This window comes from Tachypleus tridentatus, chromosome 6 (genome assembly GCF_004210375.1).
Source record: "Tachypleus tridentatus isolate NWPU-2018 chromosome 6, ASM421037v1, whole genome shotgun sequence".
Lineage (NCBI taxonomy): Eukaryota > Metazoa > Arthropoda > Merostomata > Xiphosura > Limulidae > Tachypleus > Tachypleus tridentatus.
The window spans coordinates 61508677-61635533 of record NC_134830.1 but is presented as its reverse complement, the minus strand read 5'-3'; the positions used below and the strand labels follow the sequence as shown (position 1 = coordinate 61635533).

The 126857-nt window shown below is 33.5% G+C and overlaps 2 protein-coding genes and 1 non-coding gene across 7 annotated transcripts; 1 reads left to right on the top strand and 2 right to left on the bottom strand.

Moving 5' to 3' along the window:
• Positions 1-60557: 60557 nt before the first annotated feature.
• On the bottom strand, positions 60558-82444 carry LOC143252662 (ADP-ribosylation factor 1-like). The gene is made up of 5 exons (XM_076505153.1): positions 82070-82444; positions 75945-76125; positions 70904-71014; positions 65018-65142; positions 60558-63616 (listed from the first exon to the last, which is right to left on the bottom strand). Exons 2-5 carry the CDS (start codon positions 76090-76092, stop codon positions 63455-63457), a joined length of 546 nt encoding a protein of 181 aa, XP_076361268.1. The 5' UTR covers positions 76093-76125; positions 82070-82444; the 3' UTR covers positions 60558-63454.
• Positions 82445-90987: 8543 nt separating this feature from the next.
• Positions 90988-126178, bottom strand: LOC143252659 (corticotropin-releasing factor receptor 1-like). 5 transcript variants are annotated; one of them, XR_013029096.1, is made up of 11 exons: positions 122395-122863; positions 108135-108269; positions 107401-107489; positions 105996-106102; positions 103509-103638; positions 100594-100750; positions 95736-95866; positions 94858-94943; positions 94005-94187; positions 93176-93217; positions 90988-92350 (listed from the first exon to the last, which is right to left on the bottom strand). XR_013029096.1 is itself a non-coding variant. In XM_076505144.1 (11 exons), exons 1-11 carry the CDS (start codon positions 126161-126163, stop codon positions 92162-92164), a joined length of 1266 nt encoding a protein of 421 aa, XP_076361259.1. In that variant the 5' UTR covers positions 126164-126178; the 3' UTR covers positions 90988-92161. The 5 variants fall into 5 exon arrangements, 3 of the variants coding, with proteins under 3 accessions (XP_076361259.1, XP_076361257.1, XP_076361258.1); XM_076505144.1 differs by lacking the exon at positions 122395-122863 and adding an exon at positions 126100-126178 and having other exon boundaries at positions 94005-94140; XM_076505142.1 differs by having other exon boundaries at positions 94005-94140.
• On the top strand, positions 100988-101060 carry TRNAV-UAC (transfer RNA valine (anticodon UAC)). The gene has a single exon. It is a non-coding gene; the product is annotated as a tRNA-Val (tRNA).
• Positions 126179-126857: the final 679 nt, after the last annotated feature.

Genomic DNA, 126857 nt, shown 5'->3' with positions numbered 1-126857 from the left:
AAAGGAAAATATTTTTTCAATCTCATACAATCCAAAACAGATCCTCAAAGCAAAAGGAAAGATATAGTTAAAATCAGCCTTAAATGATATACTTAACATACGTAGTACAGATTTTAGATTGAAGACACATGATAATTTATTGCCAACTCAGTTTAATTTAATAATTATTTCTCGATGGACTACCTTGTAGCTTACTTTGTCGCAGTCTCTTAGTCAGAACTACAGACCAGGTGTAAGGCACCTAATCAGACAACACCCCACCACCTACAGTCCATGATAAGGGATTAATTTTTCACTTTTATGACGTACCCACTGATTACGGTACTTACGTAATTACGTGCTCTTGCAATACCACGATTTTCGATACAATACAATTAGAACTAAACTATACAGCGTTTGTACACCTATCGGAAGTATTATCGTAGTGCATTTCAATTATAAGTCACTGTACACTTCGCCAACTTTTGTACAAGTCACACTGCTCGTAACCAAATCCTTAAGACCTCTTCAAATGCTATTTTGGTGCACACTTCGGTGTGCTCGTTTTAGCGTTTTCTGGGATTCAATCAGCCTTTTCACAAGCCATGCTTCGGTAACTTCAATCTCTCTCCATCAACATTATTTGGACATTTAACTTATTTTAATATGATGTGTGATAATCTCATCCTCTATTAAAAAGCGGAAATTACAAAACTCTTGCTAAATTTTTTTCGCCGCTACCTAGCCATTTAAGCGAAAGATTTACCATCATGATTACATCTGGTCCCCTGCTGGGCTCGAACAGCGATAAGTCTACGATTTTACAACGCTAAAATAAGGGGTTTGATTCCCATCGGTGAACATAGCAGATAAGACGATGTGGCTTTGCTGTAAGAAAAACACATACACACACAAATATCTGTGCTAGCCGTCTCTAATTTTGAACTGGTGGTGATTTTGTCTCCCCACTTGTTTAAAATTCAAAACTGTAGATGGTTCTGTCAGGTATCTCTTCGTTTAGCTTTTGGCCAAATTCTAAAAACAAAGAAAAATGTTTTTTTTTTAAACAGTAGGAAGTTTAAAAGCTTTCAAAATATACAGTTTCCTTATTTTGCTTTTCTTTAAATCACGAATCATAAATATTGTTAGTGAAAGAATATCCTGTACAAACGGTAGTTGATTTTTATGACAGTCACACATCTTAACACTCTGTGAAGGATCGGTACATAGAGAAACAAAGACCTGATATTTAGTAACGTTGGTTATTTTAGAATGCTTTGAAGACTTGTGTCTGGTTGACCAGCTCAAAGTTGTTATTTCCATACATGAAAATTACCCTCACAACGCCCCCCACTAGTACTCCAGGGATACGTTTACGGATTTACAAATCAGGAGCTCGTTTCCCCTCGGTGGGCTCAGATAAACATATTTGACTTAGTTTCTTTATGCGCTGTCATCACTTTGTCACACACTATATTTCTTTCTATACATCATAAAAATTTGCTTTAAAAAGGGTTATTTATTGTTATGTCACAATAAATCAAAGGGAAATTCAATAGATTATTTCCGAATTTTAGTGCATCACAATGTATATTGGATAAAATACAAAAAATAATAACACAATTATACATTTAAATTTAGGGCAAAACATAAATAATTTCTACTTCTTCAACTAATTACACTTATAAATGAGCAAAAAGCATGTGATGTGAAAAACGAAGGAAATACAAAATGCAGTGATTCGCTTTCACAATAGTCCACCTGGAAGAAGTCCAGATAAGAGGTTCTAGAGAATTAAGCTGGAATTTAGCGATGTTGTTTTCGTAGTAATTGATCGAAGTTCTTATCCCAATGCCGGATTTCCAGGATTAGTACTTAAGCTTATAGGAGAAAGTTAATCCTTATAACTTGGACATAGCGAGGATTTATATGGATTTATACAACTCGTTAATGAAGGAAAGTCTACTCATTAAAATAGCTTTTGAAGTAAAAAAAAAAAGTTTTATATTTCCGTAAAAGAAGATTACTTGTGGCTGTCTATAAAAGCACAAATATTAGGCCTCACTTTATAAATAGCGAGTATTTTCAGATACGCGTATGTCAGAAAGAAAAACTATATGTTGAAAACTATTTACGTGAGAAGTTTTTTTTTAAATGATAAATAATAAATTAATCTTTATTTCTAAAAAATACAATAGAATGTTTCGTTTTACGGTTTAATAGCGATCTCGAGTTAAAGTCTAGAAATATTTGCCAATATCAGACTTGTAACATTACTTTTGGTTAAATATATTAGCTGCAACACTTAATTAATTATAGTCTAGAGTTGTTAACTCGAATTAGAATTAATGTTCATTCATTCATTCACCATTCGATTCCATCTAGAAACTTAGGACCGCAATCACTTGCGGATTCTTCAACAGGTATTTAAGTGAGTAGGTTGTTAACCCACTGCACCGAGCCGTCCCTAACTTAGTAGTGTGAGACTAGAGGGAAGGCAGCCAGTCATCACCACCCACCGCCAACTCTTGGGCTACTCTTTTACCAACAAATAATGGGATTGACCGTCACATTATAACGCTCCCACGGCTGGGAGGGCAAGCATGTTTGGCGCGACGCGGGCGCGAACCCGCGAATTACGAGGCGCACGCCTTAACGCGCTTGGCCATGCCGGGCCAGAATTAATGTTAATGTTTTATAATTTTGAGATATTACAGTAATAATGACCTAAACTGGACCATCTTATATTCATAGAGAATGTTCAGTAGAGCTTGTCATATAGGTCAAACATTGTAATCAATAATCTTTTTTAAAAAAGCACATAACGGTTTGATTTTAGTTAAGCACAAAACTACACCATGGGCTGCGTCTTATCCACCACGGGTATCGAAACCTTATTTTTAATATTGTGCGCCGGCAGACGTACCTCTGAGCCACTGAAGGGAGGAATCAATCTATTAAGGACAAAAAGGTTCTCTTTTCAAGACGTAATTGCAAGACAAGAAACTCTTTCTTTTTATTTGTATTTTCCATTTCCATTTTCATTTTAATGTTCAACTTGCTAGGAAATATGATTTTGTTTTATAATTGTCATCTTTGATTGTTCATTTAGGGTATTCGTTCAAAGCTACACAAAAGGTATCTAATGGAAGGAAGCTAATCGAAGAATAGGGTACAACTGTAACTGTTATAACGCACCTACAGTCCCAAAGAGGGGAAGTCAATTTTATTGCAAAGAGATTTGAACCATGTACCCTCAAATTTACAGACTACTATATTTGCCACAAAATCACGCCTGGTCAATTGTAAATGTTAAAAGTAGGCTTTTGGGAACATCTGTAATGAATCCTAGCTCTAGACGTTGTCTCACGAGTTAATACATTACAGACTCTGGTCGGTTCGAAAGTGTTACTTGAACATTTGTAAGAATATTCGTTAGATATCGCGTAAAGCGTGTGTGTTTATATCGATCGCTCAATTGAATTATAGTTCTTATAAGTCTGCGATCAGGGAAAATATTTTATAGTTGTAGTTACGGTAAGTTTTCTCATTTACTGAACTTGGTCAGATATTTATATAAAGCTTGTTTGTTTATTTGTTTAAGTTAAGAACAAACTAACACACTGGACTAACTGTGCTCTTCCCACCCTAGTATCGAAACTCAAATTCCAGCGTTTTAATTTTGATTATCACTAACTCATGTACACTTAAAGCCTCTCAAAAAAAGAGATATAGGCTTTCGGATTTGTAGCTCATATACATTTATTTCCCTCTGTGAGGCTCCTCTTTCTTTCCTGTGCATTGTGTCCACATATAACTGGTGAAACGATTATCATCATATCTGAAACGTTAAGTTAGTCTTCTCAAGAAGTTACATAAGGGGGGATCGCTTTGGAGCTTAACTCCTTTTCCATTTGGCTCAGCATGGCCAAGCGTGTTAAGGCGTGCGACTCGTAATCTGAGGGTCGCGGGTTCGTATCCCCGTCGCGCCAAACATACTCGCCCTTTCAGCCGTGGGAGCGTTATAATGTGACGGTCAATCCCACTATTCGTTGGTAAAAGAGTAGCCCAAGAGTTGGCGGTGGGTGGTGATGACTAGCTGCCTTTCCTCTAGTCTTACACTGCTAAATTAGGGACGGCTAGCACAGATAGCCCTCGAGAAGCTTTGTGCGAAATTCAAAAAAACAAACAAACAAACCTTTTCCATTTTCGTGTTTTTAACAACTACATCGGTTAGCTTATATAAATATACTGTACACATTAGCCAATTATAGCGTAAAGAACCCAGGTGGAACAGTGGTAATGTGGGTAACTTAAGAAACCATTCCTCTCCAAAAATAAAGTCCTGCAGCTTTTATATCTTCTTCGTAAGTAAAGTTCAGCGATTTGTTAATGTAGATATTCTAGGAACACAAAATTCAGTGGCAAAAGCTGTACCCAAAAAAAACAGTGCGTAACATAATCAAGAAAAATCTCCATCTGGCTAAAAGAGGCCAATAGGATATTTTTGCACAGTGACATGACTTCCAATCACAGTTCCTGTTCAACCGTAACATACCTTCAGTAACTGAAGAATGAAGCGGGTATTCATGTAATTCCAGAAAAAGACATATCGATCAAGTCGCTAGACGCTGCTACTGTGGATTTATATGAAATCTGACTGTTGAAGTGAGAACTGAAAAACTGTCGTCTTAATAGAGAGGAAATGGAGAGGGAGAGGGAAATTAATGATGTGCTTCAGAAATGTTAGTCTTATGTTGGAGCCTTTTGCAATATAAAATGCACTGGAGGGCTGTTGTCAAAATGCACGGTCGCCAGGTAGAATCTGACTACACAAGGCAGCATGGACTGTAATTAGTAACATGGTGAGGGTCCAAAATATTTTTAATATAACATAGTTAACCTCCACACAATTAATTCCACCAGCCCGAAACGTGTCCTCAAACTGTCTCAGATGGATTAAGGTAGTTTAAAATATTCAAAATAAACATTCAATTTCACTGGCATTAATTGTTCTTCTTTATATAAGTTTTATAAATTTTATTCTTTGCGTAACTTGCCATGATATAGAGAAAATCAATATATGTTCCTTGTTTTATATGCATTTGATTTGGTTAGTTTGCAAGGAAGTAAGCTGAAGAGTTAGGAGGAAAAATACTGGCAGAATGAGTTTTAAACGTAACGACTGGAGTGCACATACTTGGAGAAGAAAGTTATACCAAACTACCTTACAAGTTCAAGCATTATAAGAGGAGGAAGTAATAAAAGAAAACTAAATAGCCTGGATAAGTTTAAGAATTATTGGCAAGCTATAAAACACTTAACGGCAAAACGATAAACAGTACTGGCAAACACGTTAAATAGAAATGTCAGAACAAAAAGAGCTTTAATGGCTAAGCAGTGAAAGATTTGATAATTCAGAAAATGATTTAAAGACGATTAAAATAATTATTTCTTATTTTTCTTATCAGTACGTTATTTAGAAGTTCTTGACAGTTGTTGCTTCAAATACTATAAAATAACAATCTCAAATTAACCTAACTACAAATACATTAAAACTGTTAGGACCAAAACTACACACACACATACCAAAAAAAAAAGAGTGTGTTTTCTTATAGCAAAGCCACATCGGGCCATCTGCTGTGTACACCGACGGGAAGCAAACCCCTGATCTTTAGCGTTGTAAATCCGAAGACTTACCGCTTCCCCAGCGGGAGACAAAAGAAAAAACGAAATTCAAGTGGCTTCAAACGAATCTCTAAGATTCAGATGTTTTTGTTTGCTGCTTTATTTCAAGAATGTAAGAAATTCTCCTAACTCTTATTGATCTTTGTTATGGTGTTTAACTTTGACTGTTTTCACTAACTGAACAATACTGTCAGGTATAAAATACTTTTTAGTGTAGCATTATTATCTGGTATTGAGACTGTCGAGTGTTATGCACAATCCATTGATGTCGAGGCTATAGAGATTTCTAAAAGGCCAAAATAATAGAGGTATATTTTTTACACAAACCTAAAAGAAATTCAGGTGCACGATAACCTTAAAGAAAAACGAAACGATGCTCTATACACACATAAACGGAACAGATGTGTCACATGCCCACTATAAACAGCACCACACAAATACGAGGAGAGAACACAACTTCCAACATAAGAAATTTCTTTACATCTATCATTGAATATATCACTTACTGTATAACTTGTAAAATATACAACACATTATAATTGAACAAACAGGTCGCCGATTTGGTGACCGAGTACGAGAACATCTAAATCATATTAAATTATTAAACCAAAATACACTTATAGGCACAAATTTCACTATCAACAATGATATAGTTGAGAACCTTTCGATCCTTAGACTTATAAGTGATCCAATAAACATTGACATAAGAGAACGACTCAAAAGAAGATTAATATGCAAACTGGGTTCTCTACAACCATCTGGGTTAAATGAGCGTATTTATTTACTATATGTTTCTATCTTCCGTTTCTTGTTTAAATTGTAATACTATGTACTTATATTTTCATGACTTGTATTTTTTATATGAAATAGATGTAACTTTGCTTAGAAATTTTACATTTAACATTCCAAATACAGTGCACGTAAGTTCTTTGAATTCTGCGCATACGTCATTATTGTAAACTTACGTGTAAATAACAGTAACCAGACGAGCGAAAACAAAAGGAAAAGGTAAAGTCATAGTAGAGAGAAGATCGGTCAAAAAAAGTTAACCATGGGAGCGAAAGGCTTGACATATTAGATAGAAAGTAACAATTTTGAAAGATATAAAAAGAGTATGATGTGTAGAGAAAAAGTATTCTGAACCAGCCTGAGTGGAGTTGAACAAAAACAGACGATTAGTTGGAAGAACAACAACAAAAAACAGACGATAATGAAAGTATAGGATATAAAAGTAATAGTCCACGTGGCAACGTGTGAACCATATACGGATATTACAACTAATAATATATAATGGAAAAATAGTTCGGCTTGTCTTTTGACAAGAATAGAACTGTAATTGTGTTTAAAATACAACTATAATCTTCACAGTGTAAATATTTTTTTATACTAGTTAAACTTGTTTCTAATAAATATATAATTTTAAAAACAAGTGGAAGGTGTGCTCTTCGTTTATTTTCGAATTTATTGCCAAGTTACAGACATCCACCGCAGAGGAATTCTTAGCTCAGCACATCCGTATGTTTAAATTAGTATATAAAATTAAAAAGTAAGTTCCAGACAAATATGTTCAATGGAAAGGTTTAAATATCGTCAAATTATCCCTAGTTGTAAATAAAATCATACATACACTGACAATTGTATGTTTTCTACAGTTATACGTTTCTGATAATCTCGACATTTGATGGTTAATACGTAGGCGATAATTTAATAAATTATTTTACAATAGAAACATTCTCCATTGCCCTCGCCTGTAGCAGATTGCCTGACACTTCGTAAGAGATTGTTTTCTGGAGAAAATTCTTATAGGTACAATTTCAATTTCACTTCTATAACAAATATTTTTTTTTCATTAAACTGTGCTACTGGTTCACTTGCTTGCTTACTGTATTTGTATATATAATAACTTGATCTTTCCCATTAATTGTGTTTTGGTGGTCAAGGTAAGTATATAGTTTTTGCTTAATGAAGTGTTCAGATGTGGGCAACTGGTTAGGGTGCTCGAACTGCGAATCTGAAGATTCATAATTCGCAACCTGTCACCGTACTTTTTAGAATTTGGTGTGTTATAAGAGTGTCGGTCAAATTCCTTTGATTGATCAAACAAAGCTAGTGCCAAAGCGTTTGTGGTTGCTTTTGACTATTTGTCCTTTCTTTAGTTCATCGGTTCAAAATTAAAGAAAGCTTTGTTCAAGTAGTCCTTTATTTATTTTTAGACGGCGTTCTGAAACAAACGAAAGCTTCATAAAGTAATACAATAACACGACAGTGTGAGTTTGAAGACGGTACATAACTAGTTTCTCCAATACCAAGATTCTCACAATTCGTCCGGTTTAGTTTGTTTTTTTTTTGGTTTTTTTTTGCTTTTGTTGTTATTTTCTGAGTGAAAATTCATTGGATAATCTTGAACAATCCTCATTCGTTAGAAATATTAACTCTATTACATTTATGGCTTGAGTAAGATCTATAGATCAGTCAGAATAAACTCAGTATCTTGAAACAATAACAACTTTTAAAGTTGATAAATCGCCATCTTTGTTGATTTTATGATTAATGAAATCTTTGAACAGCGGAAACAGAAACTAATGAAAAACCTGAGCCCTCTAGTGTATTTATAAATAAAAACGAAACAAAACAGGCTGTAAAACGTGACACGTTATAAGACCTCGATCTGGGTGCAAAATATACCTAAGGCTATAAACGTCAACAGTGTTTTTCTTACCGAATGATGGTTGATGCAGTGTTTTCGCTCCACTGATGTAAGACAGGTTAGTTAAAGGCACAATGAAAGTTAAAGACATCATGAGGAGATATTAAACTTCTCAATCTTCATCAATACCCCTTTTACGACAGTTTGACATCGTCACAACTTTATAGTTGATGATGTCCTATCCCCACCCATTCGTCATAGAATATACTCAGGTATAGTTTACGTTACAACAAAACAATGATTTTTTAACCCGCCTCCCACATTGTTCTCATTAATTCAAACTGCTTCACTTTGGGGTTCTATATGTCCTAAAACTAATAATCAAATACTTTCTTCTAACATCTCTTTTAAGAGATCAGACTTTCCCATATTCCTTCGTTAATGAAAAATATCATTATATAGTATTAAAAAAACAAAACGCCTGTTTCGATGAAGAAACTTGTATGTACGACATGGCAGACAAAGAATAAACTATTTAGTCGCCAAAATATGATAAAGCAAACGTTATGTTTCATTATCGAAGATTTATTTAACTGAATTGTTAAGTATTACTTGTCAATGATTTCAATGATTGAACTAACTATTCTTGATGTCCTAATTATTTAATCTGTCAGTATTCGAACAATTTACTTGGACAGACTAACTACCATAACACGCTAGTTTAGTCCTTTAACTACTGTGGTAAATTTAGTTATTTAAACTGAATTAATTTTGTTCAAACAGCCTTAAGAAAAGTGACAGTGGTGCGACTGAGTAAACAATTTAAAAAAGTAATTAAGATTATATTAAACAATTTCCAGATTTTACAAAGTTAATTGCAGGGTGTTTTGTTAGGAGATTTAATACATGGTGTATGAAGCGACGTAGAAGTTAGACAAATAAACGTAAAATGCATCCTACAGACAGGAAGTCAAAAGAGTGAATCTTTAGCACATCCTATAGTAAGGTTTGGGTTTATTTAGAATTTCGCGCAAAGCTTCACGAGGATTATCAGTGCTAGCCGTTCCTAATTTAGCAGTGTAAGACTAGAGGGAAAGCAGCTAGTCATCACCACCCACCACCAACTCTTGGACTACTCTACCAACGAATAGTGGGATTGACCGTAACTTTACAACGCCCCCACCGCTGAAAGGGAGAGTGTGTTTGATGTGATGGGGATTCGAACCCGCACTCCTCAGATTACGAATCAAGCGTCCTAACAAGCTGGTCATGCTGGGCCTTGTCTTTGTTAGTCGGGTGCATAGAAGAGTAGGTATACGTAGAAAAAGTATCTAATGCATTTGGATACGAAGTCAACAATTTAATAGAGGGCTCTTAAGTTCCTTTAGCAATGAAGACGTTTAGGAAATAAATTCCCGGATGAATTCGACGACGGAGTAAACAAACTGAATGCTAAGCTCACCCAGTTGCTAAAAAGCTGTAAGAAAGAATTTACGTCTCTTTCAATTGCTGAAAATTAGAGAAAAAAGTTGAGAGAAGTTGTGACCAAAGTTCAAAGAGTTGATGTGCGACATAACCAGAAAGCACTGAGGGAGCTAAGAGAACGGTTATATATCACGATCACTAGTACTGGGCGTACAAGGCTGGGTGATTTGGACGCTCGACTAGTATTCTGAAGGTCGAGGGTTCGAATCCGAATCCCCGTCACAACAAACATACTCGTTCTTTCAGGCGTGGGGGCGACATAACGTGAAGTTTATTCTGATTATTCGTTCATAAAAGAGTAGCCCAAAAGTTGGCGGTGGACGGTGATAACTAGCTGCCTTCCTTTTAGTCTTACTCTGCTAAATTAGAGATGGCTAACGCAGATAGCCCATGTGTAGCTTTGCGTGAAATTCAAAAAAATACTAAAGCCCAAAACGAAAGATTAAAATGAGTTTATTCAAGAAACTCCTGTTTGCTCATACACTTATTAATTTCCTTCAATACAGTTCGCTGCAACACGAAAAATTTACAGATGGGGCTTCTGTAAAGCCTTCGTTAAAGGTATCCAATTACTGATTGGTATTTATAAAAAATACAATTAATAATTTAAAATACTGAGCCAACTTAAATAAGTTATTAATTTACTGCGTTTGTATTAGCTAATACAAAGAAACAAATGATAAAAAATAAACGTAACTTATAAAAGCTTTAATATTACATACCTTCGCATAAAGTATATGTCAATTATAAATATATAACATATTTAAAATTTCAAATAAATTTAAGATTTTTCATTTACTTTATTGTAAATTATTAACTGATATCAGATTAGGCCACTACCAAAATATGTTACAAATCGAATTTGTTTTTGGTAACTGGTATAATAATTTAGTGGAAGCCATGCATCTGCTGACATTATCTATGATTGACTGGGTTTGATTGTCAGAAAGAATTGAGGCTTCTAATAAGATAGAATGAATCCAATCTTAAGTCATGCATCTGGAAGTAACAAAGGAAAGAATAGTCTTCCATTGTTGTATGGGGTTTTAGTTTACTAATCTCTTACGTTGTTGATTCGTATAATATATAGAAACAAATAATTCACATACATTCGTTGGGAGAAATATAAAATACAAATTTTAATGTGGAATTGATATAACATTTTTTGTAAGTCAATTCTTTAACAAAGCCGCGATGGACCATATCATGTGTCCATCGAGGAGAAAATGAACCGTGGATTTTAGCGTTGTATGGACTTAAACGTATTCAGCTGTTCCACTAGACGATAGTAAATTATTCATCAAATAAATAATTATAACACTATATAAAAGGAAAACATTACTTTGTTTCTTTAAAGAACAAGATTTATATATAAACATTCTGTTTATCCTCTGTTTTATTAATTTTTTTTACAAACATTTCAATTGAATTAATTATATAAATAATTAGAACTATATCTAAAAGGAAATCATTACTCTGTTTCTTTAAATAACAAGATTTATATATAAACATTCTGTTTATCCTCTGTTTTATTAATTTTTTTACAAACATTTCAATTTTCATGCTGTAAGAAACAATATTATTTACGACGATTGAAAACAAATTGAATTGATTGTAAGAAACAAGAGGGAATCCTCAATAGCTGCGGTGCATGAAATTCTCTAAGGCAGAAATAGAGTAATTCATCCCCCTTGTAAAAATACGTTGCTTTTCTTAAATGTATATGGCCCGGCATGGCTTCGAATCCCTGTTGCACCAAACATGCTCGCTCTTTCAGCCGTCGGGGCATTTTAATGTTATGGTTAATCCCACTATTTGTCCGTAAAAGAATAGCCCAAGAGTTGGAGGTGGGTGGTGATGACTAGCTGCCTTCCCTCTAGTCTTACACTGCTAAGTTAGGGACAACTAGCTCAGGTAGCTCTTGAGTAGCTTTGCGCGAAATTCAAAAGAGACAAACTGTATATTCCATTTTACCTTGAAGTTTGTTTGTAATTGAGCACAGAATTACACAAAGAGATGTACATCGCATTCTCTAAACAGAAACTTTATAGAGTTTACTTTCAGTAAACCCAATTAAAGAAGATGTGTACAGCATCTGACTGTCTGAAAGCTACAGCAATAGATGTACAACGGACTCAGCATTTAAATAATTTAAGTAGTTAGTGTTCAGTGAAATTACGAACTAAAAAGAAGTGGTGTACAACACGCTTTATATCAAAATTAAAAGGAATTAGTGCACTGTGCAATCAATCATTACGAAAGGAAGTGTGTGAACACGAAATGTATTCACTTACAAGAGGTATAAGCACTCGACAAACAGAAAATAATGAGAATAGATTTTCAGTGCATCCAATAGTCAGATAATTATGACACAAGTTAAACAGTGCGTACTGTAGTTTAAAAACTGGCCGTAAAAACATTCAGCAATAAGAAATTGTTACATATTTAGCAGCTAGTGAGCTCAAGGAATAGATTTTTAGTTCATCCAGTATGTAGATAATTATAAATGTGAATACACTGTGAGCTCGTTTAGATAGAGAATTGTGAGTTCATTCAGAGAGTGGCTATACAGAGCACTCAATAGTCAAGAATTAAAAATCGTGAATGACCAGCACATAAATAGAAGTTGAACACGTAGAGAATATTCATGAAATGAATCTACAAAACATTCAGTACTCAAAAGGATTAGGGCAGTAGGTTCACAGGGCAATGTTTGTTCTTTTTAACTCTTTCAGTGTTGTATGCAAATAAATGAAACAAACCATATCTTTTCTATGTCTTGAAAATTTGATTCTATGTAAATATTCTGAGTAATAAATATGCAATAAAATCAGTGTTTTTATACCTAATTAACAATCATACGTGTTTTATATTAATTTCAAATCTTTGGAATAAATCCAATGTAATACTTATTAAACATAATAATGTTTGCGATCTCAGAATATGATAATTACTGAAATATTTCAGGCAGTTATCTCTGAGGTAATTCGTATTAACGTAAGAGGTATTAAAGTTGTTTGTTGTTAAGCGCAAAGCCATACAAAAACCATCTATGTTCTGAACAAACTCGGTAGTTAAAGTTATAAACCCTCGAACTTACCCTTGACTAGTAACAATATAACGTTTTATATGCTTGATGTTATTCTAATGATAAACGTGGTATCGAGAAATGTGTTTATTCATAAGCGTGGCAATGCAAGAGCTAAAACGTCCTTAAACGATAGAGTCAATTTCAAACACCTCATTATGCATATGTTCGATTTAATAAGCATAATAAAAACAACTTACTATAGTGTTCGTGCATCATCAGATTTTGGGCTTACGTCATTGAAATTCGTATAAAATGAAAACCTAAAAATGGATTCTCGCATTTAATGGCTGGTTATAAAATGTAGCAGAAAGTAGGATCACATCCAGTGACTAGATATAAAAGAAGTGATACTAAAATAGAGGATAAAATCTTGTAACTGGATGCAGTAAAAATGAGTGTTCATATTCTATGGATGAGTGTAAAATTTTGAAATTGAAGTTCATAAAATATGTTTAAACAGTATATAAATGATAGATCAAAACTTGTACTTTATTTGTTGTAAAAATAAGACTAGAACAAAGTGCGCCTGATAATATTTCTGAGAGATCATTTGGTGCCTAATAATACCCAAGTTACTTCACTAAATTGCAAGAATTTCCACTGATGATTCACTCGTCTTTATAAAATCTTGTATAAAAGTATTCTCAAGAAGTTTTTATCACATTTTACTAGAACATTCTTTAATTTATAATTCCGCAAGTTATAACAACTAGACAGCTCTTTGTTAAGGGTATACGCTGTTAGACATAGTTGTGGAAAGGTGAGCAAAAACAGTTATAAAACGTTAATTATAAATGAATTTCAACTAATTTTAAAATTAATTTTTAATTAACATATTTTGTTAAAACTTTAATTTATAATTCTGCAAGTTTCAAAAGTGAGAGAGTCATTTACTAAGGATATAAAGTACTGGAAATAACTGTGGAAAAGTGAGGAAAGAAAAAGGAATATAGAAAGGTTAATTTTTAAAGAATGTTTTTCCTTTATCGTAATAAATATGAGCTGTTCCAGAATACAGAATTAAAGTATCTTGTGACAATTAACATTAAATAACGTTGTTGTTGTTTTTTCTGATCACAGATTCCCTAAGCGAAATATTGTATCAAAACTCCGTGTTTAATTAGAAACTGTTCTCTAGGCTGCAATAATATTACGTGAACATTGCACTGATAAAAAAACCCAAAAATGACAGAAGTTGAAAACCTAACATTTCCAAAAATAATATTAAGTACCTCATAGTACGTTCTGTAAGAGATAGATGATAGTTGATCGTGTTGTAAATAATGTTGTGAATGTTTCTTTGAGAACATTAACATAAACGTTAGCTCGGAGTTTTCCCGGCGAACGCGTTGCTGCTAAACGAATTAACTGCTGAGAATAGTTAGATGACCGAACAAGTTGGAAAGAGCATCAGGCCCAAAACAGTGAGATGTGAAAAACTGGATAGGGAATAATGAAATAAGACGACTTTGTTCGTTAAAACAGCCATTCCATGGATAGAATAAGTTATGACGTGCTATACCATCACAATGGTGTAAACGTATTGACGGACGGGAGTTACTTGAATCTCTTTTTTTTTTTTTTTCCTTTTGAACAACTTTGATCTAAGATAAGCAAGTTGATAATTTTTATGGTTGAAAGTTACAAATTTCAGATAATTTCATTTCGTTGATTTCAACTAATAAGAATTTATACTCAGCCGAAAATACCGCAATAGAAATACAGTTGAACATCACCGATTTGTGTAACATGCATTTGTATTACGATAGGGGGATTAAAACAGAATACTTCCATCCCGCGGAGCCGTCTTACCCCAACCAGTGATGTATATCTTCGCCCTAGATCCTACCTCGTTTTCTCTATTGTCCAAGATAATGTGTAACTTGTGTATAGACTTCACCATGTACTGGGAGAATTTAAATACATTTGTTATAAAAATACATTTTACTCTTGTGTTTGTGTGTTTTTGTTATAGCAAAGCCACTTTGCGTTATCTGCCGAGTCTACCGAGGGGAATCGAAACCATGATTTAAGCATTGTAAATCCATAGACTTACCGCTGTACTACCGGGGTAGGGCATATTTTAACCTATTTGGGAGATCCGTTTTATTCAACCTTATAAGTAAAACGGCTTCCAGCCATAAAAAAACAAACATTTTTGAATATTTGAAAAGTCTATGTCAAATCTTTGTGTTAATAATAAACGCAGTTTATAGTAAAATAAGATTCATTTTAAAATGTTTTACTTTTTCACGAAATATGCTTTACTTGGTTAAAGGCGTGAGACTCATAATCTGAGGGTTGCGGGTTTGAATCCCTGTATACCAACATGCCCGTCCTTTCAACCGTGGGGGCGTTATAATGTGACGGTCAATCCCACTATTCGTTGGTAAAAGAGTAGCCCAAGAGTTGACGGTGGGTAGTGATGACTAGCTGCCTTCCCTCTGGTAATTCACTCCTAAATTAGTGACGGCTAGCGCAGATAGCCCTCGAGTAGCTTTGCTCGAAATTCAAAAACAAAACAAACAAACTGTTTGTCACTTAGCTATTCAGGTTCTTTGTAAGAGAGATATAGCTTCAAGCAAATTCCCTTATTTATTTTCCTCACATTGATATGGAATTTAACGGATGAAAATTTATTTCACCATTATATCTGTTAAAAGTTTGTATCATATAATATACCCGAAATAATTTCGCCGTTTTCTCTAGTTCAACCCACATATGAGACGTTTGTTCGTCAGAAATAGCAGATGGTTTAATCATTGAGTTAAAGGCCTGCGACGTAGTACCTCACCTACACATAAGGTTAACTCTCTTTCGTGGAGGTGAAGTTTTGTCAATATCATCGTTCGCATTGAACCGTTTCGACGTTTTCTTATTTGTATTAAAATATTGAACGAGCCATAGAATACCTATAATTTCTTTTATATTGACTACGGTTAAATAAAAACGTTTTCCTTTGTTCTTTAGTGAATCAAGAACAAATATAAACATAATTATTTGTTTGATTTTAAGAGCAAGCTGAGAACAAGTATAAAAATATTCCAGTTGAAGTTAACAACTGATTTTGATAACTTAAGATAACGCAGTTTGTGACGAAATTAAATGTTACGTTTTCATGAGTCCATGAGCCGAGTAAAGCGAAATTAGTAATATATACTAAATAATACTGCATTTCTCTTTCAGTAATGACATAGTATCCCATACATAAAGTAACATGTATACAATATATTCTAATATTTATTTCACTACAAAAACTGCTTCGAAACGTCCCTATTACATCTCATATTGATTCAATAGTTTGATTTGAACTCTCTCCAATCTTGAGTCAACAAAATGTGAAACGGATAATTTTTTGTAAAACATTTTAACAGAAGAATATGGATTATAGTTTGTGCGTAAACTTTCACACTATTATATGTCCGACAAAGAAGCGTCTGAAAGTAGTTAGATAATTAAAATATTGACATATTTTTCATGCTTTAAAAAAAATCCCTGCACAACAATAAATATTTTTTCCTCTATATACACAACATTTGAGGGGAAATTTCTTCTCTAAGCTGAAGTTTAACGGCCTCAAACAACATTCTGTAGCACGCGTTATTCTCTCTTATGATGTGTTCTACAACCAAAAATAAAATTTTAACAACAAATGGTAAACTACTACACTTGGAATAATGAAGAAACTGAACAGTTAAAATAACACTATGCAACACAAGTTTTGTCCCTGGATAGTGTGTGTTATTTCTTAATTGCTTATGTTGTAAAAGTACAGAAAATGTCCATTTTTCCCTTCAAACTTTGCTTTTGAGACCTGGATAATGAAATTTAGAAATTAACCTATTTTCTGTGTAAAAACGGACAAATTTGCACATTTTCATTTACATAATGTCTGAATAAAACAACATATGAATCAAGATTTACATGTATTTATACTAAAGTTGTATAAAAATGTTTAGAAGTGAGTAGTTTCTCGAGATTTGCTTTCTCTCTGGCAGAGTGGATACAGGGAGCTCAGGGCAGTGTGGCACTTGGACGATGGATGATGGAAGGTCCGGATACATGATAGCAGATGCATTCTTGTCAGCCCAACGTTTGGAAGAGTCTACCATGCAGAAGTAGCAATTGCTTGAGTGGTCAGTGGATTCACGCCAAATTCTTGGAATAGCGAACTTCATGGCTATCTTTTCCCCTCTGTACCATTCTTACACATTACTTGTGGATGAGGTTCTTGCAAGATATTTTATATATAGTATTTTTAATAAAGCAGAGAACAGCGTTTCGACTTTTGTTAACCTGAAGATGACCTAAGAAGGTCGAATCGTTGTTCTCTGCTTTATAGTAAAAGTGTTAATATCCAAACCAGCCGCCCTGAGATACATTTTTACTTCAAGTGGGTTTCTCGACATTACGAATTGTGGTTCTTTTATTACTTGTCACACTTACAGAGACTTTGTTTTATGTATAGACTATATCATATAAACATGTTAAAATATGTAAAAGCTATGGTAAATATTTAGCCATGTGATAACAGCTTATATAACGGTCTGAGTTTTTCAGGTACAAACTTTAAGTTCGTATCTCCATCATCTTCTGATCGATTTGATATCTAATTACACTTTTCTCCCAATTTTTTATAGTTCAAATTAATATAATCCTGTTTCAGTTTAAGGGTAAGTTGGTAGAGGTCCTGATGAAAAATTGTTTGATTGTTTGTTTTTTTGAATTTCGAGCAAAGCTACGTGATGGTTATCTGCCCTAACCGTCCCTAATTTAACAGCGTAAGACTAGAGGGAAGGCAGCTAGCCATCACCCACTATCCGTCAACTCTTGGACTACTTTTTTATTAACAAATAGTAGGATTGACCGTAACTTTATAACGCCCCCATGGCTGAAAGTGTGAGCATGTTTGGTACGACGGTGATTCGAACACGCGACCCTCAGATTACAAATCAAACGCCTTAATCAAAACGCCCCTCCAGTGGCGCTACAGAATGTCTGTGGATTTACAATGCTGGAAATCGGGTTTTGATACCTATGGTGGGCAGAGCACAGATACCTTTATTTAACTCTGTACTTAATTACAAACAAACATTAAAGTAAAGAGAAATATACAGTTGAAAAACAATGTATTTTTAAAAGAGAAATGAATTACTTCTAATTCTGCCTAAAAGAATTTCATGCACCGCGGCTGTTGAGGATTCCCTTTTGTTTCTTACAGTCAATTTGTTTTCAATCTTTGTAAAAATACTGTTTCAATTATATTAAAAGTTATAATAATATCAAAACTTACAGCATGAAAATTGAAATGTTTATATATAAATCTTGTTCTTTAAAGAAACAGAGTAATGATTTCCTTTTAGATATAGTTCTAATTATTTATATAATTAATTCAATTGAAATGTTTGTAAAAAAATTAATAAAACAGAGGATAAACAGAATGTTTATATATAAATCTTGTTCTTTAAAGAAACAGAGTAATGTTTTCCTTTCAGATAGAGTTCTAGTTATTCATATAATTAATTTAATTGAAATATTTGTAAAAAATTAATAAAACAGAGGATAAACAGAATGTTTATATATAAATCTTGTTATTTAAAGAAACAGAGTAATGATTTCCTTTTAGATATAGTTCTAATTATTTATATAATTAATTCAATTGAAATGTTTGTAAAAAAAATTAATAAAACAGAGGATAAACAGAATGTTTATATATAAATCTTGTTCTTTAAAGAAACAGAGTAATGTTTTCCTTTTAGATAGAGTTCTAATTATTTATTTGATGAATAATTTGCCATAGTCTAATGGAACAGCTGAATACATTTAAGGACATACAACGCTAAAATCCACGGTTCATTTCCTCCTCGATGGACACATCATATGGTCCATCGTGGCTTTGTTATAGAATTAACTCACAAACAAACTTATATCAATTTCACATTAAAATGTGTATTGTATATTTCTCCCAACGAATGTATGTGAATTATTTGTTTCTATATATTATACGAATCAACAACGTAAGAGATTAGTAAACTAAAACCCCATACAACAATGGAAGACTATTCTTTCCTTTGTTACTTCCAGATGTATTACTTAAGATTGGATTCATTCTATCTTATTAGAAGCCTCAATTCTTTCTGACAATCAAACTCAGTCAATCATAGATAATGTCAGCAGATGCATGGCTTCCACTAAATTATTATACCAGTTACCAAAAACAAATTCGATTTGTAACATATTTTGGTAGTGGCCTAACCTGATATCAGTTAATAATTTTCAATAAAGTTCATGTTGCAGCGAGCTGTATTGAAGGAAATGAATAAGTTTATGACTAAAAATAAGTTTCTTGAATAAACTCATTTTAATCTTTCTTTTGGGCTTTAGTATTTATTTATTTTTTAATTTCGCGCAAAGCTACACGAGGGTTATCTGCGTTAGCCATCTCTAATTTAGCAGAGTAAGACTAGAAGGAAGGCAGCTAGTCATCATCATCCACCACCAACTTTTGAGCTGCTCGTTTATCAACGAATAGTGGGATTGACTGTAACATTATAAGACCATCAAGGCTGAAAGGGTGAGCGTGTTTGGTGTGACGGGATTGGTGAACCCGCGAATTACGAATCTAAAGCTTTAACCACCTGGCCATGAAGGGTCTTCGTGTCAGTTATGTGAAGTATATACTAATACCCAATTATTTGATTTACTCAAAATAACCTTTTTTCTGGCTTAACCTGTGAAATACGCTCTGATCCTTGATGATTGGAAACATTTTAGTTTTTCACTTTAAAAAAAAACTCTTCTTTGTTTTAAATTTCATGTAAAAGTTTTCAAATTATTTGTGTCAACGTAATAAATTATTGCAAAAGTGAACATTCAACGCCGATACTTCCATTTATTTCATTGAGCTCTTGGAGATAAACTGAGTTATTAGAAACTTAATACGTATATTTACTCTTCTTACTTAATATTATGCACGTTGCTGTTATTTTTAGTGCAAATTAACGCAATGGACTATCTGTTATCTGTCCATCACAGGTAATCAGACCCAGAATTTTTGCAATATTTTTTTTTTTACTTTTCTTAAAAATAGATACAATAAACTGCTAAAAACTAAGTTGAGATATTCATGGTGAATACACCACAGTTCTTTAAAAATACAATTTTATAAGTTGCCTTATAAGTATTAGCAACAACGTTTTTATCCATTATAATTTTAAATTACACAATTTTTCGTACAAGATAGTTTTTTTTATTATTTAGTGGGTGATGACTAGCTGCCTTTCCTCTAGTCTTACGCTGGTAAATTAGGGACGGCTAACACAGATAGCCCTCGTGTAGCTTTGCGCGAAATTCAAAAACAAACATACAAACAATACTTCAGATAAAAAAACAGCCAGTCAACATCAGCTTAAGACAAGCAGTTTGAATAACATTAATGTGGATTTTAAGTCCTTTTCAATCACCAGTAAAGTAATCTTTGGAGAAATTGAAAAGACATTTGTAACATGTATATCTAGTCTTAATAACATTTTAGTTGGGTAAACGTTTGCAACAATAGTATTTCAATCCAAAACGGGCTACGTAAATAGGCATTAGCTTTCGTGAAAATATGCAACGTAAGAACACATGAAACATAATGAAAGACATAGAGACTGCTAACAAAATAACTATGAAAAAGAAATAGATCCCCAGCAGCACAGTCGTATGCCTTCAGACTTGTACTGCTAGAAACCAGGTTTTGATACCCGTGGAAGTGTAATTTTAAGCTTTAAAATAAAACAACCACAAAACAACAGAATAAAATTTTAACTTAAAAACGGTAATCATTACTTATATCTGGAAACAGACTCGTTGTTTCTCTTGGATCTCGCAGTGTCTTCATTACTTAAAGCCTCCCTAGTAGAGCGATACGTCTAAGGATTTGCAACGCTAAAATCAGGGATTCGATTCCCCTCGGTGAACTCAGCAGATAGCCTGATGTGGCTTTGCTATAAGAAAACACACACACACATTACTTAAAGCATATACTTGTGAATGATAATAATACATCTCTTGACAATAGCAAACTTTCCTATCTTGAGAAAGTTGTTTTCTATCCAACGACATTTAAGTAATCAATCACGTTTTAACAACTCATATGATAACGCTGAAAGAGCGAGCTTATTTAGTATAATAGGATTGAAACCCTCAGATTGCGAGTCACATGCCCCTAATCACCTGGCCATGCCGAGCCATTAAAGAGAAATAATCGATTTATTGGAATATTATACGATGTATAGCAATAGTCATGTAAAAAAAAAAAAACATAACCAATCCACAGTGTTTAATGTAGCAAGAAAGGAGAGAAAAATACAAAAACTGTCGTTCGTTTCAAAGCAAAAGTACTTTTTTAATGCACAGTAATTTTGACTTACCATGTTGTCCTAGGAACATTTTGTATACACTTATCATAATGACAAGCAACATTACGAACTGGTAACAGGTAAACATCATCTTGGCTATAGCCAGTAGCGGCTTTTGATTCCACTTCCTCAGACTACAAGCGCTTCCTTCTGAAGGAAAGCCATTCAAAAGCAATGTGTTTTCTGTCGCAATTAAAGAGTAAACACGTTGGACTTATATTTAATATTTGTTTTCGCTATGATTTCGTAGTAATCCCGTTCACTTTAATTTTAGTTTACATTTTTAATGAATACTGCTTTGAACGTTTTTTTTGTTCTTGTTGAACAATCTATGCTTTAATCAACTGAGATTCGTTGAAAAAAACAGTGATAAAGATTTCGTTATGCAACGACAAACGTTACAATATGTGTTAAGAAATTACGAAATAATTAAATATGGATTGTCATTATGCAACCTAGAAATCTAGTTACAAAAGACAATTTTGTATGAAATTTTATATATTATCTTCTTTAAAAATAATGTATAAACAAATACATTAGCCTCACCAGCAGGTTAACAGCAAACCCGCAGGCTTACGACGCTAAATATTTGGTATCGACATCAATAATAAGGGCGTAGCAAGATGATTAAGACACTTGACTCTCAATCTGAGGGTCACGGGTTCTAATCCCCATCCCACCAAACATGCTCGCCTTTTCAGCTATAGGTGCATTATAATGTTACGGATAATCCCACTATTCGTTGGTAAAACAGTAGCCCAAGGGTTGGTGGTAGATGGTGATGACTGGCTGCCTTATCTCTAATCTTTCACTGCTAAATTAGGGCTTGTAATAATCTCAGCTACCTTTCGTTTAGCTTTTCGCGAAATTCAAAATAAACTAACCAATAGTAGTCTAAGCACAGACAGCTCATTGTGTAGCTTTGTGCTTTACAACAATCGAAACAAGTAATTATATTAAATACAAGTGTAAGTATAGGGAAGACTTCCCCAGTCCCGCAACCACGAACAATAGTGTTAATCATAGCTTCTTGGTAAAATGATTCAAGGAATAATTATACATTATGCGACAGTATTTATTATAAAAAGAAATTACGTTTCGACAAATAAAGCTGAAAAACTGTGGGCTTTCATAGGCATTATTAATTATATCATCAGTAAGCCTAACTGCAGTACTTCACTATGTAATTCCAGTTGCATGTACTTTATCACTGATCAAGACATGTACCTATTTCAAACTATGTTATCCTATATTTTGCTTGGTGCTATAATACATAGAATGATTATGTATCTATATCCCTAAAATATGAATAAAAATAGTGTAGTTTCATCACTGATGTAGTTGAATGACGACCTTTTTACTTGCTACTCTGGTTAACAAAGATACATTGTTATTCTTCTCACCGTTATGTTCCACATTGACCAAAACAGTGCTAACGTTACAGTTTCTAAAACTAAGCTAAATAACGCATTGAAACCTTTATTTGCTTACTGTTTCCTTTCAGTGAACATGTTGTATGTCTTATCTTCCACGCAACCACTTCTTTTACAACAATTTAGTGTGAGAATATTTATAATGTTTATGTCAATAAAAATGAGAAATGCCACTTTATCAGCTTATCATGTATAAACTTAACTTCAGTAAATATTTGTTTCCTTTAACAGATTTCAGATGGTAACCTTCATTTATAATTGTTTAGGCTCACAGTAAGTTACAGAGTAACCAACAAACTGTGAAGGTATTGAATAGTCGTTCAAGTGAAGTTATCGAATAATCGGAAAGAGTGGAGTTAGTTATCGAACAATCGGATATCTGTGGGAGTAGGCGAAAATCAGTGAAGTATTGAGTAATTGGCAAACAATGAGGTTACTGTATAATAAGCAAACAATGACGTTAGTGTGTAACCAGCAAGCAATTAGGTTATAAATAATCGACAAACAGTGAGGTTAGTGAGTAATCTGCTAACAATGAGATTAATGAGTAATCGGCAAACAATGAGGTTATTAATTATCAGCAAACAATAAGATTAATGAGTAATCGGCAAACAATGAGGTTATTAATTATCAGCAAACAATAAGATTAATGAGTAATCGGCAAACAATGAGGTTATTAATTATCAGCAAACAATAAGATTACTGGATAATGAGGTTATTGTGTGATCAGCAAATAATGAAGTCAGAAAGTCATGCACAAATAGTGAGGTTAGTAAGTAATCAGCAAACAATGAGATTAGTGAGTAAATGGCAAACAATGAGGTTACTGAATAATCAGCAAACAATGAGATTAGTGAGTAAATGGCAAAAAATGAGGTTACTGAATAACCAGCAAACAATGAGATTAGTGAGTAAATGGCAAAAAATGAGGTTACTGAATAATCAGCAAACAATGAGAGTAGTGAGTAAATGGCAAACAATGAAATTACTGAATAATCAGCAAAAAATGAAATTACTATATAATCAGCAAACAATAAGGTTAGTGAATACACAGTGAAGTTATCTAGTAAAATTTCAAAGACATTTCCATCGTTCATATATCATATATTTCATATTATGAAATGTTTATATTTATAAGCTATAAAGGGAACAAACATATACTAACTGATATATTTTATTTTTAATAAAAATAGTTAGAACTATGAACTGGGAAATAGTTGGACTATGAATAGCTGAATGTTTTACTTCACTTAAAATGTCACATATTAATTTACCTCTGTAAACATAACAAATCAGTTTAGTTTTGGACAGATCATCAGTAGATGGCACCTTTGAAAAGCATGACATAAAAGTTCCTATTTAATAAGTACTGAAATTGAAGGTGCTTAACGTTATTTTGTAATGGACTTAATTTACACAATTTTTAATTAATTAATATTTCCATAGAGTTTTACAAAATTAGTAATTCGAAAGAAGTAGTAAGATGTACAGTTACTTAATCGGAGCTCTAATGAAAGTTCTTTGAGAATAAACATGCAATAAGCAAAGTGAATTCAAACATTATACATGCACTTGCATTTTTAAAACCCATTCTATGAAACATGTTTATTAACGTAAAAAAATACTGACAGTATCTGAATTACATTTCTTTTAATTTTCTTTTTGTTGAAATATAAATAAAAGTTAAAGAAAAAAAATAACTTGTTTAAACGACACATAGTAGTATTCCAGGTTCTCACAAAGAATATAATAACTTGTTTAAACGACACATAGTAGTATTCCAGGTTCTCACAAAGAATATAATAACTTGTTTAAACGACACATAGTAGTATTCCAGGTTCTCACAAAGAATATATACAACTACATTTTATATGAGATATATGTAACTGAATGTTCCATGGTTACTTCATTGTGATGATGGCCTTAGAACACTTTCAAATAGCAGTTAACTTTCAAACCTGATTAATTTCATGCTTTACAATCACAATAATAACATTTCAAAGAAAAGAACAACAAGACAATCCAAGCTGTTTAATGGGACGTGAATTCTATTTTGGTTTTAAAAATGAACATTATTCTCAAGGCACGCGGTAACAGCATGATATTTAAAAATTTATACAAAGTCATCAAGAAACAAAAATAGCGAATTTGGATCTACAATAATTATTCTTATGATTGTCTGAGCTTGTTTGTTTTGAATTTCTCGCAAAACTATTCAAGGGCTATCAGCACTAGCCGTCCTTAATTTAGCAGTGTAAGACTAGAGGGAAGGCAGATAATCATTACCACCCACCGCCAACTCTTAGGCTACTCTTTTACCAATGAATAGTGGGATTGACCGTCACATTATAACGCTCCCACGGCTGAAAGGGCGAGCATGTTTGGTGCAACGGGGATTCGAACCCGTGACCCTCAGATTACGAGTCGAACGCCTTAACCCACCTGGCCATGCCGGACCTTGTCTGAGCTAGACAGTCAACGATTCGTAATGATTCATCCAGGGTTTCTTTGTGGGTATCAAAGTAATATTTTCTTCTTTGGTTAGGGTTTATGTATCTTAGTCTGTAAATATGGTTTAATTAATTTGTAACTTGGGTTTAAGCAGTTTTGGAGCAGGTATGCTTGCGTGTCGTGAAGTTAAAGGATATTGTCCTAGAAAGTTGGATTTTTTTTCTGAAATGGTTTCTTAGATCTAAAATGAAAGTATTTCAGAAAAAAACAACAGCATTATCTAACGGGAATCAACACTATATTCATGAATTGAACAATCTTTCAAGTTTTCTGGACGAGACCATCTGGACTATGTGAATTTGGTAAGATACGTCTTTTCCGACGACCTGTCTCATTTCCAGAAAGTAATTCACAAATTCTCGTTCTTCAGGAAAATATTGTAAAGGATAGTAATACCTAATGATAGATGGCGCTGTACTGGTGACTTAGAGTTTCTGATGGAACATAAGTATACCAAGTCTTCGGGTTGTTGTGAATGAAAATTCCACCCTGATAAAGTCTTTTGGATTTCTCGGCTAAAAGTCTGGCATCTGATTTGAACTTTCTGATATAAAGTTACGTACTGGTCTGAAGGTATAATTGGAAAACTGTCAATAACTATCGGAAATTTCATGATTGGTCATTATTTGTTCCTGTTCAGACTAGTAGTTTAAGGGGGTTTGGTGATTTTTATATGTTTTGTAAAGTTTTGGTTCCGTTGGTGGATGGTATTAGAGCACGATCCTTATAAAGAACGCCTGATTTTTCCTTGCTATTAATTTGTTGTATAAGGTCTAGAATAATTCTCTTTCCCCGATTTTAGAATGTCGTTCAAATTTCATTTATATCTCTCCTTTGATTCTCGTTTATGTACAGATTTTCTCTTTTTATTTTCCAGGTATATATTTTATTTTTATGGATTTCCAGTTGTTGTTGTTTTGGTTTTACACTACCTTATTACATCTTGTGTTCTGTGGTGAGTGTTCTGCGATGGTTTTTGTTGTTTGTTTTTTCGACGTATTGAAAACTATGAACAATTTTCCTTTGATGATAAGTCTCTTTATTAAATTAAAAACAAAGAGCGAAACTTGGAACTTCTTTTTTCAATTAAAGCGTTGAATGCGTTTTAATATATGACTTAGTCTGGCGTAACAGAATATGGAAATTTTCTAACTTTTCCGGCTGAAACATCGTGACAGATGTGGAAATTCCTGAAAAGCATTTAACTTCAGTTTGTTGCTGTCACCAAAGAATTCAACAACGACTAATGAAATCCCCACAGACAAGTAATGAGAAGCTTTAAGCAAGAATAAGATCAACGAGAATATTAAACCCAAAAACAACAAAACCCATAACCATTAAGAATATCAATTACCCTGAAGCTCTAATTAACCTTCGCAGCTATTGCCATCATAGAAAAAATTGTTTGGTTTGGTTTGTTTTGAATTTCGCGCAAAGCCACACGAGGGCTATATGCACTAGACGTCTCTAATTTATCAGTGTAAGACAAGAGAGAAAGGCAGCTAGTCATAAACACCCACCGCCAGCTCTTTTTTTTATATTTTAGTATTTACTTCAACATTGTTAATAACTGAGCTTGTAGGAGGTTACACACGATACAGAACAAATACACGTGGTGTTGTTCTATCATGCAGGATGTGCTTTGTATTTCAGTCATTAATGACAATGTTTTTTCCCCCATCACACCAAACATGTTCGTCCTTTCAGCCGTGGAGGCGTTATATGTTACGGTCAATCTCACTATTCGTTGATAAAAAAGTAGCCCAAGAGTTGGTTGTGGATGGTGATGACTAGCTGCCTTTCCTTTAGTTTTACACTGCTAAATTAGTGACAGCTAGCGCAGATAACCCTCGTGTAACTTTGCGCGAAATTCAAAACAGACCAATCCTTTTGTGTTACTTTTTTAAAAATTTGCAAAAAGCTTCACACTTCAAACAAACAATCTAGGAGAGTCCCTCAACACGTGATGTGCGGTATGGTACAGATTTTCTTTCTAAGATTTCAACTCGCATCTGGAAATTCACAAACGGTTTTAATTAATCTGTCACATCCTGGGTTACGCGAAACGTAGACAAAACAAAAATTTTCAAGTGTTTATTACTACATGATAACTATTTCAACTATAATGGAGATATCGATTTAAGTTTAAAATTCTTCTATATTTCCTAGCACGTTCTGTTGCGGATTATAAGAAACAAATTAGATATTGATAGCTAAGAGACTAAAAGAATAGGCTTTCAGATACTGATGAATGTTTATACGTAGAGGTGAGATTTAAACTTGGGTAATTTTCGTTTTATTCTAAAATACTGAGATAATTCTTCTATTGAAACCTGCAAGAGTAAGTTGTATTTTCTGGATACCTTAGCTAAGAAGTCGAAAGGAATGTGCCATTATAACAGATATTTTGTATAGAATAATTAATTTTCATGTCTATTTGGATGTTGCGTATAAAGGAACTCATTTATATTCCTACAAAATAGAAATGTTATTAGATACGGCATTGGTAGCATAAGCGTCTGAAATATTTAGGCTTATCTATTCTTATGGTGATTTATTATGGTAATGAAAATTGCCAACCTTGCCAACTAAAATTATCACTATTATTTTATATGAATTTGAAAATGGAAGAGAAAGTCATATAACTGGAATTAAATTAGTTAGCCAGCACATTAATAAATATCAGCAATGCAAAGTTAAGGAGATGCTCGTTTTACTCGTTGTGTGCTATGGACGTTTCTGTTTGAATTTGTAGAAGTGTTGAAATGTTATTGTGTCATCCCAGTGAAAATAGTAGTATCGTGGTATGCATTTGTTTAAGTTGAATTTATATGAATCCACTGGTAATAGTAATTAAATGACGCTAATTCACTATGTTATATCTCACATCCAAACGAATAGCGTAAAGACCTGTTCCAATCAGTCAAAACCTTGACCTGAACCCAAACTAAATTGTACTGGGGCGTATTATACTTATTATACTCTTTATATTTTACTTCCACTTTGGGGACAGTTGTTTACCACACGATCAGCTTCTTCTCAAGTTCAGCAGTTTTATCCACCAACTGTGAAGCAATGGTTGATAGCAAGCACTGATAACAGTGTCCAGTCCTTGACTAAATTCATAGGTAGGTCCATTAAAGTGAATTCACAGCAGCACAATTAGAAACCAAAACTTTTATATTTCATTGATTTTGGGATATAGAATATCTTTAACGTACTGAATTATACATACAGTATACGAGAATCTTACTATCAAATTTACTTATTCAAGTGTTGAAAGATTGTAAAATGTTTATATTAGATTGCATACTCTCGATAGCCTAATTTGCAATAATCATATATTTAAGAATATAAATGAAAGATACAATCTGTGTTGCATTAATTACATTGTTATCCCTAAGCTTTCGTTATATTATTAATCTATGGCCTTTGTTATACTGTTAACCTTAAGCCTTTATTATACTGTTAACCTTAAGCCTTTATCATATTGTTAACCTTAAGCCTTTATTATATTGTTAACCTGTAGCCTTAATTGTATTATTAACCTTGAGTCTTACTTCTATTATGAACCTAAAATCGTGATTATCTTATTAATCCGAAGCCTTTGTAATATATTGTTAATCCTTACAATGCTTAAAATTTTGGTGTATATATAAAAAAACCATAAAAAGTAGTTCGTTTGTGGCCATGAAAATGTGATTTATGTTTTTATTTGCCTTTATGTTATTAAAATGCATAAATCAAGCAAAGAATTTAATATTAAGAACGATTCGTTATTAGTCACATGTAGGAAATTCTTGTAACAGTCATACATCCAGAGTTTTACGTGTGTGCACAAATTAAACTAATGTTTGTTTTAATAAACGATGTTTATAAACTATGATAATACGCTAAAAATATATTTTGATCTCCCGTTTTTAAATCCATGTTTGGTTCTTTCATAATAGTTGTAGCTTATTAAATGTCCACAGTATTATTCGTGATTTTTAATGTAAATCCCACTCTTCCGTATTTACCTATTGCCGTTTTCGAACGTAAATTATAAAATTCATTTCCCGTCTTATGGAATCAGAAAATGGAGAAAATCTGACTAATACATCTATTATACCAGAAAGAAAAAAACACGTGAATTTTTCAAGTGTCTATGCCTCAGGTAGCCATATCTGCTGTTATATTACTTCTCGCTAATACAGCTTCCACAATAATTTTACTTAGTGTCAGATTGTCTTAGGCTGTTACTCGTTTTCCAACAACAGACACGTTTATTCTATTACTTGACACCCACCCACACACCCATCCAACTATCTCAACTGTTATTTAATCTCTAGCCATCTATGATAACATATTCACTAACGGAAATTCGAAACCATGTGCATTACAAATTACCTTCGGTGACTACCAGATATGTCCTGTAGTTGCCTGAAATACCACCCCATACATTCCCAATAGGTCCACCCCAGTAACTGGTGTGTCTGATGCAGCAGTCGGCATAACATTCACTTTTTCTTATCAAAAAGTATTCTAGTCTCTTTAGGTCCATCTCTCGTGCTGTCTAGACCACTGACGACGTGCGGAGTGAGATTTGGGCCCCTGACAGGCCTACACATGTCAAACCCCTTCGTGACGTTGGCGAAAACGTACAGTGGACTGCTTATACAGTGGTCAAGTAGTCCTGGCCAATCGCGTGCAGTCTAGAATTTGTCACATAGATGCATCAAATGTATGGCTTTATCTTGGTCACTGTCGTTCATCAGCTAAGTCTGTCAAACTGTGGTGGTTAACCAATCTCATAATGGTCGACTGATTGTATCCCACTCTCTGTACAACTTCTTGCTGAGGCTTGCACCTTCTTCTAACATACCGATGACATTCTGTAGTATAACCATGTTCAAGTTGCTTAGTATACAGTCCCATGTTCCTCCCCTCCACGCGATCTACATGATAACTTCCTATGGCAGGCCACAGAAATGTCCTGGGTTGGCATATGGTGGTCAAGATTCAATGAAGCGTGTCAAGAGTATAAAAGTGTGGTCATATCACATTGTATGGGAATCAGGATTTCATAGAAAGAATGGAAAGTTTATATTTTCAACCACAGATGTTATGTATTACAATTTGAAATAGACTCAAACTGAGTTGAATGATGATTTAAATATAAAAGTTAATTAAATATATCAAATTTATTATATTTTTCAACAAGATCAAAACACAGTTTCCTTCCTTAATACAAATATATTTTGATATGCAAAAATACAATTTATAATAACGGTTACTACAAATAATGATTTATATACAAAGTTTTACAAACAATATTGAGTCTTTTGTCTGCTCTGGGATTGGATGTTATATCGGAGGTTCACAATGAGCAAACTAGTTTTGGAGTTGATATAGGTACAATTCACTTAATGGAAAGCCTGCTAGCTTTCATCGAGTTTTCCACCGATGGAGCTATACGGTGTTTTTGTAAAAATACTAAAGTCCAATATGAATCCACTGAAGTTAAACGGTTTATAATGTTCGACATCTATAAATGTTCCTGGTCAAATTTCTGTAATTCCAGATTAGTGGGCGCTAATAACAGATTTAGCTTCTGAGGTTTATAGTATACAAATCACTATAAACGAATAATACATACTGTATCTTAGCGCGTCGCGTTGGTTACATTTGTAAGCGTGAAAGGAGAGTTACTATAAATTTCAGCCTACACAATAATACACTAGTGTTTACGTACATAACTATATTGTGGATTCTTACATTCGAGAATCTTATACAACTTTATTGAATAGGTGGGAATTCCGCAATACATATTTTACAATATAAGTTATGTAAGCCCAATTGGTAGCACGCAGAACATCAGGACGGAAGGTTACTGAATTATTGACTACATGGTACTTTACTTAATCAAAACAAAAATTTAAGTTGTGTTACTAATTGCCACAAACCATTTTAAGATAGCTTACATAATAAAGAATTTATAAGGAATTATAAGAGGGTGAATAATTTAAAGACAAAAGTATAAAATATTCATTAATTGCCAGTGTAATAACTATCTCTGTGTGATACTAAGGTGACTTAGTGAGCACTAGATAGTAAACATATTTAGCAGGTAGCACCTTTTGAATTTTATTATAATATTATTATTCCCTTGGGATTTCGACTTACAATTTTTTTATAAAAAAATCACTTATAAAATTCAGTAGTAGTCTTAGGAAAACCTTTTTTTTCAATAGAATCGTCTCTTAAGAAGGGGTTATTCCAACTACTGTTTCAACTGATAATTAGTGCTTTTAATTAACAAGATTACAAAAGGGACTGAACTAAATGGTCAGTTACGCCTTTAGACGCAGGGAAAGTCATCCTTAATTTAGAACTGCTTAACAAGTGGAAGATAACTTGTTAGCAGCATCCACCGCCAAGCTGATTGAAACTGGGAAACAAAGTGATAACGATGCAAATGGATGTTTACTCTACTTGGGAAAAACGTAGCTAGAAGACATTACATAGCAATGTGGCTTCTTTCATGTCACGTAAAAACAGAATTAGTAACGTAAGATACCAACAAACTTTCTTCAAGTCAAATAAAAAGAGTTTATTTTTTGCTCTATCTCTCTCTATATATAGATACATATATATATTAAATAAAATACTACTAATCAGGTTGCAGTTTCTCACTGATTGCTTGATCATATATTAATTACTCATCTTGTTGATTATTTTACTCAAGTTCCTGAGGTCCATCCACACATCAAGCAATGTGTGGATGGACTATACTGGTATTAAACAGCAAATACAGTAAATAAATATTTTTTTAGGGTTTAATTTGCATTGAATCATCATTTAAGCATTCTGGCTGTTGTCGACGTTTTCGGCCCTAATCCCAATAAAATTAAGTATAGTTCGATTAGTTTAAAAACATAGAAGCATGTGCACACATTCTTGAATAATAATTATAATTATAATAATGCTATTCCATACATTTCTCCCATCTTTTTTATCGCGACACTCACTGGGTGACTTCTTTGAAACAAATAAATTTCTTCATGCAAGCAAGTATCTGTATATATAAGCCTAAACCTATGATAAAATTAATCCACACATCCACATTAGAAATAATTAACTTGATCATAACCGTCTATCTCATGAAAAGACACGGAATTTTAAATTCAGCTACTTGCAATTTGGTGAAACAGTTTTTGATCATTCCAGATAAAATTGGACAACAGTGAGTTATCTGTCGCAACTGCTGAAACTTCTAAGGTTTTTATCGTTTCATTTCATCTCATTCACCAAACATTTTGTTGTTACTGTTTGTTTTCTGTTTCAGTTTGTTTCTTCCACAGTATTTCATCTTGCCTATCGCTATTTTCAAAGGTGCACTTTCAACAACTTCGTTGCAAAAAAAAAAAATGAATATAAAACTCACGAAGTACCAGAAAGTGTTCACTTTATTCATCGCTGTAGCCAAAGGATTATACGTATACGTACAAGGCAACACTACACTTTGTACAAGAGAAAAAGAAGGAAAAAAAAGCAAATTTTCAATATGTGACTCGTTTGTTTTCCGTTACAACCTTAATCCCAAGTAGTTTAAGATCTGCCATTATTTTTGTAAGCCAAGAATATTAAAATCCCGGTGGCTGGCCCAATCGACAATCATACAGGGCAAACATATCGATAGCCCTAACCACCAGGCCTTGCCGCGCCCAAGATGTGGGACAATATAAACGTATCTGTGATCAATGATTCATCTGATCTGAAAGGTTTAAAAACGACTCACTACTTGAATACATGGGTGTCCCCACCTGGAAAGTGAGAAACAAAATTCCTTCTTTCTTCATTCAACATACGTGTATGAATGTTTTATTTAATTCACAATTTTCCACTACTTTGCTACGTATCCCTTGGAAAATGTTCTGCGGACGTCTTGCTTGGAGACTGTTTTCAATTTGGTAAAATGGGTTATTTCCGTTTGATAACATATACTATAGCTTGTTTGTTTACATTTTTTAATTTCACGCAAAGCTACAAGAGGGCTATTTGCGCTAACCGTCCCTAACTTACCTAATTTAGCAGTATGAGATTAGAGGGAAGGCAGCCACCGCCAACTCTTGGGCTACTCTTTTACCAACGAATAGCGAGATTTACAGTAATTTATAACGCCCTCACGGCTGAAAGAGTGAGCAGATTACAGAGTCCATCGCCCTGACGACCTGGCAATGTGTATATATATACGTAACCTTTGCTCATCCAAATATGCTGAAAGAAATTTCTGACTCAAAATAATGTTGTCGTACCTTAAAACTAATACTTTATCAAACAAAAAAATTATTTTCATTTTTAACTGTAAGACTTTCTAGTTTATAATAGTCCATTTTAAACGCATCACGTTTTGATGAGAAATAAACGAATACTATATGTAACTTTTGTAATTCATTTCTAATATAATCAAAACAATCAAATTTAATTCATTAACAGCTAAAGATGTCAACTTACTTTTGATAGGATTGGCCAAAATTAATAAATATACAATTAATCAAGACTACTAAATATCTTACGTTTACCCTAGTTCCTACCTGGACAGACATTGCGAAAACGAACAAAGCACGGCTGTCTTGGAAAGCTGTACGTAATTCTTTTTCGAATCTACTGCAATTTTGTTTCAGACACAATACACAAGGAAAATTAATGACGAACTGTTATCAACTTTGGCGTTTGGGTCATCACGATTTTTTCTGAATAAATTTGTAATAATTATTAACACTGGTTTAAGTGCAACTAATACTGCCAGCTATGGCAGCTAAGATATAGGTAATCAAATTAACTAGTTCGTAAAATATAGAACTGCTTTGAATGAAATAAATATTTCACTTCATTTACACTTTTCTGAGTCATATATATCAGAACTCATGTACTTTGAGAGCTATTTGTCCCATGTATGAACAAATGAACAGTTCTTCTTCCAATAAATAACAATGAATTATATGCGGTGCAATTCATCACTGTTCTTTCTGTGACTTCCATCAAATACCTAAAGCACAAAAGCAGGGACTTAGCCAGATTATTAGACACACAAGAATGATTAATGGTATAAAAAAGTGGTTTGGTTTAAAATATGTTATTATAAATAATATACATTTAAATTTAAGAATATTTATCAGAAATATACACTTAAATTCATACAATCTTGATATATTATTCGAAGACGAGAACAAGACAATGGTGTCTTGTGGTATCAAACCTCTTGATAAGAACATTGAACGTGGACGTAATTGGCTGAATAATTGTGCACACCACAAGTGTAATCAGACATATTACAGGCGCTGTCGTATCTCTGACCGACCATTTTTGCTGAAATCAGTGTCGAAGCTGTGCAGCTGATTAAATATATTATGCTTCATGGCTCCACCAGTTGATGACAAAACAAAAGTTTTCTCTCCACTAGTACCTAGTTGGGGATGCAATAGCACACATATATATAGTCGCTTAGTCTGAGTTGCTGACGTCTGCACTTTCTCGGTAATGGTTATACAAAAGATAGGTTAACGACAGGATCCAATGATGAGATTCGGTATTGCCAGCCACGCAAATCTAGTGGCACTTTCTGCACAGGAGAGATGAGTTAGGAAGCACTCTTCTGTACTGCTTTTATGTGGTGCTCATGTGCAAAGTACACCTGAGCTCAGCACTTGAGGAGTGACATGAAATTGCTACTGTAGTCATCGTGGCCACAGATGGCGATGTTCTGTCGACCACATAGAACAAGGTTTCTGATGATGACAATTACAATGCCGCGGTTTCTATCTCCATACGCCTTGAACAGTGGCATCGTGGCGTTCTTTTGCTTCCCACGACAGACATCCAGGAGGAAGCTAGTGGGTTATACTGCCATCAGATGGCCCCGGGACTCTATGTGATTGGTTCAAATCTTCTTGGCGTTGCTCCAGTCTGTCAGTGGAAGTTGGGTGAGGTGAGAGTTAGAATCAGCTTTTCTCAAAAACATACACAAGGAGCACAGAAAAGATAATCTATATGGCAACTGTATCACAACGTTTCTGAAATTAAAAGATATTGTGGAACCCGACGTTTGCCTTACCTATCTCACAAAATGAGGCGATGCAGGACTTATATGGAACAAATATATGATCCAAAACTATATTATTGTTGAGCACCAAATAAATGTTCCAAATATCATAAATCTAGTTTGCTGATGTCGATGATATTAAACACGTCGATTGCAGGAGGGACTAGAACCAGATACAGTTCGTCGTTACTTCTAGACTGGTTCTTTACCATCTTCACGCATGCGTGTTGTTGAGAGCTGTTCAGCTTCTGAGAAGTCCAAAACACTGTATCCTTCAACACTTGATATTTGGGAATAGACGTGGAAAACGAACGAAAACTCATTGTGGACAAGTCTACATAAAACGAACAATGTACGAATAAATTATATAACTGTGTGTGTGTGTATTTCATTTATCACTGCTAACAAACAATAGCCGGTAAACAAATAAACGCATCTAATTTTACTAACTGAGTAAGATAACTTCTTAGAGAAGGAGATGATGGTCAATCAGTGCACGAGAGGGTGATGGTCAATCAATGCACGCTACCAGGTATGAATATACATTATTTTTTGTTATTATCATGCACAAAGCTGCACAAAGGGCTATCTGTGTTATGCCCATCACGGGTGTCGAAACCCGGTTTCTAGCAGTATAAGTCCGCAGACATACCACTGTGTCATTGATGGCATATACCTTATTGTTGTAACAACAAGAAGCGGCACGGGCTAGTCAAAGGAGATTTGCATAATGAATAATATATTAGTGTATAGTTATCACTGGAATGAATATGATTCACAATATACTTTAGAGAAAAGTCAACAGAAATGCGAATGTGTTTGTGTGTTTTCTTATAGCAAAGCCACATCTGGCTATCTGCTGAAATACAATAAACATGGAAGAAAAAACTATACACATATACGTATACTGGGTATGACTATCAACGTCATTGAAAAATCATAATAAATACAACCATGAAAACATAAGAAACTCTGAGATATGTTACTGACTATATGCTATTTCCCTACATATGTGTATATGTTAACTATAAAAGTAAGTACTGACCTCAATAACCAGGTTAAAAATAGAGAAATCTTAAGCTAGAGTACATAATCCGTAATCCTTAAAATGCATAATGAGTTAAGTGTGGTTGTAAATAGAACATATCTTACTAAGTAATGTTTATTTGTTTTTTAATTTCGCGCAAAGCTACACCAGGGTTATCTGCGCTAGCTTTTTTTTTTTTTGTTGAATTTCGCGCAAATTTTCTCGAAGGCTATCTGCATTAGCCGTCCCTAATTTAGTAGTGTAAGATTAGAGGGAAGGCAGCTAGTCATCACCACCCACCGTCAACCCTTGGGGTACTCTTTTACCAGCGAATAGTAGGATTGATAGTAAACATTATAATGCCCCCACGGCTGAAAGGGCGAGCATGTTTGGTGCGACGGGGATTCGAACCCGCGACACTCGGATTACGAGTCGAATGCCTTAACACACTTGGCCATGCCGGGCCTTCTGCGCTAGCCGTCCCGAAGTTAGGAGTGTAAGACTGGAGGGAAGGCAACTAGTCATCACAACCTCTTAGGCTAGTTTTTTTCCAAAGAGTAGTAGAATTGACCGTAACATAATAACGACCCCATGACTGAAAGAACAAGCGTGTTTGGTGTGACGGGGACTCGAACCAGCGACCCTCACTACCTGGCTATGGTGGTCCTATTAAGTAATGAAACATGATATTTGTTTGTGGTGCTGTTGTTGTGGTGGTGGTTCTGTCGAAAAATCTTGATTCTCGTGATTATTCTTGCAGCACAAATAAAACCAAAACTAATAAAAAACACGTCCAAACCTCTTTAAACGTAATATTTTACACATGAAACTTTACTTTCTACTTCAGTGGTAACGTTATTTATGTTACTTGTTCTTCTCCAAATATTGATAAAAAATCAATTTTTTTTTTTAACAATTGAGTGGCGCTGCTGTAGCGCTAAAAGCTGTGCATATTCTCGCTGCGAACAGACCACTCGTAATTAAGACAATTTGAAACTATTATTCCATTTAGGCGTTGCCCACGATCAAGTTTCTGAGTCAAGTATAACCTAATAATTAAACTGAACTTCATTCATAAATACAACAGTGCGTTTTTGTTTGTCAAACACTTTAGTCTGTACCTGAAATTAAAGTAGCATTTCGAGATTTCTAAGATTTTGTTGTGGTATTTTTTTTAAAGGTAAAACCTGTGAACGTTAGCATAGCTATTGAAATGGTTAATTCACAAGAAAAGGATAATTTTCATGTTGATAGGATAAATAAAGAGGCAAAGTGCTAAAAGAATTGTAAATGTGTATGAGAAGACTCATGCTGTTACTCGACAGCATGGTTTCTGCCTCCTGCCAACATTTCACGTAACTAGCACTTAATTTCACAAAATTGTTAGCATCTGAACTATATATAAAATACGTATTAACGGGTTTCTGTAGCAATTGAGATATTTTCATTTCTTTTTATAATCGTTTTTATAAGCCTAACCTTACATAGAGGAAACGTTTTATGAAAAAAAAAGATGTTTTTAAAGTGAAAAGACAAGATTAGCTATTTAAACCACCTTCTAGTGTTTTCATATAATTAACGCTATGTTTTCAAACCTGAGAAAACAGTGAGTTTTATTAATTTCTGGTAGCGACGATTCATGACTGACAAGTGAGTAAAATAAACTGATACTAATTAACCTCACCAGACTGACATCTAAACAGAAAACAGTCACTTGAGGTAGTCACCACTATTGAACTCTAGCCACCAGAAAGGAGGTCGCACAGGTAAAAATTTTAAAGTTCTAATTGAAAAATCACATACAGTAAAGTAATCATTTCTCATTATTACGCTTTACAACCAGGTACGTGATGATTTTATTTCCTATTCTGCGAGTGCATCACTAATTTAAATCGCTTTAGTTACTTGTTATACTCTAATATGAACGTATAACATCGAATTTGTTTGTTTTTTAACTTGGCGATCAACTTAGGCAATTGAGCATTTAACAAGTAAGGTAATATGATGAGTAATGTGGTACAGTTTAGAAACGATTTTAAAAAGTATTTTGCAAATTGTTAGTTTTCCTAAGGCAAGTGAAGTTGAACGTTATCATATCTTGACCAGTGAGGAAGCCCTCCAGTGGCTCAAAGGTAAGTCTAAGGACTTATAGTGATAAAAATGGATTTCGGTGTCCGAAGTGTGAAGAGAACTGTAATATTTCGCTTAACAACAAACAAACATGCTAGTGGTGAAAATTAACAATGAATCTTTAAGTAATAAAAATAAAATAAAAATAGTTTATAAGAATGAAATAAGTTTGTTTTGAATTTCGCGCAAAGCTACACGCGAGCTATTTGCGCTAGCCGTCCCTAATTTAGCAGTGTAAAACTAGATGGAAGCCAACCAGTCATCACCACCCACCGCCAACTCTTGGGCTACTCTTTTACCAACAAATAGAGAGATTGGCCGTTATATTAGAACGCCCCGAGGGCTGAAAAGACTAGTATGTTTGGTGCGACTGAGATTCGAACCGCGACCCTCAGATTACAAGTCGAGCGTCTTAATCCACCTGGCCATGCCAGGGCCCGAAGAATGGAATAAAACTCAGATACATTTTTTTAAAACTGATTTCATTCTTATTATAATTTATCGCTACATATTTCGATATATATAAATTTATCGCTACGTATTTCGATATATATAAATTTATCGCTACGTATTTCAATATATATAAATATTTAATGTTTAATACTTTAATATACTTTTCGATTAAACTATTCCTACAGTCAAACGTTTTATCCAGATGTTCATAACGGCCCATGTAATTCACGAGAAACCTCAAAAGTTACCTGTGTCTCTCTACTAGAGCCTCGTGTTTAATGTTGACGATGTGATGTACTTAATATTAAGTATTCACAAAATCAAGACCGGCCAACAAGTACAAAAATATGTGCTAAAACATGAGTAAAAACACTAAAACGAGACTCGAACGATCTAATAGGCATGTACAAATAAGTAGCATTGGTTGGCTAACAGTAATAAATGATCCTTCGTGCATACTTTATAGATAATATATCTAAAATAAAGTTAGTAACCCTTTATCACAAGCCTGCTTTTTCAGGACGGAACGAATTTGTCTTTTTCTCAAATTGGGCTGATTTCGAACTATCTCTTTCCTCTTGGCCCGGCATGGTCATGTGGTTAAGATACTCGGCTCGTAATCTGAGGGTCGCAGGTTTGAAACCCCGTCACACCAAACATGTTCGCCCTTTCAGCCGTGGGAGCGTTATAACGTGGCATTAAAATCCCACTATTCGTTAATACAAGGGTAGCCCAAGAGCTGGCGATGAGTGATGATGACTAGCTGCCTTCCTTCTAGTCTTACACTGCTAAATTAGGAACGGCTGACGCAGGTAACTCTAGTGTAGCTTTACGCGAAATTCAAAAAGAAACCAAAACCAAACAAACCATTTCCTCTATTTTTCTTTAAAATTATTAAATAAGTCACTCTCAGTTTTATATAAGATTAAGTTTGTTTGAAGTTAATAAACAGAGTTATATTATAACAGTTACCTGGGATTCGAGTTATGTTAGGTTCTTTTGAATCACTTTAATAGTTTAGAACCAAATACAAACAGATGGAGAATGACGATACTTTGGACTTGGAAGTTTTCATGCGAACAAGAAATTAGTGATGTAAATGATAAAAACTGAGAAGAAAATAATTTGACATTTTTTAGTATCACGTAAGTTGTGTTTCATCTTTGTTTTTTTACTTTAAACACTTCATAAGATTTCATTCTTATTTCTGTTATATTCTAAAATTTAAGACACGTTAATGTACATTCCAAAGGTATTTCATTTCATGACTGATAAAGAGTTGAGAGTACGTAAAGCTCACTGGAGTTTGAAATTAACTTTGGGTTCAGAACGAACCCCTAAGTCCAAAAGAAAACTTTCCGATACATTGCCCAAGGATTTGTGTGTCGATTAATTAACCTGAACAAACTGTAATTCATGCCTTTTATGAAACCTCTAGGAGACAAGGTTTATCATATTTTCTGTGAATAAAAACCCATTACTTAAACAAAATCCAAAATGGAATTTGTATAACAGACATATTTTATTCAACGCTAATCTACAGTTACTGATTCTAAGATACCAACAATAAAAAAAACATGTTATTTTTTTCCCTACCTTAGACGTATAGTCAGATAATTTGCAGACGTCCAAACTGATTACCATAGCAGCCAGAAATACAAGTTGGCCCAACAAGGTGGCACACAGCGTAATAACAGACGACAGCTATGGAGACATTGTTCGTAAAAAAAAAAAAAAAAAACTGTGACGTTTAAAATTATAATAAAATATTTATTCAAACTTTTTATAATAATAATAAATTAATATGCATAAAAAACTTCTAGGTTGAACGGGATTTTTTGTAGAAAATCATTTTGTTTTAAAGTAAAATAAAAAGTAAATCCATTTTTAATAGTTTCTCTTTAAACGCCAAAGCTAAAGAAATCACTCATGTAATACATGCAATGAAGCTCATGTAAACTGCAAATGTTATTAATAATTTATTATGCACTGAAAATATTTACTTACCCCCATTCGAAAAGTAAGCGAAACGTAAAGAATTGTTGAAATATACGATTTCCATGCATATAACATGTATTACGTTTTCAGGACTGGATTAAATTTGATGTTGGCCTCGTGGCTTAAGTTTTGTAGGGCCCTCTATGTATATTAATTTTTTTTCCTTCACAAACTTAACATCTTAACCTCTTTGTCTAGTTTTTGACACTAATTGTGTTTCAAACTAGAGCACTGGATATTATTTATTCAGTTGAAACAAGCCTTTAAACTAAATGATTTACAAGAACTCGAAGCATCCAAATGTAATACTCCACCCATACAACATTACACTAAACAATACTTAGATACATATAGGTACAAGCATACTGGGATCAAAGTGACAAACAAAGTGCGTATATAAAAACAAGTGTACACTCATAACTGAAGATAGTCTCCAAAAGTTAAAAAAATATATATACATCATAAGTCTTTATCATAATTGCTCCTTCAATAAAAGTTGAAAGTAAACCAGCAGTGCTCTACCTTGATCCATAATGTCAGACATTAGAATTTATATTTTTTCTTATAAATTGTAGTCTATAGAATTTTTGTAAGGCTCCATAAATTTGTGGCCCTAAGGTTCCTGAGTTAATTCGGTCCTGTGTGTTCTAATGAATAGAAAAGTAAAGTAATTTCTTGTTATAACTGAAACGTAAGCTCAGAAAATCTGTAATATTTGTCATTATGCTAGACAAAATTAAAACACACGCCGAAAGGGTGAAAAAATTGATAAAAAGTGTAATTTACTGCGATATCATACTGCTAACCCTTACGTAGATAATCCAAGGACACTGGTTGTTTCTAAGCTAAGATTTCGTGATCAAAACCATCTAAAGCTTTCAAACAAAAAAAGAGTGAGAAAGAATAGGAACAAATTGTAAAGAAAAGAAGGAAAAGTATTTTGTATCATGGCACGAGGTTACCGTGAAGACCGTGTTTAGAAATGTTGTACATTAAATTCCTTATATGAATGTTGAATAGCTTAACAACAAAAAAAACAAACAACTTTCATTTAACTGTATATGTTATATATCATTAAGTTGTCATGAAATATGTTTCACAATAAAAGCTTGTTTCTTTCACCTATTTCTGAGGAAAACAAATTAAAACTTACTACGTTTACAGGAAGTCTGTATTATGCGGCAAACACCAAAACAACAGGTTCTTTTGGTGCTGCATCATAAAGAAAAGAAAAGCTCATTAAGTCTTTCCAATCTTTTGTTTCGCTGCACGAAAGGCATATTGCACCAGATAAGTGTGTGTGTGTTTTTTATAGTAAAGCCACATCGAGCCATCTGCTGAGTCCACCGAGGGGAAGCAAACCACTGATTTTAGCGTTGTAAATCCATGGACATACCACTGTACTAGCGGGGGTCGAAGGGCACCGAATCCGAAGAAGGTCAAATTCCGATTAATCTGTGGAATTTGCCCTGATGTTGTTAATGATAACTTTATTATTTACACTTTCTTATGTTCCTGAATCTTAGATGTGTACAAATTAAATTTAAATAAATAACTGCAAATAAACAGTTTAAAAATTTTATTTCCAAAACAACTTCGTGTATAAAGAGATAAATAAAAAACTTTTAATTACTATAACCGTTTTATTCATACTGTCTAGATTTTTCATGAGTTAAGGATGCAAAAAAGTTATCGAAGTCGTGTGACATTTAGAAATAAAACTATACCATCAATTTATTTTTCTACCTATTTGACATTAAACGAAATTTTAAAAATGCCTTTGATATAATGTTTAAAAATTATTTTCATATAAATGATTACTATTAAAAGTAAAATGTGTACACACATTTATTGCTAAACGATTTTTGTTAGGTCGTATAAAAAGTGGAGAATTTGATAGTGACAGGCATTCCGTTTATTTCATGGAGTCAGTGAAGTGTACGGTGTGACTTGCTCTGATCGTGAAATGAACAATAACCTAAAGTACACTTCCCAAGACGCTTACTTACGTTCTGTAGACGAGGAGGACCCCCATGCGGCAGCGATCAGAACTACGTTTTTTCTTACTTATTAATTCAACTACAGAAAAGCTCAAAAGAAAAAATATGATAGCAACAAATGCTGAACTGAGGACTTGGAAAACAACAATAATATAATGGTTAAGCTGAAAATAGTATAAGAACTAGCTTTGTATTAAAGTATGTGACAAGATATTTATTCATTGATTTGTTAAAGGATATTGTTTGCTTTGTATTTTAAACACAAAGCTACATCAAGGGCTATCTGTGCTCTGCCTACCAGAAGTATCGAAACCCAGTTTCTAGCAGTATTAGTCTAGAAACCGAGGGGATGAAAACCATAATACTTTGTATACCCAATATATTAGACAGAGAAAACTTCAAGTTATATTGAAATTAATGGATCAAGATGTTCCTTAGCTTAACGACCTCCAAACCTGTGTAGCAGCTGTAAGATCAAACACTAAAAACCTGGGTTCAATACTTGCGGTGGTTGCAGAGCAAATAGACACTCCATTCTGTAACTTTGTGCTTAAACACAATTAAAACGACAAACGTGACCTCGATATAGATTTTTCCATTATACCGAGTCTACCTTATTTATATACATATGTATATGTGGTGTATGTTCTGTGAAAGGATATACACGAAATTCTTTTGAAGTCATTTTCAATCTCAATGCAATGCGTTACCCATTAATATATTCCAAAACGGCCGTACTTACCGGAAGTAGTTATCATGTGCATTTCTTAAGTAAGATACTATTTGTTTTTATGAGCTGATTAATCAAAAAGCGCAACTAGTATCGAAGTGCGTTTAAAGTGCAATAAAATAACAAAGGGTAAATCAACACATTTTACAACCCATATAGTTTACTGATCTTTACTGTGATTTTAATGATAATTATTTGTTAATATAGAAAATGTCGATCTCAAAGCGTCGATTAACACATATAAGTCCCTGAATGCGAATATTTTACCTTTAAAAGGGTTCTTACCTACTTACACACGTTTATAAAAAATCTACATTAAACCATCCTGTGTCTTATCGTGATTAGACGTTTTAACGACAACTTCTAACTGAGAGGTGATTTTAACCTATTGACTGCCAAGTATTTCAGCTGCTACAATACAACTCTAATGCTTCTTCTTTTTGCAATTTTTTTCGTGACGCCATTTTGGATCGAAAGTGAAACAATTTGTAAGTAGGTCAAATGCATGTATGGTGCTCATATCTAGCGTTGCAGTTAGGTATTATTGGGAACAAATTAACTCGTCCGTGACACTGTGTTACCGATCGGCTTAGAAGAGTTATCTCATCTACGGTACTGAACAGGTTAAACTACAACTCAAATAGTGAGGACTAATATGAAAAATGCACTTCCCACGGTGAAGTTTACGGACTAACAACCCTAAAATCTGGTGTTCCTTTTCCCTTTCCTCACAGTGGACAAAGTGTAGATAGCCAATCACGTAGCTTTGCGTTTAAGTACGTACTAAAAAAAAAACAGCGAAATTCAGATGCATTAAAATTAACTCTATACCTTTTTAAATGTTAGCATCAGTCTTTCCTTGAACAAAACAATATCTCTTTGAAGCTGAACGACTATTCTTCTTTGAATTTTGGCAACATTTTTCATATGATTCAGCCATCTTCGAGTCTAAACCTTAATGTTTTTCATGCTTTGAATATCTTGGAATTTACGCAACATCCAAATTTTAACTACAGACATATTAATATAAACAGAATGTGTATTTCGATATATCAACCCTCTGAGAATTCCAGCAACTCCCTCTACAAATCTAACAAATACCTATCTTTAAATTAAAAACTTACTCTTCTTTGAAGGTAATAATTATAAATGTAACATTCCTTTCTGAGACTAAGCCATCTCTCTTTAAGACTAATTTACGCCCCTCTTTAGATTGAAACAACATTTCCCTTTTTTTATAACAGTCGTTTGGTCTACCAAGACTGAAGAGATTGATGTCAAAATGAAGATGCCTTTTGTACTCCACACCTTTTTAATGAATATTCATTTCTTTATTCCTCTGGACGTCCATAAATATTAGTACTTTTTTGACAAGATTATTTCATGGTTTTATAACTTAAACAACATTATGAAAGTTGAACTAACTTTTTCAGTGAAGTTTAACTCGAGTTTTAATTTTTATCACTAGCAAATCTTACTAAAAGAATTAATTATAAATCATACCCTTTCACAATTTTTTTCGCATTATCATCTGGCTATGAATCACAACTATCCACTGCCCTCCTATAAAACAGTTCTATATTAAACTATCCTTTCTAGGTTATTTTTCCTTGTTTAGGTCTCAAGCATGTTTATTTTTTGACTTAAGTATTGAACGTTTTTAGAGAAACGACATAAAAATCACACAAGATGGCACTAAAGTAGCGTTTCTTTAAATCGGTTTAAAATGGCTGGCAAGTCAATACCAAAGCTAGCATTCACCTATTACTCAATGAAATACATAGAGAAAAAACAATTGATTTTTTACAGTTATTTCAGGATAATGGGATCAAAAGAAACAAAATGATGGACAATTAAATTTTGTGTTGCTTCTGTGGTTTAGTGGTACGTCTGAAGGTTTATAAGGTCAAAAACCGAATTACGATACCCGATAACACAGAGCAAATAGCCCTTTATCTGACTTTGTGCTTTGCAACGAACAAACGGATATTTACACTTTGGCTGAAGGGTTTACCGTCCAAAAATATTTTTACATGAGCAAATAATATTACCATAAAAAAGTTATTTGAGCATGTTTCATTATTCTAAGCAGAAGAAAATTATAATTTCATTTGAATATTTATACTTTTAAAAGTGTTGTTATTTTCGAAACTACAAAAAAAGAAATATACGACTGAAAAAGTAAATAAAACTGGAATTTCTTCAACATTTATCATAATGCAATATCTGTAGTCCTGTGTATTTGAGCAAGTTTTAAGAGAGGATTTCCTGACATACAAAAATGATTTTAAATTTCGCGCAAAGCTACACGAGGGTTATCTGCGTTAGCCGTCCCTAATTAGTAGTGTAAGATTAGAGGGAGTCAGCAAGCACCACCCACCGCCAACCTTGAGACTACTCTTTTACCAACGAATAGTGGGATTGATGGTAACATTAGAACGTCCCCACGATTGATAGGGCGAGCATGCTTGATGTGACAGAAACTCGAACCTGCGACCCTAGGATTACGAGTCGAACGTCTTAACCACCTGGCCATGCCGGCCTTATTGACAAAAAGAGTCAGCAAACTGGGGTCAAAGACCAAGAACATGAAAACACTTCTTAAACAGTCTAATTTCACACTGATATATCTATCTACTTTACAGATTTCTTGATCTTTGGCCACAAATGTGTGAAACGAATTTCGTTACCTTTGACGTCATAAATGTAACTCTATATGCTTAGTTTGTTATTTTACGCACGTCCTTGTCCTATTTCTGAAAATGTTTTTATGACGATAAATAATAATTTCTTTTTTATATCTTTGGCATAAATAATAGGTAAAATTATTTTATAAAGAATACCAAATAAGTAACTGATTACTATAAAAAGTATTCAAATATGTGAATAAATTATCTGAAAATAAACCAAGATAGGCTCAGTCACAAAATAATCATTAATAATGACCTTTACGAACAGATGAAGAGAAATTCATTTCATACACTGTAGAATAAAACAAAGTCATATACATGGAAGCATATCTATAAGATTCCTAAGTCATCTGAGGTCCCCACCCTTTGTCCTGGTTATCAACTGAAAGAAATGTGTGGGTGGATATTATGAAAAATAAAACAAAATCCCAGCAGCCAAATTAGTGGTGGTAGAGTTTCTTTCTCTTACCCCCTTTCAATACCCACTTCTTAATATCCTTCCGCAGTGTTTCACGTGATTAATTAATTGACGTTCAATGGCCGCAGTTGAAAGGCCATGGGTCAAAGCCAGAAGTGGATATAGCTCAAGGAACATTTTTATATCAACCTTATGGTGGCTGTTGGAGTAGAAACTTCAACTGAGTTTATGTATTATTGAAATATTGGAGGGAATCATTTTCGTTGCATTCGTATACAGAAAGTGCTAAAGCACTTCATGAAATATATAAAACGTTTGTGCTCTCTTCCCTACAATATGTGTATGTTGTGTTATAGAAAACTTTTTATTTGTTGTTATAAGAATATGGCGGCATCTATGAACGTATTTAATTTTAACTTACGTCAGAGATTACAGATTCTTACTGACATTAATAATGTGAACGGAATGGATCTTTATTCCAATCTATTATCCCACAAAGTTTGGTTGAGGCTGGCCTAGTGGCGTAAGAGTAGTTAGCTAACAGACAGACACACACAAACTTTCATGCTTCGTATAGATATACACTGCTGGCCAATATCTCAAGGCCAATGAACATAAAGAAAAATATGCATTTTACTTTGTTAGACTCAACCACTTATTTGAGTAGAGCTTCGAAAGATGAAAAAAGAAAAGAGAAAATAAAAATAAAAAACCTTTTTAGCATTTAATAGGGAATACGTGAATTCTATAAAATTAGCCTAAATACTAGCTGGTCAAACGTTTAAGACCATACCAAAAAGAAGTCCCTAAACAGGGTAGGAAATGCTCAACAAGAGGTCTCAGTAGTGAGTTTCACGGCCATCATTGCGAATAACTGAAAACATTCGCTTTGGCGTGGTCGACATAAACATTTGCAGAAGGCTGGCTGAAATGTTATTCCAAGTGGTGAAGATGGCTTCATGAAGTTCATGCACTGTTTGGAATTGACGTCCATTTCTATAGACTTCCCTTGCCATCCACCCCCACACATTTTCAATGGGGCTCAGTTCGGACGAACACGCTGGATGGTCCAAAAGAATCACGTTATTCGCCATGAGAAAGTCCTTTGTTCTGCGGGCATTGTGAATTGCAGCGTTGGCCTGCTGAAAGATCCAGTCATTTCCACACATGCAAGGGCCTTCAGTCAATAAGGATGCTCTCTCCAACATGCCAATGTAACCAGCTGCTGTTTGACGCCTCTGCATAACCTGAAGCTCCATTATTCCATGGAAAGTGAAAGCACCCCAGATCATGATGGAACCTCCTCCACTGTGTCATGTAGAAAATGTCTCTGGTGGGATATTCTTATCGTGCCAGTAACGTTGAAAGCCATCTGGACCATCCAGGTTAATTTTTTTCTCATCAAAGAACAAAACCTTCGTCCACTTTTCTACGTTCAATGTTTGGTGCTTCTCAGCAAAGTTTAACCGAACTGTTTTGTGGTATGGAAGGAGGCGTGGCCTTTGAAGACGTTTACGGTTTTTAAAGTCTTTCTCTCGTAGATGCCGTCTTATTGTTCTTGGGCTACATTCTGCGTCCTTAAGGGCCTTAAACTGGTTCGACGATCGGCTGGCGTCTTGCTGGACAACCCGTCGAATCCTCCTGCTCAACGCCGGCAAAATTTTCTTGGGCTGATCACTTGAAATTCTCGTTCCGTATCCCACAGGGCCTTTTAAGAAATTTGCAACAGCAGTTTTACAATGCCCAATCTCACCAGTGATGGCACGTTGAGAAAGACCTTACTTTTGCAGCTCGACAATCCTGCCACGTTCAAACTCTGTCAACGTTTTAGCCTTTTCCATGTTTTTACTTAATGTAACACAGGAGATGTCAGTGGGAGGTGTTGACAACGCTAATGCTTGAACACAAGTGACTAAATTTCGTTACGTATTTACCGATTAACGCTTCGTTTCAGTATGGTCTTAAACTATTGACCAGCTTGTATTTAGGCTAATTTCAAAGTGTTCACATTTACTCTATTAAATGCTAAAAAGTTTTTTATTTTTATTTTCCCTTTTCTTATTTTCATCTTTCGAAGCTCTACTCAAATATGTGGTTGAGTCTAACAACTCAAAATGCATATTTTTTCATTATGTTCATTGGCCCTAAGATTTTGGCCAGCAGTGTATATAGATTCACAGTACTATCATTTGGCCTCGATATGTTCGTATAACTGTTCAGAACTGTTGTCAAAAACCAAATTTTCTTGTGTATCTGAATGATATACCACTTAAAACCTAATTCTGATACTGTCTTTCGGTCATTGATTTTGTCACACTTCTTTTCAAATGCAAAATAATAAATACAAAAATAAGTAAACATTTTTGAACTATTGAACTTTATTTAAAACCTTGAAATTTTTCTAAATCTTCAAAAAATTAAACATAACAATTCAGAATTTCCTACAAGAAACTGGTTAAAGAATAAATGCAAAATGCATTGTAAGGAAAGTGAATGTTCGTACAAAATAAGTCGACAAATCAGGACACAAAAACCGAAATAACACCACAAAATAGAAACAAAGAAAAAAATACTAAACACAGAACTTGACTTATATACGTTACATATATAAATTCTATTCATTTTAAGTCTTTTTCTTTAAATAGTTAACACATCAAGTTATTTCTATCAATACATATCTGCTAGTATCTCAACATCAAACTCTAAAATTAAAGGTTCGACTCTGTAATAAACATAACGAACAATTTCTGTTCTATTAAACAATCAATTAGCATCTATTATTTGAAATAATGTAATCACTAGCATCATTTACATTAGACCAGCTGTTTTCTGCTCACCATAGATACCGAAACCAGAATCTTAAGGTAGTATCGGTAGAATAGCAAACCATTTTAAAGTCTAAAAAAAACACAACAACAACAAAATATTACGATTTATTATCTCTCTCTCAATATCAATCATTTGAAAACTTGTATAGCCTTCACTCCATACACGAATAAAATTCTTTTAAGAATTTATTAGATGTTTTGACATTATACATTATTAACATCATATTGTATAGGTCTCACACTAATCTTGCAATATTTTTTCGATCTGGCATCTATATTTACAAATTCAGTGTAAAAATATTTTGTATCGAGAAAGGCTGTTGCATACTCTTCCTAAAACGATGAGGTTTTGGTGGCATCACACTGTCTATGTAACTAAAAAGTGCTGTTAGAATGAAGTTTTGATACGTATAACTCCTTCACGACTTTACACTGATGGTGGTTATCATGTGACTTGCTGGTTTCCGTATTGTAAATCGTTTTAGTATAAGATACTCGGCCTTATGTAACAAATATAGTGTTATAATACAAGTTATGTAAAAAAAAAACAGGTCTCAAATTCGTAACTTTTACTTCCTTTGCTACACTCTAAAGAGCTCGCTAGTGGCACAGCGGTATGTCTGCGGTCTCACATCACTAGCAACCGGGTTTCTAGTGATAACAAGATAACCTCTTGTATATATTCCTGTTTAATTCCCACCAATCAAGGGTGGCGACTGTTTATTAAACCCCTCCCATTTCCAATCTCTAACCATTTGTGTGTGCTTAACTAAAGAAGGGTGGAGATACGTAGGGCAAATGTACTGAGTTCTGCGTAATATTTTTCAAAAATTTACCACTAGCTATCGCAGGAAATAAATGAACTGTTTATTTTGTCTTACTGCTTACTAATGGCCCGGCATGGCCAGGTGGGTTAACATGTTTGATTCGTAATCTGAGGATCGCGGGTTCGAATCCCGGTCGCACCAAACGTGCTCGACCTTTCAGCCGTGGGGGCATTACAATGTGACGGTCAATCCTACTATTCCTTGGTAAAATAGTACCCTAAGAGTTGGCGGTGGGTGGTGATGACTAGCTGCCTTCCCTCTAGTCTTACACTTCTAAATTAGGGGCGGCTAGCACGGATAGCCCTCGAATAGCTTTGTACGAAATTCAAAAAACAAACAAACAAAACTGCTCACTATTGTGTAAATATAACGGAAATACATTTCACACTATCCACATATGTATTCATACAACAGGCCTTACTAACTATGGAGTTATCCATAGTCAATGTTCAACGTCAGTTACCGTTTTTACCAGAACTTTTCTTTTGCGGAAGAGCACACAATGTAACAACCCTTTTACCTGTGGAAAGCTCAAGAGGTATCCTTACTCCGAGAACTGACGACAAATATTAGTACTGTCAATTCAGTGTTAATCAATACTATTACATTCCACACCAATAAGCAACAGCATGCTGCCAAGATGATGGATTATCAGTAACTTATGCTCAAAAGCTGGCTAAATAAATCAGTGCTAGATATAAACTAAGTAAATAAAGTACCTAATTTAATATACCAGTCTTATTAGGAAATAAATGTCATTAAACAAAAGTTATAATTATTAGAATCAATAGCACAGGAACTAGAGATTCCACACATCTGGTGGTTGTGGTTGAAGAACAGTTCCACACATCTGGTGGTTGTGGTTGAAGAACAGTATTAATTTGAACAGTTTGTAAACGATATCTATGTTTGTAGTAAAGAACTAGAGGTTCCGCACATCTGGTGGTTGTGGTTGAAGAACAGTAATTTGCACTGTTTGTATATGATGTCTATATCTATCCGTATGAGTTGTTTTTTTCATTAGTCTTTAAGTTTCGTTGATTTATATTTACTAGTAGTTCATTGTTTATTTGAAGATAAGTGCAAATCTCTAATATGGACTCTCTGTGCTCTGCCAAAAACAGGAATTGGAAGTCGGTTTCTAGCGTTCTAACTCCGCAGATATAGAGCTGTGCCACTGGGGGGCAGTAGTTCATTGTCAGAAAATATGACGTCAGCAACTTCTGGAAAAGTTTGCCTCCAATGTTAAAGTTAAGAAGCACGTAGTATTGGGCAGCCTATTTTACTTGTATGTTTGTTTGCTTTCAACATTTTATAGTAAACCTGTTGTAAACATTATATCAAGTATTATGGTTAAATAGTTTTGTTTTATTACTTAAATAGATAAACATGTGCTCACTCTGATTTTGGTTTATTAAAACGTCTTTTAATATAACAGCATTCTCATTATAAAAAAATGGATCCATCGTTAAATATACAATTTTTAATTTACCAGATTATTGTTTTAGCTATGAGTATGAGTGTGGACATGTTTGCACATTATATGTGTGCTTGTTTGCTCGTCTACGTTTTTCGCAAAGCTATATATTCTAGAGTTCTGTGTGCTAGTCAATTTTTGGTTCACTCTATCAGTGAAAGGTGGGATTAACCGTCACGTTATAAAATCCCCAAGGGTGAAATAACAAGCAGATTGCAACTGACACAGTACTGAACTTAAACAATGAAACTGATCTTGTGCCCTTGTCAATCATTTCGAAAATAATTTTGTTGTGCCTTTAGTATTCCTAATCTTTTGGTATTATTCAGTAGTCGGCGTTAGTTTGAGTAGCATCCATTATTCATATTTGAATAATACTCGAACTCAGCAATTTGATTTATATCGCCATTGATTTCGATACTGCTGTCTTCACCACTAGTACAGCACTTCTAAAGTTAAAAACCGGGTTTCGGTACTCCTTGTGGGCAGGACCTGCATAGCCCATTCTACCTTTCTAGGTCATCTTCAGGTTAAGAGATACATTTTTATTTCAAATGGATTTCTCGTAATCAAAAATTCCATATATTATATAATGACTCTTTAATTCAACAAAATAAATATTATACACTTTCCTGAATTCTATTTATTAATATAAAGTATTATTAGAACTAAGTACAGTTTTGTGTTTGTTCTGATGCAATCGTGTACTACAAAAACGACACTGCTTGTTCGAAATTTCCAATTTGCCCCTGAAAGTGAAAGGTCCACCTTTAGAAAGCGCTCTGGTTATATGGTTTTTATTCATTTCTCTCAAGACTTCTTGAACCTGCGTGTTTTTCTAACGCCATGAACATTGCGTGTTCAATATTCCTGCAATATAACATTGAAAATATTTTGATATTTTTAAAAAAATAGAAATCGATCAAGGAATCTAAATTACATATTTAGACACCGAGCAAAACGGTTTCAAGTTGAAATAATGTGATGGTGAGTTTATCTCACCTGACTTAAAAATAGGCCCACAGTAGATGCCCCTTAAACTGTTTTATTTCTTTAGCTAAAATAATTATAGACGAAAAAAGCTAGAGAAATATATACGACTTTACATTAAAAAATAAAGTAGAACTTTTAACTATTTTAAATTGGACTGGTTTGTTTTCTTTCTAAATAATTAAACAATGCTGGAGTATAAATATTAGGCCTATAAACGAAACAAAAACGTTTTTCGGTATGATTAAAGATACATTTTTCTTAATATAGTTACCATCAACAGCGCTTGAAAAGTAATGATGAAATATAAATATTTGTGAATATTAACTGGATTTGATCAAATTATCCTAACTTCACGAAAAATCTTGTAACGTAAAATAAAGAAACAGCATTTCTAATTTCGGTCAGCTTCCATAATGTCGCCTAAACAAGAAATTTTAATGCAAACAAACTTTCTTATTTGTGTTGAGCCTAGCGCGGTCCAGAGCCTATCAAACTCTGGAACTTGGATATCCTGATATGCATGTCGTTACCGTCAAACATATCATGCTCCTCACTTGAGGTTGTGAACATGTCATAAAAGTAATGGTCAAATCACACTATTCGGTCTGATAAGAGCAGCCCATGAATAGATAGCTGGTGGTACTGATTAGTTTATCAATTATAAATTAGACACATATTATTTTCAGGTTGTGTTGACCGAAATTCAACAAACGATGAAACAGACAAGTATCTGTCGTTCTTCTCTATAGCAAATCAAATAATACATCAAAAGTTATTTGTCTTAAGGTTTAATTCTGAAGTCAAAGTTTATAATAATGACACTGTGATAAAAACAAAAGACTCTGAGATAGCTTACAAGAAAAAAAGAGGAACAGAGATCCATTCTTATCCTGTCACAATACAGATGTTTTAAGTCCCAGAGAAACAGATATCCACTTTTATCCTGCTGCAATACATACGTTTTACGTTCGAGAGAAACAGAGACCATCTCTTATCCTGTTACAATACAGATGTTTTAAGTCCCAGAGAAACAGATATCCACTCTTATCCTGCTGCAATACATACGTTTTACGTTCGAGAGAAACAGAGACCATCTCTTATCCTGTTACAATACAGATGTTTTAAGTTCTAAGAAACAAAGATCCACTCTCATCCTGCTGCAATACAGACATTTTAAGTCCTCTAAAGAAGCTCCAATGGACTTTTCTTACTTTCAACTACTTAAGCACCCACATAGACTTAAATGTAGAAAACTAGAGACGATTTCTAGGGAACTTTTGTCACTTTGGACTTTTAAGCATACACTTAGAATACTTAAATGTAGAAAACTAGTCGACTTAGAGTGAACTTGTATTACTTTGAATTGCTTAAGTATCCACTTAAAACACTTAAATGTAAAAAACTAGACAATTTATAGAAACCTGTAAAAGATGAATGGTAAAACGTTGACATGGCTACTTTCTGAAAAGGAGTCTGATCTCACATCAACATCACGAGAAGAAAATCAAAACATGGTGGCTGGAAACACAAAATATTCAATACTAATTTACTGGAGTTAATTATAACTTTCAAAAGGAGCAAATGAACTTACATAGTCTGATTTACTTTTTCATTTTATTCACAATAATGACAGAATTTTATATCATTTGCTGTGTTTTGTGATCTAACAGTTGGGTCGCTAGATGTAGATAAGGCTTATTTGTTTTTCGAATTTCGCGCAAAGCTACACGAGAGCTATCTGTACTAGTTGTCCCTAATTTAGCAGTGTAACGCTAGAAAAAAGACAGATAGTCATCACTACCCATCACCACCTCTTGAACTGCTTTTTTACCAATGAATAGTGGAATCGACTGAAAGGACGATCATGTTTGTTGTGACGGGGATTCGAATTCGCAACTCTCAGATTACGAGTCAAAGGTCCTAACCACCAGGCCACGAGTAGAAAAGGATTGAAGTTGTAATAAGAAGTTGATAGTGCCTACACCAGGTAAATGATGGGCAGAAAATGAAGCCAGCACTGGCTTTTCAGGAATCTCTTTTTAAATTACACAGCGCTATCGTTAGCATCTCCTTATGAATTTCTTTGTAGAAAATATATCTAAAATATTCCACAATCACTTTCTTAAAAGTTCATGAGATAATCATTTTCATAAATGTGATACTAGAAATGAAAATAAAAATTATTATACATAGAAATTCAAAAGATGAACAAGTCATGTTACTTTTCTTCCATAAAATAAGGAATTCTTTGTCTTCTGCAGTTTATGTCAAATTAATATTACCTTTCATAAGCAGATTTCAAACCAAACTGGGCGACATGTTTGTACTTATCGAGGTGGCTTTAATAAGCAATGGTTTTCAACTTACTTGGGAATTATTTCCAAAGTAAGCTCTTAGTAGAATACGTTGACACTTCATAACCACAAAATTTGATGCCAAACAATGTAAGTGTAAACATGGCTGATAGTAGTGATGTGTCTTACTGTTAATTGGCTCTCTTATCACCTTGGAATGATGTTTGTCTCGAAATTTCACGCAGCTACACGAGAGTTATCTGCACTAGTCGTAACTATTCTAGCAGTGAGAGACTAGAAGGAGACAACTAGTCATCATCAATCAGCGTCAACTCTTGGGTAGATCTTTTACCAACGAATAGTTGGACTGTCACATTATAAAGCAGCCATCGCTGAAAGGGCGGGCATGTTTGGTGGAATGGGGACTTGGAATGATGTTCCACGATTATCGGAATAAAAACAGTCTGCCTTTATAATGCGTTATTGGTGTCAAGTCCTCCGGTGGAATAAACGTAAGTGTAAGTAGTTGAAACGCTAAAATACGGGTTTCTATTCTCTGTGATAGACACAGCAGATAGTCCAATGTGGCTTTGCTCTAAAACAACCAAAGTTGTGTAAAATATTCAATTATGTTCGGCTTCATAAAATATGTATACTTTGACCACTGTTTCTTTTTGTGGCTTGTTAAAAAGCCAAATTACATGTACGTTGTTATAGACGAAACGTTGTACATAAATCTATTATCTCACATACAGCTAATGCTACAATTAATATTGTTAGTTAAGTGGGTACCTATTTAGACAGAAATACTCAAAATATACAATATTTGGTATCCCTTGCACTTGTGTACAAATTTATTTGTTTATATGGAATTATATTTATATAGAGTATGGTTTGAATTTCGTTCAAAGCTATTGGAGGATGATATATGCTAGCCGTTCCTAATTTAGAGGTGAAACACTAGAGAGAAAGCAACTGATCCACATTACATACCTTCAACTTTTGGGCAACACTTTTACCAACGCACAGTGGGATTGGTCGTAACATTATAATAATGCCCTCACGACTGAAAAAAAACTACCATGTTCGACGTCGGCTATTATATATGTATATGAGAGAGAGCATTAAACCTATGATAACATGTAGTTAATGCCAGGTTAGATTTGGTATTTTCAATATAAATAGCACTGTTGAGAAACGCTGTCTAAATAGTCAGTTGTAGAGGTCATTAAGGCTCAGAATTAAACAGTTTTTTATACATAACTGTCAACTAGATAAGGGACAACTAGTCAGCAGCACAGGCTGTCTATATGGTTACCGATAACCGAATAACGGTAGCCACTGTCATAACTGCAACAATCCTTATGGCTAAAGGTGCGAAGCTTGTTGAATGACATGCTGCAAGTGATTCTTGAACACTTAAGTACGTAGCCAATTGGCCCGGTATGACCAGGCGGTTAATGCACTCGACTCGTAATCCGAGGATCACAGGTTCAAATCCCCGTCACACCAAACATGCTCGCCCTTTCATCCGTGGGAGCGTTGTAACGTTTCGGCCAATCCCATTATTCATTGGTTAAAGACTAGCCCAAGAGTTGGCGGTGGGTGGTAATGACTAGCTGCCTCCTATCTAGTTTTACACTACTAAATTAGGGACAACTAGCGCTGATAGCTCTCATGTAGCATTTCGCGAATTTTAAAAAACTAAACAAACGTAGGCAATCATGCTAACAACTAAAATAGACTGCCCTGATATTATGATAGCTAGTTTACGACTTAGATATTTGGACACTGTGTTTACCAGCATGAAAAATATTCTCAATTATAATTATAAAATGGTTGGTTGGTTGGTTGGTTTGGTGTTTCATGGCACAAAGCAGTTTGGCTATCTGCGCCAAACATCCGTAAAAAGTTAAAATTAAAGTAAAATTATTAAAATTCACAAAAGGAACTTAAGGTAAAACAAAACAAAGTTAAAAAATATAAATAGCATTCAAACCAATGTCCAATTATAAAATAATTATTAATTATTAAATCTTGCAAAACAAATTATTAGAAATGTACTTGAGATACAACGGTGTAGTTCATACGCATTACGTACATGTTCTTGTAATTTTGTGTGTGTTCATTTCCTGGTGACTTTTCTCTAAAGTATATCACAGTAAGGATTATAGTCATTCCAACGATGCCCAACATGGTCAGGTGGTTAAGGTCCTCGACTCGTAATTTGAGGGTCACGGGTTCAAATCCCCATAAGTCCAAACATGTTGGCCCTTTCAGCCGTGGGGGCGTTATAACGTGACGGTCAATCCCACTATTCGTTGGTAAAAGAGTAGCCCAAGAGTTGACGGTGGGTGGTGATGACTAACTGCCTTCCCTTTAGTCTTACATTGCAGATAGCCCTCATGTAGCTCTACGTGAAAATCAAAACAAACCATTCCAACGATAACTATACGCACGTCTTTGTAAACAAATCTCGCCTATTATAATAGCCTCGAAAGTTAATGTATATTCACACCTAGCAACGTGCACTGATTGAACATCACTGTCTCTAACAAATTATCTTAACTCAGTGAGGATGAGATGTGCTTACATGTTTACCAGCTGTTATCTGTTAACAGTTATGTACGTGATAAATGAAATATGAAGTACACAGTCAAATCAAAGTAGCGCGTATATTGTTTATTACGTTTACTACATATGAAATACAGACGCGTCTACAATGTGCCTCCGTTTTTCATGTCTATCCCCATAGGACCAAGTGTTTCGGACTTCTCAGAAGCTGAAAGGCCTACAACACGTATGCTTGAAGATGGTCCCTCCTGCAATTGACATGTTTCACCTCATCGATATTGGTAAAGCCAAAACAGTTTGTTTGTTTTTTAAAAAACATTGTATATAAATTTTTGTACTTTCCACGATAAGTTTTATACATCCATAACCCCGTATCTTTATGGCTGTCTTTTAGACACCATATTGTTTTTTATGCATGTCCCATACACTGTTCTTTCGTTTTCTTTTTTCCAACAAATGCAATCGTGTTCCACTCATTGATTCCTTTGCTGATGGTGTTGTAATTTGAAGCTTTATCCCATTAGCCTAGATAACTTTATTTTGTTCTTTATTTCTGTCTGTGATCCGAGTTTATAGTAGTGTTAGGTAATGCGTTAAAAAATCCATTTTAGTCTGCAGTTCCCTTATATCGTAATACAAATGAGGCTTAGCAAAAATATATTTAACGAGAACTTGCGCGATGTACTATTAAAGCTTTGTCTTAGTACTCGACAACTGACTACTAAGATTAATGCATTAAGTCACTGGACTGCCCTCAATACAGGTTGTACACGATCATGTCACCATGAAGACACTGATCATGTTACCTTACCCTAACTGAAACAAAGTTCATTTTATAAGACAGTATTGTGTCAGTTCAATAACGGCATCACATTACTTGTGTACACCATTAAGCACTCATAGGTACAGATGAACTAATACAGTACTTAGATGAACTTTTTGGTTGAGGTAACCATTGCCACACTTCTGGTACTGTTCTATCAGTAGATTATGAGGTTGGGTCATATATGACTTTCGTAGATAGAGCTTTCAAGGTCAAATAACGATGCCTGTCATACGTAATTCAATACTGCAATTATACAACTATACCATTAAATTTTCGATGGAAAAGCTACATCGTAATTTCAATATATTATCTTACCACTCAAGTTAAGTAAAAAAAAAACTTTCAAAATTGAGATGAAATAAAACTCCCCCAAGCAAAGTCCTTACAACCTCTAACAAGGAATTAAGACTTGGCTGAAAGAACTCTGAAAATATACAAAGTGATTGAGTTCCTGACCCAGACCACGCTGTCTGATGCACTTGAAGTAGAAAAGAAGTCACAGCCCGTTAAAAAGCTTTTGAACTAGGGAGGATGAAATGTTTTGCTGGTTTTAAGATTACCATGCACACTTACATAACGTACAGTATTTAATTAAAGGCAGTTTGAAAAGTTACATCCTTGAAATGCTCAGTCATAATAATGCTAAAGAATGTCAATGTTTCTAACGTTACAGTCAATTGGACATCTTAATTGGCTGTTTCAAGCCAGATGGTGTTGTGTATAGTCCACACACATGAAGCTTAGAAACAGAAGATTCGCTCGTAATATGAAGACCTTGTCCACGAGTTTCTGAAACTAGACGAAATAACAAGTATGTACTGTTGGTCATATAATAAACTATTAAGAGAAGTGACGCTTACTCTGCTCGCGACACGAACTATAGTTAACGTACTTATATACGTAATTTGAATGTTTGTTTCAGGATTCAGCCAAGATTCTTGCACGAAACACTCTTGAAAAATGCTTGTCTCCAAAACTACGTCAGTTCCTGAACATTGTGACGATCAGAATCATTTGATAGCATCACCACTTGCTCGCGATAGTCAAATGTAAACAAAGATACTATAGAAATTTGCCAATGACTATTGAAATTATTGTAATGACCTCTAGTATTATTTACAGTATGTGGAACAACAAAGCAATGCTCTATTAGCTGCTTACCAAGCTTAATAATTCTCATAATGAAGGCTCAATTCTCATCCCAACTTACTTATAACTGTTCAAAGTGTACTGAAGTAACAGTTAACACTCAACAGTGCTTTAAATGGTTCCATCCCCATCTCTGTAAGTGGCACAACGCAGCACAGGCGTTAAGCATATAATAGTAAATTGTTTTCAATACACACAATGTATTTTGTTTTAAGGAAAACTGGGTACTTTAAGTACCTTAGATTCAGCTAATGTGATTACCATGATCAAATATTGTTTGAAGGTTAAGGTACAAGTCGTTTTGTAAGAGTCAACTATTTCACTTCTTTCTATTTCATGTTTATATATGTATATATATTGAACAAGTCTATAAATCACACGTTTCAATAAATTATGATTATCTAGCAGCATAATTCTAATGAAGTTATTGTTTGTTTTGTTTTTGAACTTCGCGCAAATCTAAGCGAGGGCTATCTGCACTAACCATCCCTAATTTAGCACTGTAAAACTAGAGGGAAGACAGCTAGTCATCACCACCCACCACTAACTCCTGGGCTACTTTTTCACCAACAAATAGTGGGATTGACCGTCACATTATAAGGCCCCCATGGCTGATAAAGAGAGCATGTTTGGTGTAATGGGGATTCGAACCCGCAACTCTCGGATTACGAGTCGAGCGACTTAACCACCTGGCCATGTTGGGCCTTGAAATTATTATATGCCACTTGATATTCATATGCACATTACGTATCCATGTAACAAATTAAAAAACTAATACATTATTATAAAAACAGTAATATAGAAATCCACCATAATAGGTTACTCACTTTCAATTTATACTTTATTAGCTCTAAATGTATAAATGTTAGGTCTCACGTTTAATCTTACAATGGCAAGGCTAACAAAATGTTAAACAAACTCCATTATAATGCACATATTGCTCATTCTGCTATATAAATTGTTGTTTCATAATCTTACAAAGTGTACAAAAATTAATATAGAAAAAAAAATTACCTGTGGCACTGATACAAACATATCTCACCACATTAAATTATCACTCTCTTTAAGCTAAGGAAGTAACGATTCACACATTAATAGTCGAATTTTCCCTCTAGCTTTCCACCAGTTGGTTATCCACAAAAACCCTTCATCAATTATATGGTATTTATTGCTGTTTTTTTCTAGTTAGAGCAACTTAAGGAGTACATAACAGCTTATATTAAAAAAAAGTCTATAAATAAATGAAAATAAAGCTCTTAATATGCAAATATTATACTACATACTTGCAAGTGTGGGGGGTATCTATAAAGACCTTTAGTTATAGAAATGTCAACAGCTTTAAACTGTACAAAGCAAGACTGATTACTGATTATGAAACATTAAGTTTTACTTGTCTGGGAATCTGAACAAAACTATATTAACTATTTGAACTAGGCATCCCTAATTCTGAGTTTGAACAAAGCAATATTAGCTATCTGAGTTAGGCATCCCTAATTCTGAGTTTGAACAAAGCAGTATTAACTATTTGAGCAAGGAATCCCTAATTCTGAGTTTGAACAAAGCAATATTAACTATTTGAGCTATGTATCCCTAGCTTTGAGTTTGAACAAAGCAATATTAACTATTTGAGCTAGGTATCCCTAGCTTTGAGTTTGAACAAAGCAATATTAACTATTTGAGCTGGGTATCCCTAGCTTTGAGTTTGAACAAAGCAATATTAGCTAGTGGAGCTAGGCATCCCTAATTTGGAGTTTGAACAAAGCAATATTAGCTATCTGAGCTAGGCATCTCTAATTCTAAGTTTGAACAAAGCAATATTAGCTATCTGAGCTAGGTGTCCTAATTCTAAGTTTGAACAAAGCAATATTAGCTATCTGAGCTAGGTGTCCCTAATTTTCATAAGACTAAAGAGACTGCAACTAGTCAGTATTACTTAATTGAGCTACTCTAATAAAAATATAACTTGACTATCACTCTTACTACACCCATGATCCCTAAGTGCACAGTGAAATTTTGAGGAGACAGGACTTGAATCATGAAGACAACTTAGATCCACAGTCTCATATGCTTGTCATTAGAACAAGCTTGACCCAGAAATAAAAACTTGAAAACAAAAAGAGAACATATAATATCTTTTGAGCTTTTAACCACCCTTACATATGTTTAACTATATCTTATATTTACTAACTTATTAAAACATTATATTACTATATTTAATCGCAACATTTCTTTGAGAATATTCACTTTAGAAGAATGAAAAAATAGTTTCTCTCTCACAAAATGTTTAAGTATATAGAAAAAAAATAAATTCATAAATCATTGCCAGAACAATATAATTTAATAGGAAGCAACACTCTTACTACCTCTCTTTCACAATAATTGCAAACAATTTCATTCAACTCTACTATTTACATCAATAATGGACTGATGTAATGAAAGTTCAAAAATGTAACTTTTATATTTTGATATAACACACTAATAATTTATTAACACCAAGAAAATATAGCATAAATATGAATTTCATATTTTATAAGTATTGTAATAACTTGAAAAAGTCTAATTATTTTAAAATAAAAATATTTTCTTTTTATGATAATTTCACATATTAAATAATGATTAAAAATCACTGTTCTATTAAATGCTCAGATAAACAGTGTATATACTTTTTTGTGTGAAAAAAAACCCTTTTCACCCACACTTAAAATGTGTGGTTTGGGGGGGAGATATATGATTTTACAGTTTGAATAATGACTATTAATTAACTACTAAATTTAGCCACATATATTCGTAATATTTATAACTCTATTGACCTAGTACAAACTAAAAGTTACATGTGTTCTTCTAGCATTTTTATGTTAATCATAACAAAACACAGCAAAATAAGATAAATATTACTTCTTCTGTTGTAAATGACAAGTGAGAAAAGAAAATATTTCTATGAATAGTTCATTCTTTATTTATCTTAACAAAAAGAAACTGAGAGAAACACTGACCCCAAACCCACAATTCTGAAACAACACCATCACAACACACACAAGGACAAATGCTTTATTTTTCTGCAAAACGTTTTCAAGTACAGATTAGTGTTATACTGCCCCACAATTTGACTTGGTGGAATATTAAAACCTCAACCTAACTTTCTATCTCCCTTGGCATCCTACAAGGGGTGGATCTTTGACAACATGCCCCATACCTTTATTATGCTTTCAGTAATGAGATAATTACTCATAAACATAAAGTAGTGAAAAATAAAAAGCAACAAATAGTATTTACATAATTAATGTTTAATACTAGGTTTTTTCCAGATTCTGTACAGTTTTGTTCCTGGAACATAAAAGTTGATATTTTTTAACTTGGCTAAAGCAGTAAAAATGTACTAAATATAATGAATGGAGCTACAGAAAAAAATACAAATTTCTTTACAGTACAGGAAAAACATTTTATAAAATATAATTTCACATTTTCTTATCAAAACATCACAAAATTAACCCTAATGGTAAATGGTGATAAACCGACCATTAAATTACTTCAAGTTACTTAAGTTACTTCAAGAAAAATATTAAAAAATGTGGCTGTTATCTGGTTGGAGCAGATTTGTTTAAATTATTTCTAACGTGGATGAAAAAAATAGTAATATAGTAGGATATCATGATGATAACATCAAACAGTTGAAAAATAAAATAAAATGTGTAACTACATTAGAATAACAATTTAGATTCATTATTTCTGATTTCGCAGCTGGCTTGATAGCCAGTCCAGACCTTCATAGAGACCATCCCCACTGGTTGCACATGTGGCCTGGATGTACCAATTCCTATTTCGTAATGAATGGAGTCCCAGTTTATCCGTTATTTCTGCTGCATTCATAGCATTTGGCAAGTCCTGAAGAAAAAAATAACTGTGATTAGCTTTAAAAAGTACATTGATTTATCATGTTCAATCCAAACTAACAACCCATAAAAATATAAGTCCTAACTTGTACAGAGGAATGTTCAGATTAAAATGAGTGTCTAGACTTTATGGCCCTTTCTTTCATCCTCATGACATTCTTTGTGATATGTCTTTGGTTACAAACTATCCTTAGGCAGTACAATGTTCATTGCAGGCAGATTTTTCCAAATATTAGGTTGTCCAGAAATAAATGTTGGAATTCTCAAGATGACATTTTGAAGCTCAATATTGAGTAACTTGTCATTCGTTGGTTGGTTTAATCCAATGTTTGTCACTTACAAGGTGTCTTAATTGTCTGCTGTTTCAACTCTACTCAGAATAAGTTTCACAACCCCCAAAGCAGCATGAACAAGAAGAACTTTTGTCCAATTTTCATCTATGACTTCAAACTTGGATGAAAAGCTACTGAAACTACAAGGAACATCAACCAGGCATTTGGCCATGAACCTGTAACTGAACGTACAGTTCAGCATTGGTTCCCAAAGATTTTGACATGGAAATGAAAGTCTTGAATGCCACAAAGGTCGTGGAAGGAAGCCATCTTTAGATGACAACACGTTAAGGGAAGCAGTTGGGACAGACCCTTGCACAACAGTACGTGAGCTAGCAGAAAAGCTAGGCACAAGCAAATCAAGCGTTGCCAACCACCTGAGTGTGATTGGAAAGACGAAAAAGTTGCACAAGTGGGTTCTGCATGAGCTGACTAAAGATTAACAAAATCATCATCATGAGACCTGTCAAGGATGACACTCCAAAATCTGAAAGAATTGGGAATTGTGGTTCTGCCTCAAACACTTTGACAACTTTATTAAACAATAAACGTTTTCAAAACTAGGCAGCTGCAGAAGAAGCTTTCAGAAAGTTCACTGACCATAGAAACTCTGATTTCTACAGCAGTGACATAAACAGCATCGTTACATGTTGGTAAAAGTGTGTTGAAGCAAATGGTGCTTACTTTTATTAAAGCATGTTTTACAACACTAGTTCATACTTTTTCAAATTTTACAGTTCAAAAACAACATTTATTTCTGGACAACCTAATACATTACTGTCCCCCTCCCTTTTTACAATATTTCAAAATATCCTCACACAGAGCATAAAAGTCAATAAGAAATGTCATTCAGTGATATAGTGTTAGTTCTCACATGGAGCTGAGTGTTTTTTGTATATCATCCAGTCCAGTCCATTATGATATATATTACACAAGTGAGCCATTTTAGAATCAAATACATTATGCAGAGTGTTTGAAACATCCATTAAAAGCTGCATTTACAGACTCTCAACAGCTTTAAAAACACACAATCTATTAATTCATTATGAACACCTAAATACCTGTTTGTTTGCAAAGATCAATAGAACAGCATCTCTTAGCTCATCTTCTCCTAACATGCGCATGAGCTCTTCTCTTGCTTCACCAATTCTTTCTCTGTCATTACTATCCACTACAAATATTAGCCCTAAAAAAACACAAAACAAATTTTGGATAGAAATAATACTATTCAAGTCTTTTACAATATCAGGAATAATGAAGTTCAAGTTTAAAAGAAATTTAACAATGACAAAATTTTGATGTTTTAGAATCAATGATGCTTTCTGATACAGATGAGCTACTTCAAATAATTTCTTTGGCTCTAAGAATCACATTTTATCATGATATTTATTGGTAAAAACAGAGGAATGTATATTTAGCCTAACTTCTCAAAGTTATATTTAATTTTATCTATGCAAAGACACTCTTTTCTGCCAAGCCAATAACTTATTACTCTACAAAGTTCTTTAGTGCATATTATGACCACCACAACCTAATCATGTTTTAGAGTATAATTCTTAAAAGTACTTATGCTAAGATGGTAGTAATCAGATATCAGTCATTTCCATGGTTAGAAACCTTATGATCACCTGAGTCTTATTATTTAACTGTAGAATAGATTCATCTTGAACAAGTTTTACAAGAATTTTATTATTGGTCCTCTCACTTAAATCCAAGTATATGTACAAGGCATCCAACCCTCTGATACCTTTGGCAACTCTAAAAGGTGTCTCAACAGACCAAAGACAAATGGTGGTCATGACAATGCATGATGATATGGGTCCTAAAGCTTCTTGTAAGACAGCACCTGCACCACTGGTCTTTCCTGTAAAGCTTGATGCAGCCCCATCTGATGTAATATTAGTGCACATTGTCAGTGATAAGTACTTTTCTTCTAAAACTTTCAAAGTTGCCTCTTTGTTCATTCATCATGTGCCTCTGACCATATTCTTGTCTGCTAAAAGCTTTATTTGTGAATGTTATACTTTATTGATGTATTTTATTATGATTCCCTAGTTATTTATAGTCTCCATACTACATTAATCCAGAAATAAAAAAACAAAAATCAGTGAAGTTGGGTTTGAAGTAATCCATGGGTACCACAAATGAATACTACAGGGTCATAATTATAATCTATCCAGGCTTAGACTTATATTAATTATACTGTCTTAGGAATATCATTGGTAAACTTATTTTTTAATCTTAATAACCTATCATTCTATCAGTTAAACAAACAACAGAAATTCCAGAAATTTCCAAACGTCATTCCAGCTCCCCAAACACATATCTGATCATCCTCAATATCAAATGACTGAATTCCAGTCCTTAAATTACAAAAGCTTAGCTTAGGTCATGACTGAAACCACCACATTTCTGTGCAACTAGCATACAGAGACTGCACATGACAGGTAACTGTTACAGTAACAAATAAGCTAACACAAGATATTACAACTGTTATTTCTTTGCTCTGGATCAAAAATGAAAAAGCCACTACCTATGTTAGCAATTAAGTTGCTCATAAATTCACTTTGAAATTTCTCTGAAATAAATTACTGGATAATTTCCTCCAAATAAATTCTGTGATAAACCTTTAATATTTCATGCAGTGACTTAAAGGAAAACAAAAATTTATTTGGCAATGATAAATGGTTCTTCCACTTAAGCCCAGTGTGATACCTGACACTGTATGAGAACTCCTGCTTTACTTTATGCTTCATATGGAATTGAGAAGCAAAGTTTCCAACACTGCCACTTGTGTACTATGTAGGATTTAAGATTTTTGTTTGGTTTGTTTCAAATTTCATGTAAAATTACTCGAGGACTATCTGCACTAGCCATCCCTAATTTAGCAGTAAGACTAGAGGGAAGGCAGCTAGTCATCACCACCCACTGTCAACTCTTGGCCTATTCTTTTACCAATGAATAATGGGATTGACCATAACATTTCAACACCCCACAGCTGAAAGGGCATGTTTGGTGTGGCAGGGATAGGATTTTTCTACTCCTGAAACCAGAAAAAATACATACTCTATGTATGGGGATCTCTGTGGAGTTAGTAGTTTGCAATCAAATGTGAATATAGCCTTCAATGTGAATGTGTAAAATTTTAAGAAAAACAACTACTAAAGTTGAAGAATGTTACAGCATGACAAATACTAGAGTTGTCTAGTTGGTTTCCTCAAAGCACAGTTCATAAACCACACATATACTTATTTTTTGTGACAACTTACTTTATGCTTTTTACTGCTGCAATGAAACAAGTAATTGCATGATATTATTCAGTAATAATTTCCATCTAATGTTTTAATTGACCTGAAAGTTTTTAGTTGAGTGGCAAAGACTTAAAATTAAAGAAAGTGTCACTGAAACTAAAGAAGTGTATTTTGACATATTACATTTTCATAGTTAACTTTCCTTGTAGTCTAAAAGTTTTGTTTCAATTATGACATTTTACCTCTTTAAGTTGCAATAAAAAGAAATACAAAATAATTCCATCAGTTTCCTGCTCTTAGGAACAATGAGTCATATAATACACACATTTATGCACCTTTATTTTCCTCTAGATATTTAGGCTGATATTATTAATTACTAGGTACTGATATAAACTTTCATCACTTTGCAAGTGACACACAGGTTTCTTTTGAATCAAAATAATACAATGGCAAACTGTAAATAAACTTTGAAAATATGTAACATCCTTTTAGGTGAGTCAAATATTGACATTATTAGACTTACATTTAAAATTTAATTGAATTCTGTTAAATTGATTACAGAATTACAAGTAAAGCTTATAAAAATGTTATCTATTCCTCAAAAAAACACAAAATAGTTGAAGTCAATGTACAATGTAACTGAATTAGCAAAGTTTTCACTGTGCAAGGTGTCCTCATTATAAATTGGTATAACAACATAGTAATTTAAAATAAGCAAACATAATAAGAACTTTCATTATAGTTACAGTAAAAACAAGCTCAACTTGCTATCAAACCATACCAATCCTTAACTAACCATCAATAACTCTCTCACTACGAAGTCTGTCCATTTTCCGTACAATAACTTTTAATTTTGTGTATCTTCATAAAATTTCACTTTTAGCAACCAATACAAGTCTCTGGTAAACAAAACAAAAAGGTTTTCTTTAATGAAGTATTTTCGCTAAAGATGTGTCCATACATATGGTATTTCTACTACTAGACCAAATACTAAGTGAATTCCACATCAAGATTAAAAATACTTTTCATCTCAAAAAATTTCATATTTTATCTAAATAATTTCTTAAACCTCCTAAATAAATTTCAACCTTTTTTCTGTAAAACACTATTTTATCTCTTACTAGAAGAATGCCCATTTTTGCTTGGATGAAAATGGCTTTAACTGATTTATATTACAATCTATATGTTCATTTATTATCAACTGTAAATCTTTTTTTTGTGCGTAATTTTTGTCTTGCTGTCAAAAGAGATTATTTTCATTTATAAAAGCCCTCTTGATCATACTGTTCCCAACTTCATATTTTTACCTTTAAGTTCCTTTTACAATAATACATGAATAATACATATAAAAAAAAAAAAATAGTGGAGTGTTTTTTTGCTATTTTTATACTAATGTTAGTACTACACTAAATAATTTCTTTCTTTAAATAAATAATGCAGAACATGGAATAATAACATGCAAAAAATTGGCAATGCCCTGTAACTAACACAGTTTTTCTGGTTCCCCATCTATGCAATGAAAGCTGTAAAAACTTCATCTGGGCTTGTGATTTTACTTCCAATGGAAACAAAGTTTGAACTGAAAGTGAAAGTTAACATATTCCTACATTGAAAATTTTCCACATATTTCCAATTGCTCTTTACTTCCACTCTTCTGAATTAACACTGCCCTCTGTTGGTGTAAAAACTCACCACTAGCCTCCCTACTCCTGCTTCTGCACATCCAATGCACATGTAAATGATCATGCAGCAGCCCTACATCATATATCACTAGATGTGGGGAAGCTGGATGATAAATATCTATTGGAAATACATTATTGGTGAAGGGAAGTGCTAACTTCCAATGTGATATCTTACCTGCTCTTAGAAAATACCTAGAATCCAACCTTAAACTAATGGAGTGGTAGTGAAAAACTTATCCCATTTTACAAAGCACCAAAAGAAACATCTCAGCCTGATTGGCAAACTACAATTATAGATATATACCAGACCAACTCCAACCAACACCAGACCCACAGGGAATGTACCTCCAGAGGATGGTAGGAAAAAAATCAATTTATATACAGTAATATGGTGTGGTGCTAAACCAAAACCTAGCAGCATCTGAAACTGGACAATAGGTCTGCAGCAAAAACTGCTATACACCATTGACGCCTGCAGAATTCCACTGCCCTATTCTCGACTAAGTGGTATGATTCATCATGCAGGATTACAAGCCCCCATGGTTCACCATACCAGCAGATGGTAAGTGGTAAGACCCCTACACTCCACATAAGGAAAAGAAGGAATGCATCAATGTTTGAAGGACCACATCACTGGATACAGTGTAACAGTTGACTGTAATATTCTGTTTTAAAAATCAGAGCTACCATGTCAAAAAGAGTTGTTCAACCAAACTCTAGCAGCATTTGGAAATGAACATCAGATCTGTGGTAAGAAGCAAAAAACTACTAACAGTCCTACAGAAGACCCATCTTTACTGTGTGCATAACCCAGTCTTGTGATTTAATTATTGTTTTATACACAGATGACAATAGAACAGAGATACACAAACAACACCAGGCAGCACTTGGAACTATACATCAGGCCCATGGTAAAAAGGGCTATAATATAATTGACACTGAGCATGGTCACATACGTCAATAGTGCACATTTTCAAATAAAACTATACCTGATCACAGAACACTTGCCACAGAGTGGGAGCCACATCACACTGAACAAAAGGGCCCTTGAAAAAGTAAGAAAAGTTCAGAAAAGCAACCTTCCAAAATGCAAAAAATGTAATAATAAAGGAAAATATCTATAAATCTGCAAGCAAAAACCAGCATATCTGTATAGTACTACTACCAAACAAGAAGTGATTAATTTGCAAATATGAAGAGAGAACTGGTTACAATAGGGGTTGTATCATGCTCCTATTGGTTGAGGGTTGCTTCATGTGGATGAGCAGCAGTAGGTGGAAAGCTAGTGGAAATTTTGAAAAATATTACCAATAGATGGCAGCACTATTTAAGAAAAGCTATTTTGTGAGAAGATGCAAGGAATATAACACATCACTTGATAGATGAAAACTTTAGCTCTCTATCTGTTATGAATAGCACAGTACTAAAAACACTACTGACAATTTTAAAAAGGAAGCACGTGATAAATGGGTATGATAATAGGGGTTTGGTTGTGGATTTCATGGAACTAAGTAAGATTAAAGGCTATGAAACGAGCTTTGCCTGGACAATGCCAATAATATAAGGAATTCACCTTGTAGTGGTAATAAATTGGAGGTTGGTATTCCTATAGAAGCAAACATTGCAATTTTCACACTAGGGAAATTCTATATTTTCTAAAGTATTATCTTATAAATCTAATAATGTAAAATTTATATACTCTTAGAATACGGAGTAGTAGCTATATGATTAAGCTGTATTTATAGGTATACCATGAAAAGACAGTAGTTTAAGATTTAATGTAACTTACTGAACCCTCATGACATGCACAGAAAAAGATAGTAACACACAGCAATATCAAATATTAAAGCAAAAGGAGAGAAAAAAAAAGCCCAAATCCACAAATTCTGCAACCTTGGCTTTCATATAAAAGCTTTCACACAATTTATCCAAGAGGAAGAATAATTTTGTTTATTTCACACACCAGTATAAAAATTTATTAATATATGTTAATAAAGGGACAAAACAACTCTACCTTGAGTATTCTGGAAATAATGACGCCACAATGGCCTGATTTTATCCTGACCTCCAACATCCCATACTGTAAAACTGATGTTTTTATACTCTACTGTTTCCACATTGAAACCTGAAAAACAAATATATCATCACATTAATCACATACACAGGTAAGAAATCTAATAACTAATATTTTAATTTTTTTGTTAAATTGTCTCCTTCAAATAATCAGTGGAGGCCCAAATAAAATTACAGACTTTAAATTTATTTTACAGCTTTGGTTTTAGAAAAAAAAATTCAACTGCTTTTGTATATCAAGCTAGTTACTGCTCTGACAGAAACCAAAGAACATCTGCTGTAAGTGAATATCCAATATGGAAAAAAAGTGAGTGTGAAAAAAAATACATGTTGCTCAGATTGAATAGCTACAAGACTGTGGCTTGAATGCAATGAAAAATACATAGTAATATAAGTAACATTTGACCTCAGTTTCTTACATAGCTGATCATACCAGTTCCTATTTCTTGGAATCTGGTGTACAGAGTGATGCAGTTCAAGCTGCATCTGTGAGAGCACAAACTGAAAAGGTACAGCTTGTGTATTAATAAAACATGTAGTACAAGAGAATATTCAAAATTACACCAATTCAAAAATGTATGAAGCTCAAATGCAGAAAATTTTGTTTAACAATGTACTTCAGGGTTTCCAAGGAAAGAAACACTACTTGAGAGCTGTCTTACCAGCAATCCCGAATCTTAAAGTAATAAACTAGATGGAAAGCAGCCAATCAATTATCATTAATTTTTGAGTTATTATTCTATTAACAAAAAATGGGATTCACCATCTCACAGATGGAAAGATAAGCATATGTGAAGAGAAAATTTGAACTCAGGCCCAGGAAATTGTGAGTTGAGTAACCTGACCAACAAGCCAACATCCAAGTAATTACATTAGATGTGTCTGTTAACCCTCTTGCCACGGACTCAATCAATGTGATCAACATTCTAACCCTAATGTACTTATCAGTTTCCATACTACAACTTTTAACATGTTTTTGTGTATCTTAACAAAATTAACCAAGATTTCTATAAACATTACAAGTCTTCTGTACACAAAAATTAATTTTTAATTAAGTACTTAAATAAAAATATGTTCATAAACACACAGTCAGTGTTAATTATTCCAAATGCAAACTAATTTTCATGTTAAGATTTGAAAGTTTTCTTCATCACAAAATTTCCAAATTTCATTTACATAATTTCCAAAACCTATTTTTCTCTACTCTAACCTTATGTACATTTGATCAACTTAACTGACCTAGTACCCACCGCCAAACATGCAACATAAACCAAAATTACTTTTTTTCTTTCTAAAACAACTGCAAACTATGACATAAAATTACAACAGTGTCTTAAATAACTTAAAGTTCGTAACAGTATATGTCCACTTATTCTTAATTTTACTTCCCTTTGACCCATGTCTAACTAATAATCCCACTACAAGTGGTAAATCACCCAGCAAACACTTCTCACATTACTGTGTTGAATAACATAATACATGAGTTGCTCACAAGCAAAACTCATATTTTGTTTTTTCATTATGTTACCTTATCCAGCCTTATTTCTAATTTTTAAATTTTGGTTATATTTATAATACGAATGTATACAAAAACAAAAAGTATATCATTTACTTGTACCTCATTTTTTTTGTCACTGTCAGTTGTCAATGAAATTTAAGCCTACTGTTTTTAATACTAATTGTACTAGTACACAAAGTAATTTTTATTTACTTAAAAAATGCACCTAAAAATACAGAATAACAAAGGAACCAATATCCTATAACTATCATAATTTAACTTAGTTTCTAATCATGGCATGAGAGCTTTTAAAACTTAGCCAAGCTCATCAATCTAAACATTGCTTGAGAGACTTTCAACCTAAAGACAAAATGAACAATACTAAAAACAACATACAATTTGATAAATTAAACCCTTAGCTTTCTGTTGGTTATAAATAACATAGTATTAAATACCAGAAAAAATACTGGCAATCTTTGAAAGAGAGGATGTTACAAGTGACTGACTTTCTAGTTTATGACTCCATGAATAAGACTGAATGCTTTGAAAATATTTTGCCTTCCTTATATCTATATTAAATTCTGTACTTCTCAGAGGGGAAGTAAGTGAATGAGAAAAGAGGGAAGAATTTTAAAAAAATGTTACAATTCTTGTACTAGGAGATATTGAGGATCTTATTTTAAATACTTCATGAAATTAAGAACTTAAAACATATATAATATTAATATTTGATTTACTAAATATGTTTTGATGCTAAGTTTACTAACATACAATGATAATACAGTAATTTAACTTTTAATTGTAACTCTCTAAAATGCTATGACATGCACACATTGAGCTAACTACAGTAAGACAGCTAAACAATAGGGTTAACTTACGAGGGAAGTACACTGGTTCATGTTTGAAAATACAGTTAAAATTTCATGAATCAGTATGCAGTGTTTCCACTTCTCGTTTTACTGCATCAGGTGTGTGTAAACTGTTTAGACTATTTTCAGCATACAGGAAATTAATACTTGTACTCATTCAACACAATACATTTTAGGGATTGGAGGTAACTGTTAAAGGAAGTGTTTAAGATATTGTATCTACAATGAAGAAGTGTTTACGAAAGTAGTAAATGAAAGATAAGTAAATTAAGTTTATTATACTGAAGGCTCAGATAAAGTAAAAATGTTTCGAGTGGAACAATAAAAAGTATGAAAATACAAACTTGAGCAGTTGAGGTATTCTTGTTAAATTTAATAATCAGCACATGCTTTTATTTTATGCACTTATTAACCTTATTGCAGTGGATGAAAGGTTATTTCATATGCTGACTTGCATTCAAAATTCTATTGAACTACGATTTCATGAATGTATGTTAACAAGTTTGATATTAAATTGTAAATTATAATTAAAAATTTATTATTATACATTGGTTAATTTAAAATGTTTGTAACGTCAAAGTACTAAGGGTATAGGTTTTGTACAAATTAAGAACTCAAATTACCAATACTGATAGGCTAGAACATAAAATAACCTCATATCTTTTTATTTATTGAGATATGATTCATGTACTAAATCAAACACAGTGACTTGGTTCATCTCTTTCCATTTTTGAAAATGGTCCCTTATATACAATTACTTCAATATATGACACATGAATAACCAATTGACAACTTAGAATGTCCAATTTGTTTTCTCACCAATTTTAATCTCTTAAAAGGCTATCATGTTCTTTCAAACCAGGATTTGAAAGAGTTAGGTTGTGCCTTTAGTCTGGTTAAAATTTCATATTTCCTTCTAGACCTAAATACAGCTTAATTGCTGTATTTATTATGCTTTGCAATGTTTGTAAATTTCTTGATCGCTAGCATAGGTGTGTGTATGGTGTGTACATACTAATCCACTGTTCAAAGTAGGTTCCTGGTTTTGATGTGTGTGTGTGTGTGTGTGTGTGTGTGTGTGTGTGTGTGTGTGTGTGTGTGGTGTGTATATACTAATCCACTGTTCAAAGTAGGTTCCTGGTTTTGAAAATTGATGACAATTCTGTGGTTGACATTGTTTTTTGGCTCCAACTTTCTATAAGCCAAAACAGTCCTAGGAAGTATATCCAATATTTATTATATTTATTTCTTCCTATAAAACCACAAACAATTATTATTTCAACAACACCATACACAATTCATAGAAATTTACATACAATTACAGACATATATAAAGACAGAAAAAGTAAAACCTTTTTTGTTTTTTACCAAAAAGCTACATTTCATATCTTGAATTATTTTTTAAAAAACTTATGCTACATTTACTCATATATACATTCTTTATTTTCCTTGTTCAAGCTCAACTAATTACGTAACTGGCTAAGACACAGGATATGCCTGATGCAAATAAATAAAACAAAACAGATGTTATTTTTTATATAAGGCAAAGAATGCATCATCAATTTTTTGTTTTATGTTCTAAAACAAGTCTGATAATGATGCTGAGCAAAGTGATGATAAAACAAGTTTCTTAACTGTTCCTTTTTTTTTTTCCAGGAAGAACATGATTAATATGCTTCAATTATCCTCATAAAGTTAATTACCTCTTTCAACATTTCTAAAACTGTGAAGTCTAAACACCTGCACTATATCAAACTATTTTAAGCCCCTGATGTATTGGTAAACTCACTACAATTTTAATAATGTCAACATATCCTTTATATTCTCATCAATACCAGTCAGAAATGGGGAACTTGGTTCCGAGCCACTTTACTGCTGTGTAAAATGTTCCACGAGTTCATGATCATGAAACAAGAATACCCATAAATTTGGCATGGTTAATAATGACTTACAATCAAACAACTTTCTTCAACCCCTTAGTTCAAGTTTTAATACCTATAAATATCTTTACCTGAATTCCTGTTAGAGAAAAATATATTTGCACTTTTAAAATGAAAATAATGTAATACTTCATCATAAGCAATGAAAAACATCACAAAATATTAGACCTCTAATACTAGTTGGGAACCATTTCCAAAAAGAGTTCAACCTTCAAGTGCAACATTAAGATACTACTATTTCAGATTAAAAAAAAAAAAAACAAGAACAAATGTTGTAAAATAATGATTAACTTGTTTCCCTCTTATAATCACTTCTTTTTTTTAATGGTTTTAACTAGAATATATGTTTTCAAACCTTATACACACGTCCATTTCACAAGACCTTCCATACAAGTTCAACCAATAATATTATTTGGCACACACTGCCTTTAGGAGACTGAAAAACAATCTGCCTCATAAATTTACATAGTTTAAGACCCCATAATTAATCATGTCACACAAAACAGAAAAATGAATCATTTGCACTTCAGTGTGTTACAGATATTACAGAAATTATAATTCAGACATGTTTTTAAAATTAAATAGATAAACATTGTATAATGTTTTGGTATTATTCTTGCATTGTTTTATAGGACAAACTCATTGAAATATATTAAGATTCGATATGTTAATTACCTATGGTAGGAATAGTAGTAACAATTTCTCCTAACTTGAGTTTATACAGAATTGTTGTTTTTCCTGCAGCATCAAGTCCTACCATCAATATTCGCATCTCCTTTTTTCCAAAGAGCCCCTTTAAAAGTGAAGCAAAGATATTCCCCATGACTGTAGTTAATGGCCTTACTCACTTTGAGGTCTAGAAACAAGAAAATTATTAAGGTGAGCACATGCGTATATAATACCCAACAAAAATATATCAGTTAATTAGTCATATTTCTATTATTGTTCACTCATGACATTTTCCGAGATTCATTTTTTTCAATAAAGATTAAATTAATCAATATGAATGTGCATCAGTAATTTCAAAGTTAATAATTACAATAAATAAGAAACTATTAAAACATAATGCAATATTAGGCCCAGCCCAAAATACTTTAAGAAGCAAATTAAAAAAAAGGAATGAATACTTATGGAACTTTGAACAGAGCAAGTTTGATAATTCATAAATTATATAACAAGGATTAACCAAACAAATGTTAATCACTACCAAAAGACTGTAGATTATCTTCTTATAACTTTAAGTCATAATTACATTATATGAATTTCGGTTAACTTGTTATAAAAAGTATCAAGTTTTCATAGTAGCTGAATATTTCATTTAACAAAAGGATTATGTTTTAACATTTTATTAAGTAAATATTAACAACCTACAACATAGTTTTCATTTGTTCTTTGAAACTGACCAATAGACAATTTCAAAATGTATGAGATATGTAGAGTGACTGGACATTTTAGTTTTACTGGGACAGCCCTGTCGTCTTTGGTAGTTTTCCCCAATGTCTCAATAAAAATCCTTCTCAGGTCACATAAAATTATCAATCACATCAAATCACAAATGCAAAAGGTCTATTTCACTTACTTATTTTTTTAACACATACTGCCATACCTTCTCGAAAATTCAGACTCTGTGTGGTAAGAAACCAGGGTCTACATAGTTTTAAGTTACTAGTACTGTAGTAAGCCTACAGAAGTTAAGTTTTTCTGTACATGTATGTGAAGTTGTTAAAAAAATTATTTCTAAAACAATGCCATTGTTAACACACATGAAAACATTGTGGAACAGTTCAATAACTCTAAAGTAATAAATAAACTTAGTATTCTGAAAATTGTTTAATTTCAAAGCCAAAATTCAAGGGAAGTCCAGATCGATCCACAGTTTGATCAATGTGATAATATTAAATGTGAAGCACAGTCACACCAACAGTCTGTTAACTCAAAAGTAAACTAAAGTTGAATTACTTCAAATCTGTAATAGTCGTTTTGAAGTTGGGAGCAAGGGTTGGGTTGTCCAATTTTTTTTTATTTTATTTTTTTGAAAATCTGTTTGAATGCAGTATGCCCCCATTTATGGTCTTGTGAAACAAGTGCACAATATGAGCCAATAATAATTAGTTGTTACATGTATGATTTGTAATGAAACAAGAAATGAATACATCAGAGAAAGGTGGCAATTAGAATATAACAATTTAGATCTATAAAGTTATTTATGAATAATTTTGTCAGAGAAAGTGCTTTAACTTTAAGTTCTAAGCTATTAATATATTTCAGATTAATATTGTCATCTTTTCATTTCAGAATTCAAACCCTAAAGAGTGTTTTGTTTTCGAATTTTGCACAAAATTACACGAGGGATTTATAAAAAAATTTCCATACAAGTATCAAGGCCACTTTAATTATTCTATTATCTGTAACAGTAGTTCTCAATTTTTAGTAACCCAACAACATATTTTAATTTACAATTTTTCACGAGTCCCAAAAACCTATCAATATTATGTTTTGCAAAAAAAGATTGTGTACATAAAATGCTGTATTCCAAAATTAACTGCTTTAATTCATATAAACCTCACTTTACAAAAAATACTTATTCTATGATATCATACATTTCAAAAATATTTTTATGAAATTTTGGACAATGACTTGCAGTTCACCTGGAATACCCTTGCAAAACCTACAGACATCAGTTTCAGAAACATCTATCTTGAGAAAACCAACACAGAAATTCAAACCTCTTTTATAGCTTAAAGTATCTTAAACACTGACCTAGTACACCTCAGAATTCTGATGTGTAGGTAGGTATCCTTCCCAAAGTAAACTAACCCCAAACATACATAATACTCAAAACAAGGTCTCGCCAGCCTTATTTACATTAGCATGACAAAGCTGATTGACTTGTACAACTGACTACCTATAGGTATTGATTACACCTATTAGTTATGTACAATAAGTGATTAATCAAAATTACTTTCCAATTGATTAATGTTACAAAAACAGTCAACTAACTGAATCTGATTTCCAATTATTACCATTATGAATTCTTATTTCTTCAAAAGTTATTCAGTTTACTGAGTGTCACAACTCATTGTCAAACTGAAATTAGTGTTTCATGTTATTACTATTTAACCCTTTTCAACTACTAAAGTGTTATGCGAGAATAATCAATTATCGAACTCAAAGATTAATTTATTACAAAATTCTACTAATTATCCAGTTCTACAAAACAATACTAGCCAAGAAAAAATCCAAATTACCTCAAGCCAAAGCTAACAGTTAAGCATTTACTGACACCACATAAAACAATAAAAAACATGTATATAACTTTCAACTCATTTATATCATCTTGTAAGCACATTCTATCAACTTTCTGAAAAGTTTATATTGATCAAATTTGCAAGTTTCAATAACTCATTTTCAAATTAGCTACACCCTTAATTGTTTATGACAATCATTTTTCTTTCCTTCTTTATCAGACCTGTTGATGCTGTGAGCCTAGTTACAGTACTTGGAAAGCAAAACCAGAACAATTAAACCAAAGGCACAGTAATATTTAACAAAATATCACATCTACAGAGTTTTAGTTCAGTTTAATAATACTTTTTCTTCATCAAAAATTAAGACTCAATATGTAATTTAATGATAAAAACTTACAACACAATGCACATTTCACAAGAAATAAGTGAGAAATCTACAATGAGAATAATTGTGTGTGTATTCATACACCTGTACTGCCTCCACCTGCCACAAGTCAATGTAAAAGACAAATACTAAAATTCAGCTTTAAGTATGCTGAAGGCTGATAAGTGAATCAGCTCTATACATGTCCTCTTCAGATTTGGACAACAGCTTATTGCAAAGGCAATTACCCTTAATATTTCAACAAATATTAAAATAAGTTCAAAAACACATCTTCATCATGAATGTAAACTTGTACATCTGAGTTGACTCATTTTTGTAACAAAAGGTCTTAAATGCATGAACCTCCATACTAAATATCATACTACTTGAAATGTAACTTTTATACAACAGATATCTTAAAACAACAGCTGAAAATAACCTGTATTAGTACTGTTTTACTGAGCATGTGCAAAAACGAAAGTTACTAAATCCACAAGAGATAATTTTTAGGAATTAAGTACACAATTGTTAATAAATTATATACACAGAACATCATTTGTTTCAATAAATACAACACATATATTTAGATACTATCCTACAAGTAAGAAGAGAATTAGAGATACCTTACTAGGCAACACCAAAACTACAATTTTTTCCAACTATACGAGAAAAAGAGTGATATTTTTATATTATTACAAAACACAATTATTCATTATTAGTATGTATCAAATTACAAAAGTATACAACATTATAACATCAAGTAACTAAGTTTCAACTGCATCTCTACTGCTATACCAGTTATGCCTAACTTGTTTTTATTTGTAGAATAGACAGTTTATTCAAATGTCACCATAACTAGCAGATCCCAGAGAATTATAGTTCCTGACTAGAGAAGTCTGTAAATTATTGTACCATCCACCCCCAAAACAAACAACAAAGGAAAGCATCTACAGTACTAATTCTCTGCACTTTAAATAAGGAAAATAAAATCTTCACACACCACTGGATTCCAGTCACAAATCAATAGATTTACACTGCAAGTTCAATTATGTAGTTAATAATTATAGAAAATCTTCAAACAAAATAATACCTGTAAATCATTCTTTTGCTCCATGCAACCAGCACATTGAAACAACATTAATAAAACATAAATAATCGATATAAAATTATTACTTTACCTACTTTCCTGATACTGCATGACACCCGTGTCATGGTAAGATAAAATAGTCCCAATCAATTTCAAACTCACACACATGTATTCATATTATATGAATAAAGGAAAACTGTGAATAATCAAATGTTAATAATGAAGTATGATCTTACCTATATATCTATGAAAATACAGAAGAGATATGGTAATCACACTGGTTGTAAACTTGAAATACTATGATTGACAGTAGTAACCTCTATCAACTGTACATTATGTCATGATGTAATTGATGTATCATTCACACCATTTTTATCATGGATTCTTACATCAGACGTTCTCTGTAGCCACGCCCAACAATATGAATCATACTTGATGATGAGAAATTCACTTGAAATAAAAATGTATCTAAGAATGGTTGGTATGGGTATTATCACTTTTATTCATGAGGAGAGAACAATGTTTTGACCTTCCTAGGTCATCTTCAGGTTAAGAAAGAGTTTAAATGTGACTGTTGACAAACATGTGTCCCAGGGAGGAGAGTATAAATGGGAACAATATTATAGGGGGCGTTGCTGCTAGGACAACGTACAAGCTGTTTACAATCCCCATTCATAATTTTGTGACCCATTTCAGTTCAATTTAGACAGACATCTATGCATTAGTTCATATATTATGTAATATACAACACAAAGTTTATTGTATAACCTTGTTTCTATAAATTCAATACTTCAAAGAATTCTAAATAGTTTTAAAGTTTTATTTGTGTGTCTTCAAACAGTAAATTCTACTGGATCTACAGAAACCAGCCAGAGCCAAACAGAGCTATCAGTTGATGTTGATCCTCATTGCTATAGCCTATTGGAACCAGCATAGTTTTTGATTTTAACATTTATTCACTGGCTGCTGTCAAATGTTGGAGGGCAGTCTTAGCTACCACAGAGATCTTTTAAAGTCAATTTATAACTAATGTGAGTACACTTGCCCTGAAACAAACCATGCAGAATCAACATGGCATCACTTATGTCCAAAACAAACACCAAAAATAGCATACTCCATTACCCCAAGTTATTCATCTACATTCTGTGATGTTTGGTTCATACATCCAGAAAAGCAGTATTTATGCTGGTTATTTTCAATTGCTCTATCAAAATGTGTTATATACAAATCATATTTCAGATTGTATAGGATTTAAACACTGAAGTTCAAGTTTCAAACTTTGTTTTATCACCAATATGTAGACAACTTGGCTGCCTAGCTTTATATTTCTATTAGAAATGTATTTTGTTCATTTTATTTTAGTTTTTTTGAAAAATTGAATGAAATTGTCTTTGCAATGGGCTGTCAGTGTCACATATGTGTGAATAGGGCATGTGTATTAGTATAGCTAAGCACACAGAGCTCATTTGTGTAGCTTGGTCTTTAAAAAGAAATATTCACAGATTATATAAGAAAACATGTCCTGAAATTTCAGTTATACAATAATACTATATATGCATATATTGCTACAAGTTCAGTATAAAGCTAATTATAACTAAATATATATATATATATATATGTATGTATACTGAAGTAATTAGAAATTCATATATCATAGGTACATATATACATGCACAGTAATTCTTCACGTCTGTATATAACTTAGCAGTTACATCTCAAGACACAACTATGTATGATTCGAAAGGATTTTAGAAATCTGTACCTAAATAAAAATTACAAACAGACTACCCGAGTGAAAAATGAAAACGGAAATACTCAAGAGACAAATAGTGAAATATATTTCATTATACGATTTTTATACTCTACTGTCTTCAGGATGGATGGAAAACAAGAATGAAAAGTTAAGCTGTGGAACTAATTCACACTAATACTACAGCTAATACTAACATGATTGATAATGATATTAGTACTGTCAGTACTAGTATATTAGTATTACTAATAAACTGAATAATCAGTAGTACTATAGTAAACCATCTAGATTCAACGAACTATATATCGACAGGTTGAAGTGTTAATATAATACTAGTTTTGCTAAAAATACCTTTCTTTCTTAGTCCTAATGAATGGACCACCTTCCAAGAACGCTGCTTCGCTTTTCCGTTTACAATAATTTATAAGCTGAAGAACGTCAGATAATAACTTTCAGTTTCAACTTTCAATTCGAAGTCACGTCGTTAGTCGCATAACCATAGCCCTATACTGTTACTAATTATCAATTACTCAAAGTAATATTAATGTTTACACGACTAACAACGTTAAAGACCTTTTACGTTGGTGCAACTTATCATTAATCTCTTCACTTCCCTTTATTTAAAAAAACCTTCACTATAGCAAAATAAAAGCACAAAATGGCGGACAATGAAAACAATTTCCAATCCTCGCCACGTCAAAATGGAGACTGCAAAATGTGTATCGCAAGCGGATTCGTTGTTGTTTATCACGTGAGGGGGAGTCATCATGTTACAAATTACCACATGATGACGCTACACTCGTAAGTTACAGGTTTTTTTAAGAATTTTGTGCAAAGATGTGTAAAATCTATCTGCCCCCAAACTTTTAGGTCAGTGAAAGTAATAGCCAACAATACTCACCGTCAACTGTTTGGACTAGTCTCGTCAGACCCTATATTTCAGTAAGCACTTGGTCGTCTTACAAAAAGGATATTGAAATAATTGAAAATGTGCTATGAAGAGAAACCAAATAATTATCAATTTTAAAATATATGAATTACAAATAATGATTTATTAGCTTAAATCTACCAATATTTTAGTATATAAGAGTCATTCCAAACTTTTGAAACCAAGTTAGACCTTTGAGTTAACATCGTACCCTTGACCCCCTCAAACGTTGACGCGTGGGATTCATTTTTTATCTTTTTTCAAAGTTTCCACGCATGCTACCAGACGATTTCCGCCTACTCAAGTGGATAATATTGTACATACTTGTTCAAAATATGAAGAGGAGATATTATTGGATTTTTAAAATAATTAAGAGTATCTACCAAATGTTGTGGCAGAAAACTTTTTAGAAATAAATAAATAACTGTTGGAAATAAATCTATATCGTTGAAAGAGGGAAGACTATATTAAATATTAGGAAATTTAGCTTCATCTATAGAACAGTAAAAACATGAAATGACTTCCTGACTTCTTCAACTGAGTCCGAGAAAATCCTTTTTATTTTTAACTATTTAGACCAATTTTGGGAAAGCCAATAAATTAAGTCTGGCTATAGTTAAGGATTGTCAGCCAGAAGTGACAACAAGATTATTGTGTTATCCGAAAAAGATGAAAAGTAAACTGCACATACAGGTAATTATGGCTGGATACAGACAGAAACTAAGTAAATCTAAGCAAAGTCGACCAATTGAATTCTACCATTACTTTTATAGCGTTCATATTTTAATATGGTAGTGAATAACATGTAATTTCTGCTTTTTTTTTATAAACGGTAGTAATGTATTTAAGTCCAACTTATACAAAGCCTATAAGAAATAGAAATATTTATTGTTTATTTTTATCATGAATGTACGCATATATATATATATATATATATATATAATGAGCTAGCTATCTGTGCTATATCCGCTATGGATACTAAAACTCGAATTTTAGTGTTACAAGTCATCAGACGTGCCACTGTGCCAATAAGTGTGTGCGTGTGTGTTGAAATGTATTATAAATGCTTGTAACATTTATTCATCAGATGTTTATGTTTCCCTGTGGGATAGCGGTAAGTCTAAGCCCTTAGAACTCTAAAATCCGAGTTCGCCTCACAGGAGTAGACACAACAGGTAACTCTATACTGATACGGTTATATGTGTGTGTTTTTCTTATAGCAAAGCCACATCGGGCTATCTGCTGAGCCCACCAAGGGGAATCGAACACGGTTATATGTTCAAAACTAAACGAATGTTTTAAAATAATTTATACATACGTTTTAAAAATATTTTCCATAAAAGTTTTGTTTGATTTTTAATGTTATGATTGTTTGTTTATTTTGAATTAAGCACAAAACAACATAATGGGCTATCTGTGCTTTGTCCACCACAGGTATCGAAACCCGATTTTTAGTGTGTAAGTCCGCATACATGCCACAAGGGACCTAATGTTATGATAGTATGGCTTAAGGTAATTAAAGGATGGGAGTCGTAAAATGAGAAATTATTCTTTATTTGAGGGAAGAGACAATTCTATTGCGTGAAAATTTCCAGCTGGAGATAAGAGCTATCAAAAACGAAACCTCAAGATGGATAAGGGATTTTTCTAGGCGAAACAACAGTTATTTATTTGTTGTTGTTAGTTTTTAAATGTTGTTGATATTATATGACCATATAACAAATATTATTTCAAATTATTTCAAACCTCTATAGTACTTTTGTAAGCGTAGAACGATCTAAGTGGTTACACCCTTTGAAAAATTCCAAATATACTTCTAATCTTTCATTATTTTATCAATTTTATTTTTTGTTTATAACGTCTGGCTAAGATATTGAGCGGTTTCTATCATTCTTAGAGGATTCCAACAGGGGTATGTTAATGCACTAATCGAATTTGGTTAATTTGATTATTTTTTATTTTTTTCTGCCAAAGGTGAATTCAAGATTAATATTTATTATCTCTAAAAATGGATGATTTGGTTAAAACTTCTTAATAACCTTTGACCAAAATTAAGTAAATTAGAAGTAACGAATAATGATAAGTTATTGTATCTCAACACGGCTGGTATGGGTATTAATACAAAGTAGAGAACAACGTTTCAACCTTCTTTGGTCATTTTCACGTTAGCAAAGAGAGTATTCATACAAAACTATACATTTCCTGGGACTCAGCACATGAAACAAAACAAAAACTCAACATATTAAGAAACCAAATAAACACAGCAACAAAACTATGTTCACCTTATAAAATTAACGATGAAATCAACAAAATAAAATAACACTTCATCAACATCAACAAATTTCCTCCAAAAACCATTGAAAAAAATTATACGCACACGCCTGGATCAATAACACAATCAACAACAAACAAACAATAATAAATCCCAAGATACAACAAACTACAAACCCTTACATTGCTGCACACCATATTTTCCCAACATCAGCGACAAAATAACCAACATTTGGGAAAAAAGTTACAAAAAAAATAAACATTTCAGTACACACCAAAGTTATTCAAAAACCAGCTACAAAATTAAAGTCCATACTATGTAAAAAACTACAAAAACAACACCAACATCATTTATAAAATACAATGCAACAACTGCCACGACTTCTATATTGGAGAAACAAACAGAAAATGGAAACCAGATTCAAAGAACAGAAAAAAACACCTTCACACGTTTTTGAATACTGCAAATCAAATAGACACAACATAACCATAGAAAGCACATAGATACTAAATAGAGAAGCAAATACAACCAAACGCAAAATCAAAGAACCTCTGCTTATACAACTACTAAAACTAATATTAAACCAATATAAAAGAACACCTTTATACCTATACTAATTACTAACCTGCCTCCCCCAGTACCTCAGCAGTATATCTGCGGACTTACAAAGCTAAACACCGGGTTTTGATGCCCGTGATGGGCAGAGCACAGATAGCTCATTGTGTAGCTTTGTGCTTTATTCAAAATAACAACAATAATTACTAACCTAACGTCTAATTGTGACGCCACCTACAATCTCGTACACGTTTACACTCTCTCCCTGAGACATGTGCCAGGAGACGGTCAATTGCAAACTCTCTTTTTGTCAACCTACAGATGATCTAAGAAGGTCGAAACGTTGTTCTCTACTTTATTTTAATACCTATACCAGCCATCTTGAATACACTTTTACCACAACTGGGTTTCTCGTCGTCACGGATGAGTTAGTGGATTAATTACAAATTGTCATAAAGTATGTTGCTGTCGTAAATTAATTTACAAAAAAATAACAATATGATTAAAATACTTGTAAATCATTCGTTGATTATTTTTGCTATATTTACCTCCGTTGAATAAAATTCGCGCACATGCGCATTTATATAGTAAAGTGCAAGAACATTTTCAGGACAAACAAAAACCGAGTATTACTGTAAAAGATTTAGGTAGTTCTCAATGATGGCCGTTTTTTACGAGAAAGATGATTATTATACTAAACCAGCTGCGGTTTTATAACGATATGATATTTTGACAGAAACCTACATGGTTGGGAGACATTTACTATGTAAAAGATTTAGGTAGTTCTTAATGATGGCCGTTTTTTACGAGAAAGATGACTATGTTTCTAAACCAGCTGTGGTTTTATAATGATATCATATTTTGACAGAAACCTACATGTTTGGGAGACATTTACTATGTAAAAGATTTAGGTAGTTCTCAATGATGGCCGTTTTTTACGAGAAAGGTGACTATTTTTGTGGTTTTATAATATCATATTTTGACAGAAACCTATATGGCTGGGAAACACTCACTATGTAAGCGATTATTGAGTCCCCTGAAACAACAAGTATCCATTAGAAAAGTTGCTGAAAATAAATAATATCTTAAGAGTATGATTAACATATCTCTTGTAATAATCCCTGACTTAAGAGAACAGTAATGCAGCATTAACATATTTAAGTTTTCCCTTTGGCTAGTACTTCAGTTTCTTTAGGAACAAAGGGTGGGTGGAGTTTTCAGTAGCCATTTTCCAATGAAAATCTGGTGTATAGTAACCAATAGAATTCAGTTCTAAATCAAAGCACACCGTGACACTTCCGTAACTAGTCTGTCAAAGTCCCTTTTTCATAGAAATGTAACTTTAATAACTGTGCAAGTAACATTTGGTCATCTAAAAGTCTGTAAATACCATTTAATATTCTATCAACGCATACATAGTATGTTAAGGATGGTTACTTAATACCATTTGCAAACAGCTTTACTTAGAGTCGACCTTCAGTATAATGACGCGGAGCCGTACTCTTAATAGTTTCGTATGATGAAGAAAATGCACGTTGATAAATTCGATAACATCTAACTTTCATTTATAAGTGTCAGCTGTAATGTATAAGTAACTGATGGATTCGACCCTTGTTAACTGTTCAAATTAAAGAAAACAACAACAAATCATCAGTCGATAAATAACTTCATTGCAAGAGCTCCTTTGGAAGAGAAAATTTAATAAATTGAAATAGATGTAAAAAGGTATATGAGTTTCATTTGTTTGTAAGCCAGGTTTATCAATACGTAAGTAAACCATAACGTGTTATTATTTCAAGGATTTTTGTATAATCGAGTGTAAAATTTATTACGTGAGATATAATCATAAGGAAAAAATGAAGTCAGTTTGAAATGTAGAAGAACGAAACAAGAAAAACGTAGAATTAATTAGCATTACTGAAAGTTCGCAAAATATTACTGTATATTAATTGCAACTAACGCAATTTTTGAAGCCACGCTCGTCTCAGTTACATACATTTGATACTTCTAACATTTATCTGGTGTGCATACGGTGTCGAAAACTTTTTAATCATGTTGTGTAACATTGGTGTTCTCTGTGCCCAATAGAGGGCGAAAAGAGGCTAGTACCCTTGGAAACTGTGTTATGATATAGCATGAAAAATTAAGGAAGTTGAATAATTTTGACAAGGTTGTTTATTTCTAGAAATATGAAACAAGTGTAAGAGGTGTTAGAGATACAGTATATCATTAATCGGGTTTAAGCAAAATTTGCTAGATGTACATAGTTTATAATGTAATAATAAATCAGGGGTTATTTTTCCGCAATGAACATCTTAAATCACTAAAATATTGCAAAAATATTTACGAATATTGATATTGCTGTTATTTCAACGTGAAAAGTTACGTTTACGAAAACGCAAGGTAATGTAAAAAAAAAAAAACTTCTAAGAACTTGGGAAAAATTCCTGGTTGTTGAATTTTTTTCCTTGAAAATATATTAAACGTCTGATAATTTTAATAGTTCTGTAACTAAGTTCATAAACGTATTCGAAAGATGGATTTTAATACATGTAAAAGGTTATTGTTTCTCTTCATTTGTTTCATATCAATATCTTACTAAACAATATTACACAATAAACGAAATTCATTGTATTTAGTAACTAGTTAGCCCTATAGACTTTTTTTTAAAATACGTATAATATTTACCCGGCATGGCCAGATGGGTTAAGGCATTCGATTCGTAATTCGATGGTAGCGGGCTCCAATCCCCGTCGCACCAAACATGCTCGCCCTTTCAGCCGTGGTGGCGTTATAATGTGTAGGTCAATCCCATTAATCGTATGTAAATGAGTAGCCCAAGAGTTGGCGGTGAGTGGTGATGACTAGCTTCCTTCTCTCTAGTCTTACACTGCTAAATGAGGGCCGGCTAGCGCACATAACGAAATTCAAACAAACAAAAACAAACGTACGTTATTGATACGTGCAACATTTTCTCTAAGAATTTTTCTGTTTATAAAACATCGTTTCGGTCATGCCATAAAACACTAAACACAGTAGTTACAAAGATCATCCACTTATTAGACTTTTTCAGACTCTTTAAATCAAAAGTTCAATTCCAACATAAAATTCTGTAGCAGAGTTAAGCCTTTTATAATATACACTAGCACCTTATATTCGAGGCCGTAAAGTAGATTCTCGTTCAGCTATAAAACCTTAACGACGTCTCAGTTTTTATTTATTCTGTAACATGTGTTATAATTCGTTTCTTCGGTTTATTATCCTGTATTATCTCACGCTTTAATGGTTCTTACAATGCAGGGTGTGCGAAAAATCTGAAACCATAGATTATTTACAGCTCTTCTTAATTTCAGGTGCGTGACTGATACAGTGCTGTTAAACTATGAGACGTTTGAGTTAATCCACTGCTAATCCAAACTTGTTTTAAGTTGCTAGGACAGCACGTAGAACATAATCTGTATAATTCGTTGAACTATCTATGGCTCCAGACATCTTAAACACCTTAAAATATTTTATTTTCTGAAAAAGGTCCTGTGTTTATACGTTGGTCTGACTAGGTGTTCACACTGGGATGGTATAACGCAACTTAAGAAAGAAAACTTTGACAGTTTTAATATTTTAATTCTTTTGGAGTAGTTTTATGTTTATATTCAGTTGATCTTCCATTATTGTGTTAGGGAGTGTACGAAGTCAAGGTACATAATTGTTTTTGCCGCTGATAAATCAATTTTATAGGAAACCATTATGCTTTACAATTCAGTTAAATTTGCTCTCGCTAATAGGACCCATTGTTCACTCGCGAGATATATCTCTTCTTAGCCATTTGGCACACAAACACAAAAAAAGGTTTTATATCTGTTATAAAAAACGGAGTTTTCAGGTCGAACACTTTAATTTCAGACATGATTTATAAGTACAAAGAGATCATTCTGTTTGTAGGAAAGCAGTTGTCACGAGTCGGCATTAGTTAATGTCGATTAATTGTTTGTTTTGTCTTCGGGTATTCGCACAAAGTTACTCCAAGGCCATCTTCTTCAACTGTTTTTAAATTTCGCGATGACGAGAAACCAACTTGAATAAAAATGTATCTCAACATGGTCAGGAACGTCTAAACGTTGTTCTCTGCTTTATTTGGGTAGAAATGTTAATACCCATCCATACCAGCCGTCTTGAGATACAGTTTTTAGATTCGAGCTGAGAAACTAAATGATAGGTAGTTAATTAACAGCAGCTATCACCAACTCTTGGGCTACTCTTGTCTGACCGAATTGTGGGATTTGATTGTCACTCTTATAACGTACTCATGGTACCAAACAGCGTAATGCGATTTTTTTTTTGCTATAAAGGTAAGGGGACGCGAATGCTGGACTCGCAGTTCCATAGTCCAGCGTACTAATTATTGGATCAAGCTCAACTAGTGTAAACAAAGACTGTTTCTTTACAGCTATCTATCATTAGTTTTTCCCGGTGGGACAGCGGTAAGTCTTTGGATTTACAACTTTAAAATTAAGGATTCGATTCCTCTCTGTGAACATAGCAGAAAAGCACACCAATGATTAGCTTAGCACACGCACATTTTCTGTATAAATATATTTTAAGCTGTCATACAGATTAATAAGAAATTGAGAAACAACAATTTATAAGCACAACAAAGTGGTTTTATTTTGGGAAAACATGTTATGTATTTCAGGGGAATATTGGTCTGTCTTCTTCAGGTATAACATGTAGTGTGTTTATAGAAAAACGTAAACTACAAATATGAAACACGTTATTTCAGCTGACGACAATATAAAGCAATTTGACTCATGCTGCTAGGGTCACATTCTGTTGAAACGTGTAGTTTCAGGTAATATACGCATACATGTCAGTGAATAAATGGGTGAAAAATTAAACTTTAACTAACAAACCATTTGTTTATTTGTTTTCTTATTAAACAGAAAGCTACACAACGGGATATCTTTGTTCTTCCTATCGCGGGTATTGAAACTCGATTTTTAGCGTTATAAGTCTTTAGATTTGCGGCTGAACCACAAATTCGCAATTAGTAAGGCATACAACACAAAAGAAAGAAATATTGTATACACACACGAATAAACGACTCAATTCATTTATTGATTCACCTGAGATTTCTCGATTTTGAACTTAGATACATTAAACAGTTGTAAACATACTTGAAAAGATGTACATATATTTAGTTCGTTGTTATAGAGCAATAGACCCAGAAATACTGCATATGCAGGTCGTTTTTATTCATTTTTTTCGTATAGAAACATTTTGCAATAAAACCTACATTGATATACAGATACAATATTTAAAGAGAATGATATGATCACTAGAAGTAAGGAACAGTCCAGTGTTTTTACCGTTTTGGTCAAAACACTGAACTTTTTAAAGGGACGTATACTGCGCGTGCTTTAGAATATATACAAATACGCATTTAAACTCCTCCATTCTTTAAAAACGAATAATTAAACCTCCACCACATCTTGTAAAGAAAACACAAACAAGGTACAATGACTAGCTACAAAACATTTAATAACTGAATAATACTTATAAGATTACATTGATATACATATAATAATCAAAACCAGATCACGTGCAGAATAAACACAACTTTTTAAAAATTATATAGACTTTTCTTCTTTTTTTTTCATTGATAACAGGGCTAACATAAACATAAATCACGTAATGCGAAGTTATTTTTTGTTTACGTCTTAACTCTCATACGAATCTGAATCGAGTTTTTTTCTGCATTTCCTGAATTAAGATTCTCAAGCTGGCATACAATACTACAAGAACGTTTTCTACCGGGCGACAGAACAAGTTTTGTCAAAGAATGAGCCACACATCTTGTCTTACTACTGAATGGTTCATGAAACTTCCGAAAATTCAGTGTTACACTCTTTATTTTTAATAAACACATGTCTGTATCAAGCGCGGCAATTATTTAGTTAGCTTCACGCGGGTGACGAGCGTGTCATTAGCCAACAGTTTCCGAGCAGTAGTAGTAGTAAGAACACACATTTAGTTGTTGTCAAATTCGTAAGAAAGAGAAAATGAATGATCTAAGGGATTTCACGATCCATGTGGCATCTATTCAAGAACCCTGAAAGCTTCATGATGATCAAAGATCAAGAAGCTAGAAAAGTTTCCGTACGAACACATGAAAGCTATCTTATAGCATAGATATATCATTAGTATGATATTTATTAGTGTCGATGGCACTATACTTTAATATTTGACTCTTAACTTGTAATATATAAATATATATATATAGCCATTTGTGTTTTCATCCTCTGTACGCTTTCTTTATAAAATAAAAAAATCGATCTAGTTTCAGGTATTGTAACGTACGATTGACACTGTAAGTTTTTATTAATGGCGTTTAATTATAGAGATTAAAAATTAAGCGTCAAATGACCCTCTGTTAACCACAACAGGTTAAAATGTGGTTATTCAAAACTCGTAACAATAACAATAATTTATCTGTTGTTTTTTTTCCAGTTGCACAGCTATGATCATATAATATAGCAAAAATCACTAAAATTGTCAATTTTCTTTTTATTAAGTAGAGGCTTTCCTAAATTTCAAGGTGAACCAATTAACACAATATCTTAATTTCCTATATCGTTTGGTAACATAAACACAAATATTTAAAGAATCACCGTGAGAATTCTCATGACATTATTCATTTTATATCGGTTTTGTTCTGAAGGAAAGATTTTGTTTCTGGAAGCTCTTTCTGGTGAGAATTTTCACCTACTGAAGCCTCAAGGTTTGACATGTAGGTAGAAGATGTTTGAGAAAAGTACCTCCTGTGCATGTGAAACCAGTTCTGGTGCCTCCGAAGATAAGCAGTCCGTATAGCTGCTTGCACCTATAAGGATAACCAGATATTAAAGCACAGCTTTTGGAAACGTTAGAACTGTTTCTTAAATTCTGACAATAAAGCAGTTAATAGAATAATGACACGCACTAATGTGGGGGGAAGGGGTAGCGTGAAAGATACCGTCAAGTCAGGGTATTCGTCGTTTTTTTTGGTCTTGACCTTTAGGGTGAAGAAGGGTCAGAGACATTTTTGACCTATTTCTCCTTCCTGTATAGTCATTTAATTATGTTCGTGTTTTTTCGATTCTGCAAGTGTTAATATTATATATGTATATATACGACGGCCGAAGTAAAGGTAGAGTCATTTTTCAATTACTTGTTTGTTTATATTTCGCCTAAACCTACTAGAGGGCTATCTATGAAATACGTCCTTAATTTAGGAGAAATAGAATGAAGGGAAGGCAGATAGCTAACGACACCTAGTTACACCAACAGCCAACTCTTTCGATTTCTCTTTAGCAATACAAAGGTGGAATAGGCTTTCACTTTATAATGCCCTCACGACTGAAGGAACCGTAATGGGATTTGAGACCACGACCCGCAGAATGTGAGTCCAGTGCTCATTAATCTCACTGTTGAATATAGAACATCTATAGTATTATTGATCTAAATACAGATCTAAATAATAAGCCTAGATTAAATCACAAATAAATAATATAGATATGAAACAAAATAAATTACAAACTTGATAGAAAATTCCAATATAACATACAAACATTTCACTTAATTATAAAACCGAAAATATAATAATCAAACAAAAAACATTTGTTGACACGTTGAAAAACGTGTTTTGTACGCATGTTGTAAGTCTTACCTCAGAGTTTGTGAAACAGTACAACACAGCAACAAACACTCCCTGCAAGAATAGGAATTATTTTGTTAGTTATACTGTTTGCTAATAAGGCTTAGTTTTCATATTAAACATTTTTATAAATAGTAACCTCAAGGCCTTGCGAATATTATTTCGCTTTGTTTTAAAGATTAATAAACCATTTTTACGCATGATATTAGAATAATGTGATGTCCAAGGTACATGCAAACAGTTAGGTCAACCGACAATATTGCACTACTGGTGAAGATGTGGAGCTTATTAGTTGAGCTAAACCTAAGGCAGGAAAGTATATCGTTTGATATTTGTATTTGGTACAAGGAACTTAACATACTGATATTGAATACATAGCTACTAAAGCAATAAGGCTTTTAAGCTTATCTGAAGTGATTGAAGTAATTTTTATTTTTTTTTTTGTTATTGTTGTTCAGGTCGGATTCATGGTCTTTCTCTGCATATTAATATGCTATAGTCAAATGTTTTCCAAGTAAATTTCAATATTTCTAAAAAAAATATTTCCAGAGTGGAGTTAACTTTACTAATATAGTAATATTACTATCAATAGTATTTGTTTGTGTGTTTGTAATTAAGTACAAATCTACACAATAGGCTATCGAAACCCAGTTTCTAGCGGTGTGAGTCAGCAGACATACCGCTGTGCACTAGGGGCCTATCAACAGAACCTATTTGTATATTTTTATATAAGACGAAAACTGAAAATAGATCATCACTCATTGGAGAACAAATTGTTCATGAATCTTTAGTTACAAGCTATTTTTGGAGTTTATAAATTGAGAAAAAAAATTATACTAACTTGCCAGGATTGGAGGAAAGCGTTGATGATCATGTAGGCCATCTCGAGATGGGCGTCGTCTCGAGGATTGATACAGAACAAAAGATGGGTGATGCCAAGTAAAGGGAACAAAAGGGCTGTGGCCTTAATGGCTTTCCTGTCCAAAATAGTGTAAATAAAACCAGTGATCGGTTTTGCGTTGGCCTAATACACAAATTCGAGTGAATTTCATCCATAAAATATTTAAAAATTGTTTTTTTATGTATTTATACGGTTAAAACGATCAATTTAAGGTTTATTAATTTTAACTTACAGATGTACTAATTGTTCTAATTAGTTTAAATAAACAGATAATAATAATAATAATAATAATAATAAAGATATATTATATCTGTATATCGTATTGAATTTGAAATAGTAAGTTCTGCAATATTTGATGCAAATAAACAAGTTTTCTAAATTTTCATATAACAGAAGTTAATAGTAAGCTTACAGTTTACCCACCGGATAACGTATTCTATTAGATAATGAATGAAATATAAGAGATAATAGCCTATTTTTGTGTGTACGCGCATTCTATTATTTTGCTGTTGTATTAGAAATACATGTTTAATTGTTTGTTTGATTGTTGTTAAACACAAACCTGTTACTCCTCAGGGTACAATGGTTTGTCTTCGGACTTACAATGCAGATCATAGATAGCCCATTGTGTAGTTTTGTGCTTAAATACAAATAAACACAAAGCTATACAATTGCTCATCTGTGCTCTGCTCATCGCTGATATCGAAATATGGCTTTTAACGTTATTAAATTGATTACGCAACCATCAGAGGCATGTACTAAATAGTGAACTTTGTCTTAACATAGTTTTTACCTCACTTGGGTTATCTCTAAAGATGCACTCATTTTTAGTTTTGTGACCAAGATGCGAACAATGTTCACAAGGAAAAAAGTGTTGACCTGAAAAGATAAAAAAAAAAATCTAAATGAAATAAGTTGTTGTTATTTCATGGTAATTTTTCCATTTAAGTTTACTAACAATTGTATTTCTTGTAGGAATTAACCTGATGAAATCTATGGCGGCAAATGTAAGTTTTAATGAAACTACACAAAACCAGTAGTTTTAAAAAGTTATTTAATCGACTGACTGAGTTGACAGTGCTCCGTGATTTTGTGTGTAAGTTATGTTATTACAGTCTTGTTGTTAACTTGTTCCAAATAGAGATGGATTTCAAGTTGTTAAAATTTTCTGCCATTTTATTTGATGAAAAGACAAATAATACAGAAGAATACAATAAAAAGTCTTAGTATTCAGACAATTTAAAGAACGTGGTTAGAAAATTTTGTAACAAAAATATTTCTTTATCGATTAATTTGCCAAGAAACTTTAAATGGATATTAAAAACATCGAAGCTGAATTAATTTAGGATACTTGCATTAATATTTTAATAAGTATTAATAATTTATTATTATTATAAAACACTTTAAAAATGCTATTAATGAAGTACTCTTCAAACCAAGTGTATTACGTCTTTGAAATATAGTTCTTTGGCATTATTTTTTGTGAACTTGGTCCTGCTATGAATACTCAGTATAAAAGTATCGATATATGTATATGCCTTCAAAAATTAGGTAATATTATGCTATTACTCGTAGTAATAAAATATTAAATTTAAATCTGAGCTCATAAAAGGTCCCGTTCATCGATAAAACTATTTATTGTATTCCTATATATGAATGATAATTACTTACCACAAGAGCTAATAGCATCGGTCCAGATATCAGCCATATGTTATGTGACTTGCCATAACCTTGCCAACAGAAAGTATCTTGAACCTGTGAAGTTATTGCTGCCCAAGATGTAATGAAGACAGTCGGTAATCCTAAACAAAGAAGTTAGTATGAGGAATAAGTGAAATATCAGTGCCAAACATTAATGCCACTTTTATAAGAAGGAAAATTATAAAATAATTGAAATTAGAGGTTCAGCATTGCTCGCTTGGATGCAGACCTATAATAATATAACTATAATAATAGTAATTGTTTGTTGTTGTTGTTTTTATTCTTCACTTATCTACTTGGTTCTTAGTTCGCTCGTCTCGCAATATGAGGATCGCGGATTCGATTATGATCACATTTTCAGCCATGAGAGCGTTATAAAGTGAAGATCATTCCCACTATTCGTTGGTAAAAAGTAGCCCAAGGGTTGGCGGTGAGTGGTGTTGACAAGCCACTTTCCCTCTATTTTCTCAATGCTATATTACAGACAGCTATATCAGATAGCCCTCGTGTAGCTTTGCGTGAAATTCGAACCAAAGCAAATTACTTAAACTTCTGTAGCTTTTCACGATAATCGAATAATAAATTGTTTTAACGTGTTATCATTTTCTTGTTTACTTTGACACAAAATTATGGATGTTGTTTTTTACGCGTCTTTTAATCTTTGTTCGTAGTTGAATGCTAATTTTTAAACTGCTTTGAAGGAAGTGCAAATACGATTTGGAATTTTCAAAATGGCATAATACGCAGATGGCTGAGCGACTCTCAGGATTTAGGTACAGCCATCCCTAATTTTGAGCTGTTGACCAGAGGGAAGATAGCTAAACAGCAGTGCCCGCCACCTAAAGAATTTTGTGAAATTTCCTGAACATCACATGACTGAACAGATTGTGACAACTAAAAATGTTCCACATTTTCACATTTTTAGTGACATTTTGTTTCGAATCCCGGACTTTTGACCCATTGGCGGAAATGCTAATCACTCGACCACAACTGGCCCACGAGAATCAACATTTACTATTTACCAAAAGGCTTCAACAATAAGAAACGAACCGAATTTTTAAATGTACATGTTAAACGTTGACAGTTATTTTCCATGATATAATTTGCCATAGGTACTGACTGCTTTGACACAAACACAAAGCGTACAGACAGCCGAAAATGGAAATACCATTGAATGATGAAAGGATCATTTTGTACATTAAATAAACAACTTATACATAAATGTAAACATCAAGACTTGATATTAGTGTTTAGGTTGTACAGAACAACCACACAAGTGTGTAATGATTTGGGTGTGTATTAGAAAAAAAAAAGTCGTTTCTACAAATGTATTTAAAAAGCAAAACTTTTAAAGATATAACTAACTGCGAGAACGCAATATTTTTTATTTTACTGTTCCTTATTAAAACAATAAATTTTCATATCTGTAGCAATACAAATGAAATACTTACAATGACTTATTTGTAGGGTGAAGAACACATATATTCCGAGAAACATTACAAAATGGTTAACAGATTTTTTATTGTTAAGACAAAGTGTTTAACCTTTTGCTTCATCAGACTTTGTGTAAATATTTCAGAAATCTAATTGTTACTATTTTTGAGACCGGTCTTTACAGTTTATTCACACAGGTACTTCATTTACTACTTAATACTTTGTAGAGAATATATATATATGTTGTCAGTTTTAACCAATTTAAGAGATAAAAATACCTTATAACGTTGCAAGCATCGATTGTATGATTACGAGTTTGTTTAGAAAGATATACAAAGATTTATTTGTGGTAAAGTTCAAAGCAGCATAGTAAGCTTTCCGTGCTATGCCTACCACGAGTACGAAACTGCTTGAAAGCAGTGCGAACCCCAGATTTACTGGTACACAAGGGCTATCCGCGCTTAGCCTGTCTAATCATGAACTGATGGATTAGAGATAGAAAACAGCTAGCCAACTTGGGCCATTTTTCTAAGGACAACTAATAGGATTTGACCGTCGATTTTGTAACGCACTCAAGGCCTTCAAAGTACGGACAGAAGTTTCTCAAATTCGCAGTTCACACATGCTAGCCACCAAGGTCAAGTCTGGTTCGTATTATTAGTATAAGTTTGTAACTAATTTTCTGTTCAAACTGAAGATTTATAATCCTTTACTAAACCTGATGGTACGTTTAGAATCATGAATAACATCTAATCACTGGTATTAACAGATCCAGTGAACTTTATACCATTAGAAACAACATCTCGATACCAGTGGTGAGCAGAGCACAGATAGCCCTTTATGTAGCTTTGTGCTTAATAATAAACAACAATGGTGGACGATAATTATACCTAGATCTTTCATAAGAAGACATCACTGTTGTCGTTACAAAAATACCACGGATGTTCAGTATTTTGGGCACGAACCTTGTAAAATCTGTAGGAATTAATATCGGCTGTAGCATCTATATAAATATAATAATTGTCTGTTGTACATCCGAGTAACTATTTGACAGGGTTTGGATGGATATTAACTAAAATTTGCATGGAGATTCATAAGGTCCATGGAAAGATAGAAATTTTCAGTTTTAGATTTTGCAGATTTTGTGGTTTTTATCATTACTTCTCACCCTTTCAGAAGACTTTCACCAAATTTGATAAGGAAGTTCGTTGATTTCATAGAGAAATACAAACACATTTTTAGCTTTGCACTTTGTGTTTTGCAGTTTTTATAGGTGTTTTACGTTTTTACAATGCCCCCAGTGGCTCAGCAGTATGTCTGATGACTTACGACGCTAAAAACCGGGTTTCGATACCCGTGGTGGGCAGAGCACAGATAGCCCATTGTTTAGCTTTGTGCTTAATTCAAAACAACAACGTTTTTACAATTACACATAAAGGAAGCAGCTTTTCATGTTCTAAACTAACCTTTCATTAAACATGAATTTACATAACTTCCGGCCATGGGACTGGTACTCCAGCTAGTTATAGAATAAACTATTAAGTTATGTATTTTATAACAACTGGTACAAATTTTTATTTTTTATTTTACGCAGATGTTATTTCCTTTTAATACTCTTAACCAGTACCTTTGGAAAATTTAATCGGAAATTTGGCTATATAAATATCAACATCTCCCGTTTAGTGAAGTTGATTCGTTCCTAAACAACGCTGCGCTAAACAAAAATCAATTATCCATAGGTTTGTTTTTGTTTGTTTTTTGAATTTCACGCAAAGCTACACAAGGTCGATCTGCGCAAGCCGTCCTTAAATTTTGCAGTGTAAGACTAGAGGGAAGGCAGCTAGTCAACACCACCTACCGCCAATTCTTGAGCTACTCTTTTACCAACGAATAGCGGGATTGACCGTCACGTTATAATGCCTCCACGGATGAAAGAGCGAGCATGGTTGGTGTAACTGGAATTCGAACCCGTGACCCTCAGATTACGAGTCGAACGTCTTAACCCACCTGACCATGTCGGGCACTTATTCATAGAAATACATGTAATTGCGTTCCTAAATGAAAATTTTCTGGACATTGAAACTTCTAAACGTGTTTTATAATACTAATTAGATAACCAATTTAAAGAAGTATACAAAACAAAAGGCCTGGCATGGCCAAGCGCGTAAGGCGTGTGACTCGTAATCCGAGGGTCGCGGGTTCGCGCCCGCGTCGCGCTAAATATGCTCGCCCTCTCAGCCGTGGGGGGTGTATAATGTGACGGTCAATCCCACTATTCGTTGGTAAAAGAGTAGCCCAAGAGTTGGCGGTGGGTGGTGATGACTAGCTGCCTTCCCTCTAGTCTTACACTGCTAAATTAGGGACGGCTAGCACAGATAGCCCTCGTGTAGCTTTGTGCGAAATTCCAAAACAAACAAACAAACAAAACAAATAAACCTGAACCTAGAGCATAATATCACCGCATAAAATTATGCTACTGCGAGGTGACCAAGAGTTTCAAAAATACGTTAAATCGAAAATTGCTATTGCGACTGGTTGCGCTAATCGAAAAATGTTCCTTGATGAGAAAACTTTTTTAGAAAAACGAAAATGCACAAATAGAAAGCGCGCTAAATGAGAGATGCCTGGATAAACAAATTCTGAAGGTTGTGGTCTCAATAACTCAGCGATAAGTTTGAAGGCTTAACCTGTTCAGTGCCGTAGATGAGATAACTCATCCGAGCCGATCGGTAACACAGTCCCGCGGATGAGTTAATTCGTTCTCAATAACACCTAACTGCAACGCTAGATATGAGCACCATACATGCATTTGACCTACTTACAAATTGTTTTACTTTCGATCCAAAATGGCGTCACGAAAAAAGTTACAAAATAAAGAAGCATTAGAGTTGTATTGCAGCAACTGAAATACTTGGCAGTCAACAGGTTAAAGTGCTAAATTTCGGTATCCGACTTCCCGTGGATAACGGAGCGTGCATAACCTGTTGTTTAGTAATAAGTTAAAACGAACAAACCATCTTGGAGCTTTGTGTTTAACACGAAATAAACTAAAGGCTGGAACTACCAACAAAGAATATACAGGAATATTGTACGAATCGGTCTCCACAGTTGAAGATGGCATGTCAGGCCGATTGCTGAGTGGTTTACTCAAAAAAGATTTTTGTAGTTTGTATCTCAAGCGTCATAATCATCACGATTTTGTTGAGATCTGAATCAGTGGCATGTCAAAGGTCATACAAGCTTTGATTCCACATGGAATGTAAGTAATAATATGCCAAGTATCGAAAAATATTTGCTTTAACTTTATTTATAAAACCAAACAGTTTTAAGTGCCGTTGTTCTTGTGAGGTCTTTAACAAAATATTTATAAGCGATAAAGTAATGTACAACTTACCCCAGCCAATGAAATAATAGAGTTTAAAAGGCGTGTCCATGTTGAAGATGGATACAGTGATGCGACTGTGGAGCAGTAATCCCTCGACGAACATCCAGTTAATACTAGCCATAGCTGCATACATTTTTACTGACAGAATAGTTTTGCACAACCATTCCTAGGAGAAATGGACAAAATCGACAGAACCCTTTAGTACAACCTGTCTTGTGGGTGTTAACAATAACTAATTAGTCAACTCGATAAAAATAATAAGAGGTTATTCAACTATACTTATGGGTTAAAGTTCAACCTTCTAGTTCAACCTTCTACAACCTTATTTAAAAAATAAATTTATGAACTAATTTTATGGATATTGACAATATCCAATTAATTAATATCTCAATTCCTAACTAACGTGTTTGTGGTGTAGTGGTTATCACATCCGCTTTACACGCGGAAGGTCCCAGGTTCGATCCCTGGCAGGCACATATTTTTGCCCCTCAGTGGCTCAGCGGTATGTCTGCGGACGTACACTCTAAAATCCGGGTTTCGATACCCGTGGTGGGCAGACCACAGATAGCCCATTGTGTAGCTTTGTGCTTAATTCAAAACAACAACCTCAACACCATATTATTATCAGCCAGTTAACTGGTTGTTAATAACGTTTAATTAACACTTATGTAAACATTAATAATATATATAATTATTCAAAATTGGCAAGATTTTTTTGTAATTAGCAATCTATGTATAAGCAGTATTTAATTAATTATTAATTCAAAATTATATGATTATTACTGTTTCTTGTGGTAATAAACAATACAAACACTTAATTACCTGGAAAAAATTATCTTTCATTTCTCTGCGGTAACATCCATATTAAATAAAAATTATAAAAATGTTTTTAACAGAAGTTCCTTTTATAATAACACTTTAATCGACTAAAACTATCGAAACATTACTTACATTCTGTCCTGTGGATATTAACATCATAAAAAAGTCATAAAATCTAGTCGTATTGTCAGACCTGGATATTAATTAGATTAAATTGGATATGTTTTGATACACAGATTCGGTACAGTTAACATAGGAACGTATAATGCAAAGTGGACAATAATCCAATATCTGATACTCAGTTAGGCGCGAAATTAGGAGTTTTTTAAAACACTATTACATTTTATAGAACCACATCTAGTACTTAGTTAGCAGCCATGTTTTTTTTGTCGTTGTTGTTTTTACCTTAGCAAAGGGCCCGGCATGGCCAAGCGCGTAAGGCGTGCGACTCGTAATCCAAGGGTCGCGGGTTCGCGCCCGCGTCGCGCTAAACATGCTCGCCCTCCCAGCCGTGGGGGCGTATAATGTGACGGTCAATCCCACTTTTCGTTGGTAAAAGAGTAGCCCAAGAGTTGGCGGTGGGTGGTGATGACTAGCTGCCTTCCCTCTAGTCTTACACTGCTAAATTAGGGACGGCTAGCACAGATAGCCCTCGAGTAGCTTTGTGCGAAATTCCAAACAAACAAACAAACCTTAGCAAAGATATCACCGTGTATCAAAATGCAACTTATTTTATTATAACCCATTAGTAACTGCGGTTGATTCACAGATGTTGGCAAAGGATTATTATACCAAATGTGACGTTCAAATGATACTCAGTTTGGCAAGATGTGGTACTTATACTAGACAGATGTCATTCCAATAATCGTCGATAAACTTAGAATAACATTGTTATTGTTGTATCGTTGCCTTGTCCACTAATGTGATAACTTGGAAGTATGACAATCAACGTCCGTGTATTTTTCAATGTTAAACTAAAATGATAAAGAGATGCATTTCCTACTGCTATAATCTTTCTCACACTATTCCCCGGTGTAACAGTGCTATATCTATGGACTTAAAACCCTACAATCTGGAGTTTGATTCCTTACGGTGAATACAGTAGGCAGCCCTAATGTAGTTTTGCTCTAAAAATTAACAAACAACTACTTTTTCACACCCTAACACCAGTACATTGAGTTATTTGAACAAACTAATTGTGTAAAGTGCCTCGTGTAATTTTCTCTGTTTTTGCCCTATGATTCAGTACACAAAATGATGAAACATAATTCGTGAAACCAATTTATATGCTTCCAGTTATTCATTGTCTTAATGTTACTGAAACTTTTTTTCTTCTTTGAAACTAAGAAAAGCACTTTGTAATTTATTTTTAACTGACATATGACAGCCTTTGTTAACCTGAAGACGAACTGAGAAGGTCGAAGCGTTGTTCTCTACTTTACTTTAATTATAGTTTCAATACCCATACCAGTTGTCTTTAGAAATATTTTTACTTCAAGTGGGTTTTTTCTCATCACGAATGACAGCCTTTATAACATATTTTAGCATGCCGTAATTAGAGACTACTGAATCCTGGTCACAGCTAAATAAATTAGTTGTTTAAAACATGTTGCTCATATGTCTATCCAATATTTCTTTCCCCCTTGGAATGCCATCAGCGACTTGGTAGTTCACAGTTTTACTCAATTAATAGCACAAACATTTCCACTTTCGAATTCCAGTGTTAATAGACTGTGACAGCGAATTTCGTTTAACAACTGGTCAGGAAAACAATATTTAATAACGACGCTACTGTTACACTGCCAATACCGTCATGTCGTTTTTAATATTAATGAGATCCGTTTCACACATTAATTTGCAGAATAATAAAATATAGAACTTAAATAATTTGACGCATAATATGATCAACCTGTCTTTTACAATGCAAATAAAAGTATTCTAAAAACGTGTCGAAAAGACAGTCGTAAGGTGGGCTTCAGTGTATTTTCGCGCCCTAAAGATGCGTTACGTTAAAAGAAATACAATCCCTTCTATAAGAGAAAACTAAGAACAATAGAAAGAAAAACGTCCGAAATGCTAAATCATCAAAAAATAATAATGCTTACGGCATTTCTGTAAAAAACTGTTGGATCTTTAAACACACCAGGGGTAGAGATGACAAATAGAAGAAGCGAATGTATGATCAATGCGATAACTAGATTCTGGTGCACGTGGAGTCTTGGACAATGAAGAGACCTAAGATAAACAATACTGCGTTATTTGCTTATTCTTTAAAGAATAAAATACACCTATAATTAGCTTATGTAATCACAGAACCTCCAGTTATTATGTATTTATAACTTGTAGATAAAGTATGGAAATATCGCCAACAAATCATTCTGATTAACAGATTATTACAATAATATTAACCCGTTGACCAGAAATTTTGACAATGAGGCAGCTCGAGCGCTTCATTTTAAACGCCTGTTACACAAGCAAGCCAGGCATCTTGATGCAGATAAAAACAAAAACAAAAAAAACAAAGAGAGTCATCCCGGAGAGGTTTGGATTTTTGATCAGACAAAACATAAGGGCTTCTGGCATTGTTGAAACCATGAGAGCCAACATGGAGAACTTAACTTGTAAATGTAAATAAAATGATATAGCAATGAAATATTCTTGAAATGTTCTAGATGTGGTTATGAATGTGATGGTTTAAGTGTTAGCGATTAAGCTAAACCTTGAGATGGGGTCAGATAATGGAGGAATTCATTCCAGGATGTCCCAATCGATTTGACGTACCATTTGAATTGGAAATTCGTCAATTGGTTACTTCATTGACAACGAAGAATATATAAAAATTGGTACAGTACTATCATTCTCTTCAAAAACTGTCATTAGAATCACATATAAGAAACCGTTAGTTTCAATATTGGTGAAACTAATGGCACAGCAGACCCCAAAATTTAGTTTGAAGTTGAAGCAGATGCGCAATGCATTAGCAGATGATTTTCTTAGCGATTTTCAAACTAAAAATGTCATGCCTGTTATGAAAAGTAAACATTAGAAGGTTAACATAATACCCACTATGGTACTACCATAGTATAATCTATATAGGTTTCAGCATGTCGTACATATTTTCATCAATTGTGTTTTTTATTTTTTCGTCTTGGAAGCTGTGCTGAGCTTCGTTCATTGAGATTAATCAAAATAATCCCAAATCACTAGTGAATGGAATGACCACCATGTTGACCATCTTACGCTCAGTACTGCTCGCACTATTTTTCTTGTGATCCGCCGCACTCCTCCTTTTCTACATACACACTATGACTCAATGGTCCGGCAATTAGAGAGCTTGAATCACAGGTTCGAATCCCTGTCATACCAAACTATGCTCGCCCTTTCAGCCGTGGAGACGTTATTATGTGATAGTTAATCCCAATATTTGTTGGTAAAAGAGTAGCCCAAAAGTTGCTAGTGAATAGTGATGACTAGCTGCCTTCCCTTTAGTCTTATACTGCTAAATTAGGGACGGCTAACGCAGATAGCCCACGTGTAGTCTTGTGCGAAATTCGAAACAAACCAAACAAAAACAAAGTAAAAACAATAACTCAACGTTAAGCTTGAAGGCTTATCAGATTAAAATTTAAGATTTGATTTCTGAGTTGCACCAAGTGCAGAGATTCCATCATGAAGCTTTGCACTTGTATAAAACCAAAACAGGTGATTACCAGATTTTACACCGCTTGCCATTATTCAGATAACAAGGATTTCTCTGTACACCTTTTCTTTGACTGGCTCAATTCAAATGAGGGTCAAAACAGAGTTACGTCACGTAGATTATAAAATTAAACGTATCTTGCCTTATGTTACAGCACAGTGCTTTGAAGTAGCCTAAAACTTCGGGAAATGTAATAAACGCGCCTTTAATGAGGCCAGGTACAGACTAGTAGTTAGACAAAAAACATGTAGGTGTGTGAGGCCGTGGATTCCTTATAATAATAACGGTGAAATCCCACTATTCAATCAGATAAGAGTAGCCCGAAAACTAATGGTGGGCGTTGTTGGCTAGCTGGTTTTTCATTAGCATATCAGTTGGAAATCAGAATAGATATACAAAAATAACTTTTATGGCTCTCCCCAAAAACTCTAAAACAAAACTAAAAACACTTTTAATGTATATTTGCGTATCTACATAATACCCCTATATTTTGTAATAAAGCAGACTCAACTAGCTCAAAGAAAACTAGGAGTAATTCAATAAGGTAATTTATTCGTTGTTTTTAAACAGCTGTTTATTTCAGATTTACGGTGCTAAAATTGAGGGTTTAGTTTTTGCATAAAGCAGATCGCAGCTAGCCTATTGCGTAGCTTTGCACGAAAACAATTAAATATAACATAACTTATAACTGAACCAACCAAACAAGAAATAACCGTTTTGCTACGTACTGAATGACATTAATTACTAAGTTTTACATGAAACATGGAAGAAAGATAAAACAAATTCTCTGTTACTATAGAAGTGGATAAAGATGAATAAAAAATGAGTTGAACCAGTTGCACAAAAAATACGTAATTTCTTTATTTCGAATTACAAATAAATAATAACTTACTTGAAATAACAGAAAATGAATAATGTTAAAATGAGGGCTAAAAGAGATACAAGCGATCCAACGAATAAAATGTACGTCACGGCGATTTGGTCAGAGGAAAAATTGTCCTGAAATGTAAAACGATTAAGTATAGCATGTAGCATATGATTCTTACTTTCATTAAGTATAACATATAGCACATGATTCTTACTTTCATTAAGTATAGCATGTAGCACATAATTCTTACTTTCATTAAGTATAGCATGTAGCACATGATTCTTACTTTCATTAAGTATAACATGTAGCACATGATTCTTACTTTCATTAAGTATAGCATGTAGCACATAATTCTTACTTTCATTATTTCACCTTATGCTAATCACTTGTTTAAACACACAACCCACAGGTTGCTTTTGTCACGGTTATTTTAACCTTGTTAAATCGTTATTTTACCCTTTGTTCTCTTTTTCTTAACCTCAGTTTAATCTTTTTACATTTAAACTTACGCTTAGAAGCATTCTCATCTAAATCTTATTTTGCTAGTCGTATTTTCCAATGTTAAGTCATTTCAAAACTCTGTTATGAAAACAATAGAATACTTTAACTACATTTTGTTGATGTGACATCCGTTTGCACAAAAATTTATGCTTTATTAATATTAAACATAATTATTAGAAATACAATTTGGAGGAAATCCGTTAATGTGGAACACAGCGTGGAGGAATTCTAGTAATGTGAGACACGGGTTGGAGAAACTCCAGTAATGTGAAACACAGTTTGAAGAGCTCCAATCATGTAAAACACCGTTTGGAGTAATTGAAGTCCAGTAATGTGGGACACAGTTTGGAGGGATTCCAATATTTTTTATGACACTAATTGTACTGAGCATTTAAGTAGATTCGTTAACACATATTGTTCGAACGTAAAACGCAGTTTTGAGGAACTCTGAGCAATATGAAACAAGGGTTGGAGGAACTCCAGTAATGTGAAATGCTGTTTGGAGAATCTTTAATATTTTTCATGACATTAATTGTACTGAACATTTAAGTAGATTCGTTAATGCGTATTGTTTATATTTGTAATTAAATGATATGGCTAACGAGATTCCATTCAACATGTTGAGTCAAGTTACAATGTCCATTTGTTTTTCTCCCTTTTTGTTTGCAGATCCACTAAATAATTTAAGTTCTTAATGCGAAAAGTCCAGAACTACATCATTTTCATTTGATCCGCTGGAATCCAGAATATTAAAAAAAATACATCACAGCCATGAAGTGAATCATAAACATCTTTGATACTAACAAATATATATTGAACTATTTGTACTATTGGTTTTTCCAGTTGCATTTTTAACAGAAAATAGAAGAAAATAAATCCACTGTTTCTATTATTCATAACTCTTCAACATTTTTAAAACCTTTCTCACCTGATTCAACAGCTCAAGACATTCCGTGTAATTCGTCCACTCACCCCATAACCAATCACCACTCTCGCTACAAACTCGATAAGCGTGAGCTAACAAAAGACAGAATGTATGGTTGTCTTAGTGTAATGAATAATACAAATTAATCTTCTAAAGTGGGCGAAAGCATAAAAATTATGGAAAAAAAATATATGTATCCTAATTTTGATATTCTGTTAACTGACTAAGCATTACAAAACATTGACTGTAATGGTAGAGACGAGAAATCACAGTAACAGATGGTATATCTTATTAAATATTTCATCAAAATGTTTAATTTAATTTAAATGTTTAGTGTCACTTTGTTTAAAAAAAATATTACATAAACTCGTGATAGATTTCTTTATACTAGTGCGTATATTTATTGTACCAAATAATATATTATTCAAAGTCTGCAATTATATAATCCTCTGTCCAGGTGGATTAAGGCGTTGGAGTCGTAATCCGAGGGTCGTGGGTTCGAATCTCCGTCACACCAAACATGCTCACCCTTTCAGCCGTGGGGGATTATAATGTGATGATCAATACCACTATTCGTTGGTAAAAGAGTAGTCCATTAGTTGGTGGTGGGTGGTGATGACTAGCTGCTTTCCCTGTAGTCTTACACTGCTAAATTAGGGGTGGCTAGCGCAGATAGCCCTCGTGTAGCTTTGCTCAAAATTCAAGAAACAAAATATAATCGTTTTAAATTTTGTTACCCTTATCTATCGTCTCCACACGTATAGGAACTTGGTTACGAATGAAGATTTCTGAGCATGATCGTACTGCTACTTTTCCTGCAGGTGTCGTTGGCCAACAATAAAATGAATCCCAGATGGCGTCACAGTAAACACCTACAAAAATATTTTTTGGTTATTTATAAAATTCAATCAAATCAAAATTTAAATCAGAGAAACAGATAAGAATTAGTTAGCTAGAAAATTACTATAACATCAACATTGCATAAAATATTATATTTTTTAATATTTTATATTATATAAATATGTAAGAAAATATATTAAGTACTAAACAATCTTGTTTTGCCAAATAATTCTTGCATTCTATTCTACAGATCAAAACAATATGTAGTCCTTGTAGGTTTTTACTAAAACAGACTAAGGTTAACTATACAAGGTGCGATTGCATAGATACAAACATAAGTTTGTGAAAACAATTAAATAAGAATACTATGTGATATGACAATTTTAAAATTTGTGCTCATAAACTATTTACTTTAGATAGCTTTTCAACTGAAGAACGTAGTACAATAAAGTAGTGGCATTAATATTAGTTATTCTTCAAATTCCTATGTATATATAAACACAATACTTTTCTTGTGGTTGTACAATATAATTCAAGAACTACGTATATTTGTCACAAATAGTTTTTCAGTTTTGAGAACCCCTGATAATTTAATTCACAGCGCTTTTAAATATATATTTTCTAGTACAGAGAGATGGTTTTTAATGTGCGAACTCACCTAGAAATTTAATTTGTTGTATCGTTTTATGGCGTTACAATCTGAGCTGAGAGAAATAAACTCTGAAAATGAGAGTGACCGGATGAAGGAAAATAGGCTAATCTGTATTTATATTACATTATATTATTTATATTAGTCTACGTTTTTTCTTATTTACTATTGATGTGTTATGCATTTAAGAACAAATATTTGTTTACAACTAAAGACAAGTAGGTACATCATTGACTCATCTACGTAGAAGCAGATAGGATTTATTGCTTCACGCCATTAGCACAAGGATTAGTATATATCGCAAAATGTGCGAAAGATAAAGTAAGATTCCGCTGGCCGTGGTCTCTAGGTGCTTGATTTGCAAGAGTGAAGTCCAGCATCGGGTCCCTAGTTCGAATCCCCATCACACCAAACACATTTGCTCTTTCAGCCGTAGGGGCGTTATAATATGAGGGCCAATCCAATATTCGTTGGTAAAAAAAGTAGTCCAAAAGTTGGCGGTGGGTGGTGATGACTAGCTGCCTTTCCTTTAGCTTTACACTGCTAAATTGGGGTTACGGCTAGCGCAAATAGCCGTCTTGTAGCTTTGCGCAAAATTCAAAACAAACAAACCCGTTTTCACGTGGCTATAATCAAAATAGGTAAAACTGGAGAATGAAATTCTTGAGACCTGTTCTATAGATGTATAATATTCTGGAATTTATATATAAATCATCTTTTGTGGATAATACACAAGTAACAATGCAATATTTTATCATACAACCTATTTACTCTCAATCATTTGACATACTGTACAGCCCCCCAGTGGCTCAGCGGTATATCTGCGGACTTGCACGCTAAAATCCGGGTTTCGATACCCGTGGTGGGCAGAGCACAGATAGCCCATTGTGTAGCTTTGTGCTTAATTCAAAACAACAACAACAACATACTGTACATTAGCTTAGAATGCTTTGATTAAAAACTGTTATATCTCACTGGCATTTCTAGCTCGTAGTTCGTTTGTTCCGCGATGTGAAAAGTGATAACATTACGGACTTGCAACGCTACAATTCAGAATTCGATTTGCCGGGGCGGACATAACAGATAGCTCGATGTGCCTTTGCTCCAACAAAAACACCTAACAGATAGATGTATTTTAGTTAGTTGAGTAATATTAGCTGAAAGGTCGCAGTCCGTCTAATCAATCTTTAATTTCTATAAAGAGTTAAAGTATTGTAAACAGCACTCTAATCAAGAACCCATATTAATTAACTAAGTTAGTAAGTGCTGAATGTTACAGCACCAGATTTGATCGTATCGGATATTCAGTGGTATAATTGTTTGTCAACTTGCGAGTACTTTTGGTAGGGTACACTTTTACCCATAAGGAAGTGTCAACTGATTCGATTTTATCAGAATCTCCCCATCCACCCACCCACCCAGTAGCACGAATGCATGTCTGTAGACTTACATCTCTGTAAATCGGGATTCAATACCCGTGCACAGATAACCTGCTGTGTAGCTGTGTGTTTGACTACAAACAAACCGATTTTACCACAAGAAAAAAGTGTAGTTTAGTTTTTTAAGCTGTTTTCAATTGTTATATTACTGTTTGTTTGTTTGTTTTGGAATTTCGCACAAAGCTACTCGAGGGCTATCTGTGCTAGCCGTCCTAATTTAGTAGTGTAAGACTAGAGGGAAGGCAGCTAGTCATCACCACCCACCGCCAACTCTTGGGCTACTCTTGTACTAACGAATAGTGGGATTGACCGTCACATTATAACGCCCCCACGGCTGGGAGGGCGAGCATGTTTGGCGCGACTCGAGCGCGAACCCGCGACCCTCAGATTACGAAGCGCACGCCTTAATGCGCTAGGCCATGCCAGGCCCTTTTATGTTACTCATTAAGCAACAAGAAATTTCAATCATTAACAGCGATGGTTATGAACTTTCTATTGACAGTTTTAAATCTTGTCATCGAAAGCATTTTAAACACCGTGATATTTACTAACTCTTAATGGCAACTTCAATTTACGAATTTCTTTTAAAACTTATGTAAGACTGATAATATTCACGTACTTGACTTTTACTTGTGTTCGTTAAACACTAATAGAAGATATTATTTGTTTTTCCTAACAAAATGGTTGCTCAAGTTTATAAGTCTGATGCAATGCTGTTAACGTGTGAATAATGTGTTAAACAAAACAAAAAAAAACACACGGAACGACTATTCGACTTCTGTTCTCAAGTTAACGTTTCACATTTTTACACTGAAACCCTTGTTTGTCGGTATTCAAAGCGTATGTGACCAAGAGATGCTCACACGAATGCAGCTTTCAGCCGCCTTAATATAAAGGTTTTTATTCTTCACTAGTTCTGTATCAAAAACGAGATTCGGCAAAATGTAAGTAAATAAAAAATAACAATTATTATTACGTTATCATGAATAACAGTTCTTCTCATTAGGGTAAAATTACGCAATGGAAACTTGGGATGATGTAATCTGTCACACATTGAAAACTCACGGAATGATTTCTTTTTGTTCTGATATATACGTCATTAAACTTTTTGTAGATGAACGTCTTTTCTCTCGCCTGAAATTCAAAACTTTAATAATTCATCACTGTCGCAAAACTAGCCCTCTACTACCATGGAAATCCAACGTACGTATTGCTACATAACTGTGTAGAATTACGTAGTTAATTGAATACATTGTGAATATTTTTGTTTCGTGTTAGACTTCATTTACTGATGAGAATTAATACCGTCAGATGCAAGTTTTAGTCACCGATATTCACTTTTTACGAATATTTTATTTCATTATTTATGTCCATAATGTTATTTGTTGGAAACAAAACAGCGTTTTTTTTAGATATAATTTTATAATTAGAAAATGGAATTACAATCCATTTTGCTTTGCAACTACTGTTAACCTTTACGAGAAAATGACGTTTCACTGACTTTTTCAGTCACCAGCTGTTATAAGAAAGGGACTTCACTGCATTCGACTTCGGTTAGCAGCTGTGATCCAGTAGAGGGCGCGCCTTCATTAGTGTTGACAGACTAACAACTGCCATTCAGCAAGAAAGTACAATTGATTTCATATAACTTTAGCCAAAATTATCATTCACAAGATAAAGATCCTCGTCAAAGATTATTTTGATCAGGAAATATCATCCATTAACATAAACATAATTAATTTTCGATAATTTGAATCAACAGTTGTTACAAGGAAGAAAGGAGACACTGTTGCACTTCACTGGTCAGCAGTTCCATTCAGTAAAAGAGAGATGTATGATGTTGGTCAGTAACTGTCACACCACTAATAGAAAGAAACGTTATTACACTTATTTTTATTCATTAACTGTCATTCCATAAAATAACCTTTCGTTGTATTTGATTTTGGCCAACAATTGTCATCTTCCAGAATAGATAAGGCTCAGTACCATCGCTCAGTACTCCTGGAAACTATAGTTTTTTGAGAAATACAAACCTAACCGCAGTTGACTTTCTACACTTTGTAATTTAAAAACAATTCGAAGAAAACTACCTTTGTGATAGCTTTTGACTGGATGCAGAGAAGAATGCGTCATAAACTTAGAATCGTCCTCGAGAATGTTTGTGAGTTGATGTGTTGAAAAGGCTAAAACGTAACCTTGTTTGCTGGCAGAGAGTTAGTCATTAATAACATTTATTTCCAGTGAAATCTATGAATTATAAGTCTCGAAAAGGCCAAGTAAACAGCTCCTGGATGTTACATGTAAGGAGTATTTGAGAATGAAAAAATTAATCAACATCACGATGTTGGAACTAATTTATTTATTTAATCAATTTTATAATTTACAACAACAAGTAACCTGGCCAAAGCAATAGGTTCAGTGAGTGCAACTACTATATCTTTATAACGCTGTATAATTAAGTAACTGCTAGTCAAGTTTACAATAGGATGTGTTTCAGAGAGAAGTGTAGCGGCGGTTGGCAACATTAAATATTTCAATGGCAGTGACGTCATCTACTTGAACAACAGCCAGCTGTCGTTAAAGATTTTCGAGTAAATTATGTTACGTTCAAGGAGATTAAACTTACGAAGAAACCCTCAGAATACGTCCACATTTCTTACTGAGTTGGATAGCCAATTTTGAAAAATTCCTCTAGTACGGTATCATACACAGATACCTAGTATGTGTATTTAATGAAGCCACAAATTCAATGACCTCTTCTTCACGACAAATTCAGCAATTCAATCACTGTTAAGACTTTGTATCGCCAACTTCTTCTCATAATATGAAGATTATGTGACTCTACATCGACTCCATGAAGAGAGACACTGTGAACTGTTTGTAAACCTTTTCCAGATAATACACAGTTGAAAGGCTAAGCATATTAGAATAAACGAAAAGTTCCACTTTGAGATATCTTTTAAATCAGTTGACAAACCGACACGGGCCCTGCACGGCCAAGCGTGTTAAGGCGTTCGACTCGTAATCCGAGGGTCGCGGGTTCGAATCCCTGTACACCAAACATGCCCGCCCTTTCAACCGTGGGGGCGTTATAATGTGACAGCCAATCCCACTATTCGTTGGTAAAAGAGTAGCCCAAGACTTGGTGGTGGGTGGTGATGACTAGCTGCCTTTCCTCTAGTCTTACACTGTTAAATTAGGGGCAGCTAGTGCAGATAGCCCTCGAGTAGCTTTGCGCGAAATTCAAAACAAACAAACGAACACGATATGTGCCTGCGTTCGTGTGTATACATATATACACGTATAGTTTGACTTTATGATGAAACTCAACTATAGTAAGACAAAACATTTAATGTATAGATTACAAATACCTTTAGTTAATGGTATACATCGATAAAAGTGATTAGTTTTCCCTTTAGCGATGAATGTCTACTGTTGTATTTCATGCGATGTTCTTCATTCTTTTATTATTTATTTGTTGAAGAAAGTTTTATATATTTCACAGGTTTGCATAGATGGCAGCAATGTGCTATTAACATCTCTGGGGTTTCAATATTAATTTATTAGGGATATTTATGTTATCTTCTTAAAGGGCCATTCATAGATTCATTCCACAGAAGATAGAAACGCATCACTGGAAATAATTTGAATTTTATCTAAAACTCTTCAAATCTCGAGACACATTTTTGCAGATTTTTTTTTTTTTTCATTTTCAATCGAAAAAATAGAAAGACGTTAATATGTGTTGTTATATTTGGAATTTATTCTATTAAATTAGAGTCTTGTTATGTGATGACAGGAGTAAGTTGGTGAAGAAGGTTGGACATAACGTCATTTATTTTAGTAAATACACTGATACTTAAACTTTTACTGATGCTTTGTACATGTTGTACTTGTATCTGAAATAGAGACTTGGAATGACATGTTTTAAGTTAAAAGCTTAAAAGATACACTTCTCTTTGGAACACTTTGTTTTACTGAATACACTTCTATTTGAAACACTTTGCTTTACTGAATACACTTCTATTTGAAACACTTTGCTTTACTGAATACACTTCTGTCTGAAACACTTTGCGTTACTGAATACACTTCTGTTTGAAACACATTGCTTTTCTGAATACACTTTAAGCTTTATCTAAAGAAATGTTTTTATCGTATCAACATAAAATACGCAGTTTTCTACAACTGGGATCAGTTGAATAGACGTACAAATAAAATAAACATAACTAATTTGTGTGCATGCCACTCCAAGTGATAGTTAAGAATGACAACATGTACCAGATTCCTTAATACCAATAGGGGGCTATGAGGGTTGACACAAATCTTTACCTTGAGAACTATAAGGGTTGACACAAATCTTTACCTTGGGGACTATAAGGGTCGATACAAATCTTTACCTTGGAAACTATAAGGGTTAACACAAATCTTTACCTTGTAGAATATGTTATGCTTAAGACAACAGACCTAGAAAATGGAATAAGAGATTAAAATTGGATTTTTGGAAATGTCTATTAGTGGGGGCGCAGCAGGTAAATGTGAACTTATATGAAGCTTAATATATATCAGTTATGTAAGTAAACAAATGCGCTACCAACGCATAAATAGTAGTTGCCGAAAAGTCCTAGTATATTGAGCCTGAATCATATATTTGTTGTTGATGTTGATTGTTATTAAGCTCAAATAGCTACCTGTGCTCTGCTCACCACGAGTATCAAACCCACTTTCTAACGGTGCACTTCCTACTGTGTTACTGGGGGGGGCTTTTTCGTTTATTATTGGTAATTACTAAGAAGTATTATCACACCACTGTGCCAATAGTGCCATTTGAATGGGGGCGCGTTTATTTGAATTTCTCATATTTTATTTTCACGTTGTAGTAACACTTAGTGGCTCTGAAGGTTGATAAAAATTACACAAAATGAACACGGGGGTTGGAGAGAGGTAATATGAACGCAATAGCATTGAAGATTCATCATTGTATTTTGAATAATCACCAGATAAAACAATATCTTTTCCGTAATAACGCAGCCAATTCGCTGTTGTCATCTTGTTAGACGAAGTGATACTGACAGACCCTTTTTTAAACATTAAACCCACGCCATTATTACATTATTAGTAAGGAGGTTCATTATTTAATAAACAATTTTGGTTCAGCTGGAGCACTGGCTAAAATGGCAGTTATAACAACCACCTCTAAGATTTAGACGTCCATCATCTCTATCATGGTCAGTATCTTGAAAGAAAAGGAGATAGCCTTTCGTTGTTGGTTGATTTGATTGTTGTTAAGCGCAAAGCTATGCAATAGTAAGTTTTAGCGTCGTAAGCCTGCAGGCTTACCGCTAAGCCATTGGAGGCAGGAACTGACCTTAGAGTTACGAAAGACAAACATTACGCGCGCTTGCTTCGTAACGCTCAAACCCAAAACAAGCCAATTCGAACCATGGCAAGGATACATCATTCGTGCATTTGACCCAGGTATCCTTTGTTCCTGATTGACTCTAACATCTGCTCTGAAAGAGTGGTGACATTGCAGTCAGGCTAAATGCACATATTAAACTATAGTAAAGACACAAACTCCAACAAGATAATAGCAAGCAGTACAAAGACCACAGTATAAGTGGCAAAGTAAACCAAAAAGTCACGTGCCACGAGTAAAGTGCATGCAACTGTCCAAATTAGAATCAATACCATCACAGAGGGGGCCAAAAGTAAGCATCACCCTACTAATGTAGAAAAATTCCCATTGCTCAAAATATATCGTACCAGTTTATATATTTGGTAAGTTTTTCACTGCAAACCTATATAATTATAATTGGTATGCCATAAAGTGGCCAATCCATGTAGGTTAACTTTATATTTTTATAAAGTTTTACTTAATTTCATACGCATTCTAACTTATTCTATCATCTTTGGGTCGGTCAGTGTTAAGTTTCGGAACTTGTAACGGTAAAATTCGAGATTCGAATCTCCTCAACGAACACAGTTCAGTTAAATAGTTGCGTAGTTTTGCATTTAAAACACACACAAAAAATCATTTTCGTTGTATATTTTGTTTTTTGCTATCATATATATATATACACATGGATTCAATTATCTTAGAATAAACACCCTTTGACAAGACAAAAGTTTTTCCTCTATTCTATTATTGCAATACAAGACTGTGATAATCACGTTAAAAATTACCACTATAAATGTTAGTTATTACAGTTTTATCCAAAGCTTTAAATAATTTTCTTCTTTTCGTCAAAGTCCACACAGACGGGCTCAATTACTTTGGAACACCGTTGACATAGACAAATTATTCTCTTGTTTCTCTGTTAATACGATACAAGTTATAAAAGCTTAATTTAGAAATGGTCTATAGCGGTTAAACTCACACGCAGTTTAATTACACATTTAGTCTTACTTTCATTAACTTAACATTTCTTAACTTGGTCAGCTATATATATATATTAAAAATAATAAACAGAAACGCTGCACGAATTAGAAAGATCCCAGGGTACAAGTTATAATGTAGGATATAAAATGTACCTTAGGTTTCGGAGGTAATTGCCGAATTAGGACCCACATTGCGGTGGGGATATACCGTCTATCAGACTAACCTACATGTTTTCTATCATGTACACACTTTTCACGAAACTTATGTATTTTTACATAAGTGAATCATTTTTATTGAAGTTGCGTCACGTTTTTTATGCTTAAAATGTTGCTAACCACTGGCTTTAGATTTCTATAAGTCAATCGCGACGTGAAAGTCTTATCGATCATTCTAGAACCCTCGAGAAACCTATCGCTAATATATAAACATTAACTGGCCGTATGACGTGTAATTTCTGGATAATAATTGTTTGTGCCAGCACATTGACTTTTTTTTCTTTTCATTATTATTTATTCGTTTCTGTGGTAATAAGAGGTTGTGTAAATATTACGTTATATTTGTTGTAAATTTGATCTAAGTAAGAATTTTATCATCCTGATTTTTTAAAAAAATCTTTACATGATAGGAAAAAAAGATATTATTTTCGAAATCTGCTTAGCTCTGTTGTGGAAAATTCTGTTATTAAAGCTAAAATAACTTTTATGAAGTTTAAATTCGTAGGCCTGTGTTAACAGTTCTAAAAATATTAAATGTAACACACTTTATAAGTATCTAAGTCCCCACTGTGATGTATATCTAACATTAATGTTCATAAAAAAATAGAAAATATCTCGTGTTTAATTTATTAAATATACTCACTGGTTTTGTTAAAATTGAAATGATTATCCAAGGATTGCATAAGATTACGTTGTTTTTTTATTAAAAGCTAGTTTATTATGGAGGGTGTGAGTGCCCGGATATTCTAAGGGAGATCATACAGAAAAATTGTGTTATGCAAAGTAATAAATGAGTTGATACTTGCTCGTTTTTCATAATAATTGAATCACAAGAATCTTTCAAAGAGTTAATATATATATATAATACATGAAAGTGTACACTATCTCAATAATATAAGCAAATGTGGTGTAATTTCATGTTACATTCAGGTTGTAACTTAACAGTAAGTGGGATACAATGACAGCTGGAGACTCGACAAATTGTGTGTTCTTTAAGTACAAAGCTACAGAATGGATTACTTTTGCTCTATCCACCACAGGGAATCGAACAACAGAATTTACCGTTGTTAGTCCATAAATTTACTGCTCAACCACCAGAAGACATTTTTTAAGATAAGTTTTTTAAGCAAAATAGAAAGACGTTTCTCGCTAGCTGATCACTAAATACTTATATTTGTTTTATAACATTATTGCAAAAGGAATGTTTTCTCTATTATCTGAAGACACGTATGTCCCTTTGCATTTTTTACTTGTATGTTTCTTCTGGGTTGCTGATGAGAGACTCGATTAGACAATATAATATATTAAGTATTTGATGAGTGATGTTATCAAAGTGATTGGAATCGATCCATTTGTGATATTATACCAGTAGTCCTCATTTTGAATGGTTGTAACGTTAGGACTGGGCCATGATGGCAATCACTTTTATAACACTGGATAATCTGACGTAGTCACTGCAAAGATACGTATTTATATCCATCTACAAAATGAAGCGTTAGTCGTAGTTGTTGTGAAGACATATTGGTTCTCTTCACCAGGCTATTCTCCACCTTACAAAGTACAAATCAGAGCAATTTAATATTACAAAGCATATTATTACCACCAGTATGTTTATTGTAAATCTGTGACATCAGGGACATAAGAACGTTCGAATGATGAAATGCCGTGATCTATTTAGATGAATCTCTGAATGACACTATTCACGACTATTTTAAGAAATTATAAAGATTCTAATGCCAATGATGATTAAAGTCGTGTGAAACAGAATACGAATTATCATTACTTTTAACATCAATGATAACAGTGAGGTTATTGTATCCAGAGAAATGTAATATTATAACCAGTCTTAAAATAAACAATGAAGCACTATGAGTTCATTGCCTTCATAGCATTTAAAACTGTATGCTTATGAGTAATTCACGCGGAAACATTGATACGTCGTGTTATAATTATAACACAAAACACCATCTGCAGACGTTAAGAGAGTGGAAGTAACAAGATCGATCGCATATACTTTGTGATGATATCCAATTTAGTTAGCCAAGAAAACGAAATTTGTATGGATAACCAATACTGGAAGATATATGTATCTTATAGAACAACGGGGAGCATTAGATGAATAATGTACACTTTCTGGGAAATGCAAGAAAATGAAACGTACGAAAGAACAAGAGGGCAGATGGCTATTAGGCTAATTGCGTTCATTTTTTCATTCACCGTAATAATCAGTGAAAATGTAACATTTCAAACCAGTGATTATTCAAAACGTTTATAGTAACAACGTACATAAATAATTTAAAGTAATAATGCCTGTAAATATTTAAAGTAACAATGTACACAAATATTTTAAAGTAACAATGCACATTCTTTCTTAGGGCAAGCCATACACATGTTCAAAGCCCTAACGAAGTTTTCTAATGTTTTAAAATAACTTGTGTATATGTTTTCTTATAGCAAAGCCACATCGAAGCTAATAAAAAATAAAAGTGTTTGTCTGTTTGTGTGTTTTTTAATTTCGTGCAAAGCTACACAAGGGCTATCTGTGCTAGCAGTTCCTTATTTTACAGTGTAAGACTAGAGGGAAAGCAGGTAATTATCACCACAAACTCTTGGGTTACTCTTTTATTAACAGATAATGGGATTGACAGACACATGTAACGCCCTACGATTGATAGGTAGAGCATGTTTGGTGTGACACGGATTCAAATCTGCGACCATCAGATTACGAGTCCAGCACCCTAACTTCAAGGTGATAACGGGCCAAAAAGTGTTGCGTTAGAAAGGCTGCTTATAGAAAAATCAAGATGATAAAATAATATAGAATTGGGGACGTACAGAAGGAGATATACGATTGTTAGAAAAACAAAACAAAAAACATTTTCCAGTGGAATTAGTTTCTGGGAAATTTACAACCACATAAATTCTTCGCTTTGATGAAGCTGTAATGTTCATTAAGTTCTAGATAGAGAAAAGGTCTTGCGTCTTGATGCAACGTACGTAAAGTCTTTTATTATTATCATTCGTTCAATATGAGCACAGTGTTTTGTTGCTTTCATTGGAAGTGACTTAGATACGACAAGAAACTCTTACAAAAAATTTGTTATATTGGAAAGTACCAAATATTCATAGATATGAAGTTAAAACCAACAAGGTGGGATTTTCCTGAAATGTTTATAACGAATTTCGTTTCAGGCAAATTGCGCTAAAAACAAAGACGTGTTTTGTCAGAAGAAACGTTAAACGATTTTGCAGTTGTTGCAGTTTCGGTTACACATTACCTTCATCACCGCAGATAAAAGCCCTGATGACGTAACTGTTATCGAAACTATTGGAATAAAACAAGCGATAAGGAGTTTAGCTGTCACCGAGCCAGAAAAACTTCCTTTTGAATTTGTGTAGTGTATATTGGTGTACAAAAGACGTATTAATACTGGAAATCAAAGATCTTGTGACACCGAAATGTTTTCGTGTTAAAAGGTCGTTTATTTCTAGTGTTATAAACGCCATGTTTTCTTTTTACTTTTAATATATTTATTAAATAATTGGAAAATCTAGTTTTTGATAAAGGAAATGGCCACGTTGCACTGGCATATTTGTCAAAATCTTCAACGGACTCAAGAGGACTAAATATTCAGAAGATCTTAGTTTTCAGACCCACCTTTTGTACTATAACACATAATAAGAGTTATTTTCCCTCTACGTCATCGGAGTCACATGCTTAGTGCATTCGGAACAGGTTTCTAGATGACATTTTTCAAATATGCCTGATCCTAACTGTTTACATGTCCAGGCTCAAGTTAAACTGCTTCCAATTGAAATACAATATCAAATACTTTATACAAGATATCACTGGAATACTTCATTTTTAACGAAGAATCAGAGTGCATGGTAAGTGTTTGAAGAATCAGAATGCATGGTAAGTGTTTGAAGAATCAGAGTGCATGGTAAGTGTTTGAAGAATCAGAATGCATGGTAAGTGTTTGAAGAATCAGAGTGCATGATAAGTGTTTGAAGAATCAGAGTGCATGGTAAGTGTTTGAAGAATCAGAATGCATGGTAAGAGTTTGAAGAATCAGAGTGCATGGTAAGTGTTTGAAGAATAAGAGTGCATGGTAAGTGTTTGAAGAATCAGAGTGTATTGTAAGAGTTTGAAAAATCAGAGTGCATGGTAAGTGTTTGAAGAATCAGAATGCATGGTAAGTGTTTGAAGAATCAGAATGCATGGTAAGTGTTTGAAGAATCAGAGTGCATGATAAGTGTTTGAAGAATCAGAGTGCATGGTAAGTGTTTGAAGAATCAGAGTGCATGGTAAGTGTTTGAAGAATCAGAGTGCATGATAAGTGTTTGAAGAATAAGAGTGCATGGTAAGTGTTTGAAGAATCAGAGTGTATTGTAAGAGTTTGAAGAATCAGAATGCATGGTAAATGTTTGAAGAATCAGAGTGCATGATAAGTGTTTGAAGAATCAGAGTGCATGGTAAGTGTTTGAAGAATCAGAGTGCATGGTAAGTGTTTGAAGAATCAGAGTGCATGATAAGTGTTTGAAGAATAAGAGTGCATGGAAAGTGTTTGAAGAATCAGAGTGTATGATAAGTGTTTGAAGAATAAGAGTGCATGGAAAGTGTTTGAAGAATCAGAGTGTATTGTAAGATTTGAAGAATCAGAATGCATGGTAAGTGTTTGATGAATCAGAGTGCATGGTAAGTGTTTGAAGAATCAGAGTGCATGATAAGTGTTTGAAGAATAAGAGTGCATGGAAAGTGTTTGAAGAATCAGAGTGTATTGTAAGATTTGAAGAATCAGAATGCATGGTAAGTGTTTGAAGAATCAGAATGCATGGTAAGTGTTTGAAGAATCAGAATGCATGGTAAGTGTTTGAAGAATCAGAGTGCATGGTAAGAGCTTGATCAGCCAGGTTTAGTAGTTCTTACTTTAACGGTATTATCAGAGAACCAACGACACGACATAATTATGCTATAAAATTACACTGATCGTGATAAAGAAATATGTGCTTTACAACAACGTTATTTAATCTTTTTGGGGGAGGGATGACGGATCCTTTTGAGAATCTAACTTGAATGATATTCACCCCCACTCCCCCACAAAATGCATATAAATACAAATGCCTAGGAGATCCATGGACCGCCGGTTAAGAACTTCCGCTTTACAGTAATGTTAATACCTCTCAAGGACATTTTCATATATTTTTTACTGTTTTGAACTCGTTTCGCGTATGGAGGAACGATAAAAGCATTTGTAAAACCTATAGATCTAGTAGTTAATCTAAATATTTTAAATATCAAAGATATTTGTAGAAATAGGACATTTTTTGTTGTGTTGTTTTACTTTAGAAAGTAGAAATATGTAATCTATTGAAAAAATATTTTCTTACTATATTCATTAGCTCACAAAATTTAAGATTAATCGAAACAAAGAATATTTTGTTTTAGTTCTTAAATAGATATAAATATTATACCTTCATTTAACTTCTTATCTCTGTATTGTAAGTAACACAGGTCCTTCATGGAAAACGCACGTGTTCCATTGTAACCAGTAGAATTGGTCCATTCGTTATGATGTAAAGGCTCTTCGTTATTTTCTTTGGCAACTAACTCTTTGTCACCACGATAACTACTGGTAATATTGGTACTTAGAGGGAAATTAGACCAGTTTGTTCTCATCATTTAAATACAAACTTAAGCAACTTATTAAATTACTGAATTTTAGAGCATACCAAGAAAAACTATCTACTCTTTGTTGGATCGTTTCTGTAACCTGTTACATTTAACAATACTTAAATGTGCGTAAAGCAACTACAAGATTTATATGTCGACAATGACCTACAGTTCCCAAGATAAATAAACCAGTCAGTCCGCGAGTTCCCCAGCTATTCATTCCGAAAGTCAACTCCGAGACATACGACGTCAGTTTTAAAACAGCCAATCAGAAGTGAATTAGCTGTAATATCAACTAACTCTCTGAACAGCAATGTGCGTACAATAAAATTTTATGAGTGCGTATTATTTAATTTACACAAAATATCGGATGAACATAATTATATATCTACCATTAAGGCGTATACAGTTTTCAGCTAATAAAACTACGATAATTAAAAATATTAATAATTTTTTCATTTTAAACGTCTCTTCTGAGCTTAGCATATAGAAAGCCTTTTATAAGAACGCAGCTAAATAGCATATAAGAAATTTTGATCTGTTTAATAATTAGCAGAAAACATAAAGAAAAAAAACATCGAAATTAAATGTTCACCATATTTAGAACACTTTCTAAAGTATTCTTCATGAAAGCTTATTTGTTTAAAAAATAAAGCAGTTGAGTAGTAACACAAAACTAAAGAAAACATTTCTAAAATTAACTTTAATAAACGTTGTTTTCTTGCAAAAAAAATTAGCATAAAATATACATGTTTTTCAAATGTTATTGGTAAAGATGTTTCACTTCAACAATAAACCAGTGAAATCACAAAAACATAATTTCTAAAAATTATTATTCTCAATATATTTTTAGGTTTACGAATAAAGCAGTTAATTGAAAGAAATTGTTAGATACTTTCTAAAATTAATATTATTAAGAACAATTATTTTGTTTTAACAATGAAGTAGCTATTAGTAATAAATAAAGAGAGCATTTCTAAATTTTGTTTGTTTTTGTTTTGTTTTGTTTTTTTAATTTCGCGCAAAGCTACACGATAGCTATCTGCGCTAGCCGTACCTAATTTTGCAGTGTAAGACTAGAGGGAAGGCAGTTAGTTATCACCACCCACTATCAACTCTTGGGTTACTCTTTTACCAACGATTGACCGTCACGTTACAACGCCCCCACGGCTGAAAGGGTGAGCACGTTTGGTGTGATGAAGATTCGAACCCGCGTCTCTCAACTTGGGAATCGAGCGCTCTAACTATCTGGTCATCCCTGACCTGATTTCGCAGTATGTAAAAACTGCACAACGTTACACTGAATTTTAGTTTTATAGGAATGGGGTAGTCCCTCGCTAGTACAGCGGTAAGTCTACGGCTTTATAACACTAAAATCAGGGGTTCGATTCCCCTCGGTAGGCTCACCAGATAGCCCAATGTGGCGTTGCTATATGAAGCACAGAAGTGATGCCAGTTGTTATTAGCACGTTCGAAACTTGTAATTTCTAAAAAAGTGAATAGTAAAATAGTCTAAAACGATTCACAGTTTATAACATATGAATTTTCCTTTATACTGCGACATAATAATAAATTTGAGTTCTAGGAATAGGTTGTAACCAGTAATATTTAGAACAGTTTTTAATTTTAATTTGTTAAAATAATTTTTTGTTTGGTACCAATACTTGATTTCCATCTAAGTTCTTTATCCTTGCGAATTCTACGAAAACGAAAAAAAACTCATTTTTTTTCTACTTAAATAATACGGCTGCGTGGGGGTATTGGCAGAGAATAAACAACCCTATGCACGGACGATCCTCATGGGGGCCTTATACTACCCATCCCTATAAAATAGACCAGTTACAAGGAAAGTTCTTAATTTCTCACGTTTGAAACTCGTTATTTCCTTATTCGTTTCTGGGTTTCCTTATGTTTCTTTGATTTCGTTTGATTATACGTACGGCAATCTCTATGACTATTCTTCGGTCATCATTATCTCCCAACCTCAAAGTTACCTATTACAGATTAATCAGTTAACGTGACCTGTTATTTTGCTTTTTAGGTGAAAAATTGAAAGAATAGGTTTTTCCTCTATCTTCTTTATGACGGCTCTGCATGGTCACGTGGTTACTGAGCTCGACTCATAATCAGACAGTCACGGGTTCTAATCCCCGTTTCACCAAACATGCTCGCTCTTTCAGTCGTGGGGGTGTTATAATGTGACTTTCAATCGCAGTATTCGTTGATAAAAGAATAGTCCAAGAGTTGGTAGTGGGTGGTGATGACTAGCTGCCTTCCCTCTAGTCTACACTGCTAAATTAGGGACGACTAGTGCAGATAGCCCTCGTGTAGCTTTGCGCGAAATTAAAGAAATAAACAAACATTTTCTTTATGTCACTGTTCTAACTGAGTAATTTTGAGCTGCAGGCCTCTCCTTTATCGCCTTTGCTCCATTATGTTTTCGCTATACAAAACAGGCATATATCTCTTCTCTTGTTTCTGCTTTCTTCTTAGAGTTATATGATGGTGATGAAGTTTTTTCTTCTTCTATTTCGTAGAGTAAACTTCATTCTATTCTCTGAACTCATATCGCGTGGTTCAACAATGGTGTTTTCTCATTCCTTCCGGATTAATTTAATAGTCGGATTAATTTAGTAGCGAAATAATGCAGTCCCTAACATAACTTTTTCAATCTCTACCTTTCAATAAAAAGATTAACTACACCTCCTTTTAATATCTTTACTTACTTTTCTTTTTGAACAGAATATACAGGTAATAAACTGTTTTTCTTTTTGTTAACTTCTAACTGTTAGTATTAATTTAAGTCTAGCCGCACCACTTGCTTCAATAGTTACGTGATTACCTGATTTTTTTCTTATATCATACCTCATTACAGATAAGGTTATTTCTTGTAATTAATTAAGAAATAAAAAAGTTTGAACTTTCGGAAGTGGGTTACCAATTCTCTAACACAACTCTTCTAATGTATGTGAAAAATTGGAACGTAAAGTCAAAATAAGCTAAAACAGGGAAGAAACGTGCCAACGAAAAGCTGTTATTATATAAAGTGAAACGTCCATGATCGAAACGTCTAAAATATTTTAAATATTAGCAACGCCAAAGAACGAAATTTCTTTAAAAATTCATTTTTTTAATACCGCGCATCCACCCAGAGTAGGTGGTATTATAAAGTAGATTTGTCTTTCTATCTAACCTTATGAAAATCGTATCCTAGTTATGAACGTTTGGTAAAGGTAACACAGGCGTATTAATGTAAGAAACACGAAGGTAATCAACTCTGTTCGATTAAAGCAGCTCAAATGGGCATCTTAGCTTAGTTTATAAAGTACATTACAACTATTCTGCAGGAGGTTCGTCATTGAACAGCCAACGTAACAGCAATTAGCGAAATGAATTTTAATGAATAATCATAATCATAAGCGATGAATTACTAATTAAACATGCTTAACAGAAACGTTATATTGATACTCAAAAAAGCCCTTAATATGAATATCCTTTTACTCAACCTTTCCACACCCGACAATCTGGCCACAAGTCTAGAATGTACATGTCATACCTCCTTGAAGACATTTTCACAGAGCTTTCTTGTTTGTTGCCCAGGCTCGTGACATGATGTAGCGCACGTAGTAGTTATAAGAAAAAGCAAGAAAAATATGTTCTGTACTGGATAGTTAACGCGGTTTATTTTTCTGACAAGACGTAATCTTACACAGTTAGTCATTCACATCGAACTTTGGCTTATTACTTACTTTTAAAATTCTGAACAGGAACAAGCTGCTATATTGTTATAAGGCTTCACAATAAAGAAATAGCAGAATAAAAGATTAGATTATGGGGATGGCAGATACTCCTTTATGTAAAATAACGAAAAACTAAACAGGACTGCTGACTACTTGTGTATACGAAAATTTTAAAGACCGCTTCACTAGACAGTTATGTATTTAAGCAAGGTCTTTGCAAAATCGTCAAATCACTGGAGTGATAACATTCTTAGCAACGCAAAATTAGGGGACGTCATAACATTTTCAGTGCTGATTGTTAAGAACTTTTAGGCCAAGTACTTTATTACATTCAACTAAAGTCTAAACTGGCATGAAAGCGTGTACTTGCGATGTTCGATCATGGTACATAACAACAGTTTCTCGTTGGAACTTTTCTTTATTGTTTAAGATAATACGAAATCTTAAATAAGGTACAGAACGAGCATCTTAAATAGGAATCACAGATGTATGAGAAAAAAAATTGAGGGACCCAAAGTTTACTT

What these genes read in the sequence shown, in the direction of transcription:
- LOC143252662 (XM_076505153.1), bottom strand. Translation starts at nt 76,092, where the DNA reads ATGGGGAATATCTTTGCTTCACTTTTAAAGGGGCTCTTTGGAAAAAAG. An exon ending in TTATTTCCAGAATACTCAAG is followed by an intron (nt 65,143 to 70,903) that starts GTAGAGTTGTTT and finishes GTGTTTTTTTAG; the next exon opens with GGCTAATATTTGTAGTGGAT. An exon ending in TGATCTTTGCAAACAAACAG is followed by an intron (nt 63,617 to 65,017) that starts GTATTTAGGTGT and finishes TTTTTTCTTCAG; the next exon opens with GACTTGCCAAATGCTATGAA.
- LOC143252659 (XM_076505142.1), bottom strand. Translation starts at nt 122,602, where the DNA reads ATGATGAGAACAAACTGGTCTAATTTCCCTCTAAGTACCAATATTACC. An exon ending in TGTGGAGACGATAGATAAGG is followed by an intron (nt 107,490 to 108,134) that starts GTAACAAAATTT and finishes GTCTTTTGTTAG; the next exon opens with CTCACGCTTATCGAGTTTGT. An exon ending in CAGTTTTTTACAGAAATGCC is followed by an intron (nt 100,751 to 103,508) that starts GTAAGCATTATT and finishes CATTTCTCCTAG; the next exon opens with GAATGGTTGTGCAAAACTAT.